At 40.6% G+C, this 138220-nt stretch overlaps 3 protein-coding genes and 1 non-coding gene across 5 annotated transcripts; 1 reads left to right on the forward strand and 3 right to left on the reverse strand.

Moving 5' to 3' along the window:
• Positions 1-5165: 5165 nt before the first annotated feature.
• On the forward strand, positions 5166-35433 carry cenpf.L (centromere protein F L homeolog). 2 transcript variants are annotated; one of them, XM_018262588.2, is made up of 20 exons: positions 5166-5357; positions 9436-9633; positions 10016-10212; positions 10472-10584; positions 10670-10755; positions 12915-13203; positions 13949-14151; positions 14909-15034; positions 15150-15278; positions 17332-17454; positions 17756-17891; positions 18730-20975; positions 21561-24080; positions 24572-24724; positions 25491-25667; positions 25940-26101; positions 27781-27940; positions 31774-32232; positions 32330-32517; positions 34885-35433. In XM_018262588.2, exons 2-20 carry the CDS (start codon positions 9472-9474, stop codon positions 35077-35079), a joined length of 7824 nt encoding a protein of 2607 aa, XP_018118077.1. In that variant the 5' UTR covers positions 5166-5357; positions 9436-9471; the 3' UTR covers positions 35080-35433. The 2 variants fall into 2 exon arrangements, with proteins under 2 accessions (XP_018118077.1, XP_018118078.1); XM_018262589.2 differs by lacking the exon at positions 17332-17454.
• A 2573-nt stretch (positions 35434-38006) lies between these two features.
• On the reverse strand, positions 38007-62060 carry LOC108716456. The gene is made up of 5 exons (XR_005961182.1): positions 62003-62060; positions 61400-61452; positions 49230-49307; positions 47532-47589; positions 38007-38092 (listed from the first exon to the last, which is right to left on the reverse strand). It is a non-coding gene; the product is annotated as an uncharacterized LOC108716456 (transcript).
• A 3918-nt stretch (positions 62061-65978) lies between these two features.
• LOC121393131 (spermatogenesis-associated protein 7 homolog) lies at positions 65979-83285 on the reverse strand. Its single transcript, XM_041562400.1, has 4 exons — positions 83136-83285; positions 81789-81837; positions 68569-68690; positions 65979-66490 (listed from the first exon to the last, which is right to left on the reverse strand). Exons 1-4 carry the CDS (start codon positions 83283-83285, stop codon positions 66023-66025), a joined length of 789 nt encoding a protein of 262 aa, XP_041418334.1. The 3' UTR covers positions 65979-66022.
• Positions 83286-104327: 21042 nt separating this feature from the next.
• LOC108716303 (spermatogenesis-associated protein 7 homolog) lies at positions 104328-126433 on the reverse strand. Its single transcript, XM_018262424.2, has 4 exons — positions 126288-126433; positions 114072-114146; positions 105725-105817; positions 104328-104383 (listed from the first exon to the last, which is right to left on the reverse strand). Exons 1-4 carry the CDS (start codon positions 126301-126303, stop codon positions 104328-104330), a joined length of 240 nt encoding a protein of 79 aa, XP_018117913.1. The 5' UTR covers positions 126304-126433.
• Between the last annotated feature and the right edge of the window lie 11787 nt (positions 126434-138220).

Here is a 138220-nt window from a genome sequence, read left to right on the forward strand (position 1 = left end):
GTCAGTGTATTAAAGTAAAGGTTTCAACCGACTCCGACACAGCCTGTCTTTAGAGAGACAGATTGCTGAGGAGGGTAGTAATTGAGAGAACTTGATTATTTCAGAAATTGTACAGAGTGATTAACTGATACTTACACATTTCCTAATTTACATGAGATTAAGGGGCCGATTCACTAGTTTCGAGTGAAGGATTCGAAGTTAAAAAACTTCGAATTTCGAAGTTTTTTTTTGGGCTACTTCGACCATCGAATGGGCTACTTCGACCTTCGACTATGACTTTGAATCGAAGGATTCGAAGTAAAAATCGTACGACTATTCGACCATTCGATAGTCGAAGTACTGTCTCTTTAAAAAAAACTTCGACCCCCTAGTTCGCCATCTAAAAGCTACCGAAGTCAATATTAGCCTATGGGGAAGGTCCCCATAGGCTTGGCTTACTGTTTTTTGATCGAAGGGTATTCCTTCGATCGTTGGATTTAAATCCTTCGAATCGTTTGAAGTCGAAGGATTTTAATTCCTAGTCGAATATCGAGGGTTAATTAACCCTCGATATTCGACCCTTAGTGAATCGGCCCCTAAGTTTCTATGAAATGATGCAACCCTTACAGTGTGCTTTACTCGCATATAAATTCAGTCAAAAAAGTCAATTGGACAAAGTACTGTTTTATTATTAATGAGAAAAAGGAAATCAGTTTTAACATTTCGAATTATTTGATTAGAATAGAGTCAATGGGAGACGGCTATACCGTAATTTGGAGCTTTCTGGATAATGGGTTTCTGTATAATGGATTCTATATCAAAGTCAAAGTAAACTTTGTCATCTCAGCAGTATACGAATACACAGTGAGACGAGACGACGTGGCTCCAGCTAGTACAGATCCCAAAAAGGCACTTAAAATACACAATAAATATGTAAACATGAAACGTGCAATATATTGGCAGAAATTGAATATATGCATGTGTAAACCTTTAGAATTGTGCAAATAAATTAACAGTTCACAAAGTTAGGTTCACAGTTCAGGTGTGTCTGGAATGTAGTGGGAGGGCAGGCAGCGAGTTGAGGAGTCTGATAGCTTGCGGGAGAAAAATAAAAAATATATATACTGTATGTCAATGCATGAGAGACAAATGCTGAGAGGGGGATAGTGAAAAGCAACTTGATAAATGATTTCAATTCGTCGATGGGAGTTAGGATGACTGTTTTAATAAAAAAATTATATTAATTCGAATTTTAGTAAATAACCCCCTAAGTCTACTAAAAAAAATCATGTAGGGGGTCAAAAACTCGAAAAATTTGAGTTTTCTTTTACTGTAAAATCTGAATCTTTATTTAAAAAAAAAGCCCACATTTTTTTGCAATTTATTATACCCAGAGGATGGAAAAAGTCTGAACCTGAAAATCCGGCATCTCAGACCTGCTGAGGTTGTATATAAGTCAATGGGGGAAGTCCCAAAGATCTGATCTACGCTTGCTTTCATGAAATAATCAGATTTTGTGATTTTCGGGGAAAATACCTGAAAAAATTGGCGTTTCGTATCATCCCGAACATGAAATTTTCTGAAATAAATAAGGGGAAAAAAACCTGTGCAGATTTGGTCAGAGTATATTTCAGAAAATAGAGATAATTTCCGGATTTTGATATATAACCCCCTTAAACATTAAATAAACCCAATAGGATTGTTTTACCTCCAACGAAGATTAATTATATCTTAGTTGGGATCAAGTACAAGGTATGTTGTTTTTAATAATTCAATTAAAATATATATCATTAAAATGGAGTCTATAGGAGGTGACTTTCCTATAATTCAGAGCTTTCCAGATAACGGGTTACTGGATAATGGAGCTTATACCTGTAGATTAAACCTACAGATTGTAAAACACTGGTGCAGCACCAAAACATACCCCCAGCATCACTTTATGCACCTCTGTATATCCCCCTGTGCTGGTCTCTTTATAGCTCGGAATACAACGAGCAGCTTTATATAGGAATAAAGTTATCACTGGAGCAGTTGCACTACTCGCTTCTTCTAAAATGAGTCTATTCAGGAAAGCAGAAGAGATTGGGGACACCTACCTGTGGTTATGGTAACACCTGGAGGAAGTTGTTTGCAGTTTAGAGGGGAATTTAACACAAGTGTGGTGAATGGGACTTGTGCTGAACACATATTTTACCTATTGCTTTAGGGCAGAGACACACACTCAGATTCGGGGAGATTAGTCGCCCAGCGACAAAGCTCCTCTTCTTCGGGCGACTAATCTCCCCGAACTGCCTCCCGTCAGCCAGAATGTAAATCTCAGACGAGTTGGCAATCCCTGCGCTTTGTTTTCCGAAGTCGCTCCGGAGCACCATCCTGTCAGCGATTTACATTCTAGCCGGCGGGAGGCAGTTCAGGGAACTTAGTCGCCCCGAATAAGAGATTTGTCCCTGGGCGACTAATCTCCCTGAATCTGAGCATGTCTCTGCCCTTAGTAGCAAAAAAAGTGTTTTTCTTGAGGTAAAAGGAAAATTGAAGCTACTCCATGTTTGTTCATGTGACATTGATCATTACATTGCCAGAAAACAGATAATCCCCTTGCTTAATGGGCTCCTCGCCAAAATAGGTTGAATGAAGGGGTTATATACTGGTAATTTTTACAAAGACTAAACATGGGGATCTTAATGTTCCGGTCTGTCCTGTACAGTTTTAAAAAAAAAAAAAAGAAAGATTTGTACCTTTAAAATGATTTTTACGGCCGAACTCCACAGGCGTTTGTCGTTGGATCAGCAAAATGCAGATGACAAGCCATAGAAACATATTTGGGCTGGACAAAAAGTAGCAAGAAAAAACGACAGTACACCCGACACCACTGTCTGATGTGAACGCAGCGTCTTCATCTGACAGTCTAACCCATGTCGTTTTTACCTGCGACTTTTCGCTCAGTCCAATTAAATTTTGATGCCTGCGCCTACATCCAACTTGTCGCCTGTGTTTTGTCGCTGAACGCCAATCCAATGAAAAACACCGGTGGAGTCCTGCTCTCAGTATTAGGGATGCACCAAATCCAGGATTCGGCCGAATCCTTCTGCAAATTAGGGGCAGGGAGGGAAATCGTGTGACTTTTTGTCATAAAACAAGGAAGTAAAATATGTTTTCCCCTTCCCATCCCTAATTTGCATATGCAAATTAGGGTCCGGATTTGGTTGAATCTTTTGCAAAGGATTCGGCCGAATCCAAAATAGTGTATTCGGTGCATCCCTACTGAGTATGATGTAGGGCAGTGAGCCCCAGCCAGTAGCTTATGAGTAACATGTTGCTCTCATTAGCCTCAAAGCAGGTGCTTATTTTTGAATTCCAGGCAAGTTTCGGTTGTATAAAAACCAGGTGCCCTGCCAAACAGAGTCTCAATGTACAATCCACATAGGGGCTACTAAATGGCCAATCACAGCTCTTATTTGGTACCAACAGGGAGATTGTTCCTTCGCTCTGCCAATGCTAGAATAAGTTTGCCGGTGCCTCAATCCTCCATAAAGGGTTACCGCAATCCCATATTAGTCCATAAAATAGTAGTTAGAGAGCGGATACTGCTAAAACATTTTATTATGGACTACAAATCACACGACATGTTTCGGGCATGGCCCTTTCTCAAGTGTAATCCCAGTGTAAAGCGTGAAAACATTTAAACACACCCCTCCTCCCTCCAAGTGGATAATCAGATTCTTCAAGTGTGTCCATTTCATTTTGTTCAGCTCAGAACAAAGTCTTTCAAAATCCAAGACCATCCATATGCTAGAAAAAATACATAGTTAATAAATAGTGCTAAAAATGTAACCAATCTCTTTCCCCACCTTATCCAAAAAACGATGTGTAGAAAGATAATGATCAACATGTTAAAATATACGTATGTAACAATATTTTGTAACCCTGTAACAATTTATTCTATTGGGATTGTAACAGGGTTACAAAAAATTGTTACATACGTATATTTTAACATGTTGATTATTAGCTTTGTACACGTGTATCGTTTTTTGGTGGGGAAAGAGATTGGTTACATTTTTAGCACTATTTATTAACTATGTATTTCTTCCAGCATATGGATTGTCTTGGCTTTTATATGGACTTTTAAAAGACTGTTCTGAGCTGAACAAAACGAAATGGACACCTGAATCTTATTTGGTACCCCAAGAACATTTTTCATGCTTTTGTCGCCGCCTCAACTCCTTTTTCCTCTGAACGTTGCTCACGGGTGAAAAAGTTTGGAGGTCCCTGAAGTAGAGAGATAGTCTTAGAGCATTTGCAATGAGCTTTAATAGATTATTGGTGTTTTTTGAGTTCTTTAACTTTTTATTCAGCAGCTCTCCAGTTTGCAGTTTCAGCAGTCTGGTTGCTAGGGTACAAATGACCATAGTAACGGGAGGAGAGGGGGCTCTGCAGCTGGGGGATGGTGTGGGGACCCCCTGAGGCCCCTCAGTCCGACGCTGGTTAAGCCACAGGGGCGGCCAAGTTGCACCAAGTGTATCATTCAGATGTGCAGCAAACATTGCTCACCATTCCCATCAGCTTTTGGAAAGCGAGCAAATAGGGATGGGAGCTGTAGTTCAGCAGATCTGTAGCTACACATTGCCTGAGAGACCGCAGAACTATCGCCATTTTGTCCCCCCTCTTTTCTCCTACAACTCCCACTGAGGTAACAAGATTATAGCGGCCCCACAGAAGTCATTTTAGTACCATTCGCTGCTACTGGCCAAGAATTTCCACAGAAACCACGTGACGTGTTTGTATTCCACATAGGCCAGGCCTCGTTCTCATAGTAAGGCAATTAAATCAGATTTCCACACGTTTACGGAGCACACAATGATGCGCTGAATAGATCTAGCTCCCTGTGTATTAATCTCAGGACTCCGCTTGCCCTCAGTCTTGTCAGCCGCCATCACACCCGCGTTCCTTCATGCATCCAATTAAGAAGCGTTTCCTTGGCTTTCCGCCATATTTTAAACTCTCCCAAGGGCGCTCCTATTGGTTATCGCCTCGCAACCAGCCACGAATCAGAGGAGAGGCCGAAGCAATGGGCGGATACTTTCGTCGTGCCCTAACAGCTCCATGCTTCCAATTCAAACTGAAAGGCCGCCCCTTCCTATTATTCAACGCTACTGTTAACCAATAGGGAAACAGCTATCGGTCGTATTGGCCAATGGCACAAGCCGAAGTCGGAGCTACCGACCAATCCCCTTAGCGATTGCTCTCCCAAGCCTCCTGACTGCTGCTAGTGTGTTTTTTGTTGGACGGCGCGAAGTTTGAATTGGGAAATGCGATCGCGGAGAGAACGGGGAATTATTTTTATTTAGCGCAACCGGGTCCTCTGGATATCAGTTCCCAAGGTAAGTGCACGTCCATGAATTACAATAAAGGCCACAGGCGATTATTATTGTGACTTGTGAGGGAATGTACAAGGGCAGGGAACAGCCGCCCACATCCTTCATATCACACCGGCCGCCTTCAGCCTTTACTCCTTGTGCTTAAAACATGGCTGACAGGGGATGATGGGACTTGTAGTTTCAACAAATAGTGTATCTTGTTTATGGAATCCATACGAATTGTTTTCATACTGGGGATGGGCAAATGCAGCTCTTCAGCATTCCACTGTGCTTCAATGACTTCTGGGAGGCACTGGGTTAAAAGGGAAGCATTTGGGAGCAAGAGCTTGCAATTCACTACTTTATTTGTCAGATATTATTATTATTCCTTTTATATTCAGGGCCAGGGGTTCCTCTAAACTACTGAGCCCAGATCTGGACTGAGAATCAAAACAGGACCAGATACACCTAAACATCCCCCAGCAGCCCCTCTGGCATTTGCCAAAACCCACAGCTTGCCAGTCCGGACCTGACTGGGTCCCTGAGACATTTCCTGGTTGTAGTGTGGGCAGTAGGGGTTACCACCTTTTCTGGAAAAAAATACCAGCCTTTCTATATATTTATCTTTTTTCCCTATTAATAACATTTGGCTCAACCATCATTTTTACCGGCCAGGCTAGTAAAATATGGGCCAGGTGGCAACCCTAATTCCAGATACACTTAAACATCCCCCAGCAGCCCCTCTGGCATTTGCCAAAACCCACAGCTTGCCAGTCCGAGCCTGACTTGAGTATATGAGACACTTCCTGGTTGTAGTGTGGACAGCAGGGTTGCCAGGTCTAATTTTCAAAACCAGTCAAAGTCGGCTACAAAACCAGCCGAGGCACTTCAAAAGTAGTACCAAAATAGCACAATATGTGCAGTGAAAAAAAAGTAAAAAAAAAAAAATTAATATATGTGAAAAAACACGTTTTTCCTATTTTCACTGTTTGCAAGTTTTTCCATGAAGCAAAATGGAATAGATTCACCCGTCACCAGGGGTGTAAGTACAGAAGGGGGCCCAGGAGGTATATGGACCCCATCAGGCCCTAATACATATACAATTTCAATAAATATTGGTAAAACAGCTCAAACCTCTAGACATTTTGGTGGCCAGCAGATATTTGGCCCAAAATTGTCTGAAACTGAGAACAGTCACCGGAAAATGTGAGAAAGCTCAAGAGTGACGGGAGACTGGGGTACAGAGCCCAAAATCTGCTAACTCCCGACTTTCTCTGTAATAATAAAACCATAGCTTGTACTTGATCCCAACTAAGATATAATTAATCCTTATTGGAAGCAAAACCAGACTATTGGGTTTATTTCATGTGTACAGGTAATAATAACAGCTAAAACCAAGAGAATAAAAAAGTAAACCCTCCTTACCTTCCACACCCCAAACCAATTAAACAAGTGCTTAATGCAATGGATCACTGTACCACTGACTTGTTATTCATGGGGGCCCATACCAGGCCTTTAGGAACTTATCTGGTTTCCTTCTACTTCTGGTCATATCTATGAAAATAGTTTATTGACAGTGAAATTCTGCCACTCATTTTCTATGGAATTTGGGGGTGGGTGGGGGTTCTATTTAACAATGGCTAACCATGGCAAGGTCTATTTTTCACTCTTTGATAAATATGCCCTGTTGAGTGTTGGCTTTATGGGTGTAACTCACTATTCCTGAAAATGGCAGCAGAACTTCATACACATAATAGTACAGATAAAAACTAACAGAACAGAGAAACAAACTATTTAGATTTGGATAACAGGTCCCATACCTGTACCTAATATTTCAAGATCTGCAGAAATCCAGATTAATCGCATTTGAGTGCCTGCGGCTCAGATACACTGTACATCCCCAACACAACTAGAGGACACCTGAATGCTCATATACATAGCACCCTGCAGCTACATCTCCCACAAGGAGGACGCAGGTGGAACAGAATAAATGACATTACATTCAGCAGTATGCATTAAAGCCAGAGGCTCCCAAATCCGCATCAATTTAAATAAAAAAAGAGATGTTAAACAGTAGCTTCAGGCTACAATGTAGCAGGAGGAAAAACTTTATAAAATAGCATGTTAGAAGGGGTAAATGGCCGTATTTTAAATTTCAACTAGGGATGCACCGAATCCAGGATATGGTTCAGGATTCAGCCATTTTCAGCAGGATTCGGCCGAATTCTTAAAATCATGTGACTTTTGGTCATAAGACAATGAAGCTTTCTATTTCCCTCCCCCTCACTGATTTGTATATGCAAATTAGGATTTGGTTCGGTATTCAGCCGAATCTTTCACAGAGGATTCAGGGGTTCGGCCGAATCCAAAATAGTGGATTTGGTGCATCCCTAATTTCAACACCTTATATACCAGAAGCGGACAGACATTAATTGACTGGGACTTCTAATGGGGTGATGTCTATTACACAGGCCGAGGCTGATTAAAAGGCAGGTATCTTGGTGCTTAAAGGGGTTGTTCATCTTTAAATTAACTTTAAGTATGATGTAGAGAGTGATATTCTGAGACAATTTGCAGTTGGTTTTCATTTTTTTAATATTTGTGGTTTTTGATTTATTTTGCTCTTTATTCAGCAGCTCTGCAGTTTGCCGTTTCAGCAATTGGGTTGCTAGGGTTACCCTAGCAACCAGGAATTGATTTAAATAACAGACTGGAATATGAATAGGAGAGGCCTGAATAGAAAGATGAGGAATAAAGCTGGAAAGAATCAGCAGAAAACTGCAAATACTGTAATTCAAAAACTATAAAAATTAAATAATGAAGACCAATTGAAAGGTTGCTTAGAATTGGTTATTATAAAACATACTAAAAGTTAGCTTTAAGGAAAACTGTACCCCCCCCCCCCGAACAATGTGGGTCTCTATAGAAAGATATTGCATAAAACAGCTCATATGTAAAACCCTGCTTCATGTAAATAAACCATTTTCATAATAATATACTATATATATATATATATATATATATATATATATATATATATATATATATATATATATATAGTGAATAAAGTACCCCCTCTTGTAAAACATAAGGATATTATAAGTTACCGAGGAGTTTCATGACCATATAAAAGTACGAGGCCGAAGGCCGAGTGTTTTTATACAGGTCATGGAACTCCGAGGTAACTTCTAATATCCTTATGTTTTACAAGAGGGGGTACTTTATTTATTATAATACATAAATTTTAGTGAGTCATGTGACAGAAATGACATCACTACTCACCGTTTATAACTGATGACATCACTACTCACCGTTTATAAGGATATAATTTACAGGATATTCATGGCTTTTGTGTATTATATAGTGAATAAAGTACCCCCTCTTGTAAAATATAAGGATATTATAAGTTACCGAGGAGTTTCATGACCATATAAAAGTACGAGGCCGAAGGCCGAGTGTTTTTATACAGGTCATGGAACTCCGAGGTAACTTCTAATATCCTCATATTTTACAACTGGGGGTACTTTATTTATTATAATACACAAATTTTAGTGAGTCATGTGACAGAAATGACATCACTACTCACCGTTTATAACTGATGACATCACTACTCACCGTTTATAAGGATATAATTTACAGGATATTCATGGCTTTTGTGTATTATATAGTGAATAAAGTACCCCCTCTTGTAAAATATAAGGATATTATAAGTTACCGAGGAGTTTCATGACCATATAAAAACACGAGGCCGAAGGCCGAGTGTTTTTATACAGGTCATGGAACTCCGAGGTTACTTATAATATCCTCATATTTTACAACTGGGGGTACTTTATTAATTATAATACACAAATTTTAGTGAGTCATGTGACAGAAATTACATCACTACTCACCGTTTATAACTGATGACATCACTACTCACCGTTTATAAGGATATAATTTACAAGATATTCATGGCTTTTGTGTATTATATATATATATATATATATATACCAGTTTGATAAGATTCTTTAATATGATATAAACAATTTGTTGCTTGTTGGGGTAAAGTTTTTTCTTTAAATGTGAACCACCCCTTTAATGCTTGCGGTTTGGTCCATTCCAGGTGAACTGCTGGGAGTGATCCTGTAGGAGCAGCAGGATGAGTTGGGTCGTGGAGGAATGGAAGGAGGGGCTGCCCACAAAGACCCTTCAGAAGATCCAGGAGCTGGAAAGTCAGTTGGACAAGCTAAAGAAAGAACGGCAGCAAAGGCAATTTCAACTGGAGTCTATGGAGGATGCTTTCCAAAAGCAGAAACAAAAGGTGATCTATATTTACCCTGTACTGGGAATGCAAACACTGAATCCCAGTAAGAGGTTCAGTGCTCCTTCCTTTTAGCTCCCAGCATGTTTGCTATGGGCACATGGGGAGATTCCCAGAGTTATCTGCATTTCTGACCCTGCAGGGCCCATGCAATTACCCTTAAACTTCATGGAGGGGCAGCTCCCATGCTTTTTTGTGCCCACTGAGGTGGAAATTATATGGTGGTGTAATGCTCAGAATCTCTCCATTTTCCATTGCCCTGAGGCTGGGGTCACAGCAGAGGGTCCCACTTGGGAAAGGTACTTCCATGTAAGTTCCCAAGGGGATGTCTAAGCAACAATGGGCATACTTATAATTTTTTTTTTTTGCTTTGGCTGAACAGGCAGAAAGTGAAAAAAACGAAGTTGCCGCCATAAAACGAGAGAATCAGAGTTTGATAGAGACGTGTGACAACCAGGAGAAGGCGAAGCAGAAGATTACACATGAGTTCCAGGTGAAGGAGTCACAGGTCAACTTCCTGGAAGGGCAACTCAGCGCCAGCAAGAAGCAAATTGAAAAACTGGAGCAAGAGCTTAAAAGGTTATTTCTGCATCTATAAAGATAGAGAAAAGATAGATATAGATAGATATATATGATAAATGAGATAGATAGATAGATAGATAGATAGATAGATAGATGGAAGATAGATATAGACAGATAGATAGATGATTGATAGATAGATGATAGAATTGGGTTGGGTGGATGGATGGATAGACAGAGAGAGATATGATAAATAAGAGATAGATAGAAGTGATAGATACAGATGTCTGTTTTTTCATGGCACATTTATATCACACAGGTACAAGAACGACCTGGAGAAAAGCCAACTGTCATTTAATGCCTGTGACATGTCAGTGTGCGTCACTCCCCAGAAGAGCTTTGTGGCTCCGTATACACCAAATAAATACAATGGTAATCTCCTGATTTATACATTTTAGCTTTAGTCATGCTATTTGTTTTTGTGCTAGATTTATTTAATTGCTGGTTGGTTCTTTAGATTCGAGGTATGAGGAATTGCAAGAGAAATACCAGAAAGAGGTGGAAGAGAGGAAGAGGTTGGAAACAGAACTGAAAGTATTAAGGGTAAGTCACCGATCTACACCAAGATCTTGTTGGGTACATGCAGCTGGTTGTGTTGTACCTCCCAATATTCAGTAATGCACATTTATCAGGCTCAAATTACAAATTCATGTGAGTTTTTAAAGACTCCCCTAAACTCGCATAAATTCGACCAATTGAAATCTTTTAAAGAATTGATTTTTTTAAACTTGGATGAATAGAATCGACACAAAAACTTGAATCAAATTTGATTTGAATTATAAAGACTAGATTCTCCGGGGGGAAAAAAACCTTGAATGTCAGGAAGGCTGCGAACAAATGAAAATTAATCCCTGTACCTCTACCATTGACTTAAACAGCAATTTTGTAGGTTTGAGGTGGCTTATGGCAAAAAATAGAAAATTGATTTCAAATTTTCTATTCGAACCTTGATAAATCTGCCCCTAAATGTCTGGTGCCAGCGCTGCTACTGAATGTCACTTGGATAATGAGAAGAGTCCTCTGAATTGAAAGTACCAGTAGGTCTTTCCAGCTGACACAAGGTCACCCATTCCGATTAGAAGAAAAGAGGTTCTGCCTGGATATTTGGAAGTGATTTTTTACAGTGAGAGCTGTGAAGATGTGGAATTGTCTCCCTGAATCAGTGGTACAGGCTGATACATTAGATAGGTATAAGAAGGGGTTGGGTGGTGTTTAGCAAGTGAGGGAATACAGGGATATGGGAGATAGCTCATAGTACAAGTTGATCCAGGGACTGGTCCCATTGCCATTTTGGAGTCAGGAAGGAATTTTTCCCCCTCTGAGGCAAATTGGAGAGGCTTCAGATGGGTTTTTCACCTTCCTCTGGATCAACTGGCAACTAGGTTTTATATATATATATATATATATATATATATATATATATATATATATATATATATATATATATATATATATATATATATATATACTTAAAGTTGAACTTGATGGATGTGTCTTTTTTTTCAACTTAACTTACTATGTTACTATGAAAGGAAAGGAAACAAGAGATTTAAACCCCACCCTCTGTTGTGTGTTTAGATATAGATATATATCAGCAGGATTCGGCTGAATCCGATTCCTAATTTGCATATGCAAATTAGGGGCGGGGGAAATTGTGTGACTTTAATATCCTATATATATATAGGATATTATAAGTTACCGAGGAGTTTCATGACCATCAGCCGAGTGTTTTTATACAGGTCATGGAACTCCGAGGTAACTTCTAATATCCTCATATTTTGCAACTGGAGGTACTTTATTTATTATAATACACAAATTTCAGCGAATCATGTGACAGAAATGACATCAGAACTCACCGTTTATAACTGATGACATCAGAACTCACCGTTTATAAGGATATAATTTACAATATATATATATATATATATATATATATATATATATATATATATATATATATATATATATATATATGTATGTGGGGTTTGACTGTGATTGGGAGAAAAGGTGCAGGTCGCTGATAGTGGTTTTGACCAATTGCATATTATATCCTTATAAACAGTGCTTAGAGATGTCACCAGTTGTAATTGGTGCTTAGATGTAGTCTTGTGTATTGTCATACTATTATCATATTATGTACCACTTACTTGGCCCATTACACCCAAAACTTGTGCATGATCCACAAAATCACTTTACAAACACAGCTGCGAACCAGACTTTTACTTCACCCAGAACCACCCTCTCTTATTGGGCCCTGACTGGACTCAACCCTGTACCACCCTGATATGGTGGTTATGTCCTCTTGATTCAAAAAATATCTTTTAATATCATGAGGCTGGTGGTACCGGCAGAGTTATGTGGCCCCTGGAAATGTGAAAAGTATTGGATTCACAATCTCTAGCATTTCTTCTTGCGATCGTATGAGTGTATGGTGGGTAATTAGCGGTCAGCATTGCTCCCCACATTAGAAGCAAGAAAGCGTCAAAACCAAATGACTGATGATGATTATTACTGACAGATTACCAAAAATACCGTATACCTTTGGAAATGGGAGAGGTTTCTATTCTTATTGGGAGAATGCACCATACTGTGAATTGTATTCTGGGTTACAGAGATGAGCAGTCAAATGAATATTTTCCCCAGCCAGGCAAAAAGCATTTTAAACATATTTTAGCATTTTAACAGCGCAATTTCTTCCACAGAATGTGCCCCAGCCTACACAGGCCTCTTCCCAGAACAACATCACCCACCGAGATATTGCAAGGCACCAGGCTTCCTCGTCTGTGTTCTCCTGGCAAGAAGACCGAACCCCAAGTCGATCTTCATCCTCCAGTCATAATAAAACCCTTAAGAGAAGTTTTGCATCATCCCACCTCCCGTGGGAGGAGGAAACCCCAAGCAAAAGAGGCATTCGATCGGAGAACTTGGGGATCAATACCAGCGACCCCTACAGCTCTCAGCTTAATGATCAGCTAAAAGCCCAAAATCAAGGTAGTAGGCCTAGTACATTTACTACACATGATACAGCACAGCAAAAATAGGTTCTCTGCCTCAAATATCAGCCTAACTCATCTACGGATAAAGGGGTTGTTCAACTTTTAGTATGATGTAGAGAGTGATATTGCGAGACCATTTTCAATTGGTTTCCATTTTTTATTATTCATGGATTTTGATATATTTATCTTATAACTTTCAATTCAGCAGTTCCCCAGTTTGCAGTTTCTGCAATCTGGTTGCTAGGGTCCAAATTCCCCTAGCAACCATGCATTGATTTGAATAAGAGACTGGAATATGAATAGGAGAGGCCTGAATAGTGCTTATTTGTGCCTTGGGTACCCCTGGAACTATAACAGGGTGACTATTTCACCATCCTCTGTTTTGAAGTTTTACAGCCAGAAAAGGGCAAGGCCTAATAATGATGGAGAATTCTCTAACATCATTAATATTTTGCCAATCAAACAGGGATTTAAATGGAACTTTTTATTGCAGTGGTGACTTTTTAGGATTACTCCAGAACATCCTTACAATTACTTGAACCTTTGGGTAAAAGATTTCAGGAGATATTTGTAGAAGGCAATGGAGGGGACTGAGAAATACAGTAGGAAAAGTGCTGAGTCTCTCATAAAACAGTATACAGTTCAGCAGGAACAGCCCCCAAAGTTGGCTTATAGTCTATACAAAGAAATAAATATTTGTTGTGCTTCAGTAATTAACCCCCTTTTGTTCTCTCCTACAGAGCTGAAATCCAGAATTAATGAGCTGGAGATGCGCTTGCAAGTTCAAGAAAAAGATCTAAAAAATCAGCTAAACAAACTTCAGGAAACCCAAGCTCTGTATGAAAAAAGCCAGCGGGAACTCTCTGAAAGAGACAAAACCCTAGCGAAATGCAAGGATGACTTGGCACGTGTGACTGCTCAGTGTGAGCAGACTGCTAATAAGGTGAGGTCCCATTGTGAACAATACTTATTCCTTCTAGTTTATCTTCACTATTCCTCTCTCAGCATCTGTTTCTCTTCATTCTCTCTTCATGCAGCAGTTGGGTGTCAGATATTCACTGACAGTTAGATCCAATATATCTTATAGGGGGGCTCCTTTTGCCTAGAAGATGTATCAGAGCTCACTCTATTAAAATCACCAGACATCATGTCTCTCTACATGCAGGATTTGTACAAAAGGCAGTTATTGTGTTAGATTTTGTTTGTACTGGAATCAGTTATTTGAGTGAGCTCTAATTCATCTGCTAAGAAAGGGAGCCCCCCTATAAGATATATTGGATCTAACTGTCAATAAATATCTGACACCCAACTGCTGCATGAAGAGAGAATGAGGAGAAACAGATGCTGAGAGGGATATTGAAGATAAATTTGATTATTTCAGAAACAATGCAGAATATTCAATTGATTATACTTAGATAATTTCTTATTTCAGTATGATGAAGCTTATATTAAATTTTGATTAGTTCCCCTTTAAGTTTGATTTTTTGGGAAAAAAAAAAAAGGATGAAATAAGTGTCAGAAGCTAAACGAGCAATTGCTGCTGCATGTTTACACCTTTTTACTAGAACTGCAGCTCTATAATGTTTAAGTTTTTCTTCCCCTTTAATACCCACCCTTTATATTGTATAGTGTGTGTGTATATATATTTATAATATATATGTTATGGGGCACTTATTCCTCTTCATGGGTGATTATTTCAGTGTGCGACGGCGGAACAGAAGTTAAAGAAGGTTTCAGACGAGCTGAGCTGCCAGAGGCAAAACACTGAGAGTGCGAGGATCGCTTTGGAGCACAAACTAAAGGAACGAGAGAAGGAAAACCAACAGGTACAAGGACCAGTCACTCTTTGTATGTATGCCCCACGGCATTATGGGACATGACAAACCATATGGGCGAAGAACTGATGGCTGGATCTTTCTCTGCATTTCATTTTCCCGACAGGAGATATTGCAGCAGCAGAGTTCCCTTAAAAACATGGAGCAGCAGCTGAGCCAGATGAAAGCCAAGATGAGCCAGGAGGCACAACAAGCTAAGAATGACTTCAACGCCCTCCAATCAGAACTTGACCGGGTACTGTGTCTGTTACTTAGTGCTTGTGGGGGAGATCATCCGTTTATTTATTTTGTTTGATTCGGACAAGGATATTCAACCGTGACTATAATGCTAGATGCCTACAAACTTTCCTCACTTTGCCCGCTTCTCTCACTAATAACCCAGGATGTTGGGCAAACGTCATAGGGCTCACTTGGTGTTAGGGAAGAAATACTTTCTATAAAGCATTGCTATAATTATTAACACAAATGTATAAAGATTCTAGCTGTCATAATAACAAAGCACTTTGAGAAGTCACCCACTGTATCTGGAACCAACAGCAAGCAGCAGTCCTGTCCTCTGTATAACAGAGCATTCTGTCCCAGTGGCTGGGCAGATCCTATCTGATCCCCATTGTAAGGAGCAGTCCTGTCCTGCTTTATGGCAGCTGAGATTCTAGCTATCTGTATAACAGAACATTCTGTCCCAGTGGCTGGGCAGATCCTATCTGATCCCCATTGTGAGCAGCAGTCCTGTCCTGCTTTATGGCAGCTGAGATTCTAGCTATCTGTATAACAGAGCATTCTGTCCCAGTGGCTGGGCAGATCCTATCTGATCCCCATTGTAAGCAGCAGTCCTGTCCTGCTTTATGGCAGCTGAGATTTTAGCTATATGTATAAAAGAGCATTCTGTCCCAGTGGCTGCGCAGATCCTATCTGATCCCCATTGTAAGCAGCAGTCCTGTCCTGCTTTATGGCAGCTGAGATTCTAGTTATCTGTATAACAGAGCATTCTGTCCCAGTGGCTGCACAGATCCTATCTGATCCCCATTGTAAGCAGCATTCCTGTCCTGCTTTATGGCAGCTGAGATTCTAGCTATCTGTATAACAGAGCATTCTTTCCCAGTGGCTGCACAGATCCTATCTGATCCTCATTGTAAGCAGCAGTCCTGTCCTGCTTTATGGCTGAGATTCTAGCTATCTGTATAACAGAACATTCTGTCCCAGTGGCTGCACAGATCCTATCTGATCCTCATTGTAAGCAGCAGTCCTGTCCTGCTTTATGGCTGAGATTCTAGCTATCTGTATAACAGAACATTCTGTCCCAGTGGCTGCACAGATCCTATCTGATCCCCATTGTAAGCAGCAGTCCTGTCCTGCTTTATGGCAGCTGAGATTCTAGCTATCTGTATAACAGAGCATTCTGTCCCAGTGGCTGCACAGATCCTATCTGATCCCCATTGTAAGCAGCAGTCCTGCCCTGCTTTATGGCAGCTGAGATTCTAGCTATCTGTATAACAGAGCATTCTGTCCCAGTGGCTGCACAGATCCTATCTGATCCCCATTGTAAGCAGCAGTCCTGTATTGCTTTATGGCTTAGATTCTGTCAAAAATACAGTGGGTCAATTGCCCAAAATTGCACAGTGCTATTATTCCTTAACAGGTCTAAGTAACAGAATGACTGAAAAAAGAAACATTAGGGGCCCATTCACTAAGCTCGAGTGAAGGAATAGAGGAAAAAAACGTTGAATTTCGAATGTTTTTTTTTGCCACTTCGACCTTTCGACTACGACGTTGAATCAAACGATTCGAACTAAAAAACGTTCGACTATTCGATAGTCGAAGTACTGTCTCTTTAAAAAAAACTTCGACCCCCTAGTTCTCCACCTAAAACCTACCGAGGCCAATGTTAGCCTGTGGAGAAGGTCCCCATAGGCTTTACAAGGTTTTTTTGATCGAAGGAATTTGGTTCGATTCGAAGGATTTAATCGTTGGATCGAACGAATTGCGCTAAATCCTTCGATATTCAAAGGATTTCAATTGGGCAGTAGGTAAACCTAGGTAAATGTGAATGCGAATAAAACATATACTAAAGGTGAATATAGATTCGATGCACCTTAAAATAGAGAAGAGCAACATGTAACCATAACACATTCAGACAGCAGATGGCACTGCAGAGGTGTAGGATACCCGTGTGTCTCTTTTCTCTAAATATATGTGATCGATTTGCATTAGTATAATGGGAGGTTTGTCTGCTCTCAATATTAAGGCAATTTCAGATTTTAACTGTACCTTGTGTTTGGTTACTTTAGGCCATTCATACAAAAAAGATTTTGGAAAATGAAAAGGAAGAACTAAGGCAGAGGCTAAGCCGAGAGGAACAAGCCTTGTGTCAGAGCCGAAGTAATGAAAATGATTTAAAGAAAAGCCTGGAGGTATATACAGACACATTTCCGTAGCACATGGCAGCATTATTATATCCTGGTTACATTTTGTAATGGCCTATTTATTCTACATAGGACATCTGCAGATGCCATTTAGTTATGTATGGATGAATATATGGGCTAGAGGTTACTCTAAAGCAACTGCCTTCTTCTTAATATTGACCCTAAGCATCAATATGAAAAATTGTGAGAACCCGATGTCTGAAAAGTTGCTGGCTTTTATTTCTTTGAGATCATTTTATAAGTGCTCTTTACTTCTGGCCCAGTGTGAACTGTGTTTTCTATGATTTAGGATTCAAAGTCAGAAAAAAATGCCATGAAAAACCAGTATGATCAGAAATCGAAAGAATCTCTGAAACTGGAAGAAGAATTCCAAATTGCAAACCAAACGCTGAGGCAAAACCAGCTCTTTGTGGATGAAATGAAAGGTTGGTGAAATTATCCCTTTTCTGTTAATATTAAGCTACCTGGTTGTAATTAAGGTTCCAGTCACTGGATGGCAGTGTGAGGCTGAAATCCCTTTTCTGAAGGTTTTGGAAGCAGGTGTCCCTTAAAGGACAAGTAACATAAATTTTTTTTATTAAAAAATTCGTTAGTGTAGAACGGAAAAAAAAACCCACAAAGACATTAAAAAATTTTAAATCGCCAAGTCTTTATTAAGAAATAACTTACCGAAACTCCGCTTGTGCTCCTCTTCAGAAAAGACGACACGGCGACGATCCATCATCTGGCGCTCGTTTTTTCCTCCCTGGCTATCTCCTATAAGGAAAGCAGGGAGGAGAAATCGAGCTCTGCACGATGGATCACCTTTTCTGAAGAGGAGCACAAACAAAGTTTCTGTAAGTTATTTCTTAATAAAGACTTAGTGATTTAAAAGTTTGATATGTCTTAGTGTAGAAAAAAAAACAACACATTTTTTAATAAAACAAATTGAGGTTACTGAACCTTTAAGCTGGCCATACAAGGACCGATATAAGCTGCCGACACAAGCTTATTGGGCAGTGTATGGGGTCCTTCAACCGGGCTTCCATGATCTGACCAAAAATCGGGCAGATGTTGATCAGCCAGGTTTAAAAATCCCATTGGATAGAGGACTGCATCAGTTGGATGCGGTCCTTGATCTGACCGCCTGTATTTTCAGCTTTGTAATCCAATCGTTGGACCCCAGTGACTGGAGTAAAGATTAGTTAAGTCCTAGGGTGAAGCTACAGAGTCTGATAAAATGTGTGAGTATCAACTTAATCACAATTTTATCATCTTTTTCAGCTAAGAATCTTCATTTAGAAGCAGAACTAAAGTCGGCTATTGAGAAACTGCAAGGCCAAGACTCTGCTGCCTTTCTAAATCTGAAAGCCACAGTGCATAATTTGGAAATGGAAAGGAATTTTGCCCAAGAATTATTAAAGAAGAGAGAGAATGATTTTGAAGAAATGAAAAGTAATCTAGCGAGAATGATGGAAGAAACAAACGCCATAAAAAGTCACCTCGATCACAAAGAAAAAGAATGTAAGGAACTGATAAATACCAACATTTCACTTAATAGCTGGAAAGGGGAACAGGAGAATGTTGTGAGTGAGATTACCCGAGAAAAAGATGCTCTGTTAAAGAAGATTCAGGAGTTGGAACATTTGCTTCAGACTCACAACGACCAAGTACATTTGTTAGAAAATGACAAGAAAAACTTGCACACTCAAATTAAAACTTTGCAAGACATTGTAGATGCCAAGACTGTGGACCTGCAAAATCAGCAACTGGCATGCAATGGACTTAAACAAAATCTAGACCATGAAAACCAGAAATTTACCGGCGAAACTGAAAAGTTTCAGTTGAGAATTTCCGAGCTTGAGAAAGCAGTTGAAGAGCAAAATTCTTCTGCTTGTTCGGACAAATCGTCTTATTTCGAGAATTTGCTGCTCCACGAGAAGCAGCTGAATTGTGAAATGCAAAAGCAGATGAAGGAACTGTTGAAGGAGAAGGAGGAACTCCAGAAATGTCTAACCGAAGCAGGGGAATTGCACGAACAGTTTGTAGCAGGCTCCAGAAACCACGTGGAGAGCTTGCAGGAAAACATTTCTTCAAAGCAAAACTACGTTGAGTCAATAGAGTGTGCAATTAGAGAGAAAGAAGAGCAAATTACCATTTTAACAGAAAAATCAGGCGTTCAAGATGCAAACTTGCAATCTGCCTGGGAGAAAAACAAAGCTCTTGATGATAAACTGCAAGAGCTCAGTCTGCTCTCTGAATCATGGCCTTCAGAACGGGAAAGGCTAAATTCCCAAATTAGTCTGAATGAGAAGGAAATTGAACGGCTAACTGAAGAAAATAGAAGAGCCAATCAAGTCAATGACTCTCTGAAGGATGAGAAAACAAACAAGGAACTAGTGCACCAATTAGAGGCTGAAACTTCCGAATCATCAGAAGAGGATAGGTTTGAGCCTAGAGGGTTGCCTGACGGAGCAGGCATTGAAAATTTGAATGAGTTTGAAGCACTTCAGCAAGAACTGGTTCATGCAAAAGAAAAACACTGTAGACTGCAAAGAGAAATCGACCGGTTGACTAATTCCAACGAGGAACTTGTCAAATTGCTCGATGACCTCCGAAACAATGAACAGTCTCTTGATAACATCACAGATTTAAGTGCTTATTTGAAGGAAAGAGAAAATTCTCTAAATAACAGCCATTTTGTGCTTGAGACCCTTCCAATGGATCTCGATGATGATGATAAACAAATTTACAAGGGAAGAACTGATACGGCTTCCCTACAGGAAACGACAAACACTCTAAAGTGGAACAATGATCTACATTTAGAACAAGAGGACACATTTTTATGTGATATGGATCCGGCTGAACATGCCACCAATATTTCTAACCTTCTGGTGAACATCAGTGACAACCAAACCAGTAGACTTCATGCCAGCCAGTGTGATGACAGTATTTGCCTTAATAAAGACCTTTTAGGCCTTCAAATATCTGGTGACGGAGCAACTACTACAGCAGCTCAGACTATTGGTGACAATGAAAGTAGTGGTGTCTTCACTTCATTGAATGAGAGCATGTCAAAACATGTGGACGAGACCTTGGAAAATGTAATGAAATCATCAGTTCCTCAAAGTCAGAGTAGTAGTCCATCCCCATTGAATTCTAATACCAGAAAAGTACATGAAACCAATAGGAAGTCTATCACTGGTGAATCCGCTGCTGACTCCATCCTTGGGAAATCCCTTGAAGATCAGTTATGGATGATGACGGTCATGGCCAACGGAGATGCGGGTGACTTAAAAGAATTTTTGACAATTTACCAAACAGAAATCGATGAGTTAAAAGCACAGCACCTCTTAGAAATGGAAGCTTGCAAGCAGAAGATGAAGGAAGAAGCTGCAGAGCTGGAAATTAAACTGGCAGCTGAGAAGCAACAGACGGAGTATTTATCGCATGAACTCGAAGTGGCGAGACTTGAACTGCAGTGCCTTGACCTGAGCGCACGCTCATTTCTGTCTTTTGATACTGAAGATGTAAGTATCTCTGTGTATATTCATTTTTGTGATCTGTATTGTTATTCTAAAAAGAATTTATATGAATCTATACCATTCATACAGAAGATTGAGCTTTGTTCTAGATATATACAGTATATAAATTAGGGATGCACTGAAACCATCATTTTTACAAATAACCTGAATGTATCGTAAAGAAATGTCTGCATTTAAAACCTAATTTCCAGCTCAAGTTCGAGGAAAAATCACTAAACTTTCGACGAAAAGGTATTCTTAAAAAAAGATGCCTGTCTTTTAATTTATTACGAGATCAGGTGTGGTTTGGCGGAACACCAAAGATTCAGCCAAATGTAGTGAAATTGCTGGGGTCTGTATCTAAATATATTTGGTATGGTCGAATTATAAAACCAGCCGTGGCCCTGTAGACCTCAGTATTTCATTAAATGTTGCCAATTGACTGCAGTAAAGTGATTTTCTTTGGAAAATTCAGTTTGACAATGAACTGAGTATACCCTATCAGTCAATATTTGATATCACTGTCTTAAATACTAAATATCTACTTTAAGCAAAAAAATCCTTTAATGTGTTTTATTTATTTTTTTATAGTTATCAAAAACATTGGAAGTCGCAAACCAGAGTATCTGCACCGTTTTGCCCATAGGAAAGTTATCCCTTAGCAGCAGTGAATTGCTCACAAACCATAATCTAAAAAATCTCATACAAAGTCTGGATTCGACCAACTCTGAGGCCAAAAGGGACGAAAGCGTTCTGGCAACTAGCTGTCTGGACATTACAAAGGAAGGAGATGAAAATGCCCTGAGCCTTGAAGAAAATACTAAATACTCTGCTGACTCTACAAGTAGTAACATATCAGATACTCCAGCCAGCAAACTGAGTTTGCAAGGAATTATGGAAACCCTAAAGATGCAGATGCATCAAGCCACAGCTGAAAATCTTAAACTGAAACAGTCAGTTGAGGCTGCAGAGGAAAAAAATCAAAGTTTGTATGCAGAAATAGAATCTCTGAATAGTCAGATTGAGCAACAGAAGACAGAACTTGTAGGGAAGGAGAATATGGGCAGCGGGCTTCAAGGCAGAGTAAAAGAGCTTGAAGATGAAAGACTACAGTTGTCTCAAGAGAAACTGCAACTAGCCAGCCGAGTTGGTGACCTTGAGAAGGAACTTGGTAACATTTCTAATGCAACGGAGATGCTGAAAGGACAGCTGTCTCATGTGTCTGGAATAAGGGAGGATTTAGAAATCTCAAATGGAAATTTAAAGGAAAAGTATCTGGAAACAGAAAATGAATTAAGGCGGGTTAAATCGGAAAGAGCAAACATAGAGAGCCATGCCTTATCTCTTGAAAGTGATCTAGAAGAAATTCACGCTAAATGCCAGCATTTACAGGAGGAAAGCGAAGAGTACCGAAGATCTGTTGCAACTTTACAAGACCGTCTCAGTGTTGTTGTGGCAGAGAAGAATCAACTCGATCAAGAGCTCGGGAATTTAACCGAAGAGAAAGACGAGCTTGAGGAAATGTATCAGAAACTGAAGAAAAAGGTTGAAGACCTTGAATTAAATAAGGTGCACAACAGAGATCTGATTAAGATATTAGAAACCGAATTGCGGACATTAAAAGCGGAGCTTCAGACAGCAAAAGCATCAATGGAGCAACTGTCTACCGAAAAAGATCATTTAACAGACCTGCAGGAATCTGAAAAGAATGGGCAAGTGGAAACAGAAGGGCTTAAGAACCAGGTACAACAAATAGAAGAGGAATACCGACTTTTGTTAAAGGACTCTGAGGATATGCAGGCTCAAATGAGTAAAGTGTGCAACGAAAAGGATGCAATTTCTAAAGTTCTAGAGAGTTGCCAATATGAGAAACGGGAACTGGCCACAAACTTGAGCTCTGCCCAGGAAGAAGTTGCTCAGATGCGGGCTGGGATTGAAAAACTCAAGGTTCGAATAGAGTCCGATGAAAAAAAGAAGAATCACTTGATCGGGAAGCTAAAAGAGACCGAAAGGAATTCAGATCATCTGAAAGATAAAATTGAGAATCTGGAGCGGGAATTGCAGATGTCGGAGGAAAACCTTGAGTCTGCGATCCTTCAGTCGGAATCTTCGAAGGAAGACGCAGAGAAACTAAACTCGATGAAGGAAATGTTAGAAGCTAACTTGAGCACCTTCAGAAGGAGGGTGGTAGATCTAGAAAGGGAACTTGAAAAGAGCAAAGAGAGGATAGAAGAACTGGAAAGCAGGGTACTTACTCTTTCAAATTCCCTGGAAAAGAGTGAAAGAGAGAAGAATTGTCTCAATGAGGAGTCTGGACAAGAGCTTCTGTTGCTTCGGACCCAGCTAAATGAGTTTCAAGAGCAGAAACTCCTTTCTGAAGAGAAGTTTGAAATTTCTTCTGCAAAACAGTTGGACCTTGAAGCTCTTCTGGAACAAAATAAACTGCAGCTGATGCAGCAGATGGAGGACGCACAGAATACAAGCAGAACCCTAGAGTTTACCATAGAAAAAGTCACACTGGAATTAAGGGAATGCAAAGAGCAACTAGATGAAAAGACCATGCTGGTTCTGAGTCTGCAGGGCAAATTGGAAGAAGCAGAGAATTTGGAAAAGATGCTGGCGGAGCTAGCTGAGCAGAAGGCCCTTTCTGAAGAGAAGTACAATGCAGCTGCTACCGAGAATGCTGAGCTCCTCACTTTAATGGATCAAAATAAAGCAGGGCTGTTGCAACAAGTAGAAGAAGCACAAGGTTTAAGCAGGAATCTGGAAAGGTCTCTTCAGAAAATTGCTACAGAACTGGATGAAACAAAGGGGAAACTACAGGACAAGGAACAGCAGATGTCCACTTTAGAATGCAAGTTGGAAGAGATGGATGAATCTGAAAAGAAATGCCGTGCAGAACTGTTACAATATGAAGCAGAAAGGGACTGTCTGAAAGGTGAAATTGAGAACCAGCAGAGAGATCTAAACCAGCTACAAGCCAAGGTTCAAGTGGAGTCTGAGGCCAGCGAGTCTTCTGAGGCAGCTATCCGTCATCTGAAATCCACTTGCACAGATCTAGAAGCCCAACTCCAATCTTCAGATGCTGAGAAGCAACTTCTTTTGCAGAAAGTAAGTGCGACGGATAGGGAATCTCTCTCTCTTTCTGTCAGTCCTGTGGGCGGGGCATCCACAATGCATGATTACTAAGGTCATTAAGATTAGATTAATAGTTTCAAGAATATTTACGAAAACCAAAGTAAACATTTCTAAGTAGATTTCAGTGTAATCTAACGAGAATTAAGAGTAAAAATAAAATTATGGCCCAAACACACTGTGTTTGCTTACATATCTAAACATGTAAGTTTGCCCTTTAAAGGATAACTAAGCACGGAAACAATTTTTTCTTGTGGGTTGTAGTACATGGGGGTGGGGGATTGATTATCACCCTCCTCTTTGCTGCAAAGGCACAGAGATAGCTAATCCTGACCCAAACATAACAAAGTGTCACCCATGATCTCAGGGCCAGGGTGGGCATCAGGGCATTAAAAGCAGCAGACCTGCTCTGTTAAGATGAATTATCTATGTGTGTTTCCATCTTATTCACTATTGTTGTTTTGCAGGTAGATGAGCTGACAGAAGACTGTGACCTCTTACAAAGCAAACTACACGAGGCAGAAATGGAAATAAAGACTCTCCATGAGCAACTCTCCTTGGAAAAAAAGGTGCTGGATGAGCAACTACAGACAAATCAGCAGCAAATTGAAGGCACCAATGTAAGTTTTTATGTCACAGAGAGTAGGACCTCCTTCTGTTATTTGTATGTGTTACTGTTTGTGCCCTGCTCTTACCTGTACTGCAATGCACTATAGGTTGGTGTTTTAGGCACAGTAGGATTACAAGGTTACAGATATATAGAAACATTGGGGTAACAGTCACCCTGCTATAGTTCCAGGGGTACCCAGGACACAAACACTCACCCCAAATCTCCCCCTAACTGGCCTTCAGGCTGGGCCCCCTCAGCTCATAACAAGGTTACAGATATATAGAAACATTGGGGTAACAGTCACCCTGCTATAGTTCCAGGGGTACCCAGGGCACAAATAAACACTCACCCCAAATCTCCCCCTAACTGGCCTTCAGGCTGGGCCCCCTTAGCTCATAACAAGGTTACAGATATATAGAAACATTGGGGTAACAGTCACCCTGCTATAGTTCCAGGGGTACCCAGGGTACAAATAAACACTCACCCCAAATCTCACCCTAACTGGCCTTCAGGCTGGGCCCCCTTAGCTCATAACAAGGTTACAGATATATAGAAACATTGGGGTAACCGTCACCCTGCTATAGTTCCAGGGGTACCCAGGGCACAAATAAGCACTCACCCCAAATCTCACCCTAACTGACCTTCAGGCTGGGCCCCCTTAGCTCATAACAAGGTTACAGATATATAGAAACATTGGGGTAACCGTCACCCTGCTATAGTATAGGGGAATGCCGTCTGTATTACTGGAATAAATCATATTACTGTATATTCTTCAGACTCGGCTCCGCTCTGCAACTGTAGAAAACACAGAACTGAAAGAGACAATAGACAAACTCCGCATTGAACTGGAAGCGCAGGCAGAAAAAAGCCGCAGTGATGCAGGAGGATTTCAGAACAGACTTTTACAGTCGGAGTCTAAGCAGCAGGAGGCACTGGATACATTACTGATACAGGTGATAGAATGACCCTGTCTGAGCTTGTGTAGCTTTTGCCTGTGTTCTCTAACTGGCGGCTCTAGGGACTCTCTCTCTCTTACACTCTAGGTTCTGTATATTGTTAATAATAGTTATTTTTATTGGGTTGGGCTGTGAATATATTTTTCACATGAACGGGAATCTGATTGGCTAACCTACAAGAAACTGCTGCTAACCTGTGAGGTTGGGGTTTATTATCTATACATAGGTATGTTTTATTGGACTTTAAACGTTTCCTTTCCTTCCTGCAGCACAAAGAGGAAATCCAGACTTACCAAAGCAAACTGGCCTTGGCTGAAGAGCATATAAATGGGCACGGACGTGAGGTTCAGAGGTTAAACGCAGCTAATGTGGAGCTGACTGACTCTCTGAGCTCTGCTCACCGGCAACTAGAGGAGCTGAACCAACTTAAGGTAAGTGCCCAATCAGCATTTGCTAATTTATAGTCTGTCACTGATTTGTCTGTTACCTTGGAGCTCACCATCCATTTTGTTCAGCTCCTCCTAAGCAGCACCTTGTAGTTGCGTTAGCATAGAAGGGAATAGTTGCCCTTAAAGGAGAATTCAACCCGTAATAAAAAACCCTCCCCCAACCCTGGCAAATGCCCCTAATTTTTTACTCACAGATTCTGGCCTCGGCGTTCACGGCAGCCATCTTATTCTTCTCTGATAATCTTCATATATTGACGGCATTTTCGGCGCGTGCACAGCTGGAGGAAGTTTCTGGTCCCGCACCACTGCACATTTTCGTGACTTTCGGCGCATGCATGAAATAGGAATTTTCGTGACTTTCGACGCATTACTGAAAATTACCAAAAATTCAGTTTTCACGGATGCACCGAAAGTCATGAAAATTAACGAAAATTCTGATTTCGGAATTTCCGGGAATTTTCGCGACTTTCAGCTCCAACTGCGCATGTGCCGGAAAAGAACGAAGAAAGAAGATGGCTGCTGTGAACTTCGAGGCCAGAATCTGCATGGAGGGGTGAGTAAAAAATTAGGGGCATTTGCCAGGGAGGACAGGTAGGTTGGGGGGGGAGTCTACCCAGGGTAGGGGGGAGCCTTTTTTTTATTATGGGTTGAATTCTCCTTTAAAGGGGTTGTTCACCTTTAAATTAACTTTCAGTATAATATAGAGAGTGATATTCTGAGACAATGTGCAATTGGGTTTCATTTTTTATTATTTATGGTTTTTGAGTTATTTAGCTTTTTATTCAGTGGCTCTCCAGTTTGCAATTTCAGCAATCTGGTTGCTAGGGTCCAAATGACCCTAGCCACCATGCACTGATTTGAATAAGAGACTGGAAATGCATTGGAGATGGACTGAATAGAAAAGACAAGTAATAAAAGTAGCAATAACATTAAGGGGCTGATTCACTAACTTCGAGTGAAGGATTCGAAGTTAAAAAAACTTCAAATTTCAAAGTTGTTTTTGGGCTACTTCGACCATCGAATGGGCTACTTCGACCTTCGACTACGACTTCGAATCGAAGGATTCGAAGTAAAAATCGTTCGACCATTCGATAGTCGAAGTACTGTCTCTTTAAAAAAAACTTCGACCCCCTAGTTCGGCATCTAAAACCTACCGAAGTCAATGTTAGCCTATGGGGAAGGTCCCCATAGGCTTGGCTAACTTTTTTTGATCGAAGGATATTCCTTCGATCGTTGGATTTAAATCCTTCTAATTGTTCGATTCGAAGGATTTAATCCTTCGATCGAAAGAATTATCCTTCGATTGTTCAATCGAACTATCTGCGCTAAATATTCGAAGTCGAAGGATTTTAATTCCTAGTCGAATATCGAGGGTTAATTAACCCTCGATATTCGACCCTTAGGGAATCGGCCCCTAAAGGTGTAGCCTTATGGAGCATTGGTTTTTAGATGGGGTCAGTGACCCCGATTTGAAAGCTGGAAAGAGCAGAAAAATACAAATAATTAAAAAAACAATAAAAAAAATAAAATAACAACCAATTGAAAAGTTGCTTTGAATGGGCCATTCTAGAACATACTAAAAGTAAACAGAAAGGTGAACCACTCCTTTAATAATAATAATAAAAAGGATTTATTGATATTTATCATTTGAATGGGTTTAGGTGAGTTTTGCGGAGCTGAAGGAGGAACATGCGGGCGCCTGCACCAGCCTCAAGCACTGGATGGAATCCTGCACAGAACTAGAACTGGAGAAAGATCGGCTGCTGGGAAAGATAAAGGAGAGAGAAGAGCAATTCAGGAACCTTCAGCCAAAACAACAAAGTAGGTTTAGCTCTCGCATTCATGGACACTTATTTACCAATCAGATCTTTCCTCTAATAAGCTGATCCCTGATTGCTCCGGGTAATTGCACTGGTGCAATGTGTTGCCTTTGTTATTAAATCAGCCCAGCTATGGGATCCGTTATCCGGAAACCCATTATCAAGAAAGCTACAAATTACGGAATGGCGTCTCCCATAGACTCCATTTTTATCCAAATAATCCAAATGTTTCAAAATGATTCCCTTTTTCTGTGTAATAATAAAACGGTCGCTTGTACTTGATCCCAAACTAAGATATAATTAATCCTTATTGGAAGCAAAACCAGACTATTGGCTTCATTTAATGTTTACATGATTTTCTATTAGAATTAGGGGCAGTTTTATCAAGGGTCGAATTGAAGATTAGAATTTTTTATGGTCAAAACTGTCAAATTCAACTAGGGAGTTATTCAAATTAGATTTGAGTTTTTTTAAAAAAAAAAATCGAGATTTATGATACTCTGACCCTTTAAGAATTCAAATTCGACTTTTCGCCACCTGAAACCTGCCGAATAGCTGTTTAAGTCAATGGGAGACGTCCAGGGATCAATTTGGAGTTGTTTTCAGCCTTCCTGACATTTGAGTTTTTTACTGAGAAAAAACTTGAATCGAGTTCTTTAAATTCTAATCGAATACGATTGGAGTTTCGTGTCGATTTAATTCAGCCGAGTTTTAAAAATTTTGTTTTTTAATAATAGATTTTGATTGGTCAAAATTTAGGGGAGTTTTTAAAAACTCACATGAATTCGACCTTTGATAAATGTGCCTCTTAAAGTTTGAAGATCCGAAATTCTAGAAAGATCAGTTAACCAGAAAACCCAAGGCATTCTGGATAACAGGTCCCATACTTGTAGCAGGATGCCACTGTAGAAAATCCTGGGGGAGTTATTCAAATTAAATTTTGAGTTTTTTTTTTTTTTTTTTTTTTAAATACATGTTCTAGATTTATCATACTTTGGCCCTTTAAGAATTCAACTATTCACCACCTAATAACTGCTGAATTGCTGTTTGAGTCAACGGGAGACAATTTGGAGTTGTTTCTAGCCTTCCTGACATTTGAGTTCTTTTCGGAGAAAAATACTTTTTTTTTTTTTTAATAGATTTCGATTGGTCGAATTTATGGGAGTTTTTAAAAACTCAGATGTATTCGAAATTAGACCTTTGATAAATGTGCCTCTTAAGTTTGGAGATCCAAATTATGGAAAGATCAGTTATCCAGAAAACCTCTAGTCCCAAGCATTCTGGATAACAGGTCCCATAGTAGGATGCAGTGTGGTTGCCACTGTAGAAAATCCAGCATTAAAGAGGTTGTTCACTTTTGTTATAACTGTTAGTATGATGTATTTCGAGACAATTTGCAATTGCTTTTCATTTTTTATTATTTGTGGTTTTTGAATTATTTAGCTTTTTATTCAGCAGCTCTCCAGTTTGCAATTTCAGCAATCTGGTTGCTAGGATCCAAATTACCCTAGCAACCATGCATTGATTTGAATAAAAGACTGGAATATGAATAGGAGAGGATTGAACAAAAAGATGAGGGATAAACAGTAACAATACATTTGTTGCCTTACTTACAGAGCATTTGTTTTTTAGAAGGGGTCAGTGACCCCCATTTAAAAGCTGCAAAGAGTCAAAAGAAAAAGGCAAATAACTATAACTATAAAAAAGAAAAATAATGAAGTCCAATTGAAAAGTTGCTTAGAATTATCCATCCTATAACACTAAAAGTTACTTTAAAGGTGAACCATCAGTTTAAGGGGGTGAGGGATAGAAAGAGCCGCATCTGTTCTGGATGCAGCCAGAGGGCGCTCCTGCATTGGAGATTTATTTGCAGCAGTAAATAGTCTTCTCTCTCCCTTTATTTCTTTATGTCCCGCATGAAATCACTGCTGTGTCTGTAAGTCGACTCATTCCCATGCAGGAGCCGTCGTGCCTTTATTCTTGGTGATTTTTTGTTTGTTTGTTTTGTGCCAAACCATGAACATGCCATGGAGATTGATGGGATCTAATGTTCTTGCTGGGAGTGATAAAATTAAAGGGACACGTTCACTTGATTGTTAGCGGCTCGGTATAAATACATTCTGTCCTGTTCTGCAAGAGAACTAGTGGGAACATGAATATTTATAGGGCTGAACATATTAATTTCTAGTTTGTGTTTCACTGGGAGGTTGCTGAATACACTGAGTGTATATAGATCTTATATATATATATATATATATATAAATATATTATTGCACACAACTGTCACTTGAAGTCTTTGTAACCACTAGGGGAGCTGTTGTTATAGTCAACAGGGCACTCTACACTTATATGTATCAAAGGAGTGTTTCACCTTCAAGTTAACTTTTAGTAGGACAATTCTAAACAACTTTTCAATTGGTCTTTTTTTTATAGTTTGTGCATTAATTGCCTTCTGACTCTCTCCAGCTTTCAAATGGAGGCCCCATTGAAACAACAAATGCTCTGAAAGGCTACTGCTACTTTTTATTCCTCCTCTTTCTATTCAGGCCTCTCCTATTCATATTTAAGTCTCTTATTCTAATCAGTGCAGGGTTGCTAGGGGAATTTGGACCCTAGCAACCAAATAGCTAAAATTACAAACTGAAGAGCTGCTGAATAAAAAGCTAAATAACTCAAAAACCACAAATAATCAAAAAAGAAAATCAATTGCATATTATTAAATGGCTGATTCTAAGCAATTTTTCAATCGGCCTTCATTTTTTCTTTTTTATCCTTTTTTTTACAATATTTGCCTTCTTCTGACTCTTTCCAGCTTTTAAATTGGGGTCACTGACCCCATCTAAAACAAATGCTCTGTAAGGCTACACATTTATTGTTATTGCTACTTTTCATTACTCATCTTTCTATTCAGGCCTCTCCTATTCATATTCCAGCGCAGGCTTCTTGTAGAACCTCTGAGATGCCAGTCCTCTCATCACTGCAGTCTCAAAAATGGCTAATGGTTTAAAGGAGAACTAAATCCTAAAAATGAATGTGGCTAAAAATGGCAAATTTTATATAGTGAACTTATTGCACAAGGCTAAAGTTTCAGCTTGTCAATAGCAGCAATGATCCAGGACTTCAAACTTGTCACAGGGGGTCACCATCTTGGAAAGTGTCTGTGACACTCACATGCTCAGTGGGCTCTGATTGGCTGTTGAGAAGCTAAGCTTAGGGGTCGTCACTAATTATCCAGCAGAAAATGAGCTTCCCTGGCTGTAATATAAGCTGATGCTACAGGTTTGCTGATTATTAAATTCTGATGCTAATTGCACTGGTTTCTGTGCTGCCATGTAGTAATTATGTGTATTAATTACTAATCAGCCTTATATTGTGACATTTCTATTCTATGTGTACTGTATATTGTGAGTGGGTCCCTAAGCTCAGTAAGTGACAGCAGCACAGAGCATGTGCAGTGAATCAGCAGAAAAGAAGACGGGGAGCTACTGGGGCATCTTTGGAGACACAGATCTTTACTGCTAAAGGGCTGTGGTTGCCTTGGGCTGGTACAGAAGCACAAAACATCATGTACAACATTTCTAGCTACTTCTTTAGTTAGGCTTTAGTTCTCCTTTAAAGGGGAACACTTACGCATATTTAATTTTTTATATGAGGCTTTACTTTCCCTTTAAACTGCAACAAATGAAACGAGGTGCTGTTGTACTGTGTGAAGCTGGTCATACACTGGCCAATAGAAGCTGCCGACTCCCTCCTTATTGAGTTGGCCGATTAGAGCCCAGTGTATGGAGGGGGCCCTTCTGATTGCAACATATAATTTTCTGTTTTTTGCTGCAGATGCGGAAGGCGGTTCTAACGAGGACTTGTTAACGGAGATTGAGGAGCTGAAACAGTGGCTGGAGGAGAAGACTTTAGAGGCAGACGAGAGTGTGGAGAAGTACTGCACCCTAATGATTAAATCCCACAAACTGGAAGAAGACAATGACACCCTAAAGAAGCAGCTTGATTTCCTCAGCTCCAAACTGAAGCAACTGGAAACCAGTAAAGAGGTCCCACCCCCACCCCATGGATCAGACCATCCACCTCCCCAGAGCATGGATCGACCTGGAGGAAACCATTGCAAGAGGAGGCGAGAGCAAGATGTTACTTTAGATAAAGACGAACCACAATCTCCCACACCCCAGGGTTTGCCCAAAAGGGTTAGAAAGTCTGTGAGTCGTACTGTGCCCCATCCACGTTCCACTGAGGAAGAGCGAGACTTCCAGCCGGATGGGCTCCCGGAGGTTGTGCAAAAAGGTAATTGTAGGAAGGCGACCGTAGGCTGGTGCTACAGATATCGGGTCGTTAGTGTGCCTTCAACATATATTTGTTTCCTTATTAAAATCTCTTACAGGTTTTGCAGATATCCCGTCCGGAAAACAAAGTCCTTTCATTCTAAGGAGAACGGCGGCGGCGGCACCCGTCCGGAAAAGCCCTCGACTCGCTGCACTTAAACCTTCCCCGTCCTCCCACATTTCGGAAAATCTGGACAATCCGGTGAATTTCTCCAGTCCAGCAGCAGGGGGCAGCAAAGCACAGCAGGTACAAACTAAATCCAAATTACAGGACTACAATTCCCAGCATCCCCTATCAGATAGGAGTATTGCAGAGCTGATAAAAGCACAGCGTTGTAATAGATGATAATCATTGGCTCCCACATGTAGGTGGGACCTGCAACGAGGATCTTGGGTATCCTGTGCAGAAAACATATAGTTTATTTACAGGGAGGCATTGTTGCACAGTGGGGGAAACTTTTCGACTTTGGGCCATAGGTTTGACTCCAGCCAGAACTGACGCACACAGAGCAGTGACAGTACAAAAAACCCATAAGGGGTTGTTTACCTTTAAATTAACTTTCAGTATGATGTAGAGAGTGATATTCTGAGACAGTTTGCAATTGGTTTTCATTTTGTTTTATTTGTGGTTTTTGAGTTATTTAGCTTTTTATTCAGCAGCTCTCCAGTTTGCTATTTCAGCAGTCTAGTCGCTAGGGTCCAAATTACCCTAGCAACCATGCACTGCTTTGAATAAGAGACTGGAATATGAATAGGAGAGGCCTGAATAGAAAGATGAGTAATAAAAAGTAGCAATAAATTTGTGGCCTTACAGATCATTTGGTTTTAAATGGGGTCAGTGACAGGGAAGAGGCAAAAGAGCAAGGCTAATAACTGAAAAACGATTAAAAAATAAATAACGAAAACCATTTGAAAAGTTGCTTAGAATTGGCCAGTCTATAACAAACTACAAGTTAACTTAAAGGTGAACCCCTTTAAATGAAACATAAAAACTCAGTGTTTTAAAGTAATAAAAATATAATGCAGTGTTGCCCTGCACTGGTAAAACGGATGTGTTTGCTTCAGAAACACTACTATAGTTTATATAAACAAGCTGCTGTGTAGCTATGGAGGAAATAGCTACAAATTAATAGTATAGTATAGTAATAGTATAAAGTATATATGGCACAGGTTAAATACTGGATAACAGATAACACCATTATGTTCTACAGAGCTTATCTGCTGTGTAACCTGAGCCTTTTCTCCTTTGAATGGCTGCCCCCATGGCTACACAACAGCTTATTTATATAAACTATAGTAGTACTTATCTGTTATGTACTGTGTATCCTGTGCTTGAATGGCTGCCCCCATGACTACACAGCAGCTTGTTTATATAAACTATAGTAGTACTTATCTGTTATCTACTGTGTATCCTGTGCTTGAATGGCTGCCCCCATGGCTACACAACAGCTTGTTTATATAAACTATAGTAGTACTTATCTGTTATCTACTGTGTATCCTGTGCTTGAATGGCTGCCCCCATGACTACACAGCAGCTTGTTTATATAAACTATAGTAGTACTTATCTGTTATCTACTGTGTATCCTGTGCTTGAATGGCTGCCCCCATGGCTACACAGCAGCTTGTTTATATAAACTATAGTAGTACTTATCGGTTATCTACTGTGTATCCTGTGTTTGAATGGCTGTCCCCATGGCTACACAGCAGCTTGTTTATATAAACTATAGTAGTACTTATCTGTTATCTACTGTGTAACCTGTGCTTGAATGACTGCCCCCATGGCTACACAGCAGCTTGTTTATATAAACTATAGTAGTACTTATCTGTTATCTACTGTGTATCCTGTGCTTGAATGGCTGACCCCATGGCTACACAGCAGCTTGTTTATATAAACTATAGTAGTACTTATCTGTTATCTACTGTGTAACCTGTGCTTGAATGGCTGCCCCCATGGCTACACAGCAGCTTGTTTATATAAACTATAGTAGTACTTATCTGTTATCTACTGTGTAACCTGTGCTTGAATGACTGCCCCCATGGCTACACAGCAGCTTGTTTATATAAACTATAGTAGTACTTATCTGTTATCTACTGTGTATCCTGTGCTTGAATGGCTGACCCCATGGCTACACAGCAGCTTGTTTATATAAACTATAGTAGTACTTATCTGTTATCTACTGTGTAACCTGTGCTTGAATGGCTGCCCCCATGGCTACACAGCAGCTTGTTTATATAAACTATAGTAGTACTTATGTTATCTACTGTGTAACCTGTGCTTGAATGGCTGCCCCCATGGCTACACAGCAGCTTGTTTATATAAACTATAGTAGTACTTATCTGTTATCTACTGTGTAACCTGTGCTTGAATGACTGCCCCCATGGCTACACAGCAGCTTGTTTAAAACACTTACATTTTTTGATTTTGATGTTCCTTTAAGTAGGCTTTTTTTTTAAAAAACATGATTTGTAGGCTGTGACTTCCTGTATCCTGTGAGCATAAAATCTAGTGTGCAGAAGAAAAATGTCTCCCCCCCGTAGATGAGTCTGTCTTTACATAGGTGGTCAGTTATGTAGGAATATATATATATATATGAGTGTCATTCTCTCATTTCAGTCGAAGTTCTCAGAAGCCGGCAGGACTGGATCAGAATTTGGACCCATGGAAGTGTCTTCCCCACTCTCGGCCTACAACAGACTCCACAACCCCGGAGCTGACAGTCTAATGAACAGGAAATTGACAATAGAAAGGATTTCAGAGAAACTTTTACACGACGAGTCTGAGACTGAGGAAGCCTGTCATGTACAGTAAAAATCATCGGCCTCGTTCGCTCTATTCGCCATTTTTATTCATCCAAAAATATCCACTAACATTTTTGCCTTGAAATGAACTTTTTAACTCATTTTATCACTTTTATCGCTTTTTTTATTATTTAAACCGTGAATGTTTTACTCCCTTGTGTTACTTGTACAGTTGTAAATACGGCGGATGTATGTACAGAAAAGGTGCGCATCTCGTTTTTATACAATTTCTAATGAAAAACTCCAAAATCTGTCGCTTAGGTTGGTGTCTTTTTTTATATTCTTCCATGTTTCTGTATTTGCATCATACGGCCGGTGGGAAATCTGCGCCGTGTGTGATGTAATAAAAGAAACGTCCCCCAAAGTCTCTGGTTCTTGTTTGTGAATTAGAAATGTCTGTCCTTATGTTCTCAAAACCTCGCTGAAGGTTATCTCCCTGAATCAGGACTGTCCCGCTGGAGGCTGAATTGAATGAGACCCTCAAAGGGATTTTTGTGGCCTGTCTGTTTAAGAAATTCATTTTTTTTTTTTTGTATGACATCATTTTAACATAATCCGGCCCCCCCATCAACATGGAGTTTGCCAAATCAATCACGCCCATTCAATGTTGAAAGGGGACATATGCCGTGTTTCAATGTAAAATAGCTCAGAGAAGGTGAAAACAGAGCACCCCCTGCTACACGGCCCAGGCAGTTGCTAGGCAGAATAGCAAACGCTTATTACTGGAGCAGGAAGCACCTTCTGACACTTCCCTGCTCATTTCTATTGCTTTTGCCTCACTAAACTTAAAGGGGTGGTTCACCTTTAAGTTCACTTTTAAGGGCAGATTTATCAACAGTCAAAGTGAAAATTCGAATAAAAAATTAGCTCGAAATTCGAATTTTTTTTGTCTACTTCAGCTAGGGAATAGGCCAAATTCGGTTCGAACTTGAAAAAAATTCGAACATCGAAATGTATCATGTACTGTCTCCACTTCGACCATCGCTATCTAAAACCTGCTAAATTGCTGTTTTAGCATATGTGGGCCCTCCTAGAACCTATTTGGAGTCAACTGGTGGACTTTGATAAATCATCTGTTTTTTTTGTTTTTTTTTTTTGAAAAACTTAGATTCGTACGTTTTGAATGCACTTGTACTTCGATTTGTACAATTTGAATGAATACAGACTATTCACCAGAAGAAAAAAAAATTTTTTTTTTAATTAATTTCGGTTGGTCTTTTTTATTCGAATTTCGAGGTGATGGGAGTTTTAAAAAAACTCCCATGACCTCGAAATTCGACCCTTGATAAATCTCCCCTTTAGTATGTAATCGAATGGCTAATTCTTAGCAACTTTTCATTTAGTCTTCACGATTTTTTTTTTTATAGTTTTTCAAATTATTTGCCTTCTTCTGACTCTTTTCAGCTTTCAAATGAGGGTCACTGACCCGATCTAAAAAAACAAGTGCTCTGTAAGGCTACTTTTTATTTATCTTTCTGTTCAGGCCCAATCCAGTCTCTTATTCAAATCAGTGCATGGGTGCTTGGGTAATTTTAACCCTGGCAACCAGATTTCCGGAAATTGCAAATTGGAGAGCTGCTGAATAAAAAGCTAAATAACTCAAAAACCTCAAATAATAAAAAATGAAAACCAATTGCAAATTGTCTTAGAATATAACTCTCTATATCATACTAACAGTTAACTTAAAAACAACTCATTTAAAGGAAAACTTTACCCCCAAAATGAACACTTAAGCAACAGACAGTTTATTTCAAATTAAGTGGCACATTAAAGAATCTTACCAAACTGGAATATATATTTAAGTAAATATTGCTCTTTTATATCTCTTGCTTGAATTACCATTGTGTGATGATCTGTGTGCTGCCTCAGAGATCACCTGACCAGAAATACTGCAGCTCTAACTGTAACAGGAAGAGATCACCTGACCAGAAATACTGCAGCTCTAACTGTAACAGGAAGAGATCACCTGACCAGAAATACTGTAGCTCTAACTGTAACAGGAAGAGATCACCTGACCAGAAATACTGCATTTCTAACTATAACAGGAAGAAGTGTGGAAGCAAAAGACAGAACTCTGTCTGTTAATTGGCTCATGTGACCTAACATGTTTGGTATGTTTGTGTGCACCTTGAATCCTCGGATCCCAGGGGGCGGCCCTTATATTTTAAAATGGCAATTTTCTATATATGATTACACATACTGCTAAATGGCACATACTACTAAGGTATGTTATTAAGAAAATGGTTTATTTACATATGAGATGTTTTATGCAATATCTTTTTATAGAGACCTACATTGTTTGGGGGGTATAGTTTTCCTTTAAGACACATAAGTAGGGATGAACCGAATCCGGGATTCCTTCTGCCAGGCCGAAACGAATTCTAATTTGCATATGCAAATTAGGATTCCGTTTGGTATTCGGCCGAACCCAAATTAGTGGATTTGGTGCATCCCTAAAAATAAGCCTTTGATTTTCTGCCCGACCCTCATCCATGATAAACAGCAGGGGCGCTCAGGTTACACCTTCAAGTGTAAAAATGCAAATATCATGAAATCTAAAAAAAAAATGTACAATTATAATGCAATAGTGCTCAAGTTTTTTAAAAAAAAAAATGTAAGCCCGTAACCAAGAACCAAGTCTCTGACAGGCAAGGGGTTAACCCAGAAATGTAAAATTTATGACAATCGCCGGCATGTGGAAACTTCATGTGGTTTCTCTCAGGAAGAATGTCTTTGCTTAGGAGCTGTAGTTGCCCAGGAGTTACGCAAGTGCTTGATTTATAATATGATTGATTATCTGGTTTCTACACATATTTAGTCTGTTACATCTCTCAGATATCCATATGTCCCCTATTCTTGGACTGCTCCGGGGCGTGGGCGGACAGCAGTCTGGCCAAGACTATTCCACGCAGGGGGAGAGACTCTGATCTGTATTGTGTCCCCTCGGAACTGATGGAAAAGTCCAGCTTGGTGCTGCTCTGGAGCTCGGCCTTTAATTCTTCCATGAGATGTTTCTTTTTCTCCTGGACACACAGAAATGGATATTATTAGAGGTTAGTTAAAGGAGACATATAGGATGAGTGAAAAAAAAACAACTAATTTTGTAGGCAATTATAAGTCATATATGGTGTTGCTTTTACATGGTGCTAAAAAATTAATATTATCTTTAAAAATAGCCCCTTTAATGGAGCTCCCTATAGATTTTCTCTGGTCCTTGTTGTGTTTCAAATGAAGGGTGGGCGTGTCCCTGCCAGAAGCACAGTAGGAGGGGGACAGCCAATCGCAGCCCTGCAGTCACACAAGCACAGACAGGCTTCAGTTCCCTATCAGGTCCTGCTAGCTTCTGATTGGTTCCTGTCCTACAGTGCAGTGAGCTGAGAGCCGCCGGCCCCCCTGCACAGCCTGGGAATTCAGGAAGTGGAAGAGAAGGGAGGGTTTTTGCAGAAATATTCAAAAATTCAGCACTGCTTTTTTAAGCACAATTCTATATGTTAATAAGTATTGGTACATTCTTATTCTTTACACAAAATGTCTCCTTTAATAGTAAAATAACTAGATATACCAGTCCTTGCATTTTTGATCCAAATAAGTGTTAGTTTGGGCAACTCGGCCTCCCGGTCAGTGACGGATAACAATACACAGTCGTCTCGTGAGAAAGCTGCAGCCACAGCTCAAGGAATGGCTGATCCATATTTATTTGACCAGATCTAGAGAAGCCTTCAATATGGCCCCAGTGCATGAACTGCCTCCATTGTGTTGGATTATTGATCTGGCTCTCCATTCCCTGGGGTGCAAATCCTAAAAGGGATTGTTCACCTTTGAGTTAACTTCTAGTATGATGTAGAGCAGGGGTCCCCAACCTTTTTAAACCGTGAGCCACGTTCAAATGTAAAAAGAGTTGGGGAGCAACACAAGCATGAAAAAGTCCAATGGGGTGCCAAATAAGGGCTATGATTGGCTATTTGATATCCCCTATATGGACTGGCAGCCTACAAGAGGCTCTACTTGGCACTATACTTAGTTTTTATGCAATTAAAACTTGCTTTCTCGCTTGGAATTCAAAAATAAGCTCCTGCTTTGAAGCCCCTGAGAGCAACATTCAATGGGTTGGAGAACAACATGTTGCTGGTTGGGGATCACTGATGTAGAGAGTGATATTCTGAGATAAATTGCAATTGGTTTTCATTTTTTATTGGTTTTTGATTTATTTAGCTTTTTATTCCGCAGCTCTGCAGTTTGTAATTTCAGCAATCTGGTTCCTAGGGTTCCGAATGACCCTAGCAACCATGCATTGATTTGAGACTGGAATATGAATAGGAGAGGCCTGAATAGAATGATGAGGAATAAAAAGCAGCATTAACAATACATTTGTTTTTAGATGGGGTCAGTGACCCCTATTTGAAAGCTGGAAAGAGTCTGGAAAAAAGGCAAATAGTTTAAAAAAAAAAAAACTATGAGAAATAAATAGACAACCAATTGAAAAGTCGTTTAGAATTGGCCTTTCTATAACATACTAAAAGAATCACCCCTTCAAGTGACCGCTAAGAAGTCGGCCCTTGGATCAGTAAATAACCACTGCTGACTTTTAAGGGGTGGTTCACCTTTAAATTAACTTTGAAAAGTTGCTTAGAATTAGCCATGCTATAACATATTACATTTGCCTTCATTTTTTTTTTCTTTTTTATAGTTTTTGAATTATTTGCATTCTGACTGTCCAGCTTTCAAACGGGGGTCACTGACCCCATCTAAAACAAATGTTCTGTAAGGCTATAAATGTATTGTTATTGATACTTTTTATTGCTCATCTTTCTATTCGGGCCTCTCCTTTTCATATTCCAGTCTCTTATTCACATCAATGCATGGTTGCTAGGTGGGTTTGGACCCTAGCAACCAGATTGCTGAAATTACAAACTGGAGAGCTGCTGAATAAAAAGCTAAAAATAACTCAAAAACCTCAATAAATAAAAAATGAAAACCAATTGCAAATTGTCTCAGAATATCACTCTCTATCTCATACTAACAGTTAATTTAAAGGTGAACATCCCCTTTAACCAACACATCCAGTCAGAAAAATGGCCCAAAAGAGATGGATGAGAATTTCACTTTATTTTCCTTTATATTCACATTAAGTTGCTTTTACAAAGCATGTTCAGTTATCCACACCCCAGTGGAGCTTACATGTCACCATCCTAGAAGAAGCAAACACAACAGGATCAGCTTCATTATTTATGGGTTTTTGGAGAAGTAAGGAAAGCAGATGAATCACTCACAAACATGGGGAGAACATTCAAATTCTAAGCGGATAGAAGGAGTTATCTATGTAGAACCCAGGGGGATGTGCGAGAGGATTAAGGGGTATAAAACATGGGGCTCATTTACCAACACTGGGCACATTTGCCCATGGGCAGTTACCTATAGCAACCAATCAGTGATTAGCTTTTTGAAGCCAGCTGTAAGTACAACAATGAATGCAGCAATTTGATTGGTTGCCATGGGTTACTGCCCATTAGCAAATTTGCCCAGTGTTGATAAATGACCCCCTCTGGGGGTCTTAGGGCAGAGATACACGACGAGATTCAGGGAGATTTATTTGCCCAGTGACAAATCGCTTCTTCGGGCGACTAATCTCCCCGGACTGCCACCGGCTAGAATGTAAATTGATGGCACTTGGAGCGCTACGTTTAACATGAAGGGCTCTTAGTGCTATCCCACCATCGATTTACATTCTAGGAAGGCAGTTCTGGGAGATCAGTCGCCGAAGAAGAGGCGATTCGTTGCCGGGCGACTAAGTCCCCTTGAACCTCCGCGTGCGTCTCTGCCCTTAGGGGTGAAGTGGCTAATGCTAGCGTCATTTCGCCAGAAATCCCATCCGCAGGGACATTGTCAATTTACTAACAGGTGTAGGCGACAATTCGCTACTGAATGGGACCGTTGCTATTGTTTGTTGCACTCCATCGCCAGGCGACTTTTCTCTCTAGCGAACGCCCTTACCCCGCAAATTTACTAAGATACGAATTTTACTGAATGTTACCTCTTTCGTCAGAGTTTCCTTCGCCACCTCGGACCTAAAATGAAGCTACATCCTCCTCAATCTTATGTCAGTGACATCATATCCTGTCTGCCGGAAATGCATTAAAGTTATAAAAACGCTGTCGACTTGCCTGGAAAAGTTCTATGTGTTAATATTTTTCCCCAGACATTTGAAGGGCAAGGTGGGCTGAGCTCTAGAGCATTAGAGGATCTCTTTTGTCTTTATTCAGGTTCCTTGGACATTTGTAATAATAAGTGGCCACTTCAAGCATTTGCACCAACATCTCTAATAAAGACGTCAATGTACTCGCCCTATTCAAATTGATCTAAGTGTTAGAGGACTAATGAAGTCAGAAGCGAAAAGTCGCCAGTGTTCAGGATGCAACTACACATTTTAGTGAAGTACCGTAAAGCTAACGAATTTTCACATGGCGAAGTGGCGCGAAACAGATATTTTTTATATTCAATTTTGAAATCTGACATGGGGCTAGACATTTTGTCAATTTCCCAGCTGCCCCTGGTCATGTGACTTGTGCCTGCACTTTAGTAGAGAAATGCTTTCTGGCAGGCTGTTGTTTCTCCTACTCAATGTAACTGAATGTGTCTAAGTGGGACATGGGTTTTTACTATTGAGTGTTGTTCTTAGATCTACCAGGAAGTTGTTATCTTGTGTTAGGAAGCTGCTATCTGGTTACCTTCCTATTGTTCTGCTGATGGGCTGCTGGAGGGAGAAAGGGAGGGTGATATCACTACAACTTGCAGTACAGCAGTAAAGAGTGACTGGAGTTTATCAGAGCACAAGTCACATGACTGGGGGCAGCTGGGAAACTGACAATATGTCTAGCTCCATGTCAGATTTCAAAATTGGATATAAAAAAAATCTGTTTGCTCTTTTGAAAAATGGATTTCAGTGCAGAATTTTGCTGGAGTAGCACTATTAACTGATGCGTTTTCCCATGGCAGTATCCCTTTAAAGAAACAGTGGTTCTGATGTCTAACACTGTCCCATGAGCAGTGCTGGGAATCACAGTGCAGACCACATATAATGAAGGAGTCGGCTGGTTGTGCAGCACTACATATCAGTAGCTGAATATTCAGTGGAAAGTAACGGCAGTCGCTCCTGTAAGCACATTAACTGCCCGTTTCTCACATTATCTCTACAAAATACACATTCCTATCCTCCAGATCTTTCCCACCAGAGTTGGCGTCATACATAATTTAGCACCTGAAATTCCGCACGGCTCTGTTTGTTTTCACAATTCTTTTCACACAGATTCCGCTCTGCGCTTTTTAGTCGCCGCTGTCTGTGATCAACATGAAATTAAGGGGAAAGTGTCGCGTGCAAAGATGCTGTTTTTCAAATCACATCAATTCATAGTGCTGCTCACACATAATCTTGTACTGAAATCATTTGTTTAAAAGCAAATAATTTTTTTTAACAATTAAAGGGGAACTTTTGCAAAAATGAAGCTTCCTCATACTGAAATAAGAAACTTTCTAAATACAATATTCTGCAGCCATTTCTATAATTAACAAGTTTATGTTCACTATTCCTCTCTCAGCATCTGTTTCTCTTCATTCTGTCTTCATGCAGCAGTTGGGTGTCAGATATTCATTGACAGTTAGATCCAATATATCTTATAGGGGGCTTCCTTTCCTAGCAGATGAATTAGAGCTCACTCAAATAATTGATTCCAGTACAAACAAAATCTAACAAAATAACTGCCTTTTGCACAAATCCTGCATGTAGAGAGACATGATGTCTGGTGATTTTAATAGAGTGAGCTCTAATACATCTTCTAGGCAAAAGAAGCCCTCCTATAAGATATATTGGATCTAACTGTCAATGAATATCTGACACCCAACTGCTGCATGAAGACAGAATAAAGAGAAACAGATGCTGAGAGAGGAATAGTGAACATAAACTTGATTATTTCAGAAACAATGCAGAATTTTTAATTAATTGCATTTAACAAGTTTCTTATTTCAGTATGAGGAAGCTAATATCAAATTTTCATTTTCGCAATAGTTCCCCTTTACCTTAAAATCAAGCCATTCTAGTCATTTCCCAGCATGCCTAGGATGCAGGTGTCTTGTTGCTCATATGTTTCCCCTAAAGGCCCAGAAAAGCATGGCCACATCAAGCAGATTGAGAACGTTAAGTCTGGGTGACTGTGGAAATGGCATGTCCTAGGACAATTAGAAGGAGGACGTGTTTTTAGGGACTTAAAGAGGCTGTTTACCTTTAAATTAGCTTTTAGTATTGTGTATAGATATTATATAATATTATTTTGATATTATATGATATTCTGAGACAATTTGCAATTGGTTTTCATTTTTTATTGAGCGGTTTGTTCGGCAGCTCTCCAGTTTGCAATTGCAGCAATCTGGCTGCTATGGGACAGATTACCCTAGCAACCATGCACTGATTCGAATAAGAGACAGGAATATGAATAGGAGAGGGCTAAATAGAGTAATAAAAAGTAGTAATAACAATACATTGGTAGCCTTACAGAGCATTTATTTTTTTAGTAGGGATGCACTGAATCCAGGATTCGGCCTTTTTCAGCAGGATTCGGCCGAATCCTTCTGCTCGGCTGAACTGAAACTGAATCCTAATTTGCATATGCAAATCAGCGGGGAGGGAAATCGCGTAACAAGGAAGTAAAAAATATTTTCCCCATCCCAATCCTAATTTGCATATGCAAATCAGCGGGGAGGGAAATCGCGTAACAAGGAAGTAAAAAATATTTTCCCCTTCCCACTCCTAATTTGCATATGCAAAATAGGATTCCGATTCGGTTCAGTATTCGGCCAAATCTTTCGCAAAGAATTCGGGGGTTCGGGAGAATCCAAAATAGTGGATTCGGTGCATCCCTATTTTTTAGATGGGGCCAATGACCCTTATTTGAAAGCTGGAAAGAGTCAAAAGAAGAAAATCAATAATTCAAAAATTATATAAAAAAAAAAGAAAACTGCCAATTGAAAATATGCCATTCTATAACATACAAAAAGTTGACGTCAAGGTGAAGCACCCTTTTAATAAGCATTTATTGGGATGAGATCTTACATTCCGTCTACTCCATTCTTGGGCTTCACTGATGGAAAGTCCAGTTGTTTTCTGGAGAGCAGAACTCATGAATTATGTACCATGAGACATTTGACCTTTAATTATCCCCTTGTTTATCTGCACTTAAGTCCTAAAACCCACGGAATGCGATTATGCGCCCTACAGCTCCATTGTTCTCTCTTCTACAGTGTCCGACTGATGGGCAAACGGGTATTGGGACGTTATTTCATAGAGCACATTGTGTATTGTGCCATTAATATCATTGTTCCCTAAATGAGAAATATTTAATTTGCCTTTCTCCAAGGGATTACTCAGCAGTGAAGCCGAGGAAGGGTAGAGACAATACAATGAAAATAGATCAATAACTCAGGGCAAGATTATATTCTCTGTCCTGTTATTGGAAATGTTAAAGGCCAGATATAATTATTGATATTTAGGTCGATAGACATGTCTGATGTCTTCATTCCATGTATAAATGCTGGTGATGGAAAGGAACTCCCTGTCCCATTTTGCCTCCCAAGCTGATCTATCTATGAAGGTCAGTCCTGGCTATAATTCCCTTTATAATAAGGCAGCTATGAAGAAAATTCCCTATTGATTAGCATCCAAGCCAACACAAGTACAATAGAGATTCAAAGCTCTTTTGGGAAGGGCCCTCTTTGCCTTTTGTATCAATTACTAGTCGCTATGTTTGTCATTCTGTATCTTCTTTGTATAAACCCATTTATTGTACAGCTCTGTAGAATACGTTGGCTCTCCAAAAACACATTTTATTAATAATGATAATAATAATAATAATAATTGTACAAAGCCACAACTGGGGAGAACAGATAAAACATTCCCGTTCTTTGTGGGACCTGGCAGAGACATACCTACGGCAAAGTTCTATGAGGACTATGAGCACCGACATCTTAGATGTGGCACCGAAGAGGAGAGGAGTGCCATCAGGAGCTCATCACAGGGTTCTGGTGGACCAATTGAGCCCCTTACCCACCTAGTAGTCACATGATCTTTTAGCCCTTTTTTGTCCCTTTTAGTATCCCCCTGAGAAGGTACTTATCATGACACTTATGTAAGGTCATTCATAAGGGTCACTAGAGATATTAAATTGAAGCCTTATTCTACTGCCTTGACAACTAGATATGTGATATCAGCCTTGGACTCCAATCTTCCAGGCATCACAAAGTCAGGGTTTCCTTCAGTATCTTCCCTGCCAGTCGTATGGTTGTATGTCTTCCTGGTAGAAACCTAAAGGGAACAAACCTCTAGCCAGAGAGAGGAAGGTAACGCCCAAGTATTAGGCTATAGCAGGTAGATAAGAAATGAGTAAAAGCAGATGGATAATGCCTATGTAGAGGACATGAATAATAAATGATGGAGATTGGAGAAGGATTGACCACAGATGTAACCTGTCCAGACAAAGATCAAGATGACTGGAGTATAAAGAAAGATGAGCCACAAATTATGTAGACTGCCTGGCCTAATAAACAATGGGAACCACAGATGCACCTATTTGAGACTAAGGGGAAGAAGAGCTTCAGATGTAGCCTGATCAGGTAGACAACGCTGGGAGGGGTTCCTCCAGAAACCTTTCCCAGATGCAGAGGAATGCAAGGTGATTGCCCTCTTGCCAAGCCACAGATGAACCCTTTCCAAACAGAGGGAGGGGTGGTTGTTGGTTACAAAACTACAGTTACTACTAAAAGAAGTAACTGCAGATGTATTCTTCCTGGTCAGAGAGGTAAGGTGGGGGGCACCACCAGAGTCAACACAGATGCAGTGAGAATGAGTAATCACTCAGTCAAGTGATGCAGTGAGAATGAGTAATCCCTATTCACTCTGCCCAAACGGAGGGTACAACATGAGTAATCCATTATGCTGGGTAAAAAAACCACACATCACCATGTTAAAAAACATTTTTATGCGTTTTTTCTTAAAGGAATACTGTCATGGGAAAAGTTAATAGTGCTGTTCCAGCATACTTCTGCACTAAAATTAGTTTTTATTTAATTTTGAAATCTGATATGAGGCTAGACATATTGTCAATTTCCCAGGTACTCCCAGTCATGTGACTTGTGCCCTGACTTCAGTAACTCTTCATTGCTGTACTCAGTGTTGGACAGCAGGGGCCCACCCAAAAACATTTTACCAGGGGCCCACCAATTCATCTTAGACCAGGGGCCCACTCTCAGTACTATTTTTCTTATCTTTACTCATACTCTATTCTCCTAGTCCCTCTTTCTTCACATACTATAATTTATTATTCCATCTATTAGCCTCTGTTCTCATAGAAATAGGGAAATAGGTCAAATGTTTAGCAGCATGAGGGCCCACTGACACCTGGGCCCACCGGGACTTTTCCAGGTAACCCGGTGGGCCAGTCCAACGCTGGCTGTACTGCATTTTGGAGTGATATAACCCCCCCAGCAGCCCATCAGCAAAACAATGGGCCTTTTTCAGCAAGATTCGGATTCGGCCGAATCCTTCTGCCCGGCCAATCCGAATCCTAATTTGCAAATGCAAATTAGGGGTGGGGAGGGAAATTACGTGATTTTTCGCCACAAAACAAGGAAGTACATTTTTTCAATTAGGGTTCGGATTCGGTTTGGTATTCGGCAGAATCTTTCACAATGGATTCGGGGGTTCGGCCGAATCCAAAATAATGGATTTGGTGCATCCCTACTAAGAACAGCACTCAATAGTAAAATCCAGGTCCCACTGAGACAAATTCAGTTACATTGAGTAAAAGAAACAACAGCCTGCCAGAAAGCAGTTCCATCCTAAAGTGCTGGCTCTTTCTGAAATCACATGACCAGGCAAAATGACCTGAGATGCACCTACACACCTATATTACAACTAAATACACTTGCTGGTTCAGGAATGAAATTTTATATTGTAGAGTGAATTATTTGCAATGTAAACTGATATTTAGAAATAAAAACTACATCATAAAAATGTGAATGACCAGCTGGAAACAATGTAAAATAACGGCGGCACATCTGGTATAATTACACACACCATACATTATTTTACATTGCTTTTTACACCGTTTTTTTCTGCCAAATTTAGTTTTACACTGCACAATAAATATGCTCCCAATTGTGTAAATGCATAAGTACCCGACCCAAACTAACAAACCACATCAGTACCCCCCGCCCAAACGGAACAACATTATTCTGTCCCCCCTGTTCTCTATGTAACTTTCTAATACACAAATGAAATGATCAAATGAGTCACAATGAGATAAAATTCAATATCTTGTCTTCTTTCTATAAATGATAGTGAATGCGAGGCCCCTTCTAGATGTTTTGCTGAAAAAAAAGTTCGGTAGTGCATAAATATTTATAATAATAATTACCCACCTCATCAATGTCACGTTCTTTTCTTTGAAGGTGTTCTTGAAAAACCTTCTCTATGGTTCTGGAAATGCAACAAGACACAGGAGCCTATCAGCACAGGAACCAACTGCAGGGTTGGGACAATGGATTCCTGGTGCTAATCTGCTCAATTCTCTTTCATTTTCCTAAAGATTGCTGCAGGGCTACTTTGTGTCTCAAATGAAAGGCGAAAATACTTTCAAGGACTATTCGTTACCCTTGATTTTGGATGTGCCAAGGCTCGTGGGATATATTTTCTTATTAGGAAAAGTCAAAATATTCTCAAAACAGATTCCACCCACTGTGAGCATCATTTTCATGGTCTAAGAATCAGTATCTGTCTGTATCTTCTATTATTACTTAAAGGGGCAGTTTTGGCTGCTGTCTAGAGATGGTCGAATACATTCTGCAGGCACGAATTCGCTGTGAATTTCCACATTTTGCCGCTGGCGAATACATTTGCGAAACTGCCACGAAAATTCACATCCAAAATTTCAACCGCGTCGAAAAAATTTGGGCACGCATCAGAATAATCGCACGCATAAACATTGTCGCGCGTTAAAGTTATTCGGACGCCCATTGACTTTAATGCATTTGGCCAAAATAGTTGCACGTGTAACAATTGTCGCATGTGGCGAAATTGACGATTGTCAAAATAATTTTGACAGCTATTGACCTAAATGCATTTTGTGAATTTTCCGGCAAAACGGGACAAATTCGCCCATCACTAATGTTGTCTATTATACAGTGTACTGATTTAAGTGGCCCTTGGAAAACATACCCCTAAAAACACATGGCCATTATAGGTGCTTATATGTAAAAGGTTTTAATTGTATCAGGGCCGGAACCAGGGGCAGGCAACAGAGGCACAACTATCATAGGGTGCCATTGGAAGGGGGAGTGATCAGAGCGAGAGGGTGGGTGGGTTGTTCATTATGGAGTCCATGGGAGACAACATTCCCGAAATTCTGAGCTTTCTGGATAACAGGTTTCCGGATAACAGATCCTATAATGATATTGTTTTGGGTTCAAATAATAATTAGCCTAGTTGTGCTTTATAAAGTTCTGTAGAGATCCAGGAATGCCATTGGACCCCCTGTGTTAGAAATAAAGTCATTGTATTCTAAGCAACCACTTTTATCTACTACGCAATCCTGTTTCCTATTGTCCTGTCCAAATGGAATATCTGCCCCCATTTATTTATTTGTAGCAGTTCTTCTGGAGCAAATACTAGGGATGGACCGAATCCGCTATTTTGGATTCGGCTGAACCCCCAAATCCTTTGTGAAAGATTCGGCCGAATACCGAACTGAATCCGAACCCTAATTTGCATATGCAAATTAGGGGTGTAAAGAGATAAAAATATACTTCCTAGTATTGTGGCGAAAAGTCACGTAATTTCCCTCCCCACCCCTAATTTGCATATGCAAATTAGGATTCGGATTCTGTTCGGCCGGGCACAAGGATTGGGCCGAATCTGAATCCTGCTGAAAAAGGCAGAATCCTGGCCGAATCCCGAACTGAATCCTGGATTTGGTGAATCCCTAGCAAATACACCGTTTTTACCAGTGCAATGTAATAGTACATTATGTTTAAATTTCATGATTCACTGTAACTGGTGTATGAATGAGCCCCGCTGCCTGTGCCCTGCTGTTCTGCAAGGCTGACTCTCTGTGCACTCACCTCTTAGAGCCGCAGCCTCTGATTAAAATGTCATTTGTTAGACGTTGGAGGAATCGCAGGTATTTCATTTCTTCCTCCCTGGACAAATACAGAAGTGAGCGTTAGTCAATAAATCTATAACAAGAGCAAGATAAAAGGCAAACAATCCCACTTTGTTAGGCAAATTTAAATGGCAGTTCTGTAACGTCAGTTCACCCAGAGGAAGAGGAGGTGTTGGCAGTTTCAGATCAGGAATTAAACACGACCACTGAACGGCTCTTGGCTACACTGGTCTCCAGACTAATGGAATGTACGGCCCGCACGCCCCGGCCTTCTGAAGATAACGCCCAGTGCAAGTGAAGGGGGATCGGCACCCTCCCAAATAATTGATTCTAAGAAGATCACTGGCACACAAGGCTATTACAAGCAGGGATTTATTTGCAACGTTTCGGGGTAGTACCCCTTTGTCAAGCATACACCATTGTGATGAAAGCAACAATTTAAAACCTAAGGCTTCTCCCGTTCTGAAACCTTCTGCTGTGCTATGTAAACGGAATATTTTGCAATGGCATAATTCCAGGGAATATTGTTGTACATCCCCAATACGGCACAAAGCATGAGAGGGTTTTACACTTGTGATAGCACGGAGATTATTTACTGCATCAAGTGTCCTTGTGGGTTGGTGTACGTAGGACAAACTAGTAGAGCTATGAAGATAAGATTGAACGCGCACTATACGTAATTACCAGCCCCAACTTCTGAAACACAAACAAAACATAAAGGTACCAAGGAAGAGAGTGGAAAAATAAAAAAAAAAGAGACACTGTGTTGGCAAAACATTTCTTTAATCAGGGGCAATAGAATATCACAACCTTCTTGAGAAGGTCACATGCAAACAAGGTCTTGACATGAAGAAACTATTACTGCAGCGTGAATGCTATTGGATTTGGCTGTGACAATCTGGGCACCCAAGGGGGTTAAATGAGGATTTTAATATGTCGTGTTATCTGTGAATTTATGTAACTAACTCTTATTCCAATTTTTTTCAGATAACCATGCTGCATGAATTTCCTACAGGGATAGATAAATCTTTTCCAATCTCCTTCCACCCGCGTAGGGTAAGATAAATGATAAAACGTAACTGTATACCTTAATATTGCAAGCGTTGTTTTTTCCTTTTGCCTTAACTATCTACAATGTTGCTACAATTCTCTAACTTCTTACCACTGCTGTGGAGACAATGTTTCAACTGCATCCAAAATTGCTTCCCTTTTACATTGAATAATATGTTTTATATGTTATATATTAACATGGACGACTCCTCTTGTTGTGAAATGAAAGAAATTACACAAATTAACTGTTTAGTACGATCGAACGAAAATCATTTGATCGAACTATTAAATCCTTTGAATCGAATGATTCGAAGGATTTTAATCCATCGATCAAACGATTTTCTTTCGATCACAAATTGGCTAGAAAGCCTATGGAGACCTTCCCCATAGGCTAACATTGATGTTCGGTAGGTTTTAGGTGGCAAAGTAGGTGGTCGAAGTTTTTTTTAAAGAGACAGTACATCGACTATCTAATGGTCGAACGATTTTTAGTTCGATTCAAAGTCGAAGTCGTAGTCGAAGGTCAAAGTAGACAATTCGATGGTCGAAGTAGCCAAATAAATACTTCGAAATTTGAAGTATTTTTTATTCTATTCCTTCACTCAAGCTAAGTAAATGTGCGTGTGTGTGTGTTTGTGTGTGTGTTTGTGTGTGTGGGGGGGGTGATAAATTGTTGTTTTCATCACAATAGTGTATGCTTGACAAAGGGGTATTACCCCGAAACGTTGCAAATAAATACGCCAGGGTGCTTCCCTGCTTGTAATAGCCTTGTGTGCCAGTGATCCTCCAGACTAATGGCCTTGTGTTGCAGCACAAATCATCTTAAATTAGGCTAGAATTACTACACTTTTTGTTTGAGCCTAAGGCCACGCCAGGCCCTTCAACAGTGAAGACCTCTGCCTCTGAAGATGCCCCAGTAGTTTCCCATCTTCTTTTCTTTTTGGTTCTTCGAAGAGTCAAGCAGGGATACTAGGGAGAACTGAGACGTGGTATAGTCATGTGCAGGCTGACCCCGGTGACCCGCACGTTGACTACCGGTTGGGTGTTTTCGGCTTGATATTGTCACGGCCGGCACCCGATACCAGAACAAATGCCAAGCACCCTGGTCTCGGCTCGGCTTCACCAGTAGTGTGACCACCGTTGGGCTTCGGGAGGAGCCCTCAGCTTAGGTGCCACCTGGACTTAACGAGGGGTGCAAGGCGAGATGTTCTGGCTGGCAAAGGGGCACGACTGTTTAGCAGAGTCTTTAGGCCGAAGGTCGCGGTACAAAAGGTCAAGGCGAGCGGATGGTCAGACAGGCTGGATCGAGGCAGGCAGATATCGGAATCATCAGGAAGGCGTCAAAACCAGGTAATCAATCAGATGGGTTGAGGCAGAATCGGAGTCAAATAACAGGCAGAGGTCAAACCAGAACGTCAAACAGGAGGATTAAGCAGAGTCAAGGTCGGTTTCAGGCAAGGGTCAGGTTCCAGAGATCAGAATAGTCAAACAGGCAGGCATGGGTCAAAACAGATATTCAGGATCAGATTCAAACAGAATAGCAACAGCTAAAGCACCAGGAACAAATCCTATCACGGGCAATGACAAACTGAGGGAATGCCCCTTTAATACTTTTGAATTTGGCGCCATTGCGCGCTGACGTCATTAAGTCAGCGCGCATGCGCCTTTAAATCCGAAGTGTGCATGCGCGCGCGCACTAGGAGAGAGCCGGCACAGGGGAAGGAACGGCGCGGAGGGCGTCCCCGCCGAGGGGGCGGCAGGCGTCACTGCCGTCCCCCCACTAGACCACCAGGGTGACACGTTACAGATATTTGTCAAACCACTGTCGAAAACTCCCGGTGGGCCCAGGGTTTGGGTGTGAATAAGAATAGGGTAGTCCACTTCTCCTCTGCTCCAATTCCATGTCTTGGACCCAGAGGCGCACACACAAGTAGAATACAGAACAAGATGACGTTGGTACAGGGTAGTGGTGCGGGTCCTGAAATGTCGACATTTTGTGGGTTAGGACTGGTGTGGGTTGAGTTTTTCCTGACCCACATATCACTAGTGTGGCGCTCCAGCTTTAAATCTTGGAGGCGAAAAACAATTGATTGATGGTTCCCATGAAGGGACCTCTCTATATTGTTTAATGAGCCCCAAATGTATGGCACCAAAATAGAACCCTCTCCCCATTACTATCTGATCTTGTCTCATTCAGATATCATTCAGGCTGGGTGCAAAATCTTGTCACCGTTCAGCGTCGGACTGGCCACCAGGATACCAGGAAAACTCCCGGTGAGCCCAGATGTCAGTGGGCCTCTTGCTTCTAACCATTTGGCATTTATCATGGACATTCCCTATTTCTTTTTAGGAAAAAAAGAGGCTTAATAATGGAACAATAGAGTATAGTAAATAGATATAAAAGACTTGGAGAATAAAGAGGAGGAATAATAGTTTGGAAAGTGAGCCCACAGTCTAAGGTTTTCTTGTGGGCCTCTGGCATCCCAGTCCGACACTGTCACCACCTGCAATTCTGATTGGCTGCCATAAATTCAAAGCCCAGATTAACATTTACTCTAGACTGCTCCCTAGGACTACAAAGATACACATAAATCAATTCTAAATCTAGGGGGTAAATTTATCAAAGAGTGAAGTTCCGCCACTAGAGTGAAATTCCTCAGCTCTCAATTAATTTCTATGGGATTTTGAAAGGCGTATTTATCAATGGGTGAAAGTGAAAGTTCACCCTTTGATAAATATGCCTATAAAAATCCCATAGAAATGAATGAGAGTGGCGGGATTTCACTCTAGTGGCGGAACTTCACTATTAACTTCACTCTTTGATAAATATACCCCTAAGTCTCTATATTTACAAATTTAATTGGAAAATTGTATATACTGACCCCCTTAAGTCATTGGTGTGCCAAACTGCCAGTCTGGACTCCCTGGGGGGAATGGGCCTAGAGCAGGGGTGGGGCTCAGTCTAAAGGCTTATTAGGGTGATTTCTGGGGAGAATGTCTATTTGTTCCCCATGATCAGGGATCCCCAACATTTTTTTTACCAATGAGCCACATTCAAATATAAAAAGAGATGGGGAGCAACACATGTATGGGGAGCAACACATGTATGTGCCAAATAAGAGCTATGATTGGCTAATTAGTAGCCCCTATGAGGACTTGCAGACTACAGGAGGTTCTGTTTGGCAGTACATCTGGTTTTTATACAACTAAAACTTGCCTCCAAGCCTGGAATTCAAAAATAAGCTCCTGCTTTGAGACCACTGAGAGCAACATCCAAGGAGTTGGAGAGTAACATTTTATTCTAGATAAACCTTAAAGGAGAAGAAAAAGGCATATGTAATTGGGGGTGCCAAAAGTCATGCACCCCCAAGTGATTATATTGACTTACCTCACACCCCGGGCTGGTGCTCCTATCAGCAGAAAATTTCACTTTTTCCTGCTCATTCTTTCTTCAAATTTCCCAGGGCAGACGCATGCGCAGTAGAACGAAATAGGCGACTTTCTCGTTAAAGTTCGGCTTTTTCCGCTACTGCGCATGCGCACCAACACGATTAAAGAAGAAATAAAAAAAATCTGACCATCACTGCCTCAAATAAAAGTAGAATTCTATGTGACGGCAGATCAATGTTGGTATAGGGAGCCAGCGAGCTGATCTCAGGATTATATTTACTGAAACACTGACTTGGATGGTTGCAGACCACACAGCGTTTTTAAGATAATTATAATACAGGTTACTTACCATGTTAGCACGTTACATTATTTATCTGTATGTGTAATGCTATTGCAGAATTAGGGAGACATGGAATTATGAGCTTTAGTGCTGCGGCAGCTGCTGACTCGGACTTATTTACCAACCTTATTGATAATGTGAGACTTGCTTTCATTGAACTTCACCTTCTGTTAAAATCTTGTTACAGCACAATGAACTCCCTGGGTGCCTTTTCCCTGCTGACTCTAGGAGATAGCGCTCTTATTCTCCGCACTCTATGGAGATTTCATGGCTTTGTTAGGGCGGCAGAAATTCATATCGACATAAGCCGCTCACCCTGAAATGTATTTTCGTCACAGGCGTTTTATCTCCCGATACCAAAACAAGCATTTACCGGAGGATTAACAATCTTGAACATTTCTCTTTATTTAGGTCTTATAAAATAAAAAGCTAAGCTGGGAAATACAGTAGATAAAGTCATTTGGTCATTTAACAAGGTATTAAACATCATTCCAAGCTATTTCAAGCCCTGAAAATCCCCCAAACCAACCAGTAGTTACCTTTTACTTTTAGGGCAGAGATAGACGAGAAGATTCGGGGAGTGTTATCCCACGGCCGATTTAGATTTTAGCCGGCGAGGAGGTGGTTCGGGGAGATTAGTCGCCCGAAGAAGAGGCGACTAATCTCCCTGAATCTTTTCGTCTGTCTCTGTCCTTATAGTGGAGTAAGAATCACGAAAGCAAACATTTCATTGGTTGCCACAAGTTTCTATTTTGCACAGTTTTCTATTTTGCATTAGTACTTGTCTAATAAAAATGTCAAAACCTAATGTATATTTTTTTTCTTTCTGCTTCCCCCGCCCTCTATTTAATGAATTTTAGGGTCTTAGTTATCAAAATCTGATTTTTTTTTTCTGATTATTTAATTAAAAAGTCTGACAAAACTAGAATCCACAATTGTACCTTATTTATTATTTAAAAAGCACGATTTAATCGTATCAGGAACAAACACAAAAAAGCAAAAATTTAATTTGTGCGTTTTTTTTCTGGTATCGTTTCTGAATCGCGTAATGGTTTCGGGATTTTGCCTGAAAAGCCAGAATTTTTTGGATTTCTGCCCGAAAAGTCCAAAATAGTCAGATTCTCGGCCTAATTCCAGAGCAGACCACAGAAAATTGCAAATAGGATAGGGACCTCTCCCACTGACATACTGTATAACCTCAGTAGGTCTGAGATGCCGGCTTTTTCCATGCTGGGGTATAATAAATCTTGAATAATTCGATTTTATTTTCACAAAAAATTTGGACTTTATAGGTTAAAAAACCCTAGTTTTTAGAGTTTTTGGCATTCGGACTTCCATCTATAGCAGTGGTGCAGCCCAACGTCACATAATTCGCCATCAAGTTTTCAATTGGTGTGCACCCACCCTTCAGCAAACACCCTTGGCCACAAACATATCTACTCCCAACTTCCTCAGCCCCCTGTTGTGTTTTAATCTCATAACAAGAAGCAAGAGAACAAGAGGGTCCAGACCTATATAGCCAGAGAGGAACAAGTCCTAGAAGCACAGGGTATGCTGTGGCCTGGTGTCATTGGATTAATTAATGCACATTCCTACCCCCCATTTTATTGGTAATTTAGTATTGGTACAAGTGCAAACATTTTCAAAAACAAGAGGTTTTAGTTACAAAGTTATAATCATAAAATTGCCAAGCCGCGGCACCACATTAAGGTGAATCCAATATGGTGGTCCTGACCTAACCCTACCACCAGGAATTTTTCTCAAGTTGTCACATCCCTACATGGTTGGCTTTCAACCTAAACATTGGTCTCACTGATCCTCCTAAACTGTATCCAGGGTTAGACTGAGGTGCAAGGTCCACCAAGGCTGCTATCCCAGGGGCCGCCACACCCCCTCTTGGGCTCACCCACCCCTCACCCACTGCCAGCCCCTTCCACCCCAGAGAGCACCTTCAGTGGCATAACTGTAGAGGAAGCAGACCATGTGGTCACAGGGGGGCCCAGGGAAAAGGGGGGCCCGGACCGTGGGGTCAGCTTCCTCTAAAGCAGATCACTGCAGACTGGGGTGCAAAGTCCACCAAAGCTGCTATCCCTCCCAGTGTCCCGCCGCCCAGTCTACCTTGCCTGTAGCTTTTACAGGGGAGAGATCTCCAAGATCAACCATTTGTAAAGCCACAAGACCACTATTAAAAGAATGGGTGTGGGGATGCTGCAACCAAACGGATATCTGGCCATCCTTCTTGTAGAATAACTCATAGTATAAAATGATATAAAGGCGTTTGTGGGAGCACTCCAAGTACTTGTAAGATTGGCCAGGTCAGTTGCACCAGCCTTGGAGTGCTCACACAACCCACTTTACTGATTTCATGGACAGACAAGGACCCACTGGGAGAGTCTCTGATGCTCAGCAGGCCAGTCCTACTCTGACCCTTCAACTAACAGGTATCATATTTCCTGCACATCACATACTGTAGGTCTTCTTTCTTTTGGCTTTGGCAGTGTTTCCCGGAGAGGCTCTCATAGTGATTCAATCAAGGCTTTTTTTGCAGTTTGTTTGACAATTATACATTATGAGATGAAAGAAGTAACACGGCGCATCAGAGTGATAATTAAAACAAGGTGGCAGTGCGGAATGTCCTTAGATCCCATCCTTTGTTCAGAGTAGTGTTAATGAATAATGTGACAATGATTAGGAGGGAAGAGTTGGTGAGACTATTCTGTGACCGGCATGGACAGGAAACCATATTGCGACCAGTAGAATTGATCCTCCTGTAGATGATTCCCCAGCCATGCCTTCAGCTTCACCGTAGCCTGGTATATAAATACGGGAGCCTGAAGGATGACAGCTCTACCAAACTCAGGGAAACATCAACAGGCTTGGCCTACCTAACCATGTAAGGGCTCACCAAAAACCTGCCATAAATGCGCCCTTCTATAAGATGAAGATGGCGCTTAACTGGTGGTATATTGTCCTATAGTGAAAATAAGAAAGGGCTAATGAGAGTTGTCATTGGCTGTGGCCCAGTAAAACCTTGGCCCACCAGAAGATCCTCTGGTGACTTAGTTGGCCAAGCCTACTCTGACCCCTAAACTAACAATGCTTATATTTCCAGAAAAGGCAATGTCTGCCTGATTTACAGTTAGAATAGCCTCCAGGATGAATGTCCCATCGGCTTTTGAGGGGCAAGCGTTAGAGCTAAGCTTCTCGAAGGAATGATTGTTTGGGGCTGCATACAGGACAGGAATGTTCTATAGGCATGGGACCTATTCTGCAGAATGCTCTGGTCCTGGGTTTTTTTCCAGATAAAGGATTTTTCTGTAATTTGGATCTCCATACCGTAAAACTTAAAGTGAAGTATTGTGAAAATTAAAATTGAATATAAGCTTCAGTATACTGAAATAAGAAACTTTCTAAACACAATCAATTAAAGATTCTGAAGCATTTCTGAAATAATCACGTTTATCTTCACTATTCCTTTCTCAGCATCTGTTTATCTTCATTCTCTCTTCATGCAGCATTTGGGTGTCAGATATTCATTGACAGTTAGATCCAATATATCTTATAGGGGGGCTCCTTTTGCCTAGAAGATGTATTAGAGCTCACTCTATTAAACTCACCAGATATCATGTCTCTCTACATGCAGAATTTGTGCAAAAGGCAGTTATTTTGTTAGATTTTGTTTGTACTGGAATCAGTTACTTGAGTGAGCTCTAATACATCTGCTAGGAAAGGAGCCCCCCTATAAGATATATTGGATCTAACTGTCAATGAATATCTGACACCCAACTGCTGCATGAAGACAGAATGAAGAGAAACAGATGCTGAGAGAGGAATAGTGAAGATACACTTGATTAATTCAGAAACAATGCAGAATATTTAATTGATTGTATTTAGAAAGTTTCACTATGATGAAGTTTATATTAAATTTTCATTTTCTCGATAGTTCCCCTTTAAATGATTTAAATATTAAATAAACCCAATAGGCTGGTTTTGCTTCCAATAAGGATTAATTATATCTTAGTTGGGATCAAGTACAAGCTACTGTTTTATTATTACACAGAAAAAGGAAATCATTTAAAAAAATTTACTTATTTGATTATAGGAGATGGCTTTCCTGTAAATCAGAGCTTTTATAGGATAACAGATCTTATACCCGTATGCAGATAACATGCTAATTAAGTAACAAAATAACAAGTGTCCTTATGGGAAATACAAGAAGAGTCTTCCTGATAAAGTATATTTTCCCTTCATTAAATCCTCATATTATTTAAACCCCTCTGCAGACTGTTTCCAGCTCCATTTGCACAATCCACTATATAAAGTTCAGGCTATTAACAGGGTATCGGGTTGACTTTAAGCCTCACAGAGATTTGTTTGGTGCTTAATTCAGCACATCAGGAGGCAGAGTCTATAAGGAATGAGTTTCTGGCTGGGCAGCGGGGCTCTGTCATGTTTTATAACTATACGAGTCATTTCAGGTTGAATGTAACTGGCCTGTAAGATGCTTTATGTCTTAATCATTGATTCACTGGGGCACAGGCAGGCTTGTGCTTGTTCTGTAACATCTGAGTTTATATCGTAATGTGCCAGGGATAATTCTTATTATCACATCAAAGAGAGCGAGAATAAATGCAATGTTTTGGTATCTTAGTAGGTATCTCAATGCATTGACACTCACTTAAGCTGGTGCATGCTTTAAATAACGGAGGTGCCATAGGTTCTATATTCGTGTTTTCTGTTGAGTCCAGCGTTTCCTTTGGGACACAGCAGCTAAATATTCATATGAAAATACCTGTTACCAGAAAGATTGTTAGAATGCAGAAGTATATATTGTAGAGTACCAAATAGCCCATCTCTAGTAGTCATTTTATTGGTGGGGTGCTGCCAATACTTTCAGACACTACCGAGGATGCTGGGAGTTGTAGCCGACTGTAACTAGAGCCAAATGCATAGGCATGTCTGAGTTATACTGGAATGGAATCTCCAGCTGGCGGGGAAGTAGCACAATGCGGAACGGAAAAGCAAATAAAATGACGTTCAAGGCAGGCGTTGTCTATTTATTCAATTATCTATAGGCTGCCCTTGTGCAACATCATTAGAGCTGTCACAGTAGAACCTTAGCCCTGTTATACACACACATGGTTTATGTGCAGAACTGTACAGCTCTGTATTTGAGAGCTGCAGAGACTTCAGTGGAATATTAACATAGGGCCTATGTGGTGGTCGTCCAGACCTGTAGTTCAAAAGGGGCCCAGCACTGTCAAAAGGGCCAGAGTTTAGGCCAGGGGTCCCCAACCTTTTTAACCCGTGAGGCACATTCAAATGTAAAAAGAGTTGGGGAGCAACACAAGCATGATGCCAAAATAAGAGGTTTGATTGGCTATCTGTAGCCCCTATGTGGACTAGCAGGCTAAAAGAGGCTCTACTTGACCTAGTTTTTATGCAATTAGAACAGAGGTCCCCAATCTTTTGTTTTTATCTTTTGTGAGCCACATTCAAATCTAAATTAAGTTGAAAAGCAACTCAAGCATTAAAAAAGTTCCTGGGGTGCCAAATATGGGCTGTGATTGACTATTTGGTAGCCCCTATGTGGAGTTGCAGCCTACAGGAGACTCTGCTTGGCAGTTGACAAGGATTTTATGCAACTAAAGCTTGTCTTTAAGCCTGGAATTCAAATATAAGCACCTGCTTTAAGGCCACTGAGAACAACATCCAAGGGGTTGAAGAGCAACATGTTATTCGTGAGCCACTGGTTGGGGATCACTGAATTAGAATCTTCCTCCAAGTCTAGAGTACCAAATAGCCCATCTCTAGTAGTCATTTTATTGGTGGGGTGCTGCCAATACTTTTGGACACTGCTGAGGATGCTGGGAGCTGTAGCCGACTGCAACTAGAGCCAAATGCATAGGCATATCTGAGTTATACTCATTCTTCAAATGGAATCTCCAGCTGGAGGGGAAGTAGCACAATGCGGAACGGAAAAGCAAATAATATGATGTTCAAGGCAGGTGTTGTCTACTTATTCAATTATCTACAGTATAGGCTGCCTTTGTGCAACATCATTAGAGCTGTCACAGTAGAACCGTAGCCCTGTTATACACACACAAATGGTTTTTGCAACTAAAGCTTGTCTTTAAGCCTGGAATTCAAATATAAGAACCTGCTTTGAGGCCACTGAGAGCAACATCCAAGGGGTTGAAGAGCAACATGTTACTCATGAGCCACTGGTTGGGGATCACTGAATTTTAATCTTCCTCCAAGCCTTGAATTCAAAATAAGCACCTGCTTTGAGGCCACTGAGAGCAACATCCAAGAGGTTGGTGACAACATGTTGCTTGCGAGCCACTGGTTGGGGATCACTGGCTTAAGATGACCGGGGAAGCTGGGGCTGACTGGAATAAGGACCGGGGCACCAACTAGGGTCATACTGGAGAATGATCTGCCTCTGGAAGGCCGGCCACCAGAAACCCTCCATGATGGCAGGTGGAACCTGATAATCATTTTATGTGTGTTTTCCTTTGTCCAAATTTCTACTGATTGGAGTAGTTTGGAGTAACTATCAACCATACATTCCATAAAATTGTCAATTGCTGCCAAGTGCAAAGGGCATGTACCTGGGATAATACCCCATCCATGAAAGGCGTGGTTTCCCTTAAAACTAGCATCATGTAGATGGGAATATTTTGAGCCAATTTGCAATTGGCCTTCAGAATTATACATTAAATATTGCGATTTCTCTCTTTTTTGCACATAAATAAAGACCAAGTAATGCAATAACAGATGGTGGTTGCAGCCCAAGCTCAGTCATGGTCTGGTTCTAGAAAGATGGGGGCTTGATGTTGGCGACTAATCCACGCCCTGGATTTTGGACAATACATCCAGCAGTATACATATTAGTTACCAGAGATGGCAGTTTAGATCTCCTCCCAGAGTCCCAGACACTAGTGATGGGCAAATCTAACCTGTTTTGCTTTGTTGAAAATCCACGAAGCGGCTTGACAATTTTTTTCACCCATTGGAAACTATGGGCATCATTTTCACGGCAAAACTTGGGGCACCCATGATGCTGAGGGACCAGAAGAAATTATCTCAATGCCCGGTTCTATTATGTACTATGGGTCAGGGCACTGATGTAACTTTTATTACAGACAAAGGGCTAATAATAATGTAATAAATACACAAACAAGCCTGGAAACCATCCGCCCGTATTAATTAGTTTCCAGAGAATGAAGGATATTATATTTGTGTTGGAAAACCAGTGAATGAACAAATACACCACCCCCTAGACATTATGCCAAGATGGATAATGAGGCACCTCAAGGAAAGAAGGAAATCTCTAATGAACTCACTGTTCCAGATGCTGTGAATGATGGACTCCGGGGAGATTTTCATTTTCTGTTCCCTGTAGCAGCAACAAGAAAGTTATCAGTTATATCAATGGGGTTTTTTGTCTTTTGAATAAAACATCAATATGCATGCGGTAAAACAGGACTCACTGGGGTAGGAGGCCTGCTCATTACTTGCTGTCATCAGGGCTCAGTTACCAAAGACCACTGCGGTCATCAGGGTCCAAAAAAGATGTTGACGTGCCCCTGTGTGTGTCAATAGTTTGTGGAATCTAAAAATCACCCAACCTTTAGCACCATTGGTTGTCCTAAAGCTTCCTAGACCCAAAGACACTTGCCCTTGGAAGTCATCGAAAAGGGAAAGCATAGCTTTGTTACTATCTATATCTTTCCATCGAGACTATCATTTCCCCCCAACTACTACTATCATATCTAACTATTGGCTGAGTTATTGTCATCCACCTTCTGATAGCTGAATTATTTACTGTAGGTACAGCTTGTATTTCATTGAGAGTGGAAGCTATCTCAAAAAATGGTTAGATACAATAAAAGAGGTCTTGGAGATATAAATGATCATCTATAACAACAATTCCAGATTATCCTTACCGAATTCTGTTCTTGGCTGGTAGTTTCCACCTTTAGGTCCTTGTTCTCCAAAGATCTGCACAAGTGAAAACCCCGCCATTAGTACATGCTTAATAGAATATCTATTTTAGGGCTGCTAATTGTCTGCAGAATTCACTTGGCATTTATCAAAGATGGAAAGAAAAACTGACTTACCCAATAGAGCAGAGCTGAACCCAACGTTCCCCCCCAAGTCTAATGTCTTACTGTTCAAACAACTACAAAAAATGATATACTTGAGACGTTTTTGTGCAGAAACCATATACTTAGTATTTGTATATTACATTTGCAAAGGTAGCACAGCTTAGCAAATCAATACATAACTATCTAGTGAAGCCTGACATATCACAGAGGGGTTACTCGGGTGCATTAATACTTTGTAATATGGATTTTCTATACTGGAAGAATTCTGTAATAATTAATTCTGACTGCTCAGAACTTGTGGGAAATATCAATAGTAAATAGGCACATGTATTATCATGTGTGTCAGGCACAGGAGAAAATAATGTTCCATGCGTTCCACACGTTCCACGCGTTCCATGCATTGTTGTGCCAGATTATGCACGTTGTTAGAGTTGTCTTTGTAGACAAGACCTTGTTGCACCGTTAGTCACCAGAGCAATGTTTTGTTCTATATGACCCTATATCAAGTGATATACAGGTATAGGATCCCTTATCCGGAAACCCGATATCCAGAAAGCTCTGAATTACGAAATTATGTCTCCCATAGACTCCATTTTCCAAATAATCCAAATTTCTAAAAATGATTTCCTTTTTCTGTGTAATAATAAAACAGTCGCTTCTACTTGATCCCAATTAAGATATAATTAATCCTTATTGGAAGCAAAACCAGCCTATTCTGTTTATTTAATGTTTAAATTAATTTCTAGTAGACTTAAGGTATGAAGACCCAAATTACGGAAAGATCCATTATCCCGAAAACCCCAGTTCACGAGCATTCTGGATAACAGGTCCCATACCTGTATTAGTAACCCTATGTGCATCAGTAAGACTTTGTTGCTTGCAGCAGAAAGAATCTGCTCAGCAGGGGAAACTTAACTGCAAGGGTTCTTGATGGGAATATCCCTGAAACTCCTTAGTTTGTATAAGCACAAATTCTGACATGTAATAAAACTAAAAAAAGAGATTAGTGACTTGTTTGAAATTTGATTGGTTGCTATGGGTAACTAGAACTGGAATTAACTTTGCACACCTGTTCCACCCACAAACGTCCCCATATCACACCCAGGCGATGCCTCAACCATATATTCTGCTGTGCCTGTAATTAAAATTGGTGTGAAAAAAACTGGGCTGTTAATTTGGGTTACTAGGTAAAAGGGGGCACATTGGGGCGAGTTTATGAATAATCCCGCCCCCATATGTAACGTGTAATACTTATGTCACAGGAAACAATGTCCTATAGATTACACTTTGCTTTTCTCAATCAATCTATTTTTGGAGCTAGGACAGCCCCAAAATACAGTCCCAACACTTCATTTAGCATCAAAAGTCATGGGATCAACTTGACTTTCAGGGTTCAATTAAGAGGTAGGGTTGAATTTTTGCGATGCCATCATAATTCTTGGGATCAACTTGACTTTCTTTGTTCAATTAATAGGTGGGGTTGAATTTATGGGGTGCCATGACAATACATGGGATCAACTTGACGTTCATTGTTTAATTAAGAGGTGGGGTTGAATTTATGGGGTGCCATGACAATACATGGGATCAACTTGACTTTAAGGGTTCAATTAAGAGGTGGTGTTAAATTATGGGGTACCACCAGAATCCATAGGATCAATTTGACTTTCAGGGTTCAGTTAAGAGTTTGGGTTGAATTTATGGGGTGCCACCACAATTCATGCGATCAACTTGACTTTCATGGTTCAATTAAGAGGTGGGGTTGAATTTATGGGGTGCCAACAGAATTCATAGGATCAACTTGACTTTCAGGGTTCAGTTAAGAAATTAAAAAAAAAAAAGTTCTTCTTCAACAGTATATTATAGAGAGCCTAATGCAGTAGTTACAAAACTATGGGGATGTCCTTAGGGGCCCAAAGAGTTGGGTGTGGAAGGGGGTATGGTCTCAAGGCCAATTGGGGTGAAATTTGAGCAGAAAGAATTATATACTGTCTTGGTTTTCTGTAGAACTATAGATAGATGTCTGCTGGCCATATTTTTATAAGGTCTTGCTTGACTGCCAATGGTACCCAAAATGTCTGAAGACCTCTTCTCTAATGTAAAGCACCTTTGATTAGCTAATCCTCTTTGTCGCCTACTACTGTAATGAAATTATAACACAAACATGTGACAAAGAAGCATGCATTCATGAGGGGGAAGGGGAAGGCACTTAGGCATCCACCTACCCAGCCTCTCCAAGTTAGAGAGCTTCATTGGCCACAGGCTATGGCAAAACACAGCAAAGGGAAGACTGTCTCGTGACGGATTATAAATATACACCTAATTCTTTAAATTTCTATTAGACAAGTGCTTAGAAAAATAAGAAGATACAGTGTCCCTTTAATGTGTGGAGTTGAAGAAATGTCAGCACAGAGTTTATATCTAGAGAAGTAAATCGGAGGATAGACATTACGTTGAACAAATTGCTGCTTTAAGAGCATGAGTTATTTGTAATGCTATTTGAAAATACTATTTACACATAGGGAACATCAGCAGGATTATCCATCATCAGCACGCTCTTAGGAAGCAATCACACTTACAGTTGCCTCCAAAATAAAACTGTTTACTTCTGAGCGATCAAAACAACCGCGTTTTATTTCTCATTTCTAGGGGAAATTTCTCGAAAAACTGTTTCTTTTTACTATGTAGAATTTGGCCAGTAACACAACAGGGTCCCATAACAAAATCAGGTGGACCCTAGTGGGCCTCCTATACTCCTGTTCCCCTCCTGGAAATTGTAAGGGAAATTCCTTTTTATTATTATGGAATAAGAGGCATGTGCCTCAGACTCAAGTAGAGGGGGTAAAATTGGTGGGGGAGCGAGCGGGGAGGGGCTTCAATCTGTGAGTGAGGGGGGTCTGCCAGGCAGTTTAACATTATATTGGGGGGTGAAAGATGGAGTTCACTCAGGAATGCCAACATGAGTGTTCCTAAGAGTTCCCTGTCTCATAGACTGAGCATTTTGAAAAGGAACCAATGATGGTACGGAAGGGCAAGTTGACCACTCTGGGGTATTAAAGGAGAACTAAACCCTAAAAAAGAATGTGGCTAAAATGACATATTTTATATAGTGAACTTATTGCACCAGCCTAAAGTTTCAGCTTGTCAATAGCAGCAATGATCCAGGACTTCAAACTTGTCACAGGGGGTCACCATCTTGGAAAGTGTCTGTGACACTCACATGCTCAGTGGGCTCTGATTGGCTGTTGAGAAGCTAAGCTTAGGGCTCGTCACTAATTATCCAGCAGAAAATGAGCTTCCCTGGCTGTAATATAAGCTGATGCTACAGGTTTGCTGATTATTCAATTCTGATGCTAATTGCACTGGTTTCTGTGCTGCCATGTAGTAATTATGTGTATTAATTACTAATCAGCCTTATATTGTGACATTTCTATTCTATGTGTACTGTATATTGTGAGTGGGTCCCTAAGCTCAGTAAGTGACAGCAGCACAGAGCATGTGCAGTGAATCAGCAGAAAAGAAGATGGGGAGCTACTGCGGCATCTTTGGAGACACAGATCTTTACTGCTAAAGGGCTGTGGTTGCCTTGGGCTGGTACAGAAGCACAAAACATCATGTACAACATTTCTAGCCTACTTCTTTAGTTAGGCTTTAGTTCTCCTTTAATTAACCCCAGGTTCCTTAAAGTGCTACTGAGAAGCTCCTGGTAGAAAAACCAACCTGGTGCTAATTTCATGTTTTAAAACAAACCCCCAACCACTTCCCTGTATCTGGTGATGGCACAACTTCTCCCTGTCAGGGGCGACTGATTCATAAAATGCCAGAAACCTTTACCCCTCTTATTCTTCCATATGCAGAATATTACCTTTCCACTTCTCCGAGATGCTCAGCACCATGGTGGTCACTTCTTGGCTGAGGGGCAGCATTTGTTTTTTTGGGAGATTTGTAATGCCTGGAATTAGAAAGAAAGGACTGGGCTGACTTCTTTAATAACCGAGGCTTGAAACATAGTTTTGTGCTGGTAAACCATGCAGCGTGTTTATCCAGAATGTCTCCACTGTAGGCTTTCTTCTCAGGGTCCTGATAGGCTTTCTTCCTGGGTGTCTCATTTCCGTGCCGTGTTTGGCTTCTCCGGGTCTGAATGGTCACCATTTCTCCTTGACAATGACCCTCCTGTTCAATTCTGCGCATTGTATCCCTGGCAATCAGAACTGGAGATTTGACTTGTGCGCCCCTCCTTTCCTCGTGTACATGTTGGGCAGGTTGACTAAATGGAACCTTTTCACGTATTTGATGAAACTCTTGATTATTTCTATTTATGGATATTTCCTGTTAAAACACAAAACTGTTATATTATTTCTAAACCACATTCAAAAGCTCAGGCAAAGCATTATACTAGAAATGTTGTACATGATGTTTTGTGCTTCTGTACCAGCCCAAGGCAACCACAGCCCTTTAGCAGTAAAGATCTGTGTCTCCAAAGATGCCCCAGTAGCTCCCCATCTTCTTTTCTGCTGATTCACTGCACATGCTCTGTGCTGCTGTCACTTACTGAGCTTAGGGACCCACTCACAATATACAGTACTAGTATGGGATCAGTAATACGGAAACCCGTTATCCAGAAAGCTCTGAATTACAGGAAGACTGTCTTTCATAGACTCCATTTTATCTAGGGATGCAACAAATCCATATGCAAATTAGGGGTGTCAAGGGGAACACATTTTTTACTTTCTTGTTTTGTGACAAAAATTCACATGATTTCCCTCCTCGCCCCAATTTTCATATACAAATTAGGATTCAGATTCAGTTCGGCCGGACAGAAGGAATCCTGCTGAAAAAGGCCGAACCCTGTCCGAATCCCGAACTGAATCCTGGATTCGGTGCATCCCTAATTTTATCCAAATAATCCAAATTTTTAAAAATGATTTTCCTTTTCTCTGTAATAATAAAACAGTAGCTTGTACTTGATCCCAACTAAGATATAATTAATCCTTATTGGAAGCAAAACCAGCCTATTGGGTTTATTTAATGTTTACATGATTTTCTAGTAGATTTAAGGTATGAAGATCCAAATTACAGCAAGATCTGTTATCCGGAAAACACCAGGTCCCGAGTATTCTGGATAGCAGGTCCCATACCTGTATATAGAATAGAAAGCGACTCCCTAAGGGGGCAGCCCTGCCTTTGTTGAAACACAATTCTAACTGCTTTTGGCTATAAGTTGCCCTACAATAATTACCTGCTTTAATAAAATAATCTTTTAGTAAAAAAACTTTTTTAAGTTCCAGTCCCTTTCTTTCTAATTAAATGTTATAAAATGGCCAGTTCTCAGCAACTTTTCAATTGGCCTTCATTTTTTCTTTTTTTATAGTTTTCAAATTATTTGCCTTCTTCTTCTGGCTCTTTCCAGCTTTAAAATGATGGTCATCTATAAAACAAATGCTCTGTAAGGCTACAAATGTAATGTTATTGCTACTTTTTATTTCTCATCTTTCTATTCAGGCCTCTCCTATTCATATTCCAGTCTCTTATTCAAATCAGTGCATGGTTGCTAGGGTAATTTGGACCCTAGCAACAGGTTTGCTGAAATAGCAAACTGGAGAGCTTCTGAATAAAAAGCTAAATAACTCGAAAACCTCAAATATTAAAATATAAAAACCAATTGCAAATTGTCTCAGAATATCACTCTCTACATCACATCCAGGGGCACATTTACTATTGGTTGAATATCGAGGGTTAATTAACTCCTTTGATTAAATCCTTTGACTTCGAAGTCGAAGAATTTACCGCAATTCGTTCATTTGAATGATTCGAAGGATTTTAATTCATCGATCGAACGATTTTCCTTCGCTAAATTCGCTAAAAAAATACTTAGAAAGCCTATGGGAACCTTCCCCATAGGCAAATATTGGTGCTCGGTAGGTTTTAGGTGGTTAAGTAGGTGGTCGAAATTTTCTTAAAGAGACAGTACTTCGACTATCGAATGGTCGAATAGTCGAACGATTTTTAGTTTGAATCGTTCGAATCAAAGTCGTAGTCAAAGGTCGGAGTAGCCAATTCGATGGTTGAAGTAGCCAAAAAAAAACCTTTGAAATTCAGTTTTTTTTCCTTCTAATCCTTCACTCGAGCTAAGTAAATGTAAATTTAAAGGTTAATTAAAGTTAATTTAAAGGTGAACAACTGCTTTAAAGAGATGAAATTCTAGTAGAGGTATGGGATCTATTATCCGGAAACCCATTATCCTGAAAGCACAGAATCATGGGAATGGAAATTCTTGTAGGCAAGGATTTACCTGCACCGAGGGACTTTTAGTCTCTTCTAACATTGTCATTTGAATACACTTATTAAACCTTAATTCCATTTCCCTATCCGCCCATCAGTTCAAGAGGCAAGAAGCAAAGGCTCACCTTCCTCTGCTCCAGGAAATGACTTTTTGATTCACAATAAGCCGGGGAAAAGCTCCGCTGAATTTCCTTCTTGTACATATCAACAGCTTTCATTAGCTTCTCTTTCTTCTGCTGGTCCTGGACTGTTCATGCAAAAGAGATGTCACAATGGGAGTTGTCGGAAACAAATCATGTGCTGTTTGCTAATCAACTTTCTTTCATAATCGCAGAAGGAACATATTAAAGGAATTATACAAACTCGCTATTTCCTACATTTTTGTAATCCAATTGATCCAAACAGAAGGCAGGACATTCTTGTGAAGCACTGTCTATGGGAGTCACAATCAAATGATAATAATAATAATACTATTTATTATTATACTAATAATTATAACAACAAAAACACCAATAATAATAGTAATAATAATAATAACAACAACAACAATAGTAATAATAACAACAACAACAATAATAGTAGTAATAATAATAATAACACCAATAATAATAATAATATAGATTGAAATGGCGAGTAGAAGTAACCTGAATAACTTACACACCCTCTGAATGTCAGCTGTCACAATAAATTCTATCATATCATGCAATAACAACGGGAACCATACTGACATTTAGGGGGTTATTTACTAAAACACGAGTTAAACTAATTTTTTTATTGAAACAAAGTCGACCTAACTCCCATCCACGGATTTAAAGGGGTTGTTCACCTTCAAATTAACCTTTAGGGGCAGATTTATCAAAGGTCGAAGTGAAAATTCTAATTTAAAAAAATTGAATTTCGAGCTAATTTTTTGTGTACTTCGACTAGGAAATAGTTCAAAATCGATTTGAATTTGAAAGAAAAAATTTAGAAAATTCGAATATCGAAATTTATCATGAATTGCTGTTTTAGCCTATAGGGGACCTCCTAGAACCTATTTGGAGGTGAATTTTCGAAAGTTAAAAACTTTGAATTTCGAGCCATTTTTTGTGTACTTCGACTAGGGAATCATCCAACTTCGATTCGAAGTTGAAAAAAACTTTCGAAATTCGAATATCGAAATTTATCATGTACTGTCTCTTTAAAACTTCGACTTTGACCATTCGCCACCTAAAAGCTGCCGAAGTGCTGTTTTAGCCTATGGGGGACCTCCTAGAACCTATGTGGAGGCAATCGGTGGAGTTTGAGAGGTCGAAGTTTTTTGGAGGAAAAACTTTGAATCGAAGTAGATTGAAGGCAATATTCCTTCGATCATACGTTTCGAAGTAGGCCAAATACGGACCACTTCAACCCCCAGAAACCTTTGACCTCTATTCGGTTGGTCTTTTTGAATTTTTTAACTTCGAACTTCGACCCTTGATATATTTGCCCCGTCATATCAATGTTTTGTTTTTGGAAAAACTTTGAATCAAATTCGATTGAATGCGCTATTACTTCGATTCGTACGTTTCTAATTCGATCGAAAATGGACCTGTTCAATCGAAAACTGGCCTATTCAGTAAAAAAAAAAACCTTCGATTCAATTTCGGTTGGTCTTTTTGAATTCGGATTTTGAAGTTTTTCAAATTCAAAGTTCCACCCTTGATAAATCTGCCCCTTAATGTATGAAGAGCCAAATTGCAGAAAGATCTTTTATCCAGCAAACCCCAGGTCCCGAGCATTCTGGATAACAGGTCTCGTACCTGTACTTGGATTCCAATATACTGATCAGCAAGGTGGGAACTGGGCACACACAGGAAATAAAGAGGAAGTGACTGTTTCCTACACAATGGCAGCCGATTTTCTATTGTTACATTGATATTTAAAATACATTGACCAATTCCATTATTGCTGAATTTATAACGATATTAAGGGGGTTGTTTATTAATGGTCGAGCTAGTAAAGTTTTTACTGCCTTGAATAAACTCACAACTCGAATGTTTCTTATTTATGAAATAACCGGAATGTAAAAAACGAATATATATATATATATATATATATATATATATATATATATATATATAGAAATATTACTTTTCTAAAATGCATCAAACTCCCTGTATCGCAGTTTTCCATTTGTTCTTCTGTTGAACTAAGATGTTCCTGTTGGGTTTTGTAGATCCAGAGGCATTTCTTATTTATAAATACACTCTCTGTATCATGTGCATTGAAATGAACCGATGTAAAGTATTTATAGGAGGATGGAAATCTTGGAAGAAAACGCCAAGTTTGAAACTTTACTCAAAGGAAACGGTTTGGCATGAGAATGGTACTGAGTTCTGTAGGAGGTTCATTTTTGGGGTAGGGCAGAAGGAGCAGTAGCTGTGGGGCCAATTGAGGAACAAGTGTTTGATAATATCAGTTTATTGCTGTCGCTGAGCTGCCAAAATCTATGTATTGGGGCGTTTTGATTGAACCTTTGCTTCTAACCATGAACAAAATGTCTTTTTTAGATTCAGCAAGATTCCGTCCACTCGTTCCTGGCGTCTAGTTAACATCTCAGAAAAGAGACTGCTGACTTGCTTTTCTCATAAGCTGAGAGTTAAACCTTTAGATTTCCCAATTGAGTTGGCAAATCTCCGAGGCAGGGGGATCTCTTCCATGTTTGTGACAAGGACACAGGTAGAATTACAAAGATATGACAGTTGCTTTGCATAGAACTGACTCCAGAAGTGTCAATCACAGGAAACATTTGCTACTTTGATTTCCCTGATGCCCAACTCAGGCTCTTCCATTAATTCACAAACTAGCGGGGCTCATTCACTGGGAAAATTTGCCATCGCAAACCCACTGCAACCAATCAGAAGCCTGCTTTCATTCCTCTTCCTGCACAGGACCAATCAAAGCTAATTACTGATTGGTTGCTTAGTAGTGAAGGGCGAAAATTTAGAAAAAATTTTGGACGCGCGTCAGAATAGTCGCTCTCGTCAAAACCGTCGCCCATCAACATTATTGGGATGCCCATTGACTTTAACGACGGCGTCAAAATTTACACAATTCGTGTTTTGGGAAATTGCTCAAACTGCGATTCGCCAGTCTCATTCTCAGATTACCGAAGACCTGGAAGATGGCTGCCTTGAACTCCAATCCCTGAATATGCACCGCGGGGTAAGTAAAAAGTTAGGGCCATTTGCCGGGGGGGGGCAGCTAGGGGGGGGGTGGAGGGTCAATGTGGGGTAGGGGAGTAGGGTTTTTTAATAAGGGGTTTGTTTCTCCTTTAAGAGAAAGCCCCCATCCCCTTCCCTCCATTGGCCCCCTTCCCGCTTCCTCCATGAGAAAAAAATCTCCCTAGAGTAGTGCAGCGGAGCTCATGGGTGCCATATTCAGTATCTTCAAATTTTCCCTTTGGCAATTCATGGAACTTTCTGGCAAAAAAGCTCAGTGTCGCCGGTCTGTTACTGTAGAAATCCGAAGATACCGAAAATGGTGGGGTTGTTAGTTCTCCTTTAACGCTTAAATAATTTTTAGTAACTGCAAGCTATGAAGATCCATATTAAAGAAAGATCAGAAAAACTCAGGTCCTGAGCATTCTGGATAACAGGTCCCATATGTGTATTTACATCTTGGTTTGTATTTCCATGACCTTCCATTCATGTTGTTACTAACTCATTCACTCTGGGAAACTGGCAAGTCTCCTCCCTGGTATCCCAGGTGTCTGTTCCTTGCTTGTTCCTGTTGCCTGTTGACTGGCTTGGACCCTTTCCTCTCCTTGGACTTCCTTTATTCTCACCTACATGGACTCTTGCCTGGACTTTGACTTTACCCACACTCTTCTTTTAGTCTAGTCTACAAAGTGGAGTTGCTTTCCCTGTTGGTACCCTAGAAAGTTGAAGAGCAATGCTAGTGGGGGATGTCCTGCTTCACTGGGGGGTTCCAACTGACAGGTCTCTTTTTGGATCCATTGTTTTACTGAATCGTTGTTACATAGTTACATAGTTACATAGTTAAATTGGGTTGAAAAAAGACAAAGTCCATCAAGTTCAACCCCTCCAAATGAAAACCCAGCATCCATACACACACCCCTCCCTACTTTTAATTAAAATTCTATATACCCATACCTATACTAACTATAGAGTTTAGTATCACAATAGCCTTTAATATTATGTCTGTCCAAAAAATCATCCAAGCCATTCTTAAAGGCATTAACTGAATCAGCATCACAACATCACCCGGCAGTGCATTCCCCAACCTCACTGTCCTGACTGTGAAGAACCCCCTACGTTGCTTCAAATGAAAGTTCTTTTCTTCTAGTCTAAAGGGGAGGCCTCTGGTACGGTGATCCACTTTATGGGTAAAAAGGTCCCCTGCCATTTGTCTATAATGTCCTCTAATGTACTTGTAAAGTCTAATCATGTCCCCTCGCAAGCGCCTTTTTTCCAGAGAAAACAACCCCAACCTTGACAGTCTACCCTCATAATTTAAGTCTTCCGTCCCTCTAACCAATTTAGTTGCATGTCTCTGCACTCTCTCCAGCTCATTTATATCCCTCTTAAGGACTGGAGTCCAAAACTGAACTGCATACTCCAGATGAGGCCTCACCAGGGACCTATAAAGAGGCATAATTATGTTTTCATCCCTTGAGTTAATGCCCTTTTTTATGCAAGACAGAACTTTATTTGCTTTAGTAGCCACAGAATGACACTGCCCAGAATTAGACAACGTGTTATCTACAAAGACCCCTAGATCCTTTTCATTTAAGGAAACTCCCAACACATTGCCATTTAGTGTATAACTTGCATTTATATTATTTTTGCCAAAGTGCATAACCTGCATTTATCAACATTGAACCTCATTTTCCAGTTTGCTGCCCAGTTTTCCAGTTTAGACAAATCACTCTGCAAAGTGGCAGCATCCTGCATGGAACCTATAGTTCTGCACAATTTAGTCTCATCTGCAAAAATAGAAACAGTACTTTCAATGCCCACCTCCAGGTCATTAATAAACAAGTTGAAAAGCAAGGGACCTAGTACAGAGCCCTGCGGTACTCCACTAACAACACTGGTCCAATTAGAAAATGTTCCATTTACCACCACTCTTTGTAGTCTATCTTTTAGCCAGTTCGCTATCCAGGTACAAATACTATGTTCCAGGCCAACATTCCTTAATTTAACCAGTAACCTTTTGTGTGGCACTGTATCAAATGCTTTAGCAAAGTTTATCTTTTCCATTGTGTTGGTTATAAACTCTCTGGCAACCCTAAATTCTGAACCGATGCTAAGCACCCTGTTCTCGGCTCTTGCTTCTGCCTTTAACAGCCGCCTTTCACCTCGGGAGGAGCCCTCGGATAGTCGGATGCTTCCAGGTCTTATTAAGAGAGGTGCAAAGCAAAAGGGTTCTCGATGAGAAAAGGGGCACAACAGTAAAGCAGAAGTCTTTTGGGCAGAAGGTCACAGTACAAGGCGTAGACAGGAAACTAAGTCAGATCAGGCCGGGTCGGGGCAATCAGATTACAAGCGAAGTCAAAACAGACAAGGGTCAAACCAGGAGATCAATCAGGCAGGATATGGAATAGAGAAATCGGTTACCAGGCAGGGTCAGGATTTCGGAAGTCAGGACCGTCAGAAACAGGCAGGGGTCACAACAGGCAGTCAAATCACAAGATACAGAAGCTTTAGACAGCACAGAGGCACCAGGAACTCACAATGAGGAAACCTATAACGGGCTAAGAACACAGCACTAAAGCTCCTGGTTTAAAATTTGGCGCCATGCGCGCTGATGTCATGCACCAGCATCACTGCGCCTTTAAGAAGGGGCATGCGTGCTGCGTGACCATAGGAACCGGCACAGAAGCAAAGGAGCAGCGCGGTGGGCGTCCCCGCCGACCACCACGAACCCCACAGGGTAAGCTGTTAAACTCTCTCATCTCCGCCTAAAGCTCTTCCTTATAATTCTAACCCCCTAATCAAAAAGATCAGCAGGGGATTGATGTGAGATCTGATGTGAGTGTGTCTCACTGCACCAGTATTGTTGCGCCATGTTTTGGTTGGATTTTTTTAATTCAACAAATGATAATGCGAATAATTGCTTTACCCGTAAGGTGGCCATAGAGGTAATAATCGATCTTGGAAAATATCTTTACAAGAAAGATCGTTCATTTCAATAAATACGTGTAGAGATTCAGCCGATGTTCTGGTGCCTTCAAAAGCACACAATCAAAATTTTCTGTCCAGCCCAATCAACGAGCCAAACGATATCCAAGTCTTCTGCCGATATCGGTTAGCTTGTTTCCCACTATACACGCACCAAATATCGTACGAAAATTCGCTTCTATATTATCTGACCGTCTATGGTCACCTTTACTTAATACTGACACAATTTACAAGTTCATTAATTCCCCACATGGATGTTTATTTTCCCTTATTTAGATTTTTTATTTTTACTAATAATGTTTTACAGTCTAATTTTAAATGAGCAGAGCCGGAGTTTATTACTCCTCATACTGCTTTGTACAGGTATGGGATCCGTTATCTGGAAACCCATTATCCAGAAAGCTATGAATTTTGGAACGATCATCTCCCATAGACTTCATTTTATCCAAATAATCCAAATTTGTAAAAACTGATTTCCTTTTTCTCTGAAATAATAAAACAGTAGCTTGTACTTGATCCCAACTAAGATATAATTAATCCTTATTGGAGGCATGACCAGCCTATTGGGTTTATTAAATGTTAATATGATTTTCCAGTAGACTTACGGTATGAAGATCATAACTACGGAAAGATCCGTTATCCGGAAGACCCCATGTCCCAAGCATTCTGGATATCAGGCACCATACGCGTACCATATTCACTTCCAAATACAGCAGCTCAGGGAAATAGAATGATTTTGTTTCCATACAATCGAGCCCCTTCATATCACAACCGCTCCCGGCTCTTTTCAACTTGATGTCTTATCTCTGTGATAATTTCTCCAGCCATTAATATAGTGCTCTGCATCTGTCCCCTGGCCCTGCACTGTCTAACACAGCTGTTAATGAGTGTCATTAAAAACAACAGAATGGGGGAATATTAAAAAAAATGTAAATTAAATAAAAATTAAGAACCAACATTAGCATATTGTAATAAGATAGACCTTGTTAGTTTTTACATTACAAATTATTATAGCATATAGTATATATTAAGACGTGCTTTAAGGTGACATTTATTTTTCTTCTAGTAAATTGACACCATCTCCTGTAGGTATTATATATATGGTTTACAGAATGACTGTTACCCCAATGTTTCTATACATCTGTAACCTTGTTATGAGCTAAGGGGGCCCAGTCTGAAGGCCAGTTAGGGGGAGATTTGGGGTGAGTGTTTATTTGTACCCTGGGTACCCCTGGAACTATAGCAGGATGACTGTTACCCCAATGTTTCTATATATCTGTACCCTTGTTATGAGCTAAGGGGGCCCAGTCTGAAGGTCAGTTAGGGGGAGATTTGGGGTGAGTGTTTATTTGTACCCTGGGTACCGCTGGAACTATAGCAGTGTGACTGTTACCCCAATGTTTCTATATATCTGTACCCTTGTTATGAGCTAAGGGGGCCCAGCCTGAAGGCCAGTTAGGGGGAGATTTGGGGTGAGTGATTATTTGTACCCTGGGTACCCCTGGAACTATAGCAGGGTGACTGTTACCCCTATGTTTCTATATATCTGTAACCTTGTTATGAGCTAAGGGGACCCAGCCTGAAGGCCAGTTATGGGGAGATTTGGGGTGAGTGTTTATTTGTGTCCTGTGTACCCCTGGAACTATAGCAGGGTGTCTGTTACCCCAATGTTTCTATATATCTGTAACCTTGTTATGAGCTAAGGGGGCCCAGCCTGAAAGGCAATTAGAGGGAGATTTGGGGTGAGTTCTTATTTGTACCCTGGGTACCCCTGGAACTATAGCAGGGTGACTGTTACCCCAATGTTTCTATATATCTGTAACCTTGTTATGAGCTAAGGGGGCCCAGCCTGAAGGTCAGTTAGGGGGAGATTTGGGGTGAGTGCTTATTTGTGTCCTGGTTACTCCTGGAACTATAGCAGGGTGACTGTTACCCCAATATTTCTACATATCTGTAACCTTGTTATGAGCTAAGGGGGCCCAGCCTGAAGGCCAGTTAGGGGGAGATTTAGGATGAGTGCATATTTACTGCCCATGATATCCCTGGAACTATATAGCATGGTGGCTGTGAAAGCAGTGTTTCTATATATTATTAACTGTATAGGTAGAGGTGTGGGAGGCACCATCCTGCTCCTGGTGTTTTTTTCCACAACAAAAGCCATAGCTGAGTTCTACACTATAAACCAGGCCTCCTGTAGAACACTGAGGTACTGAGTGAGTTAAACAGACTTGAGATAAGCTCACCTGTCAGCAGAATGTCAGATGAGCTAGTTATGTGTTAGAAATAATAGGAAAGGCATCCTGGGGGATAAATGGGTCTGCACGACAGTGGTTGGGAGGTAGTTATGACAGATGTCTAAATGAAAGCTCTCTTTGAAAAGAAGAATTGAAGAGTCTGGAAGAAATGAAATAAGAAAAATGAAAGAGAATGCAATCATGGTATTGCAGGGAACACAGCAATGGCTTTCTAATAAACCGGGAGCTGATATTCAGTGAGCTGATATGATGGAAATAGATAGGTTACCTGATATGGACAAACGGATGAGAAATAAGAGATGGCATCACATATAATGAACCAAGAATTGCACCAAGTCTCACCAATTTAGAGCTCAGCAATATGTTGAGGGGCAGGAGGTACTTCTGGGGCAGAGGACAAAGCCGTCTTCTCTATGACCTGCACCCCATGACCTTGCACTTGAACCCCTTAGTGCTCTTTCATGCTAGGGATAGGTAAATGAGCCCTAATTGGTCTTTGCAAACTAGCACAGCCCCCCACTCTACACTTGGTAACCTGCTTTGTGTCACGTATAGTTAATACACCTACTGTATTCCAGAGGTTATCCAGATTGTTTAGAGTTAGTGCAGATATTTAGAAGAAGAACTGACTATGGAGGACCATAAATTGGGTGATCCATACAGTGGGGTTCATAAGACCAGAAGCTGTAGGTTTAGCGAAACAAGGTGGTCACACTATGGTTGCCACCACCTTTAACCATGATATGAAATTTGCCTCTAAATTATGATCCCCCTCCTTGTGTTTTAGGACTTTTTGGAATGAATTCTCAGTACCAAGTCAATGGATTTCTTGTGCAGTAAATAGTCCTGCTTAATCTCCCCAGCAGCGGGTGGGTAGGAAGGACTGAAGATAACCTCCATTGATAGGTCTTTCTCCATTGAGGCTCAGGTGGTATCAATTTCCTTCAGAATTTAAGTACTATAGAATTTTTTTCCAAGCAGTAATCCAATTTGGATGCCGTCTAATTGTTTTATAATGATTCTCTATCCAACTGACTGCTAATAACCTGGATTGGATGAATCGCTAATCAAATCAATGTAGAATCTATAAGTAATACTAGATTGTTGTTGAATACAATCTAATTTAGTAGTCTGTGTGTTTTTTTCCACCGTATTCTGAGACATTCTAATGCATGTGACGTTGGTTTAATTTATTTTAAAAATTATAGGTAGCATCATTTTTAATGATCGCCAATGACAGATCCGTACTGGATACATTTTCTGACTCTATAAACATAAAGGACGTTGGGTGCTTAATTAACTAAATTGTTCATTTTAAGCTCCACCAAGCATGATACTGGTCTGGCTCTAGTTGTTCTTCAAAGCCCAGGAGGAAACCTACATCTTATAACAGTGGTTGTTGAATTATTTAAGTTCAGCACTCCTTGGAGGTCTATGATATTGGTCAGAATCCAGCTGACTCTGGCTGTGCTTCAAAACCCAGGAGGAAAATGTTATAGCAGTCATTGTTGGATTATTTTAGTTTAGGCCTCCTTGGAGGTCCATGATGTTTGTCTGGATCTTGGTGCTTTAAAACCCAGGAGGAAACCTATGTCTTATAGCAGTGGTTGTTGGATTATTTAAATTCAGCCCTTCTTGGAGGTCTGTGATAGTAGCCAGAATCCAGCTGACTCTGGCTGTGCTTCAAAACCCAGGAGGAAAATGTTATACAGGTAGCAGTCATTGTAGGATTATTTTAGTTTAGGTCTCCTTGGAGGTCCATGATGTTTGTCTGGCTCTTGGTGCTTCAAAACCCAGGAGAAAACCTATGTCTTATAGCAGTGGTTGTTGGATTATTTAAATTCAGCCCTTCTTGGAGGTCTGTGATAGTAGCCAGAATCCAGCTGACTCTGGCTGTACTTCAAAACCCAGGAGGAAAATGTTATCGCAGTCATTGTTGGATTATTTTAGTTTAGGCCTCCTTGGAGGTCAATGATGTTTGTCTGGCTCTTGGTGCTTCAAAACCCAGGAGAAAACCTATGTCTTATAGCAGCGGTTGTTGGATTATTTTAGTTCAGCCCTCCTTGGAGGTCCAATGAGGTAACAAGTTTACAGATACATCAAAACCTTAGTGTATCAGTTAGTTCCAAACATAGTAAAGCACCCAAATCACAACCAAACTAATTTTCAGATAGGCATCAAGTAGCCCCCTTAGTCACTGCTTCTGGCCCTTAGACTCAGGTCAGGAATTTCAAAGTGGGTCCTTTTTTTCACATAAGAAACCTTGGTAAAGAATGAGGTTTTAGAGAACAATTCCTCAATTAAGGATGAGTGAAGTGTGCGACTCCCATCAATAAGCTTATGCAAATGCTTCTGTCAATGCTAATTTTTAAACCAGTGGTCCCCAACCAGTAGTTTGCGAGCAACATTTGCTCCCAGTGACGACAAACCAGGTGCTTATTTTTGAATTCCTTGCTTAGAGGCAAGTTTTGGTTGAAAAATACGTCTATTTCCAAAAAGATTCCTCTGTATGCTGCCAGTCCACATGGGGGCTACCCAGGGGCTTTTTCAAACTTGTGTTGCCCCCTGCTCTTTTTACATTTGATTGTGGCTCACAGGTAAAATAGGTTCAGGGCCCCTATTCTAACCATTTACTTCTTTGTGGTGGACCTCATTAGAGGTTCATATTTCCCTAATAAGGATACTTAAAGGGAAACTATTGTGAAAATTAAAATTTAGTATAAGCTTCAGCATACTGAAATAAGAAACTTTCTAAATATAATTAAGTATTCTTTTTTGTTTCTGAAATAATCAAGTTTATGTTCACTATTCCTCTCTCAGAATCTCTTCATTCTCTCTTTATGCAGAAGTTGGGTGTCAGATATTCATTGACAGTTAGATCCAATATATCTTATAGGGGGGCTCATTTTGCCTAGAAGATGTATTAGAGCTCACTCTATTATAATCACCAGACATCGTGTCTCTCTACATGCAGAATTTGTGCAAAAGGCAGTTATTTTGTTAGATTTTGTTTGTACTGGAATAATTTATTTCAGTGAGCTCTAATTCATCTGCTAGGAAAGGAGCCCCCCTATAAGATATATTGGATCATTTATCTGACACCCAACTGCTGCATGAAGACAGAATGAAGAGAAACAGAAATAAACACAAATCCTAGCGCTATATTAGGGATTTCTCTATTCATAAATTATAACCACAATTCCTGGTATAAATTTTAAGTTTGACACTCGCTCACCGTTCAACAATTTATGGCGCGGGTGCTCTCTGCCCTGGACCCCACGCTATAAAACTGGAGCGGTATAAACTCCCCTTACATTAACAGGTTATCCTCCCGAAAAATCTTACCTAGGATTAGTGATGGGCGAACTTGCACCGTTTCGCAGAAAAATTAGTGAATTTCCGGCGAAATTCGTGAAACAGCGAAAAATTTGCAAAACGGCGATTTTTTTTTAAAAAATTTTTTTATGCAGGCGTTTCGCAAATTTATTCGCTGGCGGCGAATCGCGCTAATTTGCAGCTGGCCAATAAATTCGCCCATCACTACCCAGGATGTGTTGTGACCCAGGTGCTGCCGCTCTGAGTCCGTCACCAAGGAAAACGTATCCACAGCTTGCAGTATATTGGTTGGACTGCGCACTCCAGAGTCCTCTTAGAACAGAATCGCTCGTTTTCAATTCAGCATTAAAACAGATTTCCTTTATTCACACATCTTGGTACACCAAATAACACAGCGCCATGAGGTCTGACGCGTTTTGTGTCACTGCACTTCATCAGAGACCTCCTGATCCACTCGTACACATGTTATTTAGACCCCAAAAAGACACTCCCAATTAATTAACATATTAACCCCTTTAAAAGTAAAATCATTAATCAAGTTAATGTATGCAGAGCATCAAAAACAAACGATTTAACCAGCGAATCCATTGTAATCCATAGTTACATTTAAATTCATTGCTTACATTCCTCAGAGTTAAATAATTTCATATTTATACATAAAATTAGGTTAATTAATTAAAATCATTCTAAGCATTAGTTGTAAATCCATTTCACCTCTGCCCTAAATAATTTCTTTTGTAAATCTCCACTTCTCGGGCCTAATGTGAATCTCTCTATGCCCTGTACTGATACTAATCGTATATCACTCCCATTACACTCTTTGAAGTGCCTTGAGACCGATGTAGTATCATTTTAAGATCTGACGGTATTCAAATGCTCCCTAATCCGATTTTTTAAACTTCTCATAGTGCAGCCTACCTACTGTATTTGGCACTTTTTACAGGTGATCAAATAAATTACCGCCTTGGTGTTACAATTAATATAACTGTTAATCTGATATGTTTCGCTAGTAACACTACACTTAAATTGGGGCTGATTCACTAAGGGTTGGATATTGAGGGTAAATTAACCCTCGATATTCGACTAGGAATTAAAATCCTTCGAATATCGAAGTCGAAGGATTTAGCGCAAATACTGCGATCGTACGATCGAAGGATTATTCCTTCGATCGAACGATTAAATCCTTCGAATCGAACGATTCGAAGGATTTTAATCCAACGATCGTAGGAATATCCTTAGATCAAAAAAACTTAGGAAAGCCTATGGGGACCTTCCCCATAGGCTAACATTGACTTCGGTAGCTTTTAGATGGCGAACTAGGGGGTCGAAGTTTTTTTTAAAGACACAGTACTTCGACTATCAAATGGTCGAATATTCGAACGATTTTTAGTTCGAATCCTTCGATTCAAAGTCGTAGTCGTAGTCGAAGGTCGAAGTAGCCCATTCGATGGTCGAAGTAGCCCAAAAAATACTTCGAAATTCGAAGTTTTTTTACTTCGAATCCTTCACTCGAATATAGTGAATCGGCCCCTTCCGATGTCACAACCACACGTCATACAGCGCGTCGATCCACACCTATTCATTCACCCGACTTTGTAGCCATGTCCGCCCTTTTGTTTTTGAAGAGAAACAGATACTGAGAGAGGAACAGTGAAGATAAAATTGATTATTTCAGAAATGGTATATTTAATTGATTGTATTTAGAAAGTTTCTTGTTCCAGTATGATTAATCTCATATTAATTTTATCATTTTCTCGATAGTTCCCCTTTTCAAACATGGGACTGGGATATAACTGGGAGCAGGAGACATATCTGTTTTCTTCATAGTCCTCTGCCTCCTCGTGGCAGAAGCTATACCCCTAATCTTACTGTAAGACTAATACTGCAGCTGTGGTTATTAGAATGCATGTTTTTCTATATAGATAGACCGTACCCAACTGAATCTCAGTACCCAACTGAATAAAGCTGATAAGTCTTAATGGAACCTTCAGGGGATTCACTGCACATTCACTCGCATCCAAGAACCAAAGGATTACACTGCCTCTCCAAAATATGAATATTCCCTCACTCATTACAGTGGTCCTGTCATATCAATGTCAGGATTAACCAAAGATGGCAGCTCAGAGTAGAGCACCACAGCAGAGTAATTACCTGGGTTATTTATAGTTGATTCAGAGCAAGGATATGGCATTGGTAGGTTAATGCAATTTTATCTTCGTATCATTGATACTGTTCAGTGGGGACTGTTATATTTCCCATGGACATGATTATTTTTATTGGGCCTCCATCTATTTAGTGGGTGTTGACGATGCCTGGACAACACAATCAAATCCTGGAAACTGTTATTGCTGCGGGAAATGTCCTTAAGTCGATTAAAGCAGCAATTTCTGAAAGCCTAAGCGGAGATGAAAGACCAGTTTACGCATGGCTTTGATGTCACTGCATGGGAACATACACAGAAGGCTGGGACAACTAAACCCTTTGCCTTCAAGCTGCTCTGAACTATAACTCCCAGAATTCTCTGTTGTGTGCAGACAATAAAAAACATTGTGTGAAGTGGGGTGATGCTATCCTTTAATAGATGTTGGCAGTATTATATACAATATATAATATAAATTGTGCTGTCCCTAATGCCAGTTATTATATTCGTACGTGTTTGGTATATTCCTCACCTCCCCTGCTGTTTAATGTTTGTTAGTTCAACCCACTAGCTGGGGCCCTCCCCTGCTGTTCCTTAGTTTCAGTTGCTTTCAGTCAGTTGGATAGAGCTGCAAAACTACCAGTTCTTACCTATAGAACCTGTTGATCGTTTGGTCTTTCTGAACTCCTGAATCTTTGTATTGTGCAATATCCCTGGATTAAAGAACCACCTGATTATCAAGCAGTGTTTTATCGAGTAAACTCTCTGCCATCAATATATCTCAGCAAATTTACGCCGTCCAAGCGAGCGAGGGTCTCTGGAAGGGTATCTTCTGCATAAATCGTGTTGGTGACAGAATAGTAAGAACTGCGTATCATCCAGCAAGATCCATAATCCAATCTCTGCAGTCGGATTATAATCTCTGGAGAAACTTGTGAGCCCATCCACAATCTACTCCGAGGTAACTCAAACAGCCCTCAAGCCACGTGCCTGCTACACTACAAACTGTAAGTCCGGCAAAACCTTCCAGAGAACTGTATTGTCTAGTGAAGAATCAGCATTTTCAGGATTGTGCAGCGTGAATCTGCTATCAAGTTTATTATCCCAGCAGCCTTGTGTCTATGCATTGCAGGCATTTAGCCGATCTGCTAGCAAGTTGTATTTCTGTGATATCTGGGTGCATGGTGAAGATCAGTACCGCCTGCTACCTGGTGTATCCCGGGATTTTACAAGTGTGTGTTGAACTGTACCGACATTAAGAGCAGCACATGTCTAAGATCCAGCATCACACATCTGAGACATGTGTGGACTAGTCTCAGAGATCTCTCCTGCGTAGAGTGTGTTTCCCAATATCTAACTCTGCAATCAGCTTAAACGTTCAGCTACCAGCTCTATAGCCTGCATTGGACTGCTGAATAGTATCTTGCTAATTCACTGAGTGATTTGTCAGAAATGGATCCCTCACCAGAAACAGAGGAATCTATACCCGTTACTGCTGAAGCAGCTGACATACTAGAATCGGAACTGACCGCTAAACGCAGAATCAAACCATCTGTTAAACGCATAGAAACGTATGAGGCACGAAAGGATGAAATGAATGATGGTCTGTCTGACCTATGGAATAAAACAGATCACTGCATAACCGTCGCTGATGAGACAGGCAATACTAGACTGCAACTCACTGATGCACTAATAAGACTAAAGACTGCTTATTCTAACTATAAGAGACTTGCAGAGAAATATTCTTCTTTCTTGTCCAATACCCGTATGAAAGAAGCAATACAAGAGCTGAATGCCTTTACTATCATGGACCAGCAGAGACTAATTACTTTCCTGCAAACAACAAACAGGCTGGAGACCAGAATTGCACAGTTACAGGATAATGCATCCAAGGCCTCCACTTCCTCTAGAAGGTCTAAAGGACCATCTAGATCACTGCATTCCATTTCACAGAAATCATCCCTAAGCAGCCAGATAATAAGGGCCAGAGCAGAAGCGGAGGCAGCCAAGGTCCAAGCTCAATGCATCAAAAGGGAAGCGGCGCTCAAGGCACATATAGCAAACACTCAAGCAGAGGCCGCTCACAAGCAGGCGGAAGCAGAAGCACAGCTGGAAGTCCTCCAGAAGGAAAGAGAGGCAGCAGTAGCCGTCGCAAAACTAAATGTTCTAGAACAAGCCTTTAAAGAGGAAGAGCTGGAAGTGGATCGTCCTTGTCTGACAACCCCAGCAGACCCAGTCATGAGAACTTTACGGTTTGTCTTAGATCAAGAAGTCAGAGGAACGACCTTTCCTACAATCGTAGACCCTGCATACATTTCTCCAGGGCATCGAATCGAAGATCTTGTGTTTTGTTCCAGAGAAGCTCAAACAACTGAATTAGCCAACCCGCACACCCACCAAACTAAAGGGTCCAGTGAACCAGCTTATGCTACAGGACACACCCTTAGAGATGAAGCGGAAACAAAACCTACCCCTGGATCCTATACAAGGCAGCCTTCATCTTCTCCAAACACAAAATCTTTGTCCGGACTAAACCCATCTGCAGCACCTTTCCCCCCTCCATACCAACCGTGTGTGCTTGCCACAACTCCTAAGGTTGAAGTACCAGAAGTAAGAGCTCACATGAAAACGGAAAGGACTGATATGTCTGAATTCGCCAAATACATGATTCGACGTGAGCTCCTCATCACTGGACTCACAGAATTCGACGATCGTCCAGAGCACTATAGAAGTTGGAGAGCCACGTTCAGAGCAGCAATAAAGAACCTGGACATCGAACCTATGGGAGAACTTGATTTATTAATCAAATGGCTTGGGCCTAAATCAAAAGAACAAGCTCGGTTGCTCAAGTCTGTTAACATTGAGGCACCAGCCAGGGGACTTATTCAGGTGTGGGAAAGACTAGAGCGAGATTATGGCAGTCCCGAAGTCATTGAACGTACTTTGCTCAATAGATTCTACAACTTTCCAAGCTTTTCCAACAAAGATAACCGCAAACTCCAAGAGCTAAGTGACTTTCTCCTTGAATTGGAAACAGCAAAGTCAGACCCACATCTTCCAGGGCTCTGCTGCCTGGACACTGCTTATGGATTGTATCCAATCACAGAAAAACTGCCTCATTATCTTAAAGATAAATGGAATATGGTAGGCTCAGAGTACAAGTCACTTCATCATGTTCTCTTTCCTCCCTTTTCCTTTTTCTGTGGGTTCATCAGGAAAATGGCTAGAGCCAAAAATGACCCAAGTTTCCTACCTCCAGACCAAACCCAATTTACTACAGAACCCGCTACGTGGGATATAGCAGGATGGCGCAAGGATCTCAGGAAAACCGTCTCTGTCAGGAAGACCGGGTTTTCCTCCAGTAAGCCAATAGTCACTCCAGAACCAAGGAAGGGGAAACCTACTGATCTTGATCCTAATCTATCCTGCCCTATTCACAACAAACCACATCCACTAAGAAAGTGTCGTGTGTTCAGAGAAAAGCCCTTTGAGGAGCGAAAGACATTCTTGAAAGATCATAACATTTGCTATAGGTGTTGTGCGTCCAGCGAGCATTTTGCCAAGGACTGTAAAGCCGCTATTACGTGTTCTGAATGTAACAGTGACAAACACGTGACAGCCAACCATTCAAGGCCCAAAAGGGAGGCTCCTTCCAATGGTGACTTCCACAACTCCTCACGGAATTACGGCGGGGAGAATGCTGAGGAACAGACTAATCCTGTGGCCACCAAGTGTACTGAAGTCTGTGGCAAGGAATTGTGCGGAAGATCTTGTGCTAAGATATGTCTGGTCAAGGTCGCTCCCGTTGGGCATCCAGAAAAGGCCGTAAAAATGTACGCTATCTTAGATGACCAGAGCAACAGGTCACTAGCAAGTCCCAAGTTCTTCAAGTGCTTCAACATCCAAAGCGAAGCTCATCCCTACACCCTACGCACATGCGCTGGCCAAATGAGTGTATCAGGGAGAACAGCTTGTGGATTTCAGATAGCACCTATTGACAATGATGACTACAAACCTCTCCCCACGCTTATTGAATGTGCTCAACTGCCAGACAACAGGGAAGATATCCCCACTCCAAATGCTGCGCGTCATCAACCGCATCTTAAGGGCATAGCGGACAAGATACCTACCCTAGATGAGAGTGCTGAAATTCTAATTCTTTTGGGAAGAGATATACCAAGAGTTCACAAGGTGCAAGAACAAACCAGTGGACCAAGTGATGCCCCTTATGCCCAGAAGCTTGAGTTGGGCTGGGTTCTAATTGGTGAAGTTTGCTTAGACAGGGTTAGAAAACCCTATAAAGTGAATACCTGCAAAACAAACCTGATGGAGAACAGAGGTGAGCTCTTTGGGAAATCATGCTCATGTCATTATCAGATAAAACCTAAACCCAACACGAACCTACAGATCATATGTGGATCAGAAGAGGACATTTGTTACAAGTCCTTATCTCCTAACTTCAGTGGCGCAATCTTTCATACCACCTGCGACGACAATAAAATAGCTCCTTCCATCGAAGACGAAGAATTCATCAAAATTATGGACAAGGAGTTTGTTAAGGGTGATTCCAATAGTTGGAGCGCCCCTCTGCCTTTCCGCAATCCAAGAGTCGTAATTCCTAACAATAGCGCTCAAGCCAAGTTTAGGTTTGACTCACTCAAAAGGACATTAGGTAACAAACCTATTATGAGAGAACACTTCGTCGCATTCATGAAGAAGATCCTAGACAACAACCATGCAGAACCAGCCCCCCCTTTGAAGACAGGAGAGGAGTGTTGGTATCTCCCATCTTTTGGAGTCTATCACCCACGCAAACCGGGTCAGATCAGAGTCGTCTTTGATTTAAGCGCACAGTTTAAAGGCGTCTCTCTAAACAACGTACTGCTTACAGGCCCAAATTTGACTAACAGTCTCATAGGAGTGTTAGTTCGGTTCAGGAAGGAACTTGTTGCATTTATGGCTGATGTTCAGCAGATGTTCCACTGCTTCCTCGTCCGAGAAGACCACAGGGATTACCTTCGGTTTCTTTGGCATCGCAACAATGATCTTGATGAGGATGTGATTGAATATCAAATGAGAGTTCACGTCTTCGGAAACAGCCCATCTCCTGCAGTGGCTACCTATGGCCTGAGAAGGACAGCCAAGGAGGGTGAAGCAGAATTTGGTCATGATGTTCGACAGTTCATAGAGAGAGACTTTTACGTCGATCACTGCCTCAAGTCCTTGTCAACAAAGATCAAACAAACCATTCCAAGACTCGAACTATGCGGAGCTGTCTTAGCAATAGAAATTGCAGACTTCTTACAAAGCGAAGATGGAAAGGTTCGAAAAGTAGAAGTAAAGACTGCCAGAGATGGAGTTATGAAGACCTTCTTCAGGCCAATAACAGAGACTGTCTTACTTCTGCCCCTAGAACATCTCCGATGACTTCAATGACAGAAGCCAAGCTGACATGGACACTTAGAAAGACTTTTGAAAAGATTAAGTTCAATGTTTATTTTGTGTCTCTTCTCATTTTGTCTTTCAGGTCCCAAGGACATGCCATCTTTAATATGGACATTATTTTGTTGTCGCATAATATGCAATTATAATTATATAGTGGTATCTACAGATACCAGACGGGGAGTGTGCTGTCCCTAATGCCAGTTATTATATTCGTACGTGTTTGGTATATTCCTCACCTCCCCTGCTGTTTAATGTTTGTTAGTTCAACCCACTAGCTGGGGCCCTCCCCTGCTGTTCCTTAGTTTCAGTTGCTTTCAGTCAGTTGGATAGAGCTGCAAAACTACCAGTTCTTACCTATAGAACCTGTTGATCGTTTGGTCTTTCTGAACTCCTGAATCTTTGTATTGTGCAATATCCCTGGATTAAAGAACCACCTGATTATCAAGCAGTGTTTTATCGAGTAAACTCTCTGCCATCAATATATCTCAGCAAATTTACGCCGTCCAAGCGAGCGAGGGTCTCTGGAAGGGTATCTTCTGCATAAATCGTGTTGGTGACAGAATATAAATAGTATATATCCACAGTGCACTCCAATTTGTTACTCAGTTGTTGCTTCTGAGCTACTCCTCATTAGTAACTTAAAGGAAAACTATACCCCCAAAATGAATACTTAAGCAACAGATAGTTTATATCAAATTGAATGACATATTAAAGAATCTTACCAAACTGGAATATATATTTACATAAATATTGCCCTTTTACATCTCTTGCCTTGAACCACCATTTCGTGACTCTATCTGTGCTGCCTCAGAGATCACCTGACCAGAAATACTACAACACTAACTGTAACAGGAAGAAGTGAGGAAGCAAAAGGCAGAACTCTGTCTGTTAATTGGCTCATGTGACCTTACATGTGGTTTATATGTGTGCACAGTGAATCGTACGATCTCAGGGGGCGGCCCTTATTTTTTAAAATGGCAATTTTCTATTTATGATTACCCAATGGCACATACTACTAAAAAAGTATATTATTATGATAATGGTTCATTTACATGAAGCAGGGTTTTACATATGAGCTCTTTTACTCAGTATCTTTTAATAGAGACCTACATTGTTTGGGGGGTATAGTTTTCCTTTAATAACATATTCAAAATCAGCCCAGGGTCTTCCCAGCACACATCAAACTAAAAATGAATTACAAGGTGGTTGGTGAAAACATTAATTGACAGCTTAGATCTAACACTTGCCCCTTCCAGAGTCTTCAGACCTTTGTATTATATTTCAAAACATATCATATGCTCAATATGTGCTTCCAGAATTGAACAAATCAGAGTTCTGAAGCCTAAAATATTAAGCAGCACTTTACCAAAACAGTCATTATATTTTTTTACTGTTACTACATCTAGTGGTGAATGAGGAACGATCAACTGGCTTAAAAGAGCAGATACTCATATGTAGATTAGGCTGGTCATGCAGAGGCAGATTTTACTTGCTTACTTGGCTACTCATGACGAAAGTGACCTTCATAGGAGCTAAATTATAGCCCCCCCAGAACCGTTTATGTCTCTGTTGAGAGAGGAGCTTCTATGGGTTCATGCAGATCAAAGCTAGCACTAACTGGAAATTCAAGTCGAGGACCATAAATGCTTCTCTTGCTCTATGGCAGTTAGGAGATGGTCATCTGTCTTCCCTGGTAGAGTAAGCCAATTCTATGGCACAAACTACCATAAGAGACGTAAAAACTGTGTGTAAGTTGACTACACTGGGATTTGGGTCAAACAAGGTTCTGTTTAAGTAAAAGGAGTACTTCCATTTCAACCTGGAATGGAATCATTAACTGGATCAGGAAGGGTTTGTTACATGGTAGACACTACATCAATAGATCTCACTGTCAGGACTGCCAGACGTACCCGACCCAGAAGTATCCGACGGCGCTGTTTACATTCCCGGCGGTCACAGTGAAGATCCAAGATGGCGGCGCCCATGCTGAACACATGGCTGCAGCGTCGATGTATGATGATGTCATCACTGGTGCCGGGATCTCATCATAAAAGGGCGCCCAAAACACTGTGATGGCGCCCAAGAATAGGATTTGCTGCCATTAATCCTGGGTTCCTGTTTGTATTTCCTGATTCCTGATTCCAGCCTTATTCCAGCCTGTTTCCAGCCTGTTTCCAGCTCCCAGCCTGAATCCTGCTCCCAGTCTGTTTCTAGCTCCTACCTTGGTTTTGACCCCCTGCCTGAACTCTTGATATTTGCATCTGATCTGCCTGCCCTCGTTAACTCCTGCCTGTGACCACTACTACTGATTCTGCTTAACCCTTTGGATACCGCGACCTTGCTCCCTCAAGAGGGCTTCCTCCTTGATCCAGACTACCTCCCTGGAGGGAGCTCCCGGCTCCCTGACACTCACTAACTGGAAATTAAAGCTGGTTGGGGACTGCATGGGTCCATGGAGTCTTCTGTCATGATGGTGGTTAGGAGAGGTCATCTATCTTCTCAGAGAAGGATAGAACTCCATGGGATGAGCTACCTTTACAGAGTGAGGCCCAACAACTGTGGAAGTTGACCGTACTGTGAAATGGTTCAAAAAAGGTTCTGTTTAAGTAAAATAAATACTTCCATTTCAACCAGGAGTGGAATCATGAACTGGATCAGGTTGGCTTTGTTACGTGGTAGATTAGGTTATCTCATCAGTCCTAGCACTTGCCTCATTCCAACTTTTTATCTGACCCTGAGGAAGTGACCCTGGATTCCAGTTGGAGCAACGCTGTTGAACTACAACTACTGTAGCTTGAGTACTGGTCATCCTTTCAGTGAACTTGGGGATGTCCAGGAGTGTTTGATGAGCCTTTTACTTCTTGGTTGATTTGATTTTAAATTTATATAAATAAAAGTTGAACAATACACATTATGGTCTTGAGCCCCATTTTATTTATATTTCTAGGAGAGGACTTCTGCCTTCTCAGAGAAGGATAGGCAACTCCATGGGACAAGCTGCCATTACACAGTGAGACCCAATCTGTGGGGTAGTTGATTGTCCTGTGAATTGGTTCAACTGGTTAGGTTCTATTTAAGTAAAAGAAATACTTAAATTTAAGCTTGGAGTGGAATCATGAACTGGATCAGCTCAGCTTTGTTATATGGTAGATGAGGTTCCTTCATCAGAGCGAGCACACCTCTTACATAATATAAAACCAGCTCCCTGTTCAGGTTAACCTATGTCAATATGTTTTACGGACCATTTACATTTCCAAAAAACAATCCCTACTGAAAAACAGGTACATTGTTCCTTTAAATATAATATTTACATAAAAGATTTATAGAGGGTCATTATTTATGCAGGCAGCATTTGCATGTAGTTTAGTGTTATATAAAGGCCACAGGCCTTGTTTATTGCAGTAGAGTGGATGAGTCAAATATGTGTGTGGATCCGTGAGGATAAACAGACCCTAAGCTGGAACATGACGGCATTCCGAGACATATAAACGCCTACTTATCCTGTTTCCCACATGGTTTCTTTCATGTCTTGGCCTAAAATAATTACTGAAAGAAATATAAATGAAAGGAACACAGCCTATGTCAGCAGCCAACATGTAAATGGAGAGACTCATTAATAAAGGGCATCATCAATCTGGCTTCACTGTTGTCAGACCACTGTGACCTTACATGATGTGGGAACCCCACGGTGCCAATTAGGTTACGGTAAGACTGCCCTCTGATTGACTGCGATTGCAATTCTAACACAATAGTTTTCAGCTTTAATGTAATTTTTCTCTTTTCATTCATTAGTTCTCTCTTGAATCGGCTGATGATTTGACCTTTTATGAACAAAATGTTGAGGTTATCAGCTTATGTAATGTTTCACACTAATCCTTTGTCTGCAGATACCAGCCAGGAGGTGGTTGGTATGGCCGGTTAGGTGGATAAACTGATTACTGACCCATGGGATGAGCATTTGAAGCAGCCCAAATTGGTCTCACTTGGGTTCTAGAGAAGCATTTGGATAGTGAACTCCTCAAATCTCTGGATCTTTACAAGTTCGGATTTATCCTCATCTGAACCAACATTGAGTCTGGCAGCCTGGCCTCCCTCTTCTTCTATCACCATCTACTCTCTAGGAACATTGGTCATAACACTATTAGGGGTCATAGATTTAAGCACACGCAGTGAGCAACATGCAACAGCTTCAAGGGGAAGTGCACCTGATGGAAATTGCATCATTTACACAGTATTAGGCATCAAAATAAGGTCTTGGCATGATTTTTAGGTGCAAGAACACTGTGCATATTAACACTGTGGGAACCCTAGTGTTTCAAGGTGGAGGTAGCTCCAAGGTTCCCTGGTGCATTTGGCCATAAATCAAAACAGGAGAAGGGATGGAGACATTGGTGTTGGGTGCAACTATGCAAAGTACATGGAGTGGCTTTGGGTGCAAGTATCTTTATTTATTGAATATTTTAAGCAGCGACTGTGACCAATTTGGGCTGCTGTAATTTGCAGATATAATGAGCAAGCTATGAGCAGACTTTTGCTTCTTGTTTCTATTTGGGCTGATCATTACCCTAATGACATCACACCCCACCCCCAGTAAGGGGATTATAACACAACAAAAGGGTATGAGTGATAAGTAAAAGGCTAATCAATTACAACATAAAGCCGGCATTTATGATTTGATCAGTCATAAGCAGTTATAAAGATGGATGTGATTGATTGTAGGTGGCCTTTGTGTTTTTATCTATGTATCTCTCTCTAATTATTATAACATATCTGTCAGGGTTGGGTTATGTGGCACTTAAGCTTTTCATTTTTTTACATATGCTTTAGGGGTTCTTGCACTTTTTTCCAATTATTCTCTGGGCAATTAGAGTTGTGTGTGTGCTAGAAACTCATGGCATTGGGAATGCTGGAGGCCCTTCAACCTACACACCCTCCAACATCAATCATCCAAAAACAGCCTTGGGTCCCACAGCAAATATGGTCTCTACTATAGTTATTTCATCAATAGGTCTATTCTGCATAACTGCAGAACCCTTACCAGTAGAAGGGGCATTGCTCCATGTTCAGTGCCAGGTTTACCCAGCTTTTCCCCATAACATAATGAAGAATTCCCAAGCTTTCCTAAGATCAAGTAAGTGTAATACAGTTGTTAAAGGTGTAACCCTTGTAACACTGTGGATTGCAACCAGGGCCACCATCAGTGTACCGGGTCTGGGCCTGAGGGGGGGCCTGGCAGTGCTGAACTTTTGAAAGAGTCGGGCCCCCCTTGACAGTGCTGAAACCGCGCCGCCTCCTTCCGAAGTCCCGACAGCCGAAATGCGGAAGTGCCGAAAAGCCGAAGTCTTGAATGCAGAAGTGCCGAAAAGCCAACAGCCAAAGTCCCAGAGTGGCAAAAAGACCCAAAGCCACGAAAATAGCCGAAGTTGAAGTCCGGAAGCAGTGAAAAGACCCGAAGTCACGAAAACAGCAGAAGTCAAGAAACGTCGAAAAGACCCGAAGTCACAAAAAAACAGCCGCAGTCCTGACGCGGCAAAAAGACCCGAAGTCACGAAAACAGCTAAAATTGAAGTCCTGGAGTGCGGAAAAGACCCGAAGCCACGAAAGAAATTGAAGTCCTGAAGCCAAGAGTTTAATTCCTCTGAACATGAATGTGTGTGGTTTTCTTTTAATCCCCTGCCCACCAATGTATTATTTTAATATTCTATAGGCCCCTGCCACCAATGTTTTTTTTAAAAAATATTCTTTGGGGCCCCAATTTTTTTAAACTTGTAAGGGGGGCCCTGGCGCTAATGTTTTTTTAAAAGATTTTCTTTGGGGCCCCAATTTTTTTTTTTAACTTGTAACGGGGGCCCTGGCGCAATGTTTTTTTTTTTTAAATATTGTTTGGGGCCCCAATTTTTTTAAACTTGTAAGGGGAGCCCTGGCGCTAATGTTTTTTTAAAAGATTTTCTTTGGGGCCCCAATTTTTTTTTTTAACTTGTAAGGGGGGCCCTGGCGCAATGTTTTTTTTTTAAAATATTGTTTGGGCCACAATTTTTTTTAACTTGTAAGGGGGGCCCTGGCGCCAATAGCTTTTTATAACTTGTGTGGGTGGGGGTTGCCTTTTCTAGTACTGATGTCTGTGTGGTCTTTTAACTGTGATGTAGAGTGGGCGGGATCTTGGCTTGGGGGCCGGGGTTGGTGGGGCCCCCGAAGATTTTGTTGTACGGGTCCCCCTGATTTCTAATGGCGGCCCTGATTGCAACAAAAAAAAAAACCATATCAGTATGGAAAATGTGCCGAATAAAAGCAAACAGCTACTTATAAATAGAAGAAGAAACAAATGAGCCCCAAAATAAACATTATAAGCCGCACAAGTCTAATTACAACATATCTGAGCCATACGAAATACAGTTCCAATGAAATCTCCTCCATGTAGTACTTCTGGCTTATTTCTCTTCTGAGCTAAATGCCAGACAGCCCCTCTCTCCATTGAATGGCATCCAAGCTAAACAAGCTAAACAAATCCTGCAAGTGAATGAGGAAACTTGTTCTTGAAAAGAAGACGTTAATATGTTTTTCTTGCCGAGACTGAGAACTTATTTGGCCAAGTGACACCAGTTTTAATTAATATCACAATGGGGCCGGTTCGCTTGAGGTTTTTGGAGCTTGTCTTATAGGAATGTATCGTGGGCTTAAATGAGATGTATCCTGTACTGATTGTGTATTCTGCATTGAGGTCTATGCCTATGCCTAAACAAATGTATTTTAAAGGATAAGTAAACTTTTAAAACAAGTGAATGTATTGAGTATTTATTTTGTTTTAATTCCATTTTATACTTGTACTGTTAATATGAATGAACAACTCCACCTGCTGGTCATTCTCTCACCAGTCCGACCACTAAGTAGTCAAGCTGTCAGGAGAAAGAAAGAGGCTTAAAGCAAAATAAATAATGAATGTAAATTACAAAAGTGCTTACAATAGCCCCCTCATCAGTTTTACATTCACTTATTTGAAAGGTTTACTTATCCTTTAAATGGGAAGTAAAGTCTAAAATAGAATAAGGCTAGAAATGCTGTATTTTGTACACTAAACATAAACAGGAATTTACTGCACCACAAGCCTAATCAAACTAATGATTTATGTTTTCAAAGTTGGCCACAGGGGGTCACCATCTTGTAACTTTGTTAAACATCTTTGCAAGACCAAGACTGTGCACATGCTCAGTGTGATCTGGGCTGCTTAGGGATCGTCATAAATTATCAAAACAGCACAAGCCAAATAATATCTGTAGAAGTCTACACAGCAAGACTGATTAATAATCAGAATATACAGACTGCACTGGGTCCTGTGTTGTCATGTAATCTAATGTGGATTTTATAGTTTTTGTATTGTTTAATAGAAACTTTCTCCAACTCTGCAGAACCAGTGGCTGCAGCAAAATAATCATCCAAATAAAATCCTAGTTTATCTGTTTAAATCTGGCTCCATGATCTTTGTCCCTGCAGCTGGAGTTGGAAACAGTAAAGTGGATGTAAAGGCAAAAATAAAATCCAATACAAATCTCTACACTGTTGCCGACTGCTCTACAGGAAAACAAACAAAGCTGCTTGAGTTCTGCATGGCTGGGAAGTAAGGCGGGTGCTCCCCCTGCTGTTCATAAGTATGATTGTTTCCCTGCAGAGCAGTTAGGGACCGTCTGACAATTCCTATCCACAGCAGTAAATGAAGGGAGAATTTCACTTCATACAGTCAGATTTCTTCTAAAACGGTACACATTTTTTAATTAAAGTATATCGGATATAGGTTTCTTTTTCATTAAAGAAAGTAAAAAATGTGATTTTATGCTTTTGCCTTTACATGCCCTTTAACCTTGTAGGTTGGGTGCAAAGGGGTTTGTATGGACATACAGGAAAAAAATACTGCTGCAGCAGCTCTTTGTTCAAAAAGTGAAAACTTAAATTTATTAGGTCAAACAACCAGGCAACGTTTCAGGCTTACTCTTGAGAATGGGCAAGAGTAAGCCTGGTTGTTTGGCCTACTAAATTCAAGTTTTCACTTTTTGCAACATAGAGCTGCTGCAGCGATATTTTTTTGTCCAAAAAGTCAACACATGGGTGGGATAGTAGGATAGTGGCCATGGAGCAGAGGTGCTTGAGAAGAAGGAAGGCCTGCTTAGAAACTATCCAAGAAGGTCATCATGGACCACATATATGTACTAATCTGTGTCTGCCATCGTCTCTACCAGATTGGGTTTAAGGTTGTGGAGGAACCAACAAAAGGTCCCAGATTTGCACCCTTCCCTTGGGTGTCAAGCTTCTTGACCCAGCCCTGGTAGCATGAATCCTTTAACACAAACAGTGGACTCAGTTAGAATATTGGGAACACTACTAGCCAACTCTGCCTTATGGCTGTGGTTTTGTTTATAGAATACCAAAGTATCCCATAAATAATTATTATTTCCTGCCTACGTTTCACCGAAAGAGAAATAAATAAAGTAAACAAGCTATAAACATCAGCTGCCAGAAGGCATTTGCTGAATGGCCGCGGGGCAGGGTGAATATAAAGTACACAGCAAGAAGATTAGTGTTCGTTTCTGGCAAATAACATTTCCTAAAGGCCTGTAAGAGATATAATAGAGTGGGCATTTGCTCAGTTCATAAACCTGCCAAAGAAAGTGACGCGAAGCAGATCTCACTGAGCAGGAGGCTAAAAATAGTGACAGCATTGATCCAACTCATAAAACATTCATGAATGAGATGCCGGCACCTGTACAGGCTTCCTACAAATGGGATTCGGCTTGAGTCCAGTACCCATAGGACATGTTGCTAAGAACGGCTTGTAGCGTGATGCTCAGCACTGACTTCTCTTCTTATGGATGAAATGTAGGCATGACATTCATTAATTAAAGCTTAGGGATGGCTAACCTGGGGGCACTGGAGGGCATAAGGGGGACTGGGTTTGAAAATTGCAAAAAAACAACCAACAAGACTGCAATTATTTTCTCTTCTCAGTGGCAGAGGAGTCCAGAGAGAGAGGCTGCCCCAGGGAGTATTCTCTGGTTGAAATGGGTAAATGGACCTGAATCAAACATTACACCAATTATTGTTTTCATAGTGTTATAACGGAATTTAGTGCTGTCTCTCTCTATTTGAGTAATAGATTACCTTGGAGTTGGAACACAAACAGTGATTGGTTACATTGGTCAAGAACCCCTCAGTGACTTATCATTTACAGTAGGGGGTACATTATGCCTTATAATACATGAGTGATACTCAGAGTTCCCTGTATAACTCAGCCTGCTGACTTGTGCCTTTATATGGTCACAGAATAACCCCTCAGTGACTTCTAATATCCTTATCATTTACAGTAGGGGGTACATTATCCCTTATAATACATGAGTGATACTCAGAGTTCCCTGTATAACTCAGCCTGCAGCCTTGTGCCTTTATATGGTCACAGAATAACCCCTCAGTGACTTCTAATATCCTTATCATTTACAGTAGGGGGTACATTATCCCCTATAATACATGAGTGATACTCAGAGTTCCCTGTATAACTCAGCCTGCAGCCTTGTGCCTTTATATGGTCACAGAACAACCCCTCAGTGACTTCTAATATCCTTATCATTTACAGTAGGGGGTACATTATCCCTTATAATACATGAGTGATACTCAGAGTTCCCTGTATAACTCAGCCTGCAGCCTTGTGCCTTTATATGGTCACAGAACAACCCCTCAGTGACTTCTAATATCCTTATCATTTACAGTAGGGGGTACATTATCCCTTATAATACATGAGTGATACTCAGAGTTCCCTGTATAACTCAGCCTGCAGCCTTGTGCCTTTATATGGTCACAGAATAACCCCTCAGTGACTTCTAATATCCTTATCATTTACAGTAGGGGGTACATTATCCCCTATAATACATGAGTGATACTCAGAGTTCCCTGTATAACTCAGCCTGCAGCCTTGTGCCTTTATATGGTCACAGAACAACCCCTCAGTGACTTCTAATATCCTTATCATTTACAGTAGGGGGTACATTATCCCTTATAATACATGAGTGATACTCAGAGTTCCCTGTATAACTCAGCCTGCAGCCTTGTGCCTTTATATGGTCACAGAACCCCTCAGTGACTTCTAATATCCTTATCATTTACAGTAGGGGGTACATTATCCCTTATAATACATGAGTGATACGCAGAGTTCCCTGTATAACTCAGCCTGCAGCCTTGTGCCTTTATATGGTCACAGAACCCCTCAGTGACTTCTAATATCCTTATCATTTACAGTAGGGGGTACATTATCCCCTATAATACATGAGTGATACTCAGAGTTCCCTGTATAACTCAGCCTGCAGCCTTGTGCCTTTATATGGTCACAGAACAACCCCTCAGTGACTTCTAATATCCTTATCATTTACAGTAGGGGGTACATTATCCCTTATAATACATGAGTGATACTCAGAGTTCCCTGTATAACTCAGCCTGCAGCCTTGTGCCTTTATATGGTCACAGAACAACCCCTCAGTGACTTCTAATATCCTTATCATTTACAGTAGGGGTACATTATCCCTTATAATACATGAGTGATACTCAGAGTTCCCTGTATAACTCAGCCTGCAGCCTTGTGCCTTTATATGGTCTCAGACTCCATCATTGAATTCTAATATCCTTATCATTTACAGTAGGGGGTACATTATCCCTTATAATACATGAGTGATACTCAGAGTTCCCTGTATAACTCAGCCTGCAGCCTTGTGCTTTTATACAAAACCCTTCAGGGAAATTTTAGATTCAAATAATTCCAATACATTCAACCACAAGGCTAATAATCTAATAATTATTAGTTCAGCTGGACTGTGTGACACAGAGAAAAACCATTACACTGCATCTGAACTAACAAATTCGAGAGTCATTGGGGAAATCTGTGGTACAACAAAACTAATGGTCTGAAGTTTCAAAAGTAAAAATGAAGATAATCTGGAAAGACTATTTATAAAAATGCGGCTGGCCAAGGAAACTCATTAGGTGCCAGAACATGGGGTTCTTTGCAGCTCAGGTAACGTTTTATGCAGGTAGCTGTTTGCTGAGACAGAAAGGGATCTTCTCTCACCTAATACAAAAGCACTCTGACTATGCTATTCACTATATATGTCAAGATATGTTTTTAATCATATTGTAATTGAAGTTTGTGCTTGGTCTTGGTAGGTAATTTTTGGCTGTGCTGTGATCACACCAAGTGTCAGATTTTAGATATGATACTCAACTTTGTTTCTGTTCTGTCTCCCCTAGTATTGGTCAGGGTTCTTGTTATGTAGTACCATGAGTTGTGTTCCTGTACAGCTGGGCTTCTAGCCTTGATCTTGCCTTTTCATATTTATTTGTCTGTCCTTTTGTCTTTGATCAGTCTGACATATGGATTCTCTGCATATCAGCCCTTGGTTCTGCCATCTGCAAACTCTTGACCTTATCATGTACTCTTGACCACTCTCTTGTCTGTAGAAGAGTAAAGGGTTTGTTCATATTTACTTAAAAATGTCCCTTTGGATTGACTCCAGTTTTGGTCTGGGTATGTTCAGAATTGGGAAGAGGAAGTCCAGGTTGAAGTGTGACATCTCCAGTCATCTCCAGGTTAAAGTCGTCTCCAGGTTACAGTCGTCTCCAGGTTACAGTCGTCTCCAGGTTAAAGTCCTCCCCAGGTTAACATGCTCTTTATTGGCTGAAGGTGTCAAGTAGTTGACCATAGTTACCATATGGGTCCTATGTCCTTGAACCCCATATGCTGGAGGGGGTGGATGGTGTTGGAGAGCTTGAGGTAGGAGGCCTCAGTAGGAGAAGTAGAAAGGAATAGTTAGATACAGTCATAGCTCACTCTGAAATAGAGAGAGTGAGTCAGGCTAAGGGCAGTTAACAGAGCAGCAAGAGGATCTGGAAAGGAGGGTTGGAGCATCACTCACCAACATAGGGACTCAACTTGATAGGCTGAGGGGTAGAGAGATTCCAAGAGGAGCACCACTGTGAGGACATTGTAGGGTTGCCACCCTTTTGTGCCAATAATACCTGCCTTCTAATTGGGATGTGGGTGGTGACATCATTCTGAGATGGAACGATGATGCAATGGGCTAGAGAAACAGGTGGGTTGGGTGGGAGAAATGGTAAATAGAGCAGGGAAATGGGCAGGGAGGAGACAGGCCTTTGCTCAAAAGGGAGTAAATGGCCATGGAGAGGGGCAGTGATGGGAGTGATGGGAGGGATTTATAGGCAGGGCTGCCACTCTTACAAATTCACTGGCAAATATATTGCAGGTATTTTTTTGATACTGGCACTTCATCCAGGTTGCCCTTTCTTGTTTTCGTGCCTCAATGAACTCTCATTTCTTTTACAGAAGAATCAATTATTCAGTAAATTTCTCTAGAAATATATCTCATATGTTCTGTGCAATGTTGCCTCTATGATCATCTTCTTATTACGAGGATTAAACGCATTGAGTGCCTGTTCCATCATCTTTTTTCTTTTGTATTATTTTCCCTTTTACTCTTTACAATCAGCACCTCGCACAAGCTGGAAGTCCCTATAGGCCCCAGGCAAACATCTGTCTGCAGGTCGACAGCCTCCCACAATGAAGCCTTTCCTGCAGTGTCACGAAACAAACACCACATGTGTCTTCGGCTCCCACGCAGTAGAATGGATAATAAGTTCTTCAGGAGGGCTGACATTGAATATGTTGACCCTGTTACAGAGAAAATGCTGGTTCAGTGAAACGAAGGCAGAAAGAACATTAATTCCGATGGTTTTCCTGCCTATTTGCCCTCTGTTTGTCATTTCCTTTTGTCATTTCAGGTGCAGTGGATTTTCCATTAATTACGTGTGCTTAGCAAAAATTAACGAAACCACTGGGATAACGTCTGCAGCATTCCATTGGTCTGTTTGTGCTGTAATACAGGAATGGGATTGGTTGTCCGGACAACTTTTATCCAGAAAATTCAGAATCATGCAAGATCGGACTGGGCCGGTGGGAAACTGCAAAAAAACCCAGTGGTCCCCCGGCTCTTGTGGGCCCCACCTGCCCAGATCCGCACCACCATCTGCGATATGAAGGCTTCTTAATGCCGGAAAAGCACTGCGCACACTTGCGGAACGCCAGCGCAGCATGGGGGGTGGATTGGTGCTAGAGTGGGGCCCAGGGCCCCCTAGTCCGAACCTGGAATTATGGAAAAGCCGTCTCCCATAGACTTCATGTTAAACAAATAAATCAAATTTTTAAAAAAATTATTTCCTTTTTCTCTGTAATAATAAAACAGTCGGTTGTACTTGATCCCAACTAAAATACAATTAATCCTTATTAGAGGCAGAACAATCCTATTGGGTTAATGTTGAAATGGATTTTTAGTAGATCTATGGTATGGAGATCCAAATTAAAGAAGAAAACCTTATCCAGAAAATACCAGGTCCCGAGCATTCTGCAATAACAGGTCCCATACCTGTATCTCTCTTTGGGGCAAATTCACTAAGTGCCGAAGCACCGAACGCTAGCGTTAATTCGCTAGCGTTTGGCATTTTCGTTACTGCTCAAATTCACTAACGAACGCTGGCGTAGTTTCGCTAGTGTTACTTCGCACCCTTGCGCCTGGTGAATTTTCGCTAGCGACGTAACTACGCAAATTCACTAACTTGCGCAGTGTACTGAACGCTACCTTTTACGCTAGACTTCCTTCGCCACCTCAGACCTGGCGAAGCGCAATAGAGTAGATAGGGATTGTTTCAAAAAAAGTCAAAATTTTTTCTAAGTCCCAAAAAACGCTGGCGTGTTTTCTACATTATGGGTGATAGGCTGAAAAAGATCAAAAAAATTTTTGGGGCTCCCCTCCTTCCCCCCTACATTTCCTGACTCATGGCAACTTACCTAGACAGTGGGCACATGCGTAGGGCAAAATAAAATTTTTATTTGATGATTTGAAGGCTTTCTAGGCATTTGTAGTGCTGATACTTATTCCTCCATTGAAATTTGAATTTGGCGCCATATGCAAATTAGCCTTCGCTAGCGTAACTTCGCTTTAAATAGCTAATCAACGCTAGCGCAACTTCGCAACCTTACGCTACCCCTGAGCGCAACTTCGGATTTTAGTGAATTTGGGAGCGCTGGCGAAACTACGCCTGGCGAAGTGCGGCGAAGTTGCGCCTGGCGCAACTTCGCATCTTAATGAATTTGCCCCTTTGTGTTCCTTCTATAAGTATAACAAACAGTATAAAAGGGAAAACACTAGAATTAGCACATTCCTTCATAATCAGCTATGAATATTCTCTTTGCCTCACAGCTTCTTCGCTGTCGTTAATGTGTTGAGAATGTGTTTTGAAACTTTATCTCTTCTTTCATTGAAAAAACGTTGTGATGATGAGTCTCGGCACTTGCACATGTTATCCCAGATAATTGTCACATTCGAGGTTCAGCTTTTATATGTTAATATTATTTAATTTTTCTGCTGGGGCTTCTTAAGGTACATTTGTTTGTGAGGCACATTGTGCAAAGTGATGTTTTTCAGTTGAAATACAGCGTTTTCCCCAGAACTCCAGTTGAATTGTGGCATTGGGGGCCCACTGGGGCTACCACACCAAGGACAGGGCCGTATTTATATATAGGCCCCTGAGGGCCTGTGCCTAGGGCAGCACGGTTTTGGGGGTGACCCTCAGGGTGGCTATTTTTTTCGTTTTTAAAAAAAATCCATAGGAAATCCAGTGACCGAGCTGAGGGGGTGGGGAGTAGGGGGTTCGAGGAACACTGTGGAAGTGACGTCAGTGCACACGATGTAGGGGGCCCTGACCAAGGGCCCTCCTTGGAATCTCCAGGGCGCTCCCCCCAATGTCCACCTTCTTCCTTTCCCTTAACTTTGCAGAGGCAAGACTGGGCCCACCAGGTTTTCTCCTGATGTCCCACCAGCCCAGTCCAACCCTGCACATGGCAGTAGCTGCTAATTTGTTGGCGCAAGTCTAGTGCTCCTATTGGTACAACCTGCTATGGGAACCATGGAACCATTCTTATTCTGTAAACACATTCACCCAACACCATGAGAGAAGAGAAGTCCTATAAAAGATCTAGACCACCGTCCTGCCTAAGGCAATGGACACACAGGCTGAAAGTTCCGGCTGTTATAAGCCTGAGTATTTTTGCAGGCAGAGAGAAGCAGATCTGCTCATTGCCCCTGCTCCATTGATTTGAATCTGGTCAGCCTCTGTATGCTCACACACCAGCTTGAGCCCAAAATTAAGAAAGGGGGCATCTCCTGGTTGACTATAACAAACAAGGGAAAGTTGTGCTCACCACTAATTTTTAACACCATTAAGCAGGGGTGCAATTAGGCTGTGACCACAAAATTCATATAGACAAATACAAGAGGTCCTCTGCGCTCAACTCATTATTATTATATTAAGTACATTGAGAAATTTTGTGCCTTGATCTACTAAAAATGCCTTACCCTTTCTACAAAACAGGGATTGTAATATATTTAAGCTGGCCAACTATGTCAAAGTCATCCCTGGTCTGGCCAGTCCTACACTCAACTTTCATTTGATTCTTTAAGATCCCAGTGGTGGCCAATAAAAGGGCAACCATGTTTGGGAGTTTTAATCTTGAAAGCAGCAATTAAGTTGGTAAAACTTAGTCCCTGTGTAAAATGTATAATGAAGCAATAGAATTCTTAATAAATCAGTTGAAAGTTGTGTGTAGTGCTGGTCAGATCAGGGATGACATTGACGTAGTTGGCCAGCTAAAATTTCAATATATGGACAAATAATCCCCATTTTTTTAGTAGCTCAAGGCACAAAATGTCTCAGTTTCCTTAATAAATTGATAATGGGTTGAGTGCAGATGACCTCTTGTATTTATCTCCTGGCTGACCTCAGCTTCAGCTCCATTGATCAGATTTAAATCAATGGAGCGGGGTCAATGGTCTGCTTCTCTCTGCCTGCAAAAATACACAGCCAGAGCCGCCAGCCTTTGTGCCCATAGCATTATTTATACCTGGAGGGGTTTGAGATGTTCCAAGCTAAACTAAACACTGATCTGACATGACATTCTGGTTCTACCTTAGGTTCATGCCCTGGAGACTGAATAGGTATTAAATTATATCAATGCAGATACCAGCAACAACCAGTAAGATTCCCAGCATTTACTTTCTCATATAGTAGTCGGTTCACCAGACATAATTGCTGATCTGTTTGGTTAACTGAAATGCAGAAGTCTACTTGCTATGACAATAAATCAAGCCCACTGTCTTCTCCCCACCTATTCTGCATGTACGTTCCAATTCCCCTTTTACTAGATAGGGAAGAACAATCTAGGGACACATTGTGGTAGGCACACAGAGTCATCAGTTATCATTCAGCTATTCAAATGTGCAGAAGGAAAACTCTAGTTACATAATAGGAAATGGAAGAGAACCCCTACAGTATATATTCCTTTCGAGTGCATTTCAAGGTAGTTCGAAAATATACCGGAGATAACAAGATGTTTGTGGTCAGATAAAGCCCAGCAGAACCTGTATTATAGACTTCACGCTGCTTTACTTACATTTTATGCTGTTATATAAACTCTTTGGTGTTGATGTGTCCACGGCAGCTGAAAAACATAAAATAGATATTGAACTGATACCAACTGCTGTCTGAAATGACAAGGTTTGTCTCAGCCTATAGGATACACTAAATCTGGAGGTATATATATTTGAGTTCCCTGCTTGTATTTAATGTTTGCCCCTTTATCATAAAGACATGACAAGGGGCCAGACTTTGTCCATAGCTGAAGTTCTCTGCTCTTCCTATGCACTCCATTATACATGGAAACAACTAAAGGTTGGATACAGAACGTTATTCCTAGAGAACTATCCACAGATGTCTATAAGCCCCATGCGAAAGTATAACTTTAATGATAGGGTTCATTGATGATGGCTCCCAATGTGTGATAGTCTCAGTGATGCCATATAACACAGTGATGGGATTTCATGGTTCATACTAATGCCAAGCACAGGACTGTTTTGCTGCTGTGCATGTGATTCAGCCTCCTACAGCCTTCTTCTGCCCAATATGCCACATTTATTGTCTTAATGGTGCCCCATTAGGTTCCCCCCAAGGCCTTCATGCTGGTTTAAGGTATAGAAGAACAGCATAGGGTGTGTGAAACATAGGAACATAATGACGCTGAAAAATGAGGGCTAAAGGGAGAGCTAGTAATATGGTTGGCCAGTGTCAGACTGGACTGGAGATTTCAAGGCCCACAGGGGCTTCCACCACAGGGCACCCACTTCCCAACTGGAATCCCCACCCAGCCACAACCCCCACCTGGATAGGCGAGGGACAGTGCCCATCTGGGGTTTTCTGGTGTCCTGAAGGCCCAGGCCAAACCCTTCTGGTTGAACTAAGAAACAATATGTTGTAATCAAGGAAAGGTGGTGTGTTTCCCAAAAACATTTCAGTTTTCCTCTAAAATAAATCTTTTTTTAGGTAAACATTCTATGGGGACCATTGGCTGTTTACATGTTTAAAAGCTCTGTCCCAATTCATCTAAGAAATGCCAATCATCAAATTAATTATTGGCCAGTAAATGGAACACATCAATAACGTCAAGTTTTTCTTTTCATAGCAAAGCTCAATTAGAAAAAACAAATTCATGATGACAACTTTTTGTGGCCACTCCATAAACCCCAGGGAATCCCAGAATCTTGCTGAAAAGCCTTTCAAAAAGCGATATTGTTGGGATATTGGGGATATTGTAGTCTTTAATCTCAGGGAGAACTGCAGTGGTCAGAACACAAAGTGCATTTCCCTGAGATCACGGCAGTGGTCAAATTGGCTGATATCTCAAAGCCCTGATTGCTCCAGCTCTAGAAGCTGTTTTCTACAGCTAACTGTATATAAGCATATCATAGCTTTAACAATATAAGGAAATGTCCAAAACAATAAGTACCTTTGGCAGTCAGAAGTTTCCTGTAATGCATTGCCATATGGTCTTGGATGAGGCACTGAGTTGATAACTTGCACGACGATCCAGTATAAAAAGCTGGAAATACAGACAAATAATGTTTTTGCTTATTTGAGTTATCGTTATCCAAAGTGCTCTTGTTTCCTCCCACTCTCCAACACTATACACGCAGGTTAATTAGCAGTAGGGTCCTTAGACTATAAGCTCCACTGGAGCAGGGACAGCATCAACAGGTGCACCTACGCACGATTGTTTGTAAGGGGCAGGATCAATAAACAGACACTTAACACAAGGATAAAGTAGTGTGAGGTGTTTTTGATGGAAGTACCTTTAACGATGGGTAAGTGGGTAAGCGCAGTCTCCATTAATAAAATATTGGGTGCAAGGTCAAATAATATCCAAGACTTGTAACAAGGACCACAGCTGCAGACAAATGAATGTGATCTATAAAGTATAAATCTAAATCCTGACATTTTGGGGGCTGAAGGGTCAGAATGAGCAGTGATACTCAATAAATCACATAAATACAATTATCTGGATTCTGGTCCTTGTTGTTATAACTGTGGTGACTGGAGGAAGGGATGTTGCAGTCGCACTTCAAAATAAATGCTGTGATTGAAGTCACAAAAGGCACCAGTGGTTCTTTTCCATGGAATAGATCCACCATAAATGAGGTTCTCACATAGCACAATCAATCCACACATGGTAGTTTGAGAACATAGTGACATTCAGAAGTAGATATGCAGGCACAAGTATCAGAAAGAAGATGGCTGGAACTTGGTAGAGTTTAAGTTCACCAATAGAGAGATACCTGCTAGTGGTCCAGATCCCCTCTGCTGGAAGTTGTTTACGGATTAAAGCTAGCCTTGGTCCCTTTCCAGCTGACTGTCCCTTTACTTGGAGAACTACCTCCACTCTATCAAGCCTTGTTGGTGGTGCTCTTTCTAAGCATCCAGAAACGAACGATTTTACACCCCTATATATTAACCGTCATTTTCAATTTAGGTGCAAGAGAATTGAGGTTCCTTCTGTAGAAATTAAAGCAACTAAAACATTTGGCTATATTTCCTAAATGTAAAACTAAAGCCGACCAAGCAATCTGCACAAGGCTTTATTTGTAGACTTGTGGTTATTTCCCCAAATAGATGCAGTTGGTATCCCAAAATGACCCTTGCACTTGCAGACCACCATCATCTAAAGCAAATGCTCTGGTTCAACTGCTCACTAAGTCATTTCACACTGCATGATGACTACTCATTTGTTTCTACAAAATTCCTTTTTACTTCCAGGGTCTTTCCCATTCTCAAAGCTCATCCATGTAAGTGTTGCAATGTGCTGTATAGTCAAAAGGCCAGCTTTACTTGGGAACAACAACTGGAGCTGTTTGCTGGATGTTGCAAAAAATTAACTCAGTGGACTTGAGTATGAACTTGTATTTTTTTCAGTTATTAAAAATATACGGTAAGACATCAGTGAATCATGCCACAGGCAGGGCATTTGAAGAAATATATTCAACTGGGCCCACTAACTGGAATCAATGACCCAACACCCACCCATGGGACTTTCCAACCATATACACAGAGCTACCATGTTATAATTAAAAAAATTAAACAAAATAAAGAATTTTTGCTTTCCCTTTTCTTTATCATCCCAAGAATCTATAGTCTAAGGTTACTCATAGTCTTTCCTAAGTGACCATTGTCTCACTGGAAGACTGACCACACACTCTCCTTATAGTGCTATGTTGCCTATGGTGCATTGAGTAATTTCACCAAGTACATCTTCTGGCCGAGGGGGCTAGGGCTAATGTGTAACAGTTGGTGAAGCCTTCGCTTTAGAATATGGAGATGTGGATGGAAGCCCAGTTTAAAGTGGCCTACATACACCTAATGGATTTAACAGACTGGGTTCACCGAGAAGACAACTATAACAATGTGTCTCCTGAATATCTGCCAGCAGCATTTCTCCTGTAGGAAGTGCAAACGTCTAATGGATCTGGTCAACGTCTCAATAATATTTATCTTCGAAGGATAAAGAAGCAATAGAAATATTATTGTAAGATACAGAGTAATGATGCCTTTTCTTCCTATACAAGAACTAGTTGTTCTGATACCATTATATCCCATATTTCTTCAGAAAAAAATAAGTATATTCTTCTAAAATCATTTTGTAGGGTAAAGGCAACAAATTTTCTTATTTTCCTTCTATCTTTGCTGAAGGTTAGCGAAATTTCTTTACCTGCCATGGACTTGTGGTGAAATTCCACATATTGTCATCTGCAAATTTCTTCGCGAAGTTGCTGCAAAAATTTGTTGTAGAGACAAAAAAGTTGCCATCAGAAAAAAAATGCCCATTGACTTTAATGCATTTGGACAAAAAAGTCGCCAAGACAGAAAAAGTTGGCACAAGAAAAAACACTTTAATGCATTTGGCTTTAATGCATTTGGTGCAAGAAAAATTGTCGCTCACAAGAAAACTTATTGAACTCACGAATTTTTTTCCGTTTTGCAAATTTATTAAGGTTTTAATGGTGGAGATAAATGTTTATCCTTGTCTAAAATGCTGTCTTTGTCCGATATAGCACAAACTTCTGTTCTGTTCAACTTCACATAGCCTTACTTTGGAAGCTAAAACCCAGAAGGCGGCATGACCAATAGACCAGCTGCAATGGCCTAGAACCACTGAGGGTTCACCAAGCCAAGACCAGTATTGGGATTTTCCAGGTAAAGCATTAGATGGGACAACCTCCCCTACTACAAATGCTTTTGAATTGTACACTGTGTTTACATAAAACCAAGGCAGTATAGCTATTTCCCTCTACATGCACATGTCTGCAGGACATTATTCGTCAAATTTGGTATTACCTTCCTCAAAGGGCATCCTTCCTAATGGAGGTTTCCACCATTAGTGAGGCTGTGTACTGATGTTGGGCAATCATTTTTGGCTGGTAATCAGTGTTCGAGATTCATCTCACATATGTTCAGTTAAGTTGAGGCCAGGCTCTATGTTGGCCATTAAGGTTCTTCCTATCCTAGACCCATTCTGTTCAGTCCTAGTTTTGTACATGAAAACATTAATGTCCTGTAACAGGAAAGAGCCTTCTCCAGACTGTTGCCTCAATGTGGGAAATGCAGTATTGTTAAAAATGTAATTGTATATGGTATTTGTAAGGTTGTCTTTCATTGGAACCAGTGACCCCAGTCCACACCATGAGAAATCACCCCTGACCATCCTTCTTCCTCCACCAAACTTTATGCTTTGAGGCAGATAGTGTTCTTCTAACGTCTACAAAATACACTTGTCCATTAGAATGCCTTTTAATTTCTTATTATTTGTAGAAGTATAGAAAAATATCACTTTGTGATATCAACGTGAAGAGTCCGTATGTTGTCTTGCAAGTCTTGGGCCATAACATGATGAACATTATATGGGATTTTTAAAAAAATATGTTGCACGACATTTCTTTATGTAAAGCAAGCCAAGAAGGAAATAATCCCTCATGTTGGAAATAGGATAATAAAGTTTAATTAGAAAGGGAAAAGACCTGACATGCTCTCCTCTCCTGACTGGAGTCCTTCATACCAATACAAACAATGCAGATGCAGTTCTTGCTTTGCTTGTTTTAAAGATTATTCAGTTGTGATAACCTTCTGACTAAAGCCTTCCTGATGTAAATCTGTTGGAATAGTTGTGCCTAAAACCTTTAGCAATTTACTGGACTGCTTACATTGTCAAAGAGACACCATTGCTTCTAATGAATGACATAAAAATATACCTGGAGCATTGCATTGACTTATACAATCTTTATAATAACAATCACTATTTATGGATATTATGGATATTATAATAACTATATATGGATATACCATCTATGGATAAACACTCAAGTGTTTTTTTATGTTTATGTCATGGGTAAGCAATATGGCTGCTTCCAAAATCCAAGGAAAAGGGTTGCTCTATGTTTGTCACTGGCCAGGGATCAACTTTTGATTTAATATTAGGCACATAAAGAAATTAAATGTTTATTTTTATTGCAGTGTTGGATTCGCCTTACATCTGTGATTCCACATGCCTGGTGCAGTAATCCCTAACCAGTTGCTTGTGAGCTCCACTTCCATTGATGTTGCTCCCAGTGGCCTCAAAGTAAGTGCCCATATTGAAATTCCTGGCTTAAATTCAAGCTTTTGAGGCATATAGACTCAGGTTTACTCCAATACAGCCTCCTGTAGGCTAGCAGTCCACATGAGGCTAATAATTAGCCTATCTCAGCCCTTATTTGGGATCCCCAAGGAATTCTTTCTTGTTTGTGTGGCTCTCCAAAAATTTTGAGTGTGGCTCATGGGTAAAAAAGGTTGGTCCTTGCCATAATTGTGGAGGCACAGAGCAGTTCATCATATCTTTTATATGTACCTACACTAGTGTCAGGTCATATTGGCTATCCATCATTAACCTGATATTTACACCATGGTAATCCAGAAACAGAGCATGTTTATTATTTAAAAAAACAAGCCATGGCCAATGAGGAGTTTCAGTACAATTAAAAGCAGCATCAGTCTGTCCCTGCCTATTATCTGTCCATGCAAGGCAAGCAACCAAAATCTGTTTGCTCTATTGAAAAATGGATGTCAATGCTGGATTCTCCTAGAGGAGCACTATTAAGTGATGCATTTTGTAAAAAAACATGTTTTCCCATGACACATTGCTCACCAGCCTCTAGGATGTTGAGTAATGTTGCTCAGTGACCTCAAAGCAGGTGCTTATTTTTGAATTCCTGGCTTGGAACAAGTTTTAAAACCAAATTTCACTGCCAAACACAGCCTTTTGTAGGCTGCCAGTCCATGTAGGGGTCACCAGTCGTCAACCACAGTTTATAACTGGCACCCCCAGGAAACTTTTGCTTGCTTGTGTTGCTCTCCAATTTTTTCAACACTTAAATGTGGCTCATGGATAAAAAAGGCTGGGGATACCTGGCTTAGAGTCAACTTATGTTGAGATGGGCAACCTATTCCATGAAGTTACATTAACAGTCATTAGTAGTCTGTTTCTGAACTGGCATATTACATCTCAATTATCATTGAAAGAGAATCTATCATTAAAAATCCCTGTGTTGCATTGTACTCCTTGCAATTTTTCAGATACGATTTGGACTATCTTACAGCAAATTACTTCATTCGAAACTCATTTTCTCCATGATAGGCCTGCTATGGGAAAATCTGTTAATAGAACAATATGTAGGGCAGCAGTAAATCCCTTATAAGTTGGAATTTGTCATTTGAAAGCAAGAGGGATGAATTTTTCTCCATTTTTTTTGCCTGGTCCTATATTGTACGCTATTAAATGAGGCAGGGTCACCTTGTCAGTAAAGCGGGAGAAATGGAACATGGGAGTAACTGAGAATTCTCACTCTAAACCGGTGAAGGATTGGGCCAAAGTTAACAATGTTGTTTTTCTAGACAAAACCCAAAGGGAAGTGCTGACAAGAAACAACATGTTTTTTCCAGTGTAAGAAAGAAGTGTGCTTGAGCCTGAACTAATAAAGCAAAGGTGTGCCAAACAGAAAAAATGTTAAAAGCTACCTGGAGAATCCATAGGAACGGTGGGGGAACTTCCTCACCCGGAAAAGATCTAGATGATGAATCAGGAAGACAAGTGCAGACACCAGATATCATTGTATGTCCATGTGTCTGAAATTATCCGCCAAGTAGAAAAAAATATACTGGAAAAGCGGTAAAAGTGTCTACAGAATATTTTATCTTCGCTTGACGCCTAGCGCAGCTGTGTAACGTGGTGCCAGGTTCGAGAATTCCAAATATGTACAGTACTTATACTGCCGATAACAGATCCCTGGTTGAAAAGGACAATTTCATCCATGTTGACCGAACATCTCAAAAACACTTCAATGGACATTTAGGGTGTTATTCACTAAACTTGATTTTTTTTCTGGTCGAGGATGTTTGGGCAAAAACTTGAATTTTTAGAGTAAAACAAAACTCAAATTTCTCACGATTTATGATACCCTGAAGCTGCAAAAAGTCAGAATCTGAAAATTCGCCATCTCAAAGCTGTCAAGGTCATGTATGAGTCAATTGGAGATGTCCCTTTTCCAATTTGAAAATATCATGGTCTGTGCTGGGTTTTGCACAATAATCCAATCAATTTGTAGTTTTCAGGTGATAACTTGGAAAAATCGAGAGTCAAATTCAAATAATTTGTACGATTCAAGTTTCTGCTCGATTTTCTCGAGACTTTTCCAGAACCACATTTTTCAGGGTATTTTAATGATAAATATGGTAAAATCATGGATGGGAGTTTGGTTAAGCTTTCTTTATTGAGAAAGCTTGAGCCTCTAGTCACATGAAGGCACATGGGCAGGCAGCTTGGACAGACTGCCAGCAACATATTATGTATATATATATTTCCATAAATCAGCACACGCCACTCGAATTGATGAAGGCCGGGTGCTTACCGAAATTGTATAATTCATAGATAGAAAGTAGTCACGGCATGATTTCTATAGATAGTTAAAATGCTTTTATTCCTCCAACCGCATATCAATGCTTTTCAGTCCACACAGGATCGGATCCTGATTAAGGTCCTGTGTGGGCCAAAACACGTTGATATGCGGTTGGAGGAAATAAAGGATTTTAACTATCTACAGAAATTGTGCCATGAGTGCTTTCTATCTGATATGAATTATATATATATACAGTTGATAGTGTTGATGTTTTATGTTGATAACAATCAACCCAGGTGAAATCAGTGTTATTTCTTCATACTGTATGTCTGGATGACTAAACTAGACAGTATTCGATGGTGGTCTAATCGATTATAGATAATAGGCAAGTCTGTCAATGTATGGTTGCCCTAGGATACTGTACAGAGATAATATTAAACCTCTACTCTAGAAGACATCCTTCTTCTTGGTATACACTGGAACAAACTTGTTCTCTGAAACATTCTGACCATGTAGATGTTTCCTTACAACCATAAACAAGGGCCTAGGCTGCTTAGACCAGTAATCCCCAACCAGTGGCTTCCGAGCAACATGTTGTTCACCAACCCATTGAATGTTGCTCCCAATTGCCTGAAAGCAGGTGCTTATTTTTGAATTCTTGGCCTGGAGGCAAGTTTTGGTTGTATAAAAACCAGGTGTACTGCCAAATAGAGTCTCCTGTGGGCTGACCGACCCCATCAGGGGTACCATTACCAAAACAGCCCATATTTGGTACCACCAGGAACTTTTTGCATGCTTATGTTGCTCTTCAATGTTTTTTTTACATTTGAATGTGACTCACGGGTAAAAAAGGTTGGGGACCCCTGGTTTAGACTCATTGGGGTTAAAAGAGGGAAATACTGCCAATGTAACAGGCAACTTGCTCTAAATATCTATGAAATTATTCAGATCTACACAAGTTATATATATAGTAATGGTTAGACTAGATTAATTTATGACTTCTTTTCTGCTGTCACATTCTGTGTTCTTCTTTGGTATCTAGAACAATCGTCCTATTCAGTAAGGTCCCTCAAAAAGCTTTCCAGAAGCTACTAACAATTTCAAAATGCATTCTGTTGAGGGACTCATTCTCTAGGGGCTTTTCAACATGTCAGATTCTTAGAAATTCCTTTAATTTAAGTATAATTATACTTGATTTAATTGGCTGTACCTATCAATAAGTAACGGAACTTTACCCACGTAGTTGGCTCTTCTGGGGCTGTGTTCTGACTGCTCTGCTATACATCACTCTTGACAATTACTAAGTTCTAATTACTACCCCTCAAAAACACTACATTTCCTTCCTTTGATTTGTTGATTACAGCAAAAGGGCAGCCCACAGTGAAATAAATAACAAAACTTTATATAAATGTTTGCAATGTTTCCATCTTGGAAGCTCCAATGCCACAACTCAGCCTAACCAGGAGACCTGCTTTGTTCATCTCCCCATTAAGAATGAGTTTGAAAGGGTAACTATGATGAAGACAAGACACAAGAATAAATATATATATATATATATATATATATATATATATATATATATATATATATATATATATATATATATATATATATATATATATATATATATATATATATATATTACAATACTAATACTAAGATACATCAAACTATATATTCAAATATTCAATTAGTCACATTAGTCCCTGACCCAGAAGAGCTTACAATCTAATTTCATTATTGGAACAATTTTTTGATGATGTATTTTTGGACTAAGAGGGATCCATGCACAGAACAAATGTCCCAGTTGGAAATGAACTCAAGACAGTCAAATCACCATGATGCCTCATTATAAACACTGTATTTGCAAGTACTTACGAGAACTTTTGATGCTCATGTGGCCTCTGAATGGTCCTGTCATGGAATATTTAGGAATCCAGACATTCTGGGTTTCTGGAGAAAAAGAAAGGGTGTTTTTTAAGAAAACTGCACATGTATGTCGTTGGTATGTAAAAAACAGAACAAAAGAGACGGAAGGAGAAACACCACATTTTACCACAGTAAACCAAGTTTTTTTTGCAAAACTTCTTGATTGAAGTAGATCTTTAGTGCCTAGGACTGTGCCCAGTTATGTTAATGAGCCGTGTGCCCTTTGCATTCTAGTAAACAGAACTGTATGGGGCAAATTCACTAAACGACGAAGTGCCTAACGCTAGCGTTAATTCGCTAGTGTAGGACATTTTCGTTAATTTGCCGATTCACTAACGGACGCTGGCGTAAATTCGCTAGTGTTACTTCGCACCATTACGCCTGGCGAATTTGCGCAACGGACGTAACTACGCAAATTCACTGAAGCGCAAATTATTCTGAACGCTACCTTTTACGCCAGACTTCCTTCGCCACCTCAGACCAGGCAAAGCGCAATAGAGTAGATAGGGATTGCTTCAAAAAAAGTTCAAATTTTCTCTAAGTCCCAAAAAATGCTGGCGTTTTTTCTTTTTTTATGGGTGATAGGCTGAAAAAGATCAAAATTTTTTTGGGGCTCCCCTCCTTCCCCCCTACATTTCCTAACTCATGGCACCTTAACTATACAGTGGGCACATGTGTAGGGCAAAATAAAAATTTTATTTGCTGTTTTTAAGGTTTCCCAGGCTTGTGTAGTGCTGCTACATATACCTCCATTGTAACTTCAATTTGGCGCTGTATGTATATTAAGCATCGCTAGCATAACTTCGCTTTGCTTGGCGAATTAACGCTAGCGCAACTTCGCAACCTGATGCTTCCCCTGAGCGCAACTTCGGATTTTAGTGAATTTGCTTAGCGCTGGCGAAAATACGACTGGTGAAGTGTGGCGAATCGGACGCTGGCGCAACTACGAATCTTAGTGAATTTTGTGTTTGTGTCGGCAGCCCCTCTGACAAATGATTTCCACATTACGGCATATTTTACTTTAAAACAGCAGACGGTGCATTTATAAAGCTGATGCATTGCCCTTTCATGCATTCCCTGCACGAGGCATTACCATAATCCACTTCCATGTAATATTAATGCAGGCATACATTTACCTAGCAATAATAGAAAATCTGACAAAAGCAATTTAAACCAGTTTAATGTGGGTCAGCGCAATTGTGGGCTGGAGGGATACTGGGACCGGAGAATAACTATGACAACAAAGCTTAAAACATCATTAGAAACACACACATATATATATAATCCCATTACTACATTAGTGGTTCTAAGCATGGGGGAGCATGTACTGTAGCTCATTCCTTGTTGTCCCCAGTCATGTATTATTCAAGTGATTATAAAGAGGGAATAGGCTCTGCAGGATCAACATACCAAGAAGCAAAGCATGAATGGTAAGAAAAATGTGACCTATATACAGTATATAGTAACGTTGCTGCACTGTGTTAGCCAGTAAAAATGTTACAGGTCAACCCTTTTGAAATAAAAAATAACAAAAGTGGTATAAGAGTGATATCTTTATTGGATAACTAATATAATCATAGCAAGCTTTCAGAACATTTTAGTTCCTTTTTCAAGATGATCACAATGAAGCTGTAGTGTTCTCTGGTATATATATATATATATATATATATATATATATATATATATATATATATATATATATATATATATATATATATATATATATATTCATAGGTCAAATGACCAACAAGAAGGAATATCAATCTGGGTGTAAGGTGTTAAAGTGATTTACAAGAGGATTTGCAAGAGGCAAGCAGATAAGGTACAAGATAATGTGGGTCAAAGAGGCTGAAATAAATTAAGGCTGAATTAATGGAATGTGGAATAAAAGGAATTCCATATGTAAAACCTGCCCACACAATCTGACTTCAGACAAAATACCAATTCCGGACACATTAGAGGAATACAGCATCCATGGTCACTACAAATGTTCTTCTTCCGATGTGGTGTACGTAATACAATGTACTAAATGCAGAACAGGGGGACTGTATATAGGAGAGACTGGACAAAGTCTGAGAAAGAGAAATACACACCACAGCTTCACTGTAACCAATAAAAAAACCTGGACACACCAATAGGAAAGCATTTTAATAGCCCTCATCACTCCATAAAGGATTTAAGAATTTTGGTTCTTAAGGGCAATTTTAAAACAGACAATGATAGAAAAGTGTGGGAGTAGAAAATAATGGGAACTTTCAATTCTTTGGAGAAGGGACTCAACCTGGGCCTTGGATTTATGGCTAATTAAGTGGACTAAGAAAGGCCTGCACCAGGTCACAAATACAAACATATATGGATCTGGACTACGAGATCATATGGAATTCCTTTTATTCCACATTCCATTAATTCAGCCCTAATTTATTTCAGCCTCTTTGACCCCCATTATCTTGTACCTTATCCGCTTGTCTCTGGCAGATCCCCTCGTAAATGACTTTAACACCTGCCACCCAGATTGATATTCCTTTTGTTGAATGTTGTATATATAAATAAATATATATATATCAGAGAACACCACAGCTTCATTGTGATCAGCTTGAAAAAGGAACTAAAATGTTCTTAAAGCTTGCTATGATTATATTAGTTATCCAATAAAGATATCCCCTTTATACCACTTTGTTATTTTTTTATTTCAATAGGGTTGCCCTGTAACATATATATATATTGTTGTGGGCAGAGTAGCTCCATTTGCCTTTATAGGCTTTCTAGTTAAGTAGGGACCTATCCAGCCATAGGGTGAGCACAAATGTGATCTGATAATGCACAATAATAGTAACAGTGCCTGAGATTCAATACTGGGGTGGGTGATGTGGTAGACTGGTATGAGTGCCAACCAGTCCAATAGTGATGTGCAGGTCAGGAAAAACTCAACCGGCACCTGACCCTAACCTGCAAAACCTTAATCAGCTTTTGACCCTAATCCACAAAATGTTGCACCCATCCCATACCCACATCATCTCATTCTGTACACTACTGCGTGCCTCTGATTCCAAGACCCAGAATATTTGGGTGCATTAGAGGAGGGTACTTCTCAAGTCTGACATTCTTTTTCGTATACGCAAACAAAACACCAATGCTAGTGATGGGCGAATTCCTCCGGTTTCGCTTCGCGGAAAAATTTGTGAATTACCCCTCAAAATTTCGGAAACGGCGAAAAATTTGTGAAACTCAAAAATTGACGCCCGCCCACTTGTGTCAATTTTGACACCTGCGTTAAAGTCAATGGGCATTCGAATAGTGTTGAAGTGTGGCGGTTTTTGACGCGAGCGAATTTTCGGACGCGTGTCCAAATTTTTTTGATGCCGGCGAATTTACTCAAATTTATTTGCCAGCAGGTGAATTTTTTCGCCCATCACTAACGAATGCTGTTAGTAAGTCCAATAATTATGGATGTGCTGACAACTCTATAAATAATAATTTGTTACAAATATCCAAGAAGAAAGGAACCACCAGAAAAGTCTTTGCAAACTCGCGCAATCCAATATTAGTAATTAGAAAGTAATTTGTGTGCACAAAAGAAGAAAACAGAACTAGAAAATGTATCAATCCAATTCATGTGCGACTTCATTATGTTTCAAATAAAGTTCATGTGATAAGAAACGCTTGTGTTTGTGATTCATAAATAGAAAGTGCTTATTGTGATTAAAGTGCAGTTCTCAATCTACTGACACTAAAAAATTGGACTTAAAGTTATTCTGTCATGATTTTTATAATGTAATGTAATGACACTGTTTACACTGCAAATAATTCACTCTACAATATAAAATGTCATTCCTGAACCAGCAAGTGTATTTAGTTGTAATATTGGTGTGTAGGTGCATCTCAGGTTATTTTGCCTGGTCATGTGCTTTCAGAAAGAGCCAGCACTTTAGGATGGAACTGCTTTCTGACAGGCTGTTGTTTCTCCTACTCAATGTAACTGAATGTGTCTCAGTGGGACCTGGATTTTACTATTGAGTGTTGTTCTTAGATCTACCAGGCAGCTGTTATCTTGTGTTAGGGGGCTGCTATCTGGTTACCTTCCCATTGTTCTGTTGTTAGGCTGCTGGGGGAGGGTTGATATCGCTCCAACTTGCAGTACAACAGTAAAGAGTGACTGAAGATTATCAGAGCACAAGTCACGTGACTGGGGGCAGCTGGGAAACTGACAATATGTCTAGCCCCCATATCAGATTTCAAAATTAAATACAAAAAAATCAGTTTGCTCTTGTGAGAAACAGATTCAGTGCAGAATTCTGCTGGAGCAGCACAATTAACTGATGTGTTTTGAAAAAAACATTTTTTTCCCATGACAGTATCCCTTTAAATAACATTTAATAGCTCTGTTAAAAATGTACCATGAGGGCAAAATTGATTAGGTTTGTTATATATAGGATATTTGCATCTTCTAACACAGCCCCATTGTTGTAATTGCGTCCAATTAAATATGGATGTGCTGACAACTCTTTATATATATACAGGAAAGCAGAAAAAAGAGTCACCAAAAGAAACGTCGCACCATCCAATTAAGTTTAGGGATTAGTCCTCACTGATATAGGTGCCTTCCTAACACACATCATAGCAATGCCTAAATCCTAACAACAGCATATTTGCATTCATATAGTATGATGTGCAAAGTGCAATTTAAAGTAAACATTTTATACCCACAATCAGGGCCGCCATTAGAAATCACGGGGCCCCGTACAACAAAATTTTTGGGGCCCCCTGGGCCCCGCCCACACTGACGACCAAGCTCCGCCCCATATCCCGCCCACATCGCAGTTAAAAGACCACACAGACATCAGCGCTAAAAAAGTAACCCCCCCCCCCCACACAAGTTGTAAAAAGCTATTGATGGTCAGGGCCCCCTTATAAAAAAAATTGGGGCCCCAAAAAAAAAAAAATGTAAATTTTTTTTTTTTTTTAAAAACATTGGTGGCAGGGGCCCCCTTATAAGTTAAAAACAAATTGGGGCCCCAAAAAAAAATTTGGAAAAAAAAAATTTTTTTGAAAAAAAAAAAAACTGGTGGCAGGGGCCCCCTTACAAGTTAAAAACAAATTGGGGCCCCAAAAAAAAATTTAAAAAAAAAATAAATTTTTTTTGAAAAAAAAAACTGGTGGCAGGGGCCCCCTTACAAGTTAAAAAAATTTGGGGCCACCAAAAAGAAAATTAATTTTTTTTTAAAAAAAAAAACAAAAAAAAACAATGGTGGCAAGGGGCCCCTTACGAGTTAAAAAAAAAATTGGGGCCCCAAAAAAAAAGTTTTAAAAAAAAGATTGGTGGCAGGGGCCTATAGAATATTAAAATAATACATTGGTGGCCAGGGGATTAAAAAAAAAAAAAAACCACAAACTGGTGTTCAGTAGAATTGAACTCATGGCTTCAGTACTTCAACTTCGCCTCCTTTCGTGACTTCGGTCTTTTCACCGCTTCAGGACTTCAATTTCGGTTGTTTTCGTGACTTCGGGTCTTTGCGCTGCTTCAGGACTTCGGCTTCGGCTGTTTTCGTGACTTCGGGTCTTTTCGGCGCTTCGTGACTTCGGGACTTCGGCTTTTTCCGTGACTTCGGGTCTTTTCGGTGCATCGGCTTCGGCTTTTCGGCACTTCCGCATTCGGCACTCAAGAGGAATGACGTACGGCTCGGGCGCTCGTAAGGGGGGCCCGGATCTTCAAAAAAATGCAGCGCTGCCGGGCCCCCCTTCATGCCCGGGCCCGGTACGCTTGTCCCCCCTGTCCCCCCCTGATGGCGGCCCTGCCCACAATGCAACATCCCCTATATTTCCAGCATCACTCCAATTTACAGGGGGCAATTGTGCTGAGAAACCTTGGCTGTTCAAATATGAGTCCGTTTCAGTGCTCGGCATTAAAATGACATCTGCTCCCATTGTTTAGGTGCAAGTTTGCTGCAACCGTTGATACCGGCCACTGTGGGAACCCTGGAGCCACCACCACTTTTGATAGTGGTATCACCAGAGTTCCTGTACATGAATAGGATCACTTAGTGGGGCTCATTTATGAACACTGGGCAAAATTACACATGGGCAGTAACTCTTAGCAACCAATCAGTGTCTGGCTTTTTTCAGCCAGCTGCAGGTAGAACAATGAGTGCAATAATTTTATTGGTTGCCGTGGGTTACTGCCCACGGGCAAATTTGCCCAGTGTTCATAAATGACGCCCAACATGTTGTGTGTAAAGAAGATGGGGCTTAAGTAGTAGGCTGAGAGCAACTCTGTAGAAGTGCAAGGAGTGGCTATAGATCAAAGGACCATAAAAAAATATAATTTCTCCAAGTAATGGCGGCACCTGAAGTTGCACAAGTGGACTTAAGTGACCCCTATATTTAATTTAATAGAAGCTGTTGTTTTTAAATACAGAGGGTTACTGTACATTTGAGAATAAATAAATGGAAGATGAGACGCAGGGGGCAGTAACAATGTAATAAGGTAAGAGCAAAAACATGATCACTATTTAAATAAAACCCAGAAATGTTGCTGATCAGGAGCCACATGCAATAAGCACAAAACAGAGTTCCTTTTGGGGGGCAGATTTAAGTTTCAGCAGCCAGGGCGAGTGTAAGAGAGCAACTGTCACTCAGTCTCAATAGATAATATTTGATATATTAATATTAATTAATATTTGATAAGACTATACTGAGAATGCCAAGAGTGGAAGTCCCCTCCCCCATAAAGACACATTAGAGTTGTGATGTTATTAAATCCTGTAATGACAGATTGGCATCTAGTTGGCAGCTACCAGAGGTCACCTTCTGACCACCAAACAATTGTTTTGCCATGGATGCTTCTACTGAGTCACACCAGCATTCTCTAACCTGGAAGGGAGGTTTAGGGTGGGATAGAATGCCATTAAATTGTGTTCTTTCCCATCTCTTTCATTTGGCTTTATTCTGTGTTTCGAATTCTGCTACTTGAATTGTTGATTCAGTCCTCTCTACCCTCTGTGTATGAGCTTTGTAGAAGTGCAAGGTTGGGAATCTAATTCCCGGAAGTTCCATATTTACCAAGAAATAATTATTTGCAAACAAGCCTGACATGACCCCTGTAGACCACCCGTAATATGGGCTCTCAATTGCATCCATTTGATTCACACTTGCTGGTGTCTCCTAAATATGATTATCTTGCCTCTTCTGATGAATGGTGCTGGGGGACCTTGCAGCTGCCACCACCAGGGTTGTATCAGACGTGCAACCCGTGAATCGGATGCAAACACTGTTTTGAACTCATGTTCCAGAGGTGCACAACCTACTACATGACACCTACTAGCACAGTTATCCCCAACCGGTGGTTCACAAGCAACATTTTGCTCACCAACCCCTTTGATGTTGTTCCCAGTGGTTGGTGCTTATTTTTGAATTCCTGGCTTGGAAGCAAGTTTTGGTTGCAGAAAACCAGGTTTATGGCCAAACAGAAACTCCTGTAAGCTGCCAGTCCATATAGGGGCTTCCAAATGGCCAATCGCAGCCCTTATTTGGCAGGAACTTTTTAATGCTTGTTTTGCTCCTCAACTTTTTTTACATTTGAATGTGGTAATAAAGGTTGGAAACGAGTGACACAACCTAGAATGCTAGATGCAACTTGCACCTGCAACTACAGCAGATGCAACCTGCAGTGTGTCCACAATTACGCTGTAATGATGGAAGAAAACACTGCATTATGGGTAAAAGAACAGGGTGCTTTGCATCCATAATTGCACTTTGCACACTGGACCTGGAAGCAACCAAGCACAACAGGTAAAACAGGGTTGTCCAACTCAAGGCCTGGAAGTTGTGGTCCTCAAAGATATTTTTATGGCCTCCAGCATGCTCAAGATATCCATAGACCTCTCTTATATCACGAGTTTGTAAATATCTGGTCTCCGAAGCGTATAAAATAGGGGATAATAAATCTGCATGATCCCAGAATCGTAAATAACAGTTTATAAGTAAATAATGTTAAGGGGCCGATTCACTAAGCTCGAGTGAAGGATTCGAATTAAAAAAATTCGAATTTCGAAGTATTTTTTGGGTACTTCGACCATCGAATTGGTTAAATTCGTTCGAATTCGAACGAAATCGAACGATTCGAACGAAAAATCGTTCGACTATTCGACCATTCGATAGTCGAAGTACTTTCCCTTTAAAAAAAACTTCGACCCCCTACTTCGGCAGCTAAAAGCTACCGAAGTCAATGTTAGCCTATGGGGAAGGTCCCCATAGGCTTGCTAACCTTTTTTTGATCGAAGGATTTTCCTTCGATCGTTGGATTAAAATCGTTCGAATCGTTCGATTCGAACGAAAAATCCTTCGATCGATCGAACGTAGGATTAGCGCTAAATCGTTCGACTTCGATATTCGAAGTCGAACGATTTTAGTTCCCAGTCGAATATCGAGGGTTAATTAACCCTCGATATTCGACTATTGATGAATTGGCCCCTTAGTGTTCTAAATAAAAAAAAACCCCCATTCCTTTTTGATATAAAAACAAGTCCCTAGAATCTCCTCATGTCATGGAACTCAGTTGGGGTTATGTCATAAAATGCACTTTGTTTGCCCAGGTGCAGTAACCCATAGCAACCAATCAGCAGGTAGCATTTACTGCTCACCTGTTTAAAAGCTTATTGGTTGCTTTGGTTACTACTTCTGGGCAAACTAAGTGCTTTTTATTACATTTGAGGGAATATCTTGTAGTTAAAACCAGTAATGGGACTGTCGAGGTGGTGAACCCCACCATAGGCTTTGCTTTCATGTCAGATTGTCTCCAGCCAATGACTATTTGTCTGATATTCAAGTCCAGAAAGAGAAAGAGAAGACTATTCTATCTCTCAGATACCGACCCATGTGTGTATTACAATCAACTCACTGCCATTGTAGTAGATCAAACAGAACTGTAACATATCTAAACAAGAAATCAGATACCAAAAATCTCAGTCATTGGGACTATATTATTAGTCATTCCCCTGATAACGTCACATTAATTATAATGCACATTAATGGGAGAGCACTGGGGGGGCATAATATATTGAGTTATATATATATGTGACTACAGCAGGTTTTAAACTAGTGTTGGTTAATTTTATTCTTTTGACATTGGCATCAATGAATAAGGTTATAATTAAGGGGGTTAGAGTGATATTCATTTTATTGTACAAAATCATAAGGTACATGTTCAGAGAACCATCTCATTCTTTATTCTGAATTGGGCGTAGGATTGTCCAATCAAATGCTCCATACCAAGATACCACTAGAGGGAACGGTATATAATATATGTATAGTTGGTAACTGATAACAGAGATGCAAGATGAAAACAACATGAGTGAACAAATGAATCAACGGTGATAAGATGGTGATTAGTTCAGATAGGAGAAGCAGGTGGGAGGATTGTACTTGCAGCATTTGTTTAAAAGGGAAACTTTGCCTTTATGTTAGAGATGGATCCATTCTAAGCAACTTTTCAGCTACTATTAATCATTTATTTTGTATTTTTTTTTAACATATTAATATTATATTAATATTCCTATTCTGCCAGATCACTGACCCCATGAACCAAAAAAATAAAAATAAATAAGATTGACTTTGAGGGTTTCATTTTATAGTAATACTTATTTTAAATGCTAGTGTTCCTTTTCAGGCCCTCGCCTATTGATCACCCATTCCAAAGGGTAAATAAGGGGTACATAAACTCCCTTCCCTTTCATTTTCCATCTCTTCTATTTCCCTTCCTTCTTTCTTTCTTTCTTTCTTTCTTTCTTTCTTTCTTTCTTTCTTTCTTTCTTTCTTTCTTTCTTTCTTTCTTTCTTTCTTTCTTTCTTTCTTTCTTTCTTCTTTCTTTCTTTCTCTTTCCTTTTGCTTCTCTTTCCCTCTTTTCCCCTCCTTTTCCTTTCCTTTCCTCCCCTTACCTTCCCTTTACTTAATTTCCCTTCCCTTCCCTTACCAACCCTTCCCTCTCATCTCCTTCCCTTTCATTTCCTTTTCTCCCTCCCCTTTATTTCCCTTCCCTATCCTTTCCTCCCCTTCCCTTTCATTTTCTTCCCTTCTCCTTCCCTTTCCTTCCCATCCCTTTCCTCCTCTTCCTTTCCCTTCCCTTCCCTTTCCTTTCCCCCTCCTCTTTTATTCCCTTTCCTTTCCTCCCCTTCCCTTTGCTTTCCTCCCATTCCCCTTCCTTTCGTTCCCTTTTCTCTCAAAGTTGCTATAACAATAAATATGTAGGCTTACAGCATTAGTTTTTTTAGATGGGGTCAGTGACCCCCATTTGAAAGCTGAAGGAGAAGAAAAAGGCAAATAATTCAAAAAATAAAAAAATAAAAAAATGGAGACCAATTGAAAGGTTGCTTAGAATTAGGCATTTTATAACATATTAAAATTTAACTTAAAGGTGAACTACCCCTTTAAACCAGCTCATATCCTTGGTGCCTTCCATTTCCCCAGGGTTAGTGTCCCTTTTAATAGTCACGTGATTTTCCTTCGCTCAGATGTCAGTGAGTAAAAAGATTTGATACCGTGTCCTGCATTTATCTCTATGTATAATACAAACATGGGATTATTTATAAATGCGAACAATATGAATTATGGAAAAGAAATACATTCTGTTTGTTATTTTAATGGTACATAAAAGTCAAGTCAGTGAAACGTTTCTAAATAGCAAAACAGCATTTATATTTATTATTTTAGTTATAATTAATGCACATTTATAAAGGGCCAACCTATTCTGCACTGCTGAACATCAGAAGATTGTACACACATTCTGATCGATACAGGAGGGAAAGAGAGACCTGCTCATTACAGCTTTCGTTTATTAAAAGAAAACTATTACTTAAAGGGGTGGTTCACCTTTTTAATTAACTTTTAGTATGTTATAGAATGGCTAATTCTAAGCAACCATTCAATTGGTCTTCATTATTTATTTATTGCTTGATTTTTTCATTATTTGCCTTCTTCTTCTTCTGACTCTTTCCAGCTTTCAAATGGGGGTCACTGACCCCATCTAAAAAAAAGCCGGTGAATTGTCGTGGAAGTTTTGCAGATTTATTTGCCGGTGGTGAAACATGGAAATTCGCCGCAAATTCGCACCAGGCGAATGCTTCGTAAATCTACAAATTTATTGTTATTCCTACTTCTTATTACTCATCTTTCTATTCAGGTTCTCTCCTATTCATAGTCCAGTCTCTTGTTTGAATCAATGCATGGTTGCTAGGGTAATTTTGATCCTAGTAACTAGTGATGGGCGAATTTATTCGGCAGGTGCGAATTTGCGGCAAATTCCCGCGATTCGCGAAACCGCCGCGAAAATTCCCAGGAGTCAAAAAAAAAATGGAAGCCAGCGTCAAAAACGGACGCCGGCATCAAAAACATTCCGCAAATTTCTCTAGTAACCAGATTGCTGAAATTGCTGCTGAATAAAAATCTAAATAATAAAAAAAAAAACACAAATAATTAAAAATAAAAACCAATTGCCAATTGTCTCAGAATACCCCTCTCTACATCATACTAAGGGGCACATTTACTAAGGGTCGAATATCGAGGGTTAATTAACCCTCGAATTCGACCCTCGAAGTTAAATCCTTCTAATTCGAATATCGAATTCGAAAGGATTTTGCGCAAATACTTAGATCGATCGATCGAACAATTAAATCCTTTGATTCGAACGATTCGAAGGATTTTAATCGATCGATTGAACGATTTTTCTTCGATCAGAAAAAGCTTAGAAAACTGATGGGGAAGGTCCCCATAGGCTAACATTGTAGCTCGGTAGGTTTAAAGTATGTAGTTGAAGTTTTTTTAAAGAGACAGTACTTCGACTATCAGATGGTCGAATAGTCGAACGATTTTTAGTTCAATTATTTGAATCGAAGTCGAAGGTCGTGGCGGCCTATTTGATGGTCGAAGTACCCAAAAAAAACCTTCGAAATTCTAAGTTTTTTTACTTCGAATCGTTCACTCGAGCTTAGTAAATGTGCCCCTAACAGTTAAATTAAAGTTGAACAACCCCTTTAGCAAACTAATAAGCAACTGTTTTTACAAATACATTTAAAAACACTGAAAGCTTTTAATAAATGCATATTAGAAAGCTGATTATGTTGTAGCTTATTCGGCACATTTTTGTTTTTGGGGTTACATGTCCTTTAAGCTTCTTACCATCCGGAGTGAGCATTTCTTGTATCCTGAAGAGACTTGATAAAGGGAATAAATCTGCATAAAGCCAATATTGCAGAGAGATCCAGTAGGTAAAGGCACAAATCAGTCCCTGGTTTCCGTATGGAGCACAAGAGTCAAGGAGAGATAGAAGCTGAGATAGAAGCTGAGATAGAAGCTGAAACACTTGCCATAACAACAGCAACCAGTGCAACACAAACACTCCCTGTGCTGAGTTACTTGGGAACTAGAGGAATGTCCAGCACCCGGATGTCTGGAGCTTTAGTTAGTGATGGAGGAATTTCTCTCATTTCGCTTTGGCGAAAAATGAGTGAAACCCGAAAAATTGACGTCCGCGTCAATTTTGGAAGCGCGTCCGAAAAGTTGCTTGCGTCAATTTTGCTGCCGGCGTTGAAGTCAATGGGCGTCAATGCATCGATTTTGACGTGAGCAACTTTTCGGACGTGCGTCCAAAATTTTTGGACACCGGTGAATTTTCGTGGAAGTTTTGCGGATTTATGCGCCGGCAGTGAAACATGGAAAATCGCCGCAAATTCGCACCAGGCGAATTTATTGGCAGATCACTAGCTTTAGTGGCCTCTTTCTATTTCATGCCTACACATTACTTCTCTGAAATAATTCACACTGCCAACACTATGGGGCAGATTTATCAAGGGGCGAAGTGAATTCTAGGGAATTTTCGAAGTAAAAAAAATTGAAATTCAAAGTAATTTTTTGGATACTTCGACCATCGAATAGGATACCACGACTTCGAATTTACTTCGACGTCGATTCGAAGTAAAAATCATTAGACTGTTCGACTATTCGGTAATCGAAGTACTGTATCTTTAAAAAACTTCGACTTCAATACTTCGCCAAATTAAACCTGCCGAAGTGCTATGTTAGCTTATGGGGACCTTCTACACCATTTTTCTAAGTTTTGGAAGTCAAAGTAAAAATCGTTCGATGGTTCGATTTTACTTTGACCGCAGAATAGCCAAATTAGATGAAAAAAAGTATTTTGATTTGATGGTCAAATTTCTAAGTATTTTTAACTAAAGGGGCAGATTTATCAAGGATCGAATTTCGAATTGAAAAAACTTCAAAATTCTAATTCAAAAAGAATTTTTTTTGGGTCGAATAGGTCAGTTTTCGATCTAATAGGTCTGAATTCGAATCAAATTAATATCGCAATCGATCGAATTCGATTAGAAGTTTTTCCCAAAAAAAAACTTTGATTTTTCAAAGTCCACCAATCGACTCCAAATAGGTTCTAGGAGGTCTCCCATAGGCTAAAACAGCAATTCGGCAGGTTTTAGATGTCGAATGGAAGAAGTCAATTTTTTAGAGACAGTACACAATAAATTTCGAAATTTTTTTCCAAATTTGAATCGAATTTGGACTATTCCCTAGTCGAAGTACACAAAAAATAGCTAGAAATTAGATTTTTATTTTCATTAGAAAATTAACCTCGACCCTTAATAAATCTGCCCCTTAATTAGTTGATTTCTTCTGTTATTTGCATGATGCACTTTACATGGACTCTTCTTATTTAAAGGGGCTCAACTCTGAGTGCATTGCTTGTGTTTCTGAAGTCATTATACATGGAATTCTTGGTAGTCACAGTGCTGAATGTGCCAAGCGGGACTTTCTTCTCTGCAGGATTAGGGCTCATACTAATAAACGGTTGAGCCCTGATTTTGTTAGAAGGGTAGACTGGTAAAGTGAAGGGGTTTGGTACAGCAGGAAGGGAAATTGAGTGCAAAGGTAAGAGAAAGGACAATAGGGTAGGGTAAGTATGGGACCTGTTATCCAGAACGCTTGAGACCTGGGTTTTTCTGGATAAGGGGATCTTTCTGTTATTTTGATCAATATACCTTAAAAGGAACTGTAACAATAAAAAATAAAAATTCTTTAAAATAATAAAAATACAATGCAGTTACCCTGCATTTTATTGGTGTTACTGTTCCTTTAAGTGCAAAGGTAATAGCAAGGACAATAAGGTATATGGGGAGCAGGTCCGGACTGAGAATTAAAATAGGCCCTGACATTTCAGGTACACAAAGGCCCACTCAGCCCACACAGAGGCCCAAACAGCCCCCACCAGCCCACTAAATACTGACTTTCTATGGGACCTTATAGCAGCCCCTCTGGCATTTGCCAGAACCCACAGATTGCCAGTCCAGGCCTGATGGGGAGTGGGAAAAAAGTACAGGTATGGGACCTGTTATCCAGAATTCTTGAGACCTGGGGATCTTTCCATAATTTGGATCACCATACCATAAAGCACCAGTAACATCGAAAAATAAACGTGTTTTAAAGTAATAAAAATATAAGGCAGGGTTACCCTGCATTTTTTGGTTTTAATGTTCCTTTAAGTGCAACGGTAATAGAAAGGACAACAGGGTATATGGGGAATGGGAAAAAAGTACAGGTTTAAAAACTCATTAAACCCAAAAAAATTGCTTTACCTCCAGCAAGGATTAATTAAATATTAGCTGCAGATCTGTTTTATTATTACAGAGAAAATTTTAATTATTTGACTAAAAAGGAGTCTATTGGAAATGGCCCTCCCATGATTCAGAGCTTTCTGGATAACAGGTTTTACAGATAAAAAAAAAAAAATGCAGTTTTCTTCTGACTCTTTCCAATACAAATGTATTGTTGTTGCTACTTTTTATTACTCATCTTTCTATTCAGCTTCTCTCCTATTCATATTCCAGTCTCTTATTCGCATCAATGCATGGTTGCTAGGGGAATGTGCACCCTAGCAACCAGATTGCTGAAATTGAGTTAACTCAGAGACGAACAACTCCTTTAGCTGTTAGTATGATGTAGCGAGTGATATTCTGAGACAATTTTCATTTTTTTATTATTTGTGGCTTTTGAGTTATTTTGCTTTTTATTCAGCAGCTCTCCAGTTTGTAATTTCAGCAGTCTGGTTGCTAGGGTCCAAATTCCCCTAGCAACCATGCACTGATTTGAATAAGAGACTGGAATATGAATAGGAGAGGCCTGAATAGAAAGATGAATAAAAAAGTAGCAATAACAATACATTTGTAGCCTTCTCGTCCTACTAAAAGTTAATTTAAAGATGAACCACCCCATTAAATACAGCAGGAGGCTGTTGCCTATTTTGTACCAAGAACATTCCTTTTCTTTATATTTGCCTTGATACAAAAAATTGGCTTGACTTATTCTAAGCCGAATACATACCATATTTTTTTCTGAATAATTTTCACACTGGCGATTAAGATGAAAAATCCTTTCCGTAACCATAAAGTTTGAGAGAATTAAATTGCTGGCCATACAATTAGCTGCACGTTAGCCGAAGGCAAATGCTACTTAATAACAAGGTATATTCCTCCTTTATATACTGGTTAATGTTGATTGACAACGGAGAACATGAAATTAGAAATAAGTCTCTATTCCAGGTATTTATGGGCAGCCTTCAGGGTTTGTGCTTTCTATGGAAAGACTACGCTGTTGGATTTAATAAGCAACATATAAAATCATTTTATAAAATAACCACATATAAAAAAAGCATTTCATAAGGCCTTTGGACATAATAGCTTTCCTATTAGAAATGCATTTTCTAATGCAAAGCCTCCAGATACCAGGGCAAGTGAATTGTGGAGTGAAAGTGAAGTCTAATCCATTGATGTGAATACATATGGCAAATGCTGTAGAAGTGGTTGGGCCCTAATGGACTTGTTCCAGTACATTCCCTGGTCATTAGTCTTTCATTTGTTTGTGTCAGGCAACAAGCCGCTGGCTATAATTTGTTTTTCCTGGGGCTTCTGATGTCTGGTTTTGATTGAGAATGCCGGGAAATGCATACGGCCTACGTACTCCATTAGTCTCAATGATAAACCTGCCCTTATACTGATAAACTTCAGCAGTCGCAATACATGCAGAAATGGGATATTAGCATTCAGCCTGCAAACATCTCAGAATGTACATGCCACCGGATTATGTTCTTCAATTAAGGATAAATAATTACATTACAGGGACCCAAGAAAGTCACCTGACTCTGACTGCATATAATGTACAACAGGGAAATTGAGTTGTCAGTCAGTGGAATATGGTGACAAGGGTTTTTTTTATTGGGGGTACAGAAGGAATCAGAATTATAGAGTCTGTAGGCTTTGGCAGGGTCGGATTGGGGTGTGTAAGGCCCACTGGGGATGCCACACCTCCTCTGGGGCCCCTGCTGACCGGCATCTCACCCACTGCCAGCCCCTATTTACTGTACTTTTGCTGCAATCAGGGGAGGGAGGACAGCGGAAGTGACAGCAGAGGGCAGGCAGGGGTCGGATCCAGGGCCAGATTACAATGTGGGTGATCCTAGGCCTAGTGCCATTCGTTGCCCCTGTCTCCTCCCCTTTATTTGTGCACATCCGCAAATTTTCTTCATCGGGTTTGGAGCACTGGGGATTGACGCGCAGGAAGATTTTTATAAAATTATTGTATTTTCCACACATCCGCAGTGTTTCTGAACCCATGTGAATGTGGTTGGGTGGCATTGCGCCCCCTAAAATCCAGCCGCCCTAGGCCCAGGCCTTGGTGGCCTATCCACAAATCCAGACCTGATCGGAATCTGGGTCAATGGGGCCCATTGGTTTTTCCTGGTGTCCTGCCGGCCCAGTCTGGCTCTGGGCTTTGAGGATCTACAGATTTCACTGGTTTGATTTTGTGAAAGAGAAGGAGAATTAGTACTTGAACCGGAAGTCTTTTAGAACATTACACAAGTGGGGCCTATTTATTAAACTATGTAAAATGATCGAGTGATGCCATTGGCGTAAATATAGAAAAAGCAGAACCCACGGTTCTGTGGGGGTGGCAAATAAAAAAGCGGGGGAATGCTATAGATGCAGGGTGCCTGGGGGTGTCCCTCCGAAGATATGAGCAAATAGCCACAGACCTCTGCACCCAATTAAGCCAGTGCTGTATTAGTGGACAGAGAGGGGAGGCATGTCTCCCCCATCTCTCCTCCTGCCCACCTGCACCTTATGTATCAGGACAGGTAAGGACAGGACTAGCAGCACCTCCTGATACTGTGCTCATCTCTGATCGCTGGGGTTTTTATCCAGTGCTCTAAGGGGTACACTCATGTGCCCTTTAGATGAGTAAAGATAAATGGATTCCACAAGTTCAGTCACAGTGCTTACGTCCATAAAAGCAAATAATGCAAGAATGAGGGTTGTGATGAACTTCAATCAAACGCAGTAAATTGCTGCAAAATTGGTTGTGTTTTATTTCACACTACATGTTTCGAGACTAGCTCTTTATCAAGTGTATCATGCTGGCCAGCATGCCTCCCCTTAAATCTTGCCACCATATGCTCGGGCCTGTCCTGCCCATAGTGCTCTTGCACTAGCGTCCCCATGGGGTCAAGAACGACCGCTCTAGACTCCATGCCTAGTCAGACAATTATCAACTGCAGCCTCTTGTCCAGTTAGTGGAATAATTACTCAACACACAGAACAATCAAACTGTGCAACTGCCCTGGTTATACTTTAAAATCCATGGGGTGAGCTTTAGTCTATACGGTACTCCACAAAAGGGTTGGACTGGGCTGGCGGCAAAAAACCCAATGGGCCCCGGTCCTGACCTGCTCCCCCTATCAGCTTCCCGTTAAAGAAAGATGATGTGCCGTGGCACTACAGCTTATGCTCCTGTGTGGGGCGGGAGTTTGGAAGATGGGAGGGGCCCCTGGTTAATGCCAGGAGGGCCCTTGGTGTCACAGCCCCCAATGCTCCAGTCTGACCCTGGTCCACGAAAATTGGCACTGGGTTTTCTTCCTAGAAACCTTCTTTATATAATCATTTAAATATTATGAAATGTACAAGTCCGCTATCACTACTCCTAGGGTTGCCACCTGTCCGGTTTTGAACCGGACAGCCCGGTATTTTGAAGGGCTGCCCGGTTCAATGCTTCCTGCCCGGTTTTCCAAATAAGGAAAACCGGGCGGGATTAGCTTGATTGACGCCGCGATCGGCCAATCGGCGATCGCGACGTCATAGCTCCGCCCCGTGACGTCACGGGACCGCCCCGTGACGTCACGGGACCGCCCACTGACGTCACGGGAACGCCCACTGACGTCACGGGACCACCCCCTGTCCGGCTGGAGCCACAGGGAAAGGTGGCAACCCTAACTACTCCCCCTAAACAATCTTTCTCTCTACAGGCAGCTTTGTGTCGAAGTGGGTTATTTTGCAAGACAGTGTAGGGATGTGAAAATCTTAGACACCCTTACACTTTACAGACAGGCACATCCCTAGCAATATGGACACCTCAGTGGGTCCTTATGGGGACCTTGTGCTTATGTAACCCCTGTAGTTCACACAGTGTACACCAGAAGTGTACACCAGATGCCAGAGTATAAAAGGTTTAGGAACCATGTGTTCTGGGTCCATTGCTTTAGCCTAACCAAGCAGCCTGGAAGGGAATGGGTAGTGTTGACCCTAGGCGCCTTGGCCCTAGTAATTAGACAGCTATACTCAATTATAGATCACTCTAGGAGTGATAGAGAGGTTATTTAGTTGAGCAGCTCAAGGCTCCGCCGAGGAGATTAGAGGGATTAAGATCCCAGGGTATTACTGACCCGGAGTAAGGAACCAAGTGTTGAGATAGGGATGTCAGGAGTTCCCCTAGTCTGCCACTGGAAGATATCCTGAAAACTGGGCAATACCCATCACTTGCTGTCAACTTACTCTCTGCTGTATATTCCCTAGACTGTGGGGATTCAGCCTATACGTGCTGTGAGTATATGCTTCCTTTATGCTGCTGTGTATGTTCTATGCTCCATTGTGGATCAATGTGCTAAATGATCTATGTGCTATTGTTCAATAAATACAGTTCCATGTTCAACCGTTAAAGAAGTACTGGCGCCCATCATTGTGCTGTCGCACCTCATTACAGTTACACTACACCCTGCCTCCACCGCGTTGCGAGGGCTTACCCCTGAGAAAGAGAGCTCATCAGTGGTCTCAGCCCACAAAGGAAAGTAGCTAAAACTGCCCTAGCACAAGTCAGTTTACTATAGCGCTACAACAGTTTGCTCTAAAATATTGACTAGGCAAAGAGAGCACCACCAAAGTATCTGACCTGCCCGTCAGTCAAAATCTGACTCCTGCATGATTGCTGAGAGGGGGGTACTGAAGGTTAACGCAATTAATTAAGAATGTTAAAATAGATTTTTAGAAAGTTACATATTTTGTTTCCTGTCGATTGAAGGGTCAAGTTATTTATAAAGTTCCAAGGTTAATTTACCCTTCGGCTTGAAGCGATCTTTCCCCATTTCTATCAGGAGACCTTTTATTTTGCTCTCCGAATGTGCCGAAGGAGAAGGTGTTTACAGCTAAAACAAATTTTCACATTTGCGGCGGCGGCATATGTGGAAATACATTCTGACATTTCTATTTCATTTTTATAGGTACTTGACAATATTTAGCATTTATTTCCATAATGGCTGGTTTTCTGAGCTTGGGAAGGGGGAATCAGTGCACGGAATGTTAATGATTTACATGAGTTTCATTTCTTATGTCTTACAATACAAATGCACCATTGTAAGTAAATTCATTTTTTTCAGCTTCTTATAAAGAATTTCCAATTTTCACCGTGTTTCTGATACCATATTTCTTAGCCCAATCCATTCCTCACTGGAAGATTTTAGCTAAGGGCACCTTGACCTGCCTCTTCTAATTCCTTGGTAACAATAAAATTGCATTGACTTTCTAATTGAATTAGAGAGCTGAGTTAACTTTCACAATGGGAACCATGAAGATTTGTACCCAGTTTGTGGGTTGTTACCATCCAAAACCATCTGTGGCTTCTTTCCCAGGTCATTGTGCCCACAACCGTAAGAATGTTTTACTGACCTGAAAACATGAAATATTTTAATAAGGTCCCCACTAATGAAATGCCCCTTAGGTATGTCTAGACACCAAATTAACCCAAAACACTCTAGTAAACTGAAACCAGAAAAGTAAATCAACCCATATAGATATTAGGGTTGCTCTAAAATCCATAATATATGTAATTGCTCAAACGCTCGAGCCCAAACTGAATCTACACCCCAATATGACTATTTCAATTAAATCACACCCCCTACACAAAATGGTATCATCCAAAAATATTGTCCACCTTCTGTTGTCCAGTGCTCTAAAGTCATGTAACCTTAATTTGGCTATGATATGGCAAAGCATTCGGCAAGGCGATTAAAAAGGAGAATTCAAGGAGAATCCTATCTGGATTTCCTTGTTTGGAAAGCAAGACAGCCCTTACAAAAACCAGGCTGTCAAGGCAAAACTGGACAGGTAACTACCCTACTTAAGGGTTAATCCAACCAAGAACTGGGCCTGATTCAAACTTGGGAGGTGGGAGATGCTTTACTCTCCAGGTTAGAGTTCCCTGGCATTTCTGTAGTTGATCAGAGGTGTCAGGTGTCCCTAAGGGCAGATTTACTAAAGGGCGAAGGGACTAACGTGAGCGTTTCCGCTTTCAGGCACTTGGCCGATTTATGGGCACAGGCGTAACTTCGCTAGCAAAAGCGACAGGCGCTAGCGGTCATTCACACTCTATCGCCAGGCGAATTTTTGCTGTGGCGAATGGACGTTACTCGGCAAATTCACTAAGATGCGGATTTTGGAGTGCATAGATCTTCCTCAATCTTCTGTTACTTACATAATATTTTTAGTGGAAAAAGTTTGTAAGTTCCAAAAAATGTTGGTGTATTTTCCTTTTTTCAGAACGATTGCCTGCAAAAGTCCTTGGGTAACCGGGTTCCCCCTCCATTTTCTAACATATGGAACATAAACTATACAGTGGGCTCATGTGTAGGGCAATATAATGTAATGTATATATAAAGTGTAATGTAATGTATTTGCTGCAACATACACGTCCATTCAAATGTATAATTTTCCGCCGTATGCAAATTAGCCTGAGCGAAGACCTCTAACGAAGTTGAGCTAGGCAGAATTGAACGCTAGCGCATATTCGCTTTGATTGCCGAAGTAACACTAGCAAAAATTTGTCGGTGTTCGGTGCCCTGGACGCAACTTCGCATTTTAGTAAGTTAGCGTTGTCTGAGAGAATTTTCGCCTGGCGAAGTGTTGTGATGGCTGCGAAGCCATTGCTGGCGAATTTTCGCGGCTTAGGAAATTTACCCTATCATAGACTCACCATATGTTCTTTCTCTTTGGACCTCACTTGTAAAAGGGCTTGGTTGGTGCTCAGTGTCAGACTGGGACACCAGGCACCACCCAAAAACCTTAGACCAGGGGCCCACCAAGAAAATTTAGGCCAGGGGCCCACTCTCAGTACTATTATTCTTCCTCTCCTCACTCAGGGGTAAAAAAAAGTTCTGCCACTAGAGTGAAATTCCGCAGCTCTCAATTCATTTCTATGGGATTTTGAAAGGCGTATTTATCAATGGGTGAAAGTGAACGTTCACCCTTTGATAAATACGCCTATAAAAATCCCATAGAAATGAATGGAGAGTGGCCGAATTTCACTCTAGTGGCGGAACTTCACTATTAACTTCACTCTTTGATAAATATACCTCTCAGGGGGCCGATTCACTAAGCTCGAGTGAAGGATTCGAATGAAAAATACTTCGAATTTCGAAGTATTTTTTGGGTACTTCGACCATCGAATGGGCTACTTCGACCTTCGACTACGACCTTCGACTTCGATTCGAACGATTCGAACGAAAAATCGTTCGACTATTCGACCATTCGATAGTCTAAGTACTTTCCCTTTAAAAAAAACTTCGACCCCCTACTTCGGCAGATAAAACCTACCGAAGTCAATGTTAGCCTATGGGGAAGGTCCCCATAGGCTTGCTAAACTTTTTTTGATCGAAGGATTTTCCTTCGATCGTTGGATTAAAATCCTTCGAATCGTTCGATTCGAAGGATTTAATCGTTCGATCGAACGAAAAATCCTTCGATCGATCGAACGAACGTTTAGCGCTAAATCCTTCGACTTCGATATTCGAAGTCGAAGGATTTCAATTCGAGGGTCGAATTTCGAAGTATTTTTTACTTCGAAATTCGACCCTTAGTGAATCTGCCCCTAGGAGTGAGAGATAGTATAGGGTAGTTAGTAGTACAGCCTAAGGCTTCAACAAGGAGACTAGGAGGGTAAGTATCAAGTCAGAGTAGTTAACCCTTCCTCAATTCTACTGCACCCACCCGAGAGAGTCCCAGGTAATGCATGCTCTACTGAGTTGCAGGGAGTTGTTACTTGTCTGGTAAAAGTGATGCAAAATACAGCATCTTCTGTATGTATTAACACTTAGGGATGTAGCGAACGGCGGAAAAAATGTTCGCGAACATATTCGCGAACTTGCGTCAAAAATGCGAACGGTTCGCGAACGTCGTGAACCCCATAGACTTCAATGGGAAGGCGAATTTTAAAAGCTAGAAAAGACATTTCTGGCCAGAAATATGATTTTAAAGTTGTTTAAAGGGTGCAACGACCTGGACAGTGGCATGCCAGAGGGGGATCAAGGGCAAAAATGTATCTGAAAAATACATTGTTGACACAGCGCTGCGTTTTGTGCTGTAAAGGGCAGAAATCACACTACGTCACTCAGGTGATGTTTCTGGACACGGAATGTGAAAAAGCTCATACAGCTAGGTGGCACTTGGTTAAAGACTGGGCAAACAATGCCTGCAAGGGCAACGTATACAGTAGTGGGTACAGAATATATTATTGCTGCTGTAAAACCATCACTCAGGTGATGTTTACGGACACGGAATTATTATTGTTATTTAGACAGAATGTGAAAAAGCTCACACAGCTAGGTGGCACTTGCATACCTCCCAACTGTCCCTCTTTTGACCACTCAACCCCCTGTCCCTCTTTTGTACTGGAAAGTCCCTCTTTTCTCTGAACTGAACAGCCAGAAAAAAAACAGTTTCTAACTTAATTAGCTTTTGGCAGAGAGCTCAGAACAGCTAACAGGTGCAAATAAGATACTTTGTAACAATTTTGACTCTGGTTGGTGCTGGTAGTGGTGAACTACTAGGAGGAGCAGCACACCAGTCCCTCTTTTCTCTGAACTGAACAGCCAGAAAAAAACAGTTTCTAACTTAATTAGCTTTTGGCAGAGAGCTCAGAACAGCTAACAGGTGCAAATAAGATACTTTGTAACAATTTTGACTCTGGTTGGTGCTGGTAGTGGTGAACTACTAGGAGGAGCAGCACACCAGTCCCACTCCCCAACACAGCTAGACTAATAGCACTGGGCTCTTATAGTAGCAAAGTAAAAAAACAAAAAAGAAAATAAAAGCAGTCCTTACAAGGACTATTGGGTTATTACAGCAGTCAGCAGATGAGATCAGAAGCAGTGCCCACAGCAGCTACATACAGAGCACTGCAGTAGAAGGTAGATTACTAGTCAGCAAAGCTAACTAACCTAAACTCACTGTCCCTCAAATCCCTGCAGAGTTCTGTCCCTACAATACAGAGCAGTATCAAGTAGATTACTAGCCAGCAAAGTTACTATCAACTGTCCCTCAAATCACTAACAGCTCTCTCCCTACACTAGCTCTTCCAAGCACACACAGGCAGAATGAAAAAACGCTGCAGGGCTTCAGTTTATATATGGAAGGGGAGTGGTCCAGGGGGTGTGGGGGTGGTCCAGGAGGGAGAGCTTCCTGATTGGCTGCCATGTATCTGCTGGTCTGGGGTGAGAGGGCAAAAATAAGCGCCAGCTAAGGCGAACCCAAATTGGCGAACGTCGCGCGACGTTCGCGAACATTCGGCGGACGCGAACGGTCGATGTTCACGCGAATTAGTTCGCGGGCGAACAGTCCGCGACATCCCTATTAACACTGAGTTCAGAGCTTTAGCAGCCTTCCAAATACTATTCTGTGTTGGGGTAACGTACATTTTAAGGGCAATTAAGCACCATTTAGGACCTG

Source organism: Xenopus laevis, chromosome 5L (genome assembly GCF_017654675.1).
Source record: "Xenopus laevis strain J_2021 chromosome 5L, Xenopus_laevis_v10.1, whole genome shotgun sequence".
NCBI classification, from domain to species: Eukaryota; Metazoa; Chordata; class Amphibia; order Anura; family Pipidae; genus Xenopus; species Xenopus laevis.

Excerpts from the sequence above, each read along its gene's own strand:
- cenpf.L (XM_018262588.2), top strand. The coding sequence starts at position 9,472 with ATGAGTTGGGTCGTGGAGGAATGGAAGGAGGGGCTGCCCACAAAGACC. Across the intron at positions 15,279-17,331 it reads TCCAATCAGAACTTGACCGG|GCCATTCATACAAAAAAGAT; the intron begins GTACTGTGTCTG and ends TGGTTACTTTAG. Across the intron at positions 26,102-27,780 it reads AGGAGCTGAACCAACTTAAG|GTGAGTTTTGCGGAGCTGAA; the intron begins GTAAGTGCCCAA and ends GAATGGGTTTAG.
- LOC121393131 (XM_041562400.1), bottom strand. The coding sequence starts at position 83,285 with ATGGGCTCACAAGTTTCTCCAGAGATTATAATCCGACTGCAGAGATTG. Across the intron at positions 81,838-83,135 it reads CCCTCGCTCGCTTGGACGGC|TATCTGTTTCTCTTCAAAAA; the intron begins GTAAATTTGCTG and ends TTCCTCTCTCAG. Across the intron at positions 66,491-68,568 it reads ATTTCCTGGAGCAGAGGAAG|GAAATATCCATAAATAGAAA; the intron begins GTGAGCCTTTGC and ends GTGTTTTAACAG.
- LOC108716303 (XM_018262424.2), bottom strand. Across the intron at positions 105,818-114,071 it reads CATGAGCATCAAAAGTTCTC|CTTTTTATACTGGATCGTCG; the intron begins GTAAGTACTTGC and ends CTGTATTTCCAG. Across the intron at positions 104,384-105,724 it reads GAAACTTCTGACTGCCAAAG|CTGCCGTGGACACATCAACA; the intron begins GTACTTATTGTT and ends TATGTTTTTCAG.